At 43.0% G+C, this 144,179-nt stretch overlaps 2 protein-coding genes across 2 annotated transcripts; one reads left to right on the top strand and one right to left on the bottom strand.

Moving 5' to 3' along the window:
• Window positions 1–48,735: 48,735 nt before the first annotated feature.
• On the bottom strand, window positions 48,736–106,205 carry CFAP58 (cilia and flagella associated protein 58). The gene is made up of 18 exons (XM_066555052.1): window positions 106,119–106,205; window positions 104,474–104,755; window positions 99,444–99,580; window positions 97,570–97,726; window positions 95,337–95,531; window positions 93,062–93,199; window positions 90,815–90,974; window positions 90,496–90,578; window positions 89,165–89,356; window positions 84,365–84,526; window positions 81,384–81,530; window positions 77,894–78,034; window positions 77,321–77,544; window positions 75,226–75,337; window positions 72,901–73,005; window positions 55,564–55,683; window positions 53,949–54,082; window positions 48,736–49,797 (listed from the first exon to the last, which is right to left on the bottom strand). The coding sequence occupies exons 1-18, from the start codon at window positions 106,125–106,127 to the stop codon at window positions 49,677–49,679; spliced, it is 2,619 nt and encodes an 872-aa protein (XP_066411149.1). The 5' UTR covers window positions 106,128–106,205; the 3' UTR covers window positions 48,736–49,676.
• A 13,057-nt stretch (window positions 106,206–119,262) lies between these two features.
• Window positions 119,263–133,840, top strand: ITPRIP (inositol 1,4,5-trisphosphate receptor interacting protein). Its single transcript, XM_066554925.1, has 2 exons — window positions 119,263–119,358; window positions 131,916–133,840. Exon 2 carries the CDS (start codon window positions 131,929–131,931, stop codon window positions 133,576–133,578), a length of 1,650 nt encoding a protein of 549 aa, XP_066411022.1. The 5' UTR covers window positions 119,263–119,358; window positions 131,916–131,928; the 3' UTR covers window positions 133,579–133,840.
• Window positions 133,841–144,179: the final 10,339 nt, after the last annotated feature.

Here is a 144,179-nt window from a genome sequence, read left to right as displayed (position 1 = left end):
TCAAACAAGAGGGGACTTCAGAGATTGTGATATCCAAATCAAACACTTGCATCTCTAACCCCCTCTTCAGAGTTAGGCTTCTGAACACTCTGATTTTGGCAATGGATTAACTCTAGAGCAGAGTAGAAACTTGAACCTACCACTCCTATCCCAGCTCAGCTGGTAGTCAAATCATTTGCCCATCTGTGATCTGCACTAGCTGAATCAATCAACTCACATGAAAGGCAAATGATCTCTTAAGCTTCTTACAATAGAATAATTTCTCTTTCTCACCTTAGGTAAACGACGTCTTGGAAACCATCCTAAGTCAGAAAGACTGAAGCAGCATCTGATATAATAAGTTAATACTTCCAGCCTAAGAATTCAGAGGTGAAAAAAAAAAAAAAACAAAGAAAAAGAAAAAAAGTGGCTTTCACAAGTAATGGGTCCAGTGATGGTGGACTGTACTCATGGATATATCAAATACTGCAGAGGGTTGTAAGTCCAATAAAAACTGTTATTCTGCATCCGTACTGTTTGTTCATTTAAGCATGCATCAGTTCTACTGAAAATGCTTGTCCCCTTTCACATGCACATTTACCTGTTCCTGCTATTAAATCAGTGGCATCCATGTCACCTGAGACCAGCCAAGCTTACAAATACACCTCCTTTGGGAAAGGGAATGACTATTTTAACAGAAAGCCATGAGAGGCCAGACTGGAGATCCTGTGAGGGACAAACAAATGTGGTCAGACAGATTTAATGTGGTCTCTTGATTCCCAGAGCTAGCTGGCCAGGGAACTCTGCTCTGAAGAAACAGAATCATTTAGGTTGGAAAGACCTTTATGATCAAATCCAGCTGTAAAACTAACACAGTCCAGACCACCACCAAACCTCATCTTCCAAATATGTCAAAGCTGCTGAACCACTTTCCTGGGCAACCTTTTCCAGTGTTCCATACCCTTTCTGTGAAGAAACTTTTCCTAATATCCAATCTAGACTTCACCTGTGCAATGCACAGGTTGCTTCTTCTCATCCTGTCATTTATAAGTAGTATCAGAGGAGAAGCCTCAAATGACACAGGAAATACATTCTCTGATGCAGCCTATTAAGGAGAGGGGCAGAGAACATTTAAAGCAAAGCTGTAATACACCAGCTTTAGTTCATCAGCTTTGGTATTGGATCCCAATAATGAGCAGAGATGTTTCACTGTAGCTCAAAGCCCACCGTGCAGGAAAAATCAATTTCTGGTTGAGATTATAAAGGCTCCTATTCTGATTTTACTTACTTGGTGTTAACATTGGAATTTTTCCCTACTTCAAAAGATATTATAAGAAATAAGAACACAGAAGAAAAGGGAAGCTATAAACACACATATTTGGGGGAATAACAATAGAAAAAGAGAAGGGGTGCTTCACTTCATGGCAGCAGTGCTTGCTTGAAGCTCAGAAACAGAAATGTCAGGTCCTGTTCCAGATCTCTTGCCCAAGAAAAAATGGGAAGAAGAGAATTATCCAGAGAGAAGCAAGTGGATGAGTCTTTTCTGGGTAAATAGCAGAAGTGTCACCTTCTCTGAGGATATTGGTTACTGAAAACAGTGCAGCATGAAACAGAGTCTAGGTTCTTTCTGATGGTGATGAGTCTTTGTTTTAAAAGTTGAGGTAAGTAGTGGGAATTTAGATTTGATTGCAATAAGGAGAAAGTGTTAAGGACTTAAAGGTAGAAAGCAATGGAGATCAAAGTGATCATAAGACAGCAGAGGAAGGGACAGAGTCCAGGAGAATGAGGGCAGTGGACTTAAAAAAAAAAAAAGCAGCAGTCTTGAACACACTCAGAACTGTGAAGGATGGTCTCTTGGGAAGATAATCTAAGGTAGGGAGGAATGCAGAGGATCTGGTAGTGCTGAAAGGGACTGTACAAAAAGCACAATAGCAGCCTATCCTGGTACAGAGCAAAGCTAGTGAACATAGCTTGAAACCAATATGGTTACATTAGGAGCACTTTAAAGGCTGAACAATCAAAAAGCAACTGAATAGAAAGTGGGAACAAGGACAAGCATCTCAAAGTATAAAGGACTAGCATAAGCAAGCAGGGATAAATCAGAAAGGCTAAGGCACAAGTTGAATTACAACTAACAAGGACATAAAGGCAACAAAGGAGGCTCTATAAATACATTAAAAGACGAGAGGAAAGAAAAGCATAAGCCCATCAGTTAATGGAGATGAAAAAATCTGATGATGCTGAGAGTGCAATGTTATCTCTGCAACAGCCTGCAGAAAAACAGGTTACTTGTGACCCAACACTTAACACAATCATAATAAGAGAAGTGGACAGAATAGGGAACAAGTTGCAAACTGCTTAAACGAGTTAGGGCTTGCTAGCCCAGGGATATTAAAACATAGTAAATTCAGGTGTGAATTTACCCCTGAGCACCAGCCACTAGTGCTGCACATCTGTATCCACAGAATAAGTGGGCAGATGTATTGTTCCAGAAGCTATTGGTGTCTGACCTTGGCAAGGAGGTGGGGATAATGAAGCACCCAGAATATTTCTGGAGATAAAAAAAGTACATTTTCCTTAAAGGCAAATTTCAGCAGTCTGAAGACGATTTTTTTAACCAATTCCTTGAATCTGTTCATCTGAGAAGTGTGAAAAGTTACCAGTTCAGTGCAATTGGGTAATTCCAGCTTTGCTCTGCCATTTTCCATGGAGGCCAGCCTTCAAAAAGATATAGAAACAGTTCCTATAGTCAGAAACACAACTCCTTGGTGCTATCAGATGTGTTACCCAGCAGTTTCTGCTGCTAAGTCAAGGTACAGACAACCTCTTACACTCCATGTTGGAATCTCTCCTGGCTGGCCAGGATGTCTCCCTGCCTACCATCCTCCATATGGCACAGACCAGATGAAGTGTGTGCTCTCAGGACTCCAAGTTTTAACTGTCCTCTATTAATAACACAGATTCTTCTTTCTACAACACAAAGTGACTCCACAGCATTTTCTGGTAAGGGAAATTATAGCTTGGCATCTGTTCTTTTCACTGCCAGAACCAGATTGCTCATCTTATTATATCTTACAAAATTGCTCAAGACCTGCAAGGAGAAAATGGATTTTCAATATGGCCTTTTTTTTGTTTTAATAGGCAGGCTTAAGATCAGGAAAAGCTCAGTGCCACTTCCAAACACACCACAGAGCTTTTGCAAGGACAGACATCATAAGGGCATTAGGAAATAAAACTGAGGAGCTTCAAAACATAACATCCCAACACTGATACCAAGATCATCTGTCTGATTAAAAAGCTCTGTGGAGCACTGTCACATTCAGCTCAGCTGGGAGCAAGTCTACCACTTAACCCTGGCTGGTGAGTGAGCACAGCAGAAAACATCTCAGGACAAAAAAAAAGGACATTTTGTAGCTATTCCCCTCTCCTGCAATCTCTTCATTTACAGGTGAACTGAACTCCCACAGCTGGAATTTCTAACTGAGACACAAAGGAACTTTTGAGAACATGACACAATGGCACAGGTTCAAAAGAGGAGGCACCCTGGCAGTTAGGATTTACATTCCTATTCACCATCACCCATGTTAGGGAATAGAAGGACCACACAGCCAGGAAGAGCTGTGTATCTGCATTCAACTGTGCTCTCTGCTGAATAGAGGTTACATTAAATCAATAGGGAAGATAATTCTTGACTTTCATCCTGCTGCCACGCCTTGCCAGCATGATAAAGTTGACAACAACCTGCTGGGTTACACATGGCTTTCCTAAGCCTCACATGAATCCACAACAGAAATAAAACTCCAAGAGATCAGAATCTGTGGAAAACAGCATACCCTTGCAGGTCATGTGTCTTCTACAAAATCTTCACAGAATAAGTGAATGTCTCCATTCCAAGAAGTCATTTGAATTTCTTTATAGGGCAGTCCAGCTGTTGAGTTTGCCAAATGTCATCCAGAGAATAGGGAATATTAAGAAATAGCCATTATCTATATGGTGCTCACACCATTTGCTTGTACATCATGTACTATTGCCCCTGCACCACAAACCTCCACAGCCAAAGCTGGCCATGTCCCAGGAGCATTTTCAAGAGGCAGCACCCACACAAATTTCAGCATTATGAAGACTTTTTTTTATCCATTTCCTTGAATCTGTTCATCTGAGAAGTGTGAAAAGGGCCCCACAGTCACCAGTTCAGTGCAATTGGGTAATTCCAGCTTTGCTCTGCCATTTTCCATGGAGACCAGGCTTCAAAAAATATAGAAACAGTTCCTATAGTCAGAAATCCCCTTTCAGCATGAAGTTTGTGCTCTTCATACCAATGATTTTGAGATTGGTCTGAACTATAGACAGAGGATCAGTAGTTCCACTCCACTGCCATTCCTTTCTGGTAATTTACAATTGGGTAATATGGAACCAATATTGGTTAAATATTGTGAACACCAAAATAATGTGAACACCAAAATAATGAAAGATAAAACATAAGGGGGTTATAGGAGCTGCAGCTTCAAGTGGTATTTGCCAAGGTTGTTTTGGCCAATTTAAAATCAGTAAATGCACGTTGCATTCCAAGGGAACAGACACCTGTAAGCAGTTTGAGAAAAGCAGCCATTGAAATTGAGGTAAGAGAAAGGCTATGACTGAGCTGAGTTCAGGAACATAAAAAAACACCGGGACCAATTCCAACCAAGGCTCAGTCTGTGCAACCTCACACAAGGTTAGAGGGACTGATGACGCTCACAATTTACCAAACCTGAAGACTCTGAAAAGAAATCATGAAATCCAGAGATCACCCCTATCAAATGAGGAAGTGTTCATTGAATGCCCTGAGAACTCCACCATTTAAACCTTAAAAAAAGAAAAAATTACCACCACCTACAGTCATTAAAACTGTTTTAAAAAGTCAAATTTTGATTGCAGAAATGTAATCTGGAAACAGTCTATGAATCTGAATTATGGTGAGTCATGCATATTTTATTTCCCTCTTCAAATGTAAATGAATGCCTAATGTATTTAAAGTTTCATCTATTGCCAGGTTGTTTTACCAGCAGATGTACAAAGGGAAAGAGATGACAAGGAGGCCAGAAACAAGACAGTTTTCTCAGTACTTGAAATCCTGAGTGTAGCAGTACAGTAGACATAGCCATGGTCCACATGCCCTAAATGGTACAGAAAATGAAAGGAAAGAGTGAAAAGTCAAGGAGAATGGGAAGGAAAAAAAAACTTCATTGTCACTGGGATGAAATGGGTTAGGTGGAAGTCACAGCTGTGTGTCTTGCTGTACCTACCCAGAACCACCTTGTTGTTCTCAATGGACCAGCAGGTTCTGGTCTCTCTTCATCCTGAAGTTTCCTCCAATGCACAGGAAGTAATTTCCAGGAACCAACAATACCAAAATACAGCCATAATGCCCTCCCCTCTTTCCCTGATCATGTATGTGATTTCTGTGTGGGACATTTGGGAAGTTAGGCAGCACAGGAAACTTGGAAGGTGGAAAACACATGAAGAAGGGAAAAGGATGATTTCAAAACTTGCTATCTGATTTGCCTCAGTAGATAGCCCAGACCCATGAAATGTGGTGCAAAAACCATCTGTCAGCCTATTTGTGCTCTGGAGAAACCCCAAGGAGCCTGCAGAGAGGGCAAGGTGGCACAGACCAGCCTACAGATGTAGAAGAGACAATGAACTGCCACAGCTTTGAAAGACTAGCCAGGTCTTTAAAAAATATCCTATCCAAGAGACAGAAACAATTCATGGCCCTATAGGAAAAGCAAAAAGCAAGTTGTGGTTTGGCAAGCCCTGAGCCCCAGACCCATTCTATCTCCAACAGCACCAAAGCTTTATCAAGACCAAGAGGTCTGGAAAAGGACCAAATCATTAAAAGTGAATGAGTATTTCCAGTAACATATTCCTCTCACCTAGTTTATTCCTAATGACTAGAAGCTGCTGCTCATGGAACAGTAGGCATGAGAGATGGAAAGAAACCAAAGGACCAATTAGGTCATTAATCCATCAAATTGACAGAAAATTAGTTCCTAGAGTATATTTCTTACTTTTTCATCCACTTTACTTGTAAAAAGCCCCAGCAATGGAGAGTTTATCCATTCTCTCAAGGAAATCACCCACAGCTTTTTAAATATCTCTCATCAGGACAATTTCTATTCTTTCCAGCTTATAGTTTCCCTTTTTCTTAATTTTATGTTGCTGCTCTCAGCAACCTTTTGTAGGCCATTCTCCAGCACACATTCAGCAATTGCACATGCATTCCTTCTTATCCTCTAGCCACATAAACTCTATTGAGTAATTTCATCCTTTTCAAATGCATTTTCTTCCAGCCCTTTAGATTCAGAAAAAAGAAAAAAAAAAAATCTACATTTATCTGCTAAAAGTAGTAAGACAAAAAGACACAGATGATTATGGACTAATATCAAGGGCACCCAAGTCATTCCAGAGGGGAAATATAACACAGATAATATCCTTCTTTCATGAGACAATGGGATGGAAGACTGGCTGGCTCTTCATTCCTCTTAAGAGGTGTTATTCAAATGCAGATTTACCTGCCTAGCAGAAGGATCAGGCCAGCCTCTGGTACAGAGTAAAAAGGCAAGCATGAACACAAAAAGCACTCCCAGCAAACACATTCCCTACTGACACCATTACATCCAGCCATGGCAGAGATTTGGATCTCAAAGCACCACTCCTCCCTCTAGGTCAAGTCTCAACCTCCCCATGGGCTGAAAAGGAGAGCAGCTGCACTAATTGCTTGTGGGACAGCTGACTGTAGTCAAGGTCAAGGCTGCCTTTTGCTAGATGCCAAAAAATCTCAGCTGAAGACTGGCTACACACTGGGAGGGACAGAAACCCTTCCAGTCTGAGGGCTGGAAATCAGAGGGGTCACACACCACAGAGCTCCAAAATGGAACAAACTGTTCTAACAAGATGGTTTTGATTAAGCAGGAAATAAAGATTAATTTCTTAGTGCAGCATCGAACGGAGTTGCCGCCTGTAATTACAGGCAGAGGATGCCACAGCCAGCACAGCCTCTGGGTATCCCCAGGCAGAGATTCCCAGGGGAGACAGTTCTTCTCAAGGTAATTGCCTATGGACTTGCCCAAGCAGAAATACTGCAAAACACACTACACAGTAGTCCAGCCCCACTGAGAGAAGAAGCTTGGGCAGATTTCTCTCTGATGGCCAGGAGAGCACAGCCACGTGGGCAATTCCCTGCAGCCCCAGCCAGAGCACACCTGGGCAAGGATGAGCTCTTGTCCGTGCCTGTCCATTGCAGGCCACTTTGTTCAACTGGAAGGGAAAGAAAACAGATGCTTTCATGGGACTGGAGAGCCACAGACTGCTAGGAGAGTCCAGAGGTGGTTCAGCTTCAGGGGGTGTCTGAGCTTTCAACAGATAAACAACATTCTCTAGTTCAGAACAGGAGTTGAGGATCATAAGCAAGAGGAAACTGCTCCTGACAACCCCAGCTCTGTCTCCTCCTCACACGAGTGGAGGAGATCTCATTAATGCATTTTTACTCCACACCATCATAATCTCTCTTGACTTTCAGTGGCTTTGAGCTACAACCACACACCTTGAAGAGCCTGATAAACTCAACTTTAAACTGATTATTGAAATATCCAAGCTGTTCATGCAATGAGTGCCAGCTGAAGCTGCACTCTCTTCACTGCTTAATCTTCACTTACAGTGACAGAATTCATTTGTTCTTTCCCACTGCACTCCTTATACCCAATTGTGCATTCCCAAACCCTCACACACACCCCTCTTCCCACCTCCAATGAGCACACTGCTTACAGGATTTACTGGAAATAGCTCATTTAAGGGAGAGCTTATTTGTTTCAAGCAATGAACAAAAAAGAAAAAGCAAAAGGAACAACTCAATTACTCTTTAGGTGAGGATAAAACCAGAGCAGCTTTGATAACTTTATGTGCAGCAGCAGCAGAACTTCATATTTAATTATTTCCACTTCCTCTTCTGAATTCCTAAGCAATATTAAGTAGCATCAGCTCTCCACACTGCCAGAAGCAATTGCATTTAGAAGTAAGATGTCCCAACACAACTTGAAGAAGAAGCTATAAACACCAAGATGCAGCTACTACACCCAGCAAGGGCAATGGAGCTCTTTCACCACTCTGCCACCACCTATGGCTTCAAGCAATCCATGGACTTACCTGAGCCTGAAGGCCTCATCTGAGTGCGAAATCCCCACACCTCTGCCACAAGTCCTTCCTCTAAGTTGCCTTCAGCTCCCCTCATTCTCCTCCAGACCAAGAGACAGAGGGAAGAGGAACTCAGAGTTCTCAATCCAGAAGCATCCTCCACAGTGCAAACCTCTTGCTCCTCCTCTCCATTGCAAATTTGAAGGTTCTTTTCCTCTGCAGCTGTTCCCACTCTCTCCTGAGGGCCACACAAGCAAGGGCAGACAGCTGCAGCTTTCTGCAGAAAAGGTCACTTGCTGATTGCTTGCCAGGTGGGGGACAGTGTCCATCCCCCTGAGGAAGGCAGATATCATCTCCTCTGTGTGGCATTTGCACAGTGCTTTGGAACACAGCTATGTAAATGTACAGCAATCAGGGATGTTGTTCAAATCCTGCAAACCCATCCAGAGCCAAGAGGGCAATGCATTCAAGTATCTAGATCTGTGTTATTAGCAATCAGAAATGAAGTACTGGGCCTGTAAGCAAGTCCAGGTTTACCCAGATCTATGGCCAACACTTCACCACAATTTTGCTGAAAAGCAAAATTCTCTCCAAAGAGAACAAAATTCAAACCATTTGAAGAGATCATGTGACACTGCATTTGTCATTGCCATGGCCAGAAAATTATCCAACCCATCAAACAGCATGTGCAGCCTTTGCAGTGAGTCAGTGAAAGCCTGGGGCACAGACCAGCAGGTACAGCAGAGGGCAGGCAGCCCTGTGGTGTGGGCACTGGGGCCAGCAGAAATTGTCAACACACATGGATTTGAGGACACCGCTTGGCAAAGTGTCATTTTCTACTTCTCTTCCACTGAAGCCATGGGAACACTAACACTGCAACACTCCCCCACCTTCCCTAGCCCAATTAAGTCCCAGATAAAAGATTTGGCAGTGGTGATCTACCCAACCCCCCCTATGCAGTGCAATCAGATGTTTAGAAACACCACGAGTCCTGAATTCCAACTATTGAGTCTTCTTATGTTTTTGCCTGACAGATCAAAAAGCTTTTTGCACATTTTCTGTTATGTAACATGATCCACTGGCCTGAGACATTTGCCTTTATTAATAAAATACCCTGCAACAACACCTTGAAAGTCACAGGTAAAAAGTGCTGGCACTCCACAGGGCAATAGATGTGAAATACTCCGGTACTTTTGTCCAGGGCTTTCCAAGCAGCTCCCTGTTTAATGAGTCCATCACCAGGTTTAATGACCCGCCAGAGCTTTAGAAACACTCTTCCCTCCTCATCAATGATTCACATGCAGTCTTGAAGCTGTGCACAGATTAAAGAGGCTGCTGCTCTCCCACCTCACTTCAACCCAAAGTGGTTTTAAATATTTCATCTCGCCACAGAACTCTTCTGTACACATCCCAAAGGTGCTCTGAGAAGCTCTCACCAGGAGCTCAGCATTACCTGGCAGAGGGCCTGCTGGCACCACAAGAAAGCTGTCACTGCCAGGCATGCCCACATCCTATATTTACTTTCTTCAATGAGTCCTGCATGACCCCAGCTGCCAAGAGAGGGGATGGGATTTTCTGAGGTAGTTGATGCTTTTTATAGAGAAACAGATGGAAGATCTGATTGCGGGGAGAACGAAGAAGTACCTGATCTGTAATTATTGGGGTCAGCAGGAGCTTTCCTTTGACTTCAAGGGAAATGGAGGCATGACCCTCTTCTCCTCAGCTCTGAGGGGATTCAGAGGGTATCCAGAAACACTGGATATTGCACTTCCCAGGTGAGCATGTCAAGGATTAGCAGTCTAATAGGATACCCATAACACCCTGTAGCTCTCACTGTGATGTAAGAAGTCTCATGGTCCAAGATGCCATAGAGACTTCCCCATCCCTCCCTCCACACACAAAGCAAGACTCTGACCTGGGGTGCAGTCCTCATAAACACTTTGTTGATCCAGGGAAAGGAGAGCCAAGTAGCATAGTGAAGAGTGTAAAAAGACCTCTAGCCACCCCCCAGCTTTGCCACCAAGGGCAGGATTTTGCTGATACCACTCCAAGCCACCACTTTGCCTTCTCCCAGATGGGATTGATACCAGCAGATCTCACATTCTAAGCCTCTGCCAGCTTAGTGGTCCATGGCTAGCAGCCACAGTCTCCACATGCTTATAGTCATTCACAACACAGGAAAGGTTCCTCATTTTCCTGGGGTCCTCTGGAAAATTCCTAACCTTTGGATTTTCATTTAAATCAACTTAAACCTTCAGAACTTCCATGGCACAGAAGAGTCTGACCCCCACAGAAAAAGCTCCCTTTCCAGCATCTGCCCATGGTCAGGAATGTGGATGAGGAACCAGTTGATTCCCCTACACTGCCAGGGACAGTACAAGCAGGTAATACTTGGTCACATAATTTCTTTGGCCTCAATTCTTCTCTCACCCCATAATGGAAAATGTGGGAAAAAATCCTTCAAGGGATGAAGGGAGTCACATCAGTCCACAGCAGATATGGCCAAATCATGAAACATGTTGTTTGTTGGCACACTCAGAATATGAAGCCTTGCCTTCTCCTGTGTAATTCAGCCTTTATAAGGAAAGAGTGATGACCTCTGTAGGCCTGCAAAGGGGAGACCTGACTGAGAGAGAATACAAAGATCCCTCTACTTAGTGCAAGCCCAAACAAAAGTGAGCAATAAAGCACTGCAGAAAACAAGCAGGTAAGCACTTGTGTTTTATCTTCAGTCAATACCTTTTCAGCATGGCTGATCTCTGAAATCTGATTTCATGTAGTTCTGCAAACCCATACCCCCTGGGAAGCTTGCACTGCTCTAGCCAAGCATTAGCTCTCCCTTCATTTGTCCACACAATCTCTACACAGCTGTCATCTTGACATCCAAGCAAGCTTAAACAAAAACACAATCTCTCCATAAAGCACACCTCTCTTCTCAAATAGCTGTTGCTCTCAGGTGTCCCTTTCCATGAAATCCATCACCAAACCACTTTGCCTTCCTCAGCGAAGGGAAGACATTTGGGGAAGAGAGCTCTGTAGTACATCACAGTCTCAATTTGCTGTGGCTCATTGCCTCTTTCTTGCTCACTCTAATCCCTCCTGGAGGTGAGAGGGCCATGGCGTGGGTTCCTGGCCAGAGTCACTGCAGCAGCCACGGGAAGATTCATTGTACATCCTCACTGTACAACAAAGCCATCACGGAAAGAATGTGGCAGGAGAGAGCACTCAGTTAAAGGGCTGTGTGATGAACAACTGGACCTTGAGGTTGATGAAGCAACCAGGTGATAAGGCAAGGAAATATCCACTGCCTTAATGTCAATTCACTCCCTCCTTCTTTCATATCCCTTCTTGTCTAATGACTCAGGGCTTTCAGTGACAAGGAACTGATCAATGCAGTCCAACTCATGCCCAGGAACCACTGTGGTTCACCATCACCCCCATCAGCTCCAGCTGTCTTACTCTGCTCAGCACAGGGTGAATTTCCATCGTTCTGCACAATGCCTGTGCAGAAATCCTTGCAATTTAACCACAGCACCAAAGCATCACACCAAAGGAAAAGATGCAGGTGCTGGGCTGTTTCCAAACTGCCTTCTTTCCACTCAGCTGTCTCCAGTGCAGCTCAGCCAGAGCCACACCACAGCCCTCCCAATGAGCTCCTCACTGGAGGAGTGGTGCCAACACCTGGGCACCCCACTAAGCCACCAGTGCCACCAGGGCTCCCAAACAAAGAGCCACCAGGTACCCACCATGCTACCAAAAACCCCACACATTTAGGAAGTTTGAATCATATGGAAATCAAGATTTATCAAATTCCAATCATCTCCAACCCCAGCAGAAGCTGGGTGGCCTTAAGAAGTTTTATCAGGTTTGAACTTATCCCAGGTTATATAAAATTGCTGCAGTAGTCTCAAAGATGTGAAACGTGGGTATGAGAGTGCAGTTATGTTAGAGTTGATTGCATTGAGGAGTTAAGGTTAGTGGAACCAAACTCAAGCTGGTGTGAATCATCACAGTTCCACTGGAGGGAACAGTTACATTATTTACTCCGGATGAAAATCTGTTTCACTAAGTTGAACAGAACAAGAAAAGGGCTATAAACAGAATAAGACTTATAAAACAGTAAACCACAATTTTCTGTCCTTAAAATAAGTCTCTCTCCAACACTAGATTTTAAAACTGGGGCCATTTCAGGTGAAAGGCAAGGCCCTCCACTTACTGAATTATACACACAAAAAAGCACATAACCCGATGGCACCTGGCAGGTATAGCTCACTTGCCACATCAGGAAGCAGAGCTCATAGATGGACAGGCCCAGCTGCCCCTCAGTCACCTGAGAACATCGTTTAAATATTTTCTCCAGATGCAAAGCCAGCTCTGTGGATTGCAGCACAGGTGTTGGATTTTGCAGCCTGAGCTCCATGCTTGCTTCCACTACAGCTACTCCTCAGCAAGGCTTTCAAGCTGTGTCTGAACCAGTCAGCCTTCAGCACTACCCTGCACTTTGACCAATGCATAAAATATCCTCAGCTGAGGACCAGGAACTGGTGCTCATGACATTGGGTTCTTCTCCTCTGGAGATGCTCTCTCATCTTCCTGCTCTTCCTCTTTTCATTGAATCACTGGAAACTCCCTCAGGTCTCTGCCATAGGGAACTGGATCAAGAACAGACCTGCAGATCCTTATTTTTGATGTCCAGCCCTGCCATATCCTGTTTCCTCCCACAGCCCAGGTGGAGAAAACTCCTGAGAGCTCTGTTTTCTGAGCAAGCAGCATGCTGCAGGTGGCTTGGTGCACTGCAGGGTGTTGTCCAGCAGTCAGAGGTGCTCTCTCATACTAAATTTCTGGGATGTGGGGTTGGGGTAACAGACAAGCTTTTGAGCACTTTAACCCTTGTCACATCACTCCACCTACAAAAGGCTCAGACTATTTCAGTCAGCTGATGGAGGATTACAAAATGAGGGTGAGCACTTTGACTTTACAGTGCCCTGTAATGTCAGAAATTTACACCAACCTTGGTGGCCCCACAACACTGAGCCACATAATGCACAGCTCCCCACCAGCCTCCATCCCCCGCAACAGGGCCAGACTTTGCACACTGGAGCATTAAATCAGCAATCCTCTGCTTCTCTGACATCACCATGGGACTCTGCTGCTCAGGTTTCCCTGCCACAGGAGTTTGATTCACAGTAGCAGGCTTTTCAGCTATGGCTGTGAAGGTGATCTACATATTAATAAAATAACCCTTTACAATTCAATAAGATGATAAGTGGAAAAATATGAGAAAGAAAAGATGAAGCCCTCTGCAGATGTTGTCCTCACATATGGTGTCCCATATGGTTGCATTTCACTGCAGCTTGGTTTTATAAGATCTCTCTCTCCAGAGGGTAACCCCAGCACCCTTCCATACTGTGATCAAGAGATTGATTAAGAAACAGGTAACACTGCAAGCCACTTTGTCACTGCTGATAGAAGTGCTGAACAGCCACTGCTAAATTACAGCTATCAATCTCCCAGCCTGTACATGGATCCATTAATTATTTCTTCCATTACCCACAGAGACAGATGCTTCCTGTTTTCTTGACATAAGCTGTGTGTGGATCTCTTGCCCATCTGGCTTCTGTGTGTTGCTACAATGGTAGCTCTCCCCCAGTCATGTTACAATTCCTAACAGCCTCCACAAGGAGACAACATTATCACTTGGCATTTCTAAAGGATAACTCTCTAATCCTCCAAAATTTGTTAATTCACCCTGGAATTCCTGGATTATGTTCTGATGTACTGTTAGCCCAGATATAGAGGGTGTGTAAGGATGGGAAACTGGTACCAGTGGCATGACTTGCCAAACATCATAGTAGGGATGATCATCACCATCTACAGTGACAAAGCAGACACAGGAGCAAAAACCTGAAAGTTTGCTTTCCCATCAGCACGTATGGATAAGAAAGAATGAGAGACAGCATTCCGTGGCCTGCTTGCTTAGGGAAAGAGGAGTCCCCATGCACAATGTATGGCTGCAGCTACAGCCAGGCCCAAGGATGATGATGCTTCTTTACAGTCATGGAGGATATCAGTGGGATCTTGGCAGGGGAGAAGAGCAGCAGCACAGGGTGAAGCCACAGCCACACCGGCAGGGCCACCACCAGAAGTGTGCCAGATTCCACAAGATCTGACCTGTCCCCTGCACACACAGAAAGCTCCAAGGTTTCTGCAGGGAGAGGAAGCCCCTCAGCACAAATTTCATCAACAAAACTGGAGCTCTCTCCAGCTACCACATAGAGAAAGGAGCTGGCTTGGGGGATTCCCATTTCAAGTTCACACCTGGCCCATAACCTGAGGGGAAGATGACCATAGATGTAACATTAGAGCAATTCTACAAATGATCACTCCTGAGCATCAGCTTCTCCAGGCAAAGAGAAATGGGTAGTTTGGACAGTAGTTCCTTTTTCTTGACTCACTTCTATGTCACTATAGCAATAAAGATCCTGTCTCTCCAGGGTGTTTTCCTCCAGTGATTAAAGATATGAGTCTTTGACCTTGTGCCTTATATACACTACAAACACACACTATAACCACCTAGAAACTTGCTGCCTTTCATCCCTTATTCTTAATAAAATTGCCAGCAGACCTATTGCAACAGAATAATGAAGCTAAGCAATTGCATTCAGCTCAGTAAATCTAGGAGCAGTGCCTGTTAAAAATAAATAGAATTAGATTTAAAAAACTCTCACAACTAATTGCGGAAATGTGGAGTATTATGAAAATATCCCATCAGTTCAGCCAGAGTTCAAAAACCTCTCACTCTGCTGTTTCAGCTGCTGAAAGGACAAAGTGTGAGAAAAGATGAGAGAAGGGACTTGCATATATCTGGAAGAGGAGGAAGAGGAGATGTCAGGACATATCCACACACAGTGTGTGCCTGAGGGAGCTGCTGCAGGAGCTGCAGACAGCATGGCCTCTGGCATGAGATGCTCAGGAAGGGAAGGAATGGTGTTCAGAAGCAGGTGCTTTGGCAGAATGCTGGGGAGAAAGCAGTCCTGCAGTTGGCTTTCAAATTTGGTGAAATTTTAGCCAGCTGACATCAATAACCTGCAGTTTATGCTGTGTTAGTGGTGCAATTGGGCATTTCTGGCATGAAGCAGAAGGCAGATCTTCTTCCAAGGCAAGGCACATGGGCAGGACATAACAGCAAGGCACAGGGCAAGCACTGCATGGGCAGGGACTCCTGACACTGCTGAACAGCCACATGAGAGCTATTCAGGTCCAGATGCCAAGTCTGGAAGTGCTGAAGGTAAAGGTGACCCTTTCCCACCACTGCCTGTGCATGTGCCTGTGGTAACCACATTTCCACCTCTGGGTGCACTCTTTGGGTCTGATGGACAGGCCCACAGAAGGTCTCACCTGCAAGATCACTCACAGACATCTGCCAGAGCTCATGGCACTGCCCCTTACGTGCTGGGCAGCCTGAGACTTGCAGGACTTAAAGCCACAGAAATTGATTCAGTCCCCAGCAGGTGGTAGGAGAAAGCAAGAACCATGGCCTTCCCCATATCCAATTCCCCCAACAATGAGGTCATTAGGGGAAAACGCCCAAATCACCCCAGGATTACCAACAGGTACAATGAATCTCCTCTGCCTCTACACCTCCCTGGGTCTCAAGGGAGAGATCCAGAAACCTCCAGCAGTTGCCACCACTACCCCAAAGTACTTTGTCCAGCTACCAAGCCATTTGCAACTGGATCTAGTCCTGGGTCTGACTTCCTGGGGGAAATTGCTGCTGCAGGTGTAAGCTGCTGCCCTGCCTTTCCACCAAGAAAGGCAATACATGTCCCAGATAGACAGAGAACAAGAAAAGGGAGCTCCATCTCCACAGTGCACTGCACAGTAAGTGCTATAATTTATAGCACATAAATACTGTACATACACCGCTGCGTTTTGCAGACATTATCATCTCAAAGGGTAGGTAGGAGGTGGGAAAACAGCTTGTAACAACTGTAGCTTAGACAGCTGCTTTCTTTGCCACGTCTAATGCTGTTTAGGGAGGTAAAATAGGTCTACCCAGCAGTGCCTCAGCTTCTGCTAGGATACACTGCAGCTCCATGTGGAGCTTCTGCTGAATAATTAGGTTCAAGGCAGAATCATGTAAGCAATCTTGTAGAGGCTTTCTGGGAGAAGGACAAAACAATTCCTAATTCCAAGCCCATTCCTTTCTCAGAAGAAGCCACACTGTCCTCATGCTGGGCTTTGGCACTGGGTCTAACACAGTCTGTGTGTCCCAGCCACTGTGGCTGAAGATCTGTGGACAGGATTATCCTCCCACAATGCCAGGTATCACAGCTAATGGCACCTTTCAGCTGCATACAAGACTACTTAAAAAAGGTTTTTCCACACCAAAAAAGTTAGTCCTGGTCTTCCTACCCCTCCTCCTTTCTTCCCCCAACCTGATTATTGGCCTCCTGTCCTTGTCCTCCTATGTCCTTATGTCAGACCCTCCACAGAGCCAGTTCAGCTCATTAATCTGACAGAATATGCTTCCTTTATTCTATCCTGGGGGAAAACTTTTGGCCAAGTTTGTTTTTTGTGCCAACTCAGTGAGTTAAATTGTCTCAGCAGGAGCTGACTACCAGAATCAAAGCTGACAATAGCTCTACCAGTAAAGATACATAAATGGAAAGTGAAAAAATTCAGGATCATGAAGACAGTGGATCAGCTCAGCTGCACTACTGAACCACACCCTCCATTAAACATGGCACATCTCATTTTGCACTTCTTTGTATTAGACAAATAGGTGGTTTCTCTCCTGAAGTCCACAGGATATAAGAAATCACATTTTCACTGGTCTAGTTTGTTCTAGTTGCTGGATATCTTGGCTCTACTGGCCAAAAGAGTAGCTTTTTCTCATTTGTGCTTGGAGTTTGCCTTGAGGAAGTTTGGCAGGATGCAGCTATGACATCTGTTTTATCAAATGGAATCACACTGCGCTTATGCAGCCTTGAAGAAGCCATAACATGACCCAGGACTCTTAGCACATAGAAAAATGGAGGAGACACAATGTCTGGTTCTGGAAGCCTCTGAGATCACCAGAAGCACAGCATGGCAGTGAAGACAGTGGATCACTCTTTGCTCATCCTGCTCCTGTACAGGTGCTTGTGCTGTGGCAGCACAGGCTTGTCACAGATCTCTGCTCTGACCCACCAGGGCTGCCACCAGCTCTGGCCTAGACCCTGCAGACACAACCCTACAGAGGCCAGGAGCCCTTCTTGGCTCCTCCCTCCTTCTCTGCTTTGAGCTCTCAGAGCAAGGAAAGCTTTGCTTTTCCCTTTAGGGATGTTAGGCCAAGAGTTCCCAACACTGCTGGTTTGTCTGAGCAGCACAGAATTGCCATGGTTACAGCCTTGTTTGTGGACTTAGGGAGAACAGCAGGATCCATGGAGCCAAACTCAGAAGCTTGCTTGGACATCAGAGAGATACAACTGGGGATGAGTCAGCATCAGAAGGAAAATAAATTGCTTCTCCCACCACCCAAAATGCCAAAAGGGACAGTTAGGAAAAACATCATTGCATCAGGGCTTTGAGAAATTTGAGCTCAATCCCTTTCATTAAAAGGCATAGGGAAATAACTAACCTTCATCACTGCAACTCAGTGCCCTTTCTCCTCAAGGGAGAAGTTTAATTATTCTTTCAGAAGTGCAAATTCCTTCAAGCAATTCTCTTTGCTCCTTATTTTGTTTCAGCCAGAAGTTGTGAGGTTCTAAATGTTGTGAGGTTCTAAATCTCTGCTTCCAGCAGCACTGATGGAGGCTGTGAGAGGAGTTCAGTGTAGAGCTCAGCCTGGAAGGCACATCTCACCTGTGTCAGCTTCCCCCTCACAAGGGGGACAGGACAGGGTCCCACAAACCCTGCAAGTGCAGAAGCTGAGTCAGCTGTGTCCTGACTGCCCCTTTGGGTGGTGCTATCCCCCTTAAGACCTCCATTCACCCATGAGAGGTCACCACCCTCAGCCCAGACACAGCCTGAGCACATCCTGAGGCCAGAGCCTGTACCTGTGCTCCCTCCCTCTTACCTGCAGCATGAGCAGGTACCACCAGGTCCTCAGTCATGGAACACCCTTGCTTTTGGTAGCAATTCCCACTGTGATTCACTTGGCCATGCATCCATAGTGCAGCTGTACAGCACTGCCAAATCTCAGCACCAAACACCCAGCAGCACAGCTGGTCCAATGGCACCGTGCTGGAAAGCTGGCCACAGCCTCAGGGACAGTGAAAAATGCTGCTTCATGAACAGTGTGACATGCTGGATGACCTGTTACAAGTGACATTACAAGTGACATTACAAGTGACATTGCACACCTCAAGGGATCCTTCCCACCAGGCACAGACAGCACCAGGCTGGGGCTGGTATTTGCCCTGTGGTGCTGTAAGCCAGGATATGACCTGGCTTCTGTATTTACTGGAAAACACCCTCCAACACCTCAACACAAACTGGTTTCATCACTCAGAGCCCTTGGAAAGCATCTAGAAAGTAACAGGAGCCCACCACTGTCACTTCTAGAGGTCACTGTCCATGAACACAACCACATGAGCTTTTTCAGGCTTCTTCCAGCACAAGATGATAAGAAGCAGGCTCACTCCTGCCATTTCACTGGGCAGAGAAGCAGTCTGAGCATGCAGAAGAGCAAGGGGAGAGCCTTCCCTGGTGCACTGACCAGCACAGTGTGACCAGCACTGCACCTTCTGTCATATCCTGTGGTGCTTTGAAACCTGCTTGACCCCACTGAGGCAGTAGCAGCATAATAACTTAGAAGCTCAGAAGGAGACTTCTGCTGGTGTGAATACCCATTCCCCAGGAAATCAGTGTATTTACAGCCCCAATTTAAGCTGCTACAAGCACTATCACTAAAAACATATTTGCATTATTATCACTGCACTGAGCAGTTAATTGCTGTACAAATATTTGTGCTGCTCACATTCATCATAAGGTCTGCTGCTGCCTCTGGGTGAACTTACTCAAAATCTGATGTGTTTTCCCAAGACTGGAAGTCTTAAAGGGGATGTCTCTATTTTAATGCTCTGAGAAACACTGATCCAAAATTTCTTTCCACTGAAGTGGTTCCAGAGCAACAGAGAACTATTTGCTTTAGAGGAAAAGCATGATGGGGCAAGGCTTCCCAGGCTGCATTTTTGGACCAGAAGTCAGGTTGAACTTACCTTTCCTCTTGTCAGCCCATTGTGATTTATTTAGATTTATCACCAGCCCTTCCTACTCCCCTCTCTCTCTCTCTCCACTTTCTTTTTTTAATTAGGCCACTGAGGCCTTGTTTTTAGAAACCGTCTGGATCCCAACAGAAGCTTTTAAGTCTCAGACATCAAATGGCAGGCAGTTTACTATAGTTAATTATGGTAATTTTTGCTTAGTAGTAGCTTCCCTCTGAAGAGCCAAAACTACTTAGAAAAAGCCCCAGCCTCAGGCATGAATTTCTAAGAACATATTTTTTGTCATACATTATTTTACAAAGTTAAGTAGCAGTAGAAAGTTAAAATCCAGAAGGGAAAAAAGAGCTGACAAAAAGAATAAGCTTTTGGGGGCCATACACACAAGCAGACAATATTTGCCTTTTGCAGGCATCAGGCCCTGCTGGCTGAGCTGTCTCCCACAGTGGCTCAGTGACTGTGTTCAGCTGGAAAGGTTGCTCTGAACTGCACAGAAGGACAGGCAGCTCTCCAGCCAGCCCAAGAGCAGAGAGGGCACAAAGATATCCTGAAAATTCTCATGAGCAAGATCTGTGAGTGCGGCATGTTGTGTGTGCAGTGTGAGTACCTGGCTGTCCCAAGCAGCCAATCCCACAGGGATGCCCCCCTTTGGATGCAGAGCAATTTGTGTCCCACTGCAGGACATCCCATGCAGCCACAGGTCGGGGGGTCACAGAAACAACAGGAAACTCCTTCCAAACACTTCTGTAGGGAGATCATGTGCAGTAACAGGGCTTTCAAAGTACCCTGCACTAAAGCAGACCCTGCCTCTTAGCATGGATTCAGCCTGGAGGCTGAATATGAGAACATACTGCATGGTAAAAATGAATATAACTATGGCACTCACAAAAACAATCCACTACAAAGAGGATGGAGTTGATTCATGCAGGGATGCAGGGTTCTTGCACAAGGAAAAGAGGCACAAGCCAAACAGTGAGGAATTAAGAGCTACTTTCCCAATGTCTTGACAAACCATCACCTCACTGCCTGCAGATTACTCAGCCTTACATGAGCTAAATACCTTGATTTTTGCCCCTGCTTTTTCTGTTGCCAATCAAGAATATCAACCTCTATTTGTTTTCCAGAATTTCCTTCTAGGTTCCCATAGGGGAAAAAAAAAACTTACTTTTTGAAGAGAAGTTTGCCACCTGGAGAGGAAAGGAAAACAGAAGGAGGACTGACAGTTTGCCTTTGATTTCTATGGCTACAGAGTCTGGCCAGATAATCTGGGGCTTTAATACACAGATTCTTTCTTTTATGAAGGGTCTGAAAAGGTGGTGCTTTTATCAATTACCAAAATAGGTAATCTTCAGGTCTGCTTTGCTACTGATGAGTTTGTTTCATCTTCAGACTCTTTTAGGCAATTCAGCATTTCATCTGGGAATGTAGAAACCACTGGGAGCAGTTGAAGTCAAACTTTCAAATATTTATATTTGATGGGTTCAGAGGTATGCATAAGAATGTAAAATACAAGTTCAGAGCTTCCTGCATCACTCATCTCAGCACTGGAAGAAAGGAGGGGAAAATATATGTGTATTCTAATTTAATCAAAAACAAGTATCCAAGCAATCACTATGGTGTCCTTTCCAGAAGTTCTCATTCTGTAGATGCTGCAGCTGTTTGTTTGCCAAGTGGTTTAAACAGCTTAATCATTGTTTAGTGTAAAAGAAAGTAATTGATTTTTGAATTTACACTGAGACATTACACAGCACTGAGAAGACTGCCTAGATTTCCAAAAACATCTTTTAAAATAGTTTGTCTTTTTCAGCAAAGTAGATCTGGGTCTCTGCCTACTTTCAAACAATGAAATTCTGGCTCTCATCAAGCTTCTTTCTATGCAAACATGACTCGGTTTCTGATCAAATATATCTGCTTCTTTAGGCCAAACCTAGTGCACAAGAAAGTTAGATGGTCCCCATGGTCCCTTCCAGCCCTCTTCTGTGCAGCTCTGGAGTAAACACTGGGCTTGTTTGTCCTTTCACCACCCCTTCCTTGAATGCCATGATCAGTCTAGAGGGCCACCAAGCAGTGGACAAGAATTTGGCATTGGAACTCAGAGCTCCATCAAAGCCCCTCAGTGCCCAGATGGTTTCACACCCTCCAGCCCCTCCAGCCCATGGTTACAACTTGAGGGCTCATGCCAAGCAGTAGAGCCTGTGAGACAATGGACAGGCCTGTGTGCTTTATGGATTTGTGGCACTACAGAGAAAAGGAGCAGTGGAAAAGATGCCAGCTGGCAGGGATAAAGATGAGGAGTTCCATTTCCCAGGCCATGCAGCTCCACTGCCCAAGCTGAGACCTTTTCTTTCAGCAGTCATGGGCTGTGACATTTCCCTTCTGTGACAATTAGGGAGACCAGCCAGCCCTGCAAGAAAACATAAGGACAGCTCCTGGAACAGCAGCAGTGGTAGGACCAGCTGAGGTAGAGGGAAAACAACCATATCTCCATGGCAAACTGCAAAACCCATCTAACCCCCAGGAGCAAAGCCCAAGGATCATTTGTTTGTGATCCCTCATGCCTCACAGCCAGCTCTGCTTTCCCAGGACAGAGCCTGTCTCCTGTCACACTCCTTTACAACAGATTTTTGGAGTCTTAAACACCCCACCCCAGCCCCACCAAAAAAAAAAAAAAACAAAAAAAAAAAGGCCAAACCTTATAGGTAAGCACAACAATCAAAATTACAATAGAAGTTTCACTTCATTAACTTTTACTACATTATCCATGTGGTGAACATGGAGTTACAACAAAGGAGCAGTGGAAAAACCTCAGGTAGCCTAAAAATTCCCCTTGGAGAAACCCACAGGGCTCAGCTATCCAGATATACTCACTTCTGTAAATTCATACAGGATGAGAGTAACTCCTGCAGCACCAATTCTCATATTACACTTCAAATCTTCCACTTCAGAATCAGAAGATTGGAGGACATAAAAAAACACCCACATCATGCTAATACCTATCTCTTAAATAGATCAAGGTACTTTTTATAGAATAGCTCAAAGAGAGTGATAACAAGGCCCAGGCCTGTGCTAAACATCAGTGGAGAAATCTCAAAGCACTGTGTGCAGACACTTCTGCTCTGAGGTCAGCATGCACACCAGGAATTTCAGTTGCCTCTCCCAGTTCTTGCTTCCCAAACTCTGCAGTGCACATTCAAGAGCAGCTGATGCAACAACACCTGATTGGAACTTTGTTCACCCTCCTCACAACCTGCCTCACTCCTGCCTGTGCCTTTAATACCCAGTACACAAAAGATGACACAAATTGGCCATTGCCTCCAGAGTTATCATCAAAAATCCTCCTCTCTCATTAACCAGGCCCCTCCTTCACACCACTGCCAACCAGAGCATGGCTTTCTCCTTAGTCAGTAACCCAAACTGAAAGAGCTGCCTCCTGTTTCCCACAGCTGAGACAAAACATATGGCAAGTCTGGGAAAGATTTCCCTCTCTCTATCCTTTCAGCAATGCCATCACATTCTTTCTACTACAATATGCTCTTTGGGTCCAGGGGAAAGGATTTCCATGTGTCCCAGTTCATAACATGCATTGGGGCTGGGGATAGAAAGACAGAAGTAATGTCCCTATACTGGTGAAATCAGTGTTTTGTTGGAATGTGCCTGTCCCCACATCACACAGTTCTGCAAGGCCTTGGCAAAGGACACCTAAAAGCCCCTGGATTTGTGTCATTTGTCCACAGAGCAAAGGAAAGCCCTCTTCTGGAACTAACAAACAAAAGAGCAACAAAAATAGCCCCAACAGAACAAGGGAAGAGAAAAGGGTTTAAATGCATGGAAAGTGAACCACTTACCACATCTCTCCCTGCTCAGCATCTGTTCAATCCAAGCCTCAAACCCTCCCACACAGGTACAAAGGGGTCACCTGTTCCTCTGTCCATCAGCAGCCAAAATCTTGCCCAAAGATCGGCCCCAGCACGACACACTTGGACCAGCCAGCAGCTAAGAGCATCACCCAGCTCTGTCCCAGGAAAGCAAGCCTGTGAGGGGGAACTATTCACTGCCAAACACAGGGAGCCAGAGGCACCAATTTCACTGTTTATTTTAGTATTGTTGCCTTTTCAGCAGCTGCCTCAGCTCTGTCTGGGGTTGGGCTCACCCCACACCTGGTAATAGTGCAGCTTTTATGGCCAGATCTGAGCATTGCTGGATAGAGCAACCCCAACAAGAGCTTGGTTAATTAAGAGCACTAAACTGATTCTGTGCTCTTCTTTGGCTTGTTAAGAATTTGAGTTCAAAAGGATTTCCACTGCCAAGAAATCAATTAGAGTGGTTGCAGGAGATACTGAGGAGAAAGATGCGGGCAGACACGCTGATTAAAAAGGTTCCCATCCCATGGTTGTGTTTCCACCTGCTAGCTCTCCTGCCTGTGCCATAGTCCCAAAGGAAGATTCTTTACATTTTCTCTTAGTCCAATTCATAGAAATCCAGCCTGAGGAGTTTGGAGCCCATTTTGTGGCTGCATTTTCTCAGACTGGTGGGCTTTCCATGTGGCAGATTGTTGTATTTATTGCACAGCAGGTCAGAGAGAGGTCAGGGGAGCCCTCCCGTGAGGAGCATCTGTCAGCCACATAGTAAAGGAAAGGGAAAGCATTTCCTCATCCACAGAGCACTTTAAACTCTCAGAACTTTTGCAAAATAGTGACTCATGCCCTGCTTGCATTACTGGCTGCCCTGAAACCCATTCTCTCTCCCCTGGCTGTGACTGTGGCACAAAGCCTCCCCATGGAGGTTGTGCATTCCTCACCTCCTCCACCAGCAATTACCACCTGAGGACCCCTCTCATGCCACCTGGTGCCACACCCCAGCTTCTGATGACAACCATGGGCCCAAGCAGGTTACAGAGCATCAGTAGGGGCTTCCCTTTGGGAACACCAGCTCATTGCAGAGCAGCCAGTCCTTCTGCCTGCTCCCCCAGTGCTGCCTGCAGGGATCCCCCCTCTCACAGCTGGACCAAGGTTGTACCAAGTCTGGTGCTAGAGCAAGTCAATGTTGGTCAAATCACTTGAACTTTCCATGTCTCCTTCAATGATCTGTCAAATGATGTTGATAATATCTCACTAAGTCACAGTAAGGCTTAGTTAATTATTTTAATGTACATGAAGATTTCTAGATATTTGTTATATGCACACGCTTAGCAAACTGTGTGCTGCATGAGTGCCAGCCCTTGACTGAGTACATCTCAGGATCTCTAGCAACAGGCACAAGGTTAGCAAGTGGGAAAGTACCAAAAGTTATCAGTGGACAGATGGCAAAGCCTCCCCAGCCTCACAGGCACCTGTCCTGTATTTGTGAAGTACCCTGTCCATTTCTAATCACTGCCCAGCCTACAAGCAAGAGCTTCTTGTATCAAAGCAGCAAGATGAGCTCCTGCCTAATTAAAATTAACCAATTATGTTGTGCAACAGCTTATTCATTTTGATATGCACAACTAAATAATTATTGCAGGTGTATGCAAAAGAGGCTCTAGCTTAATAGGCTCCCTATTTTGTTTGGTTTTGACCAGAACAATTGCCTATGAAGAAAAATCAGAGAGCTTTAGGCAGTTCTTACTGTTAAAAAACACAGTTTGGGGGAGAAAGGAATTTGCAGTGGAAAAAAGAAGTCTCATTTGAATAACAAAACAATTTTTGTTGATTTCATTGTTGTTTATGAGCTATTTAAAACCAGGGGTGGGTAGAGAAGGAGAAATAAGAGGAATTTACTGACAAACATGTTTTAAACAGATAGCACCAATGATGAAAATCCCATTTTGAGTTTGAGCAGTGAGTAGCACATCATACAGTTTCTAGGAAGGAAATTTAAGAGAACCTAATGAGACATGAAAACATTGTAACAAGTGGTTATGTATTTTTCAAAATAAACACAATATTCCCTCCGCTTTGAGCTCTTACATCTTTTAATTTATTCAGCCAAACTTTCCATCCCCACTGTTATAAAGGTTTGGAGAGCAAGATGGCATTTAGCTTCCTCCCCTCAAGTCATGGTGAGCAGCTTCCAGTGCAGAGCTGGAAGCAGGTGAGGCTCCCCAGTGAGCCCAGTGAGCCCAGCAAACCCCAGTCCCTCCTGCTCACACAGGGGAGGGTGGGAGCTGTGCTCTGCAGCCACAGGCAAACAGAGAAAGAGGAACTGCTGGAACAAGCAGTGGGGCTGGAGAAGCACAGCAGGAAAGGAGGCAGCAGTGCCTGCACACCACGCTGCCGGGCAGAGCAGAGACCTCTGAGCTGGACATCAGCCCTGTAACTAAACTATCTGGGAATAAATAACACTCAGGCACTGTTCACACATCTCAGATCAGTTTTCTGCACTACCATGAATCTTTTGCTTAAAATCTGTTCTGGTTCAACCATTGCTTTTTGCTTCCCTGTAAGAGTTCACTTAAGTGATTTTTACTCACCCCTATGTGAAATAGCTTTGAGACCAGTTCAATTTCCATCTTTAGGCTACACATAAAACATCTGCAGTTTAACAGCACAACATTCATAGCATGAAACAAGCTGGGGACCTAAAGGTCACAGGTTTCTGTCCTGTGAGGGGAGCAACTCCTCATACAGAGCAAGGAAGAGACCAGTGTCACCTCCATCACCTGTACACACAGCCAGCCATGGAAGTCAATGGTGAGAAAGCACAAGGCAAAACACCACAGGTCTTGTGGCATTTTACATGGAAATGTGTGCACACAGGGGTCTTTGAATTTCAAAAGTTTCTCACAGTTTTAGAAAAATAAATGTGACTTTTCTGCTCTGAGGAGATCGTCATGCTTGCTTTTATTTTGAGGGTTTTTTCTGGGTTTGGGGTTTCGGGTTTTTTTTTAACTAATAAAATTACTTATTGAGACATTTCACAAGATACATTCGCAACATTTAAATTACAAAGACCTATCCTCCTTGACAGGGATATTCAACATGTTTTGATATAAAAATTAAAGAAAAAAAAAAGGAAGATAATTCTTTATATAAAAAGGGGAAAACGTATTTCAGATAATTGCTTCACAAGTGATGACTTGTTATAAATGGATCAGTGCTTTCCTGCAAAGAAATACCCAAAGATATTCTTAATTAGCAGTAAGCTAATTACCACAAAGCCTCCCGTGTTCAGCAGTGACGTGCTAAACAATCACCCCCGCTCGCAATTTCTGCAGCTCCACAAAAGCCAGAAGTGGGAAGGAAGAAGGAGCAGGGAGAGGAGTGCCTGGCTGCTCTCCTGGGAACTGCAGCTCCCACTGCGCTGAGCAGTCCTGGCAGGACCTGGCACCCTCCCTCCCTTCCCAGCTCCATCCCTTCACCCTCACTCTCTGTGCCCACCACTGCTCTTTTCTCACACCTGTGCACTGTGGTTTCCCCTGTCCTGGTTTGATTTGCTGTAGGCCTGGCTATTCCAGCAGCACAAGGTAGGCAGAGCCTTCCTTTAAAAGCTTTTCCAGCCTGCACATCAATGAGGCTCAAGCTGCCCACAATGAGACAGGGGCATTGCTTCTTGCACACAGATAGGTGCTTTAGCCAAGGGAAAAGAAGAAACAGAGCATTTGGTGTTCAATATTTGAAAGTTTTTTGGAGTTGGCTGCTTGGCCTTTTTCCTAAAGAAGTTCCCAAAGAAGCCAGCAAACAAAAATAAACCGATTTTCTTTCCATTTTCAAACACTGAGGTATTTCAAGATATCCTCATTAAACCCTACCCTAATCTCCACAACTCACAAGAGAGAAAATGAGGTGATGAAAAAGACAGGAAATGAACCTGAAAAAGCTGTAAAAGTCAAAATGTTTGAATTTCAACTTTTCCAATGTTTTTTTTTTTTTAGATAGAAACAAATTAGATTTAACTTTGTTAAAAAACAGCAGGAAATTTCAGTGGAGACAAAAGCTGCATCGTGGCTGTTTCTCTCCTCTGCTCAGGTTCAGCATTTGTCCTTCTTGCCACCCTTGGCTCTTGAGTCTCCCAGCTCAGGGCCATGCAGGCAGAGCAGCTGGCTGTGCACAGCTCTCCTGACCTGAGTCCCCCATATGAAGCAGGATTGTCAGGAAGTTCCCCAAATCACAGTTCTCCTGGGGAATCCCAGGCTCTCCAAACCACCAGCACATGGCCACAGCTCTCTTCACAGAGAGCAGCAGGCACAACTTACAACTTTCCCAGGCATTTCCCAGGAGGCTGTGAGAAAGCTCAGAGAAGGGAATGAGAAACAATTCTTATCTGTATTTGCTGTGCCTGTTGTTGTGCACGTGTGGAATGTGTTATGGAGATTGTTTACCAAAGGGGATTTCTTAATTGGACACCATTGGACTAATGGTGCTTTGATTCATTGACCAGTTGGATCCACATATGTGCGTATTGGACTGCCTGGCAAGGGTGATGGGTTTTTCCTTAGTAATCTAGTGTAGTAGTAGAATAGAGCAGTATAGTGTAGTACAGTATAGCTTAATAAAGGATTTGTTCATCCTTCTGCAAGCATGGAGTCAGCGCACACCATTCCCCACTCAGGGGGTCTGCTGTCACAATACCAGCACTAACCATGGCCCTGGCCCAGCTCCATGGGGCTGGAGCACCAGGAGCCCCTGCTGCTCCCAGGGGTGCTGCAGACTCTGGCCCTGACGCTGCTGCAGTGCCTGGGGCTGCTCTGGAGATGGCAACTGCAGGGTGAGCTGCCCCAGAGGCTGATTCCCAGGAAGAGCTGAATTTAGCCTCTCTGAATCACCCTGCAGAGGAGATGGCTGCTCTCTGACTACAAAAGCAACTGGAAAGATTAGCAGCAAGTTTTCCTCTGTGACTCCTCATCCCTAGTGTCTCACAAGGTTTGCTTCAGGACTTAACCCACACAGCCCAAATCTTAAAACTGTCACTGCAAGCCCTATCAAGCAAAAAGAACAAAAATAGCTGGGACAGAGCAGAGTGGCAGGAACCACTTTTTCTTGTGCAACACACCATCCCAGATAAAACATCATCAAAATTCAGTCCTGAAAGCCCCCTGTGTCCCCTGCCTGGGGACCAGGCTGAGCCCAGGGCTCCATCTGAAGCTCAAGGACAAGCTCAGCCATGACCCAGACATGCAGCAGCACTGAGGCTTCCAGAGTGATCCCACAGCCTTCCAGTCAGCTCTGCACCCACCTAAAAATCCACACAAAGTCATGGATCACTTGTCTTGCTGCTTTATAAAAACGATCTTGAGCAATTATTAAATCGTGGAGACAAACTTAGTAGGGAGGAAAAGGCTCCCAGACTCCAGCTCTCAGAATAGCCTCACACATCCAGAACATCTCCTTGCCAAAAGGAAAAAGCTTGATAAGGGTGTTAATAGCTGGGACAGGGACTCAGGAGAGCTTTCTGTGCTTCTCTTTTATTTCCTGGAAATTTGCTAAGGGGTTCTCTTGGGCTGATAAACTTTAAGGACAGGGTCTACAAGCTCACACTGTGGGCCAGTCTGTCTGCACCCCACTTTGTTTGCATCCTCCTCCACAACTTCTTAAACTTGGTACTTTTGAAAGAAGTGCTGAAGGAAATCTGCTCTCTGCCCTCACCAGAGCCATGCAGCTGTGGCTGCAGAGATCCCTGCCTCACAAAGCTTCTGCTCATCTACAACAGACACATCCAGAGGGAAAGAGGCTTTGCTCCTTAGGGATGGGCAGGTCAGTCCTCTCAATCCCTCTGCATTCCTATGGGTCAGGAAAATGCCATGAGGCTGCTCAAGGCTGATGTGGGAACACAGCCTTGTCCTCTGCCCAGGGGAGAACAAGGAGAAACACAGGAGCTACTGCCAGTGCTCCACAGGGAGCCAGAAATCCCCATCCATGACAGCATTTACCCACTCGCAGCACCAGGCAGGATCAGGGCTCTGCTGTGCAATGACAGCACGAGACAGACTCTGACACCACATTGTCTGCACCAGGGTAAGTGCAGGCTTTATTGAGCTGAGATGCATTGGTTGACAGCTGATTGACAGCTGCAAATCCAAGCCCAAAAGTGAAGTTTTTGGGGTCCCCCTCCATGTCTTGTGTCTGTGTGTGCTCTTTGTTGTGTCACACTGAGAAACAATGGGCAGCTGCTGCCATCACATAAGTGCCACTGAACTAAACAAACAAATTTCTTTCAGAAGCTGTGCCACAGGCTCCACTACATGACCTGAAACAATCCCCATGCATCAAATCCCACTGCTTTTACCATCTTTATTTTTTGCAAGTGATTGGAAGTGTAAATCAATCTGAAAAAGTGAATGTTTTGCAGATCAGACACTGCTCGTTGCAGAACCTTACAGCTCCTAAATTATTAATATTAAAAAATGAGGTGTCCCAGAGCTGCTCATTTCTGGAGGAGGGAGAGTAGGAGGGGGGTAAGAAGAAAGTATTGTGCTGTTACAGGTTATTTTTATCCAATATTTCTATGCTTCTGTCATTAGCTAATTGATGACACAGCCTGTTTAATATTATGTCTGCCTTTGTTATTTATAGCTCACCAATTACTGTAGTATCTAGGTGCTACTAACAAGCTGCTCTCAGATGAATTTGGATGCTCATGAGTGGATTCTTTGGCACAGGAAGTGACATTCCCTTGAAGTTCAATGCTTCATACTAGCCAAAGATTTATTGGCCAGCCCATTTAATCATGCATGGTGATGCTGGATCCAGTTCATTGCATAGTGCAACAGCAGCCACCCCCAGGAACCCTCAGCATTTCTGCTGCACTTGTCATCAGGGGAGTCTGAGACACAACTCTGCAGTGAGACACCTCTGACTATCATCATTTCCTGGAGCACTCACACCAAACTTTCAGATATTTGATCCAAATACAAAATCCCTGAGAGAGGGAGAGAAGGGGGGGGGGGGCAATTTCCAGGCAGATTTCCAAGTTAAATAGCTCCCAAGTATCAATGAGATCTTTTTAGTGGAATTCACAGCACCGAGCCATGGCATCATCAGCTGTGTGAGGCTGTGCACTTGTGGCAGAGGGCACTGACCTTTGGGCAGTGCTGCTGAGAGAGAAGTGGCACTATGCACACTCAGAGCAACATCTGAATGTCAAAACTGCTCTCAGTTCCGACAGACAGACACCAAACAGCTCAGTTTGACCTCTGTCCAGAACCTCTCATTGCTACAGTACATTAGCAGGGGGGAAAAAAATGTGTTTCAGACATATTATTTTGTCTTTCTACCACCTACCCTACAGCTTCCATCTGATGATGACACATTCACAGGCCCAAGGACACCATGCTCACAAAGAGCTTCCTGTTTGAGGTGCAGGTCCCTTGGGCTGTGAGGCACCAGCAGGTCCTGCTGGTTCGTGGGACTCAGTAGCACAAGGATTTAACAATTCAAGGCCCACCAGGAACAATCCCCAGACAAGAGCCAACCTTCTTCCAAGTCCTACAGGTGGCATGCACAGGAGTGGCAACCTGCAGTAAAACTGTAAACAATGTCAGGGCCTATGTATTTCATTCCTGCCTTTACTGAGTAAATCTGAGAAATAATGAAACATGTGGAGAACATTTGAACTTTTATTGTACTGGGTAAAAGCTATATAACATTAACAAATCAAAAAGCATTACTTCCCAAATAGCAAAATGCCAGGCCATTTACATTAGCCATGCTCAGATTCCTGCTGTGATTGGTGTGTAATTGTCCATCAGCAAGGAACAATCTCTCAAAATCAGTGCTTGTCACAGAGCTCCAGAGTGCCCAGAGCTTCACTTACCAGGGCTTATAGTCTGAAATGCACAGAAATCTGCTTTTAACCCCAAATGAAAGAACAGCCTTTCCAGTGCATTCCCCCTGCCTCCTTTTCATTTCTCTTTCATGAGGGAAAGTAGTTTGGCCTTAAAAAAAATATAAAAATTTAAAAAGTCTTTCTTTCACAGATCTGGCATGTTGTGAAACAGCTTCATGTGACCCACAGATTGCTGCCCCCACAAGATCCATGGGGCCTCCAGGAGCTTGTGCACCCCACTGCAGCATTACATCACAGTCAAAGCTGCAGCCACTGTGGGGAAGGACAAGGGATGAGACAGCAGTGAGGCTCAGTGGCAGCTGAAGGGGACATTCCCTTCCCACCACCAAGCCAGCTCCTCAGGACACCCAGTGTCCCAAAGCTTGGTCTGGCCAGGACCTCCCCCATCAGAAGCAAACACTCCAGCACCAAGGCATTGGCTGCTCCTATTCCTTCCCCCCACTTCTAGCCAGAAATTTTGTCATGGAGCTGAGAGCACCTCACTGTTGCAAGTTTTGTTAAAATAAGCACTCAAGGAGTTTCAGCTTCAAGAAGCTGACACATTCTGCCAAAATGCATTTAGTTAGAAAACTCCCAACCAGCTGTGATAGCATTCAAAATTTCTTTGAATTTTCTTTTTCATTCATAAAGACTGTCAGTATTTAAGTTAGAAAGTGACTGAGAAAAGTTTATATGCCTCCAACATTGCTTCCTTTAGCAGCAGCTCCCCAGCAGGAAAAAGAATAGCCTTAATTTTAAAAGGGAAGGGGAAAGGCTGCAGAAACATCAATGGAAAAGATTAGATGGACTGGTGAGGAAAAGAGCACAATTAGTTCCTGTCAACACCCAAATTATTTCTGTGGGATCTTCAAGCTAAAGCAGTGATGGAGCAACAGTGTCAGTCTGTGGAGAAAGTAGCTTTGTCCTTCTTCATAGTCCAGCACATAACCAGTGGCCGAGCCTTGCCTCCAGAATTTTCCCCCCTCTGAGGTTGTTCTGTTTCATGCCTTGTTTTCCCTGGCTCTTATTCCCCTTTAAGCTTTCCTGGTTTCTAAGAGCACACAAACATGTGTGGGGCTCTTTAGAAGCTTACAAGCCTCCCACAAGCACCCAGAATAAACTAATCTCTGACAATTAAATGGAGGCATTTTACTGCTTCCAGTTGGTTGCAGAAAGCAGAGGAGTGGTTCTGCTTTCTCTGTGTACTCAAATCACAGAAACAGCAATTATCAGCAGAGGAATTGGCACAATAGATCAAAACAGGAGCCTGAGTAGCCTCTACCCAGACAGACTTTTCAGGTAGAGCAAATCAAAGTAAAGGGCAAGGTCCTGGAGAAGTATTTGCTTTAGCAACTCAGTCTTAATCCACCAACAGCTCCTTCCAAGGTGCATTGGAGAATAAAGCCAGGAGAGCTGGGTCCCTCTCAGAGCTCTCCTCCCAGCAGGGCACTCAGAGTCACAGCCTCTGTGCACAGGGCAGGACTGAGGGCACATCCCTGGCACCACACAGGGAGCAGCTGCTGACCCAGACCTTGAGGGCAGAGCAGCAGCTGCCCAGGAGGCAGCGATTTTCCCTCCCTGCCTCAGCCTGCCATGACTGCAGCACTTCCCAGGATGAGCTCCTTGAACACCAAAAGGAGCAGCACAGGCCCTGATCCTGCTGGAGCAGAGGGATCAGCACCTGCCCTGAGCCTGGGGAAAGGCAGATCTGCCATGGCATCGGTCCAGCACCCTCTGCTTGTGCACGGTGTAACCAGAGGGGAGAAAAGCCTGGAGCATCTGGGGACAGCACAAGTTATGCCTGAGTGTCTCTCAGTCCTGCTGCAGCCCTGGGTTTCAGGGTGCTCCTGCAACCTTCCATGAGCCATTCTCCAGGACGTGCCACCTCCACAGCAGCCTCAGCAAGGGACTGAGCATCTCCTGTGTTGCAACCTTTTTATCATGCTGGGCAAAGAAGGATCCTGCCACAGCTGCAGTGACCAGTGCACACAACCTGTGCACAGCAGCCTCAGGATAAAGCTCATGATCTTCCTGGGCTCAGGGGGCTTTGTTTAGAAAGCACTGTCCATCACCTCTATCCAAATCCTGCTTCCATGGGCAGGACATGAGAAAGGACAGCCCAGCTGCACCAAACCAAGAGAAGGAGAAGAAGAAAACAGAACAGAGCACTACAGGTTTTACTTCAGTCTGATAGGGCTAAATAATCCCCTTGAGCTGAATCAGACAATTTGGAGGAGCTGAACAGTGATGTGCTGGCACACCTTGGCACTGAGTGTTAGAGGATGGATGGAGAAGAGCTCCCCCATGGGTGGTACAAGGCTGCTCCCCACCATTCAGCCCAGCTCCTGGACATTTTCTGTCTCAGGCAGGACACTGGGCAGGATGTCCACCCCTTACACTGCAACACCCTCATTCCCTGCTCCTTGGCCTGCACCTTCTGCTCTGGAGGTCACACCAGTGCCAGTCTGCAGAGAGGAGCTGACACCAGCACCAGCATCCTTCCCTGCCTGCAATTCCTTTGCTCTACACCTTGCACAGCCCAGACAACCCAATACAGCAAGTGGAAGCTGAGCTAGATAAATGGCCAAGCTTTTTCTCAGGATTAATCACCCTTAGGTGTGTTGCATGAGACTGCCACAGCCTCCACGGCTGGTGAGGTATTTGCTGTCTCAACTCATTGGGAGTCAGGAAAATGAAGCAGCTGTGTGAGGTATCCCATTACTTAGACAGTTTGTACTGAACCTGAAGTACCTCACAGGGAGCCAGCCAAAGATTCATCCTTGTGTTTTAACAGTGCTGCCCCTCATCACAGTGTAGGAGTCTGAAAAATTACAACAAAAATCCTCTACAAAGACAGTAAAAGGGTCCATTACTGCCCTATGCAAATTCATTTTCCAGTGGAGAAGCCCTCAATTTTTTTTTTATGTGACCTTTATCTAGAAAACAGATTTTTCCCAGGGTTATGTCAGCAGCATGTCCAATTCCTTGCACAGATATTCCATTCAAGGAATGTACAGGGTTGGGGCAGAGGCAGGGGATGTTAACTCTGCTAAATTCATCACACCAGAGAAGCTGAAGGAAACAGGGCTGAGACAGACAAAGCTCCAAGGATATTCAGTGCAGTGCCTGGGTGTCCATCTTGGTTATGAGAGGGGAGAGCCAGCAAAGCTGCAGGACTGCAGTTCTTGGAAGAGGTCAGCTCCTTCCCTGCCCTGGGGCTCTCTGGGGATGCTGGAGCAGCAGGAATCTGAGACTGGAGATGCTAAACTGAGTGCAACCACTCAAACTTTTCTAATTTACCTCAGTGCAGTTTGCCCTACTCCGAGCTGTTGAGTTTGGAAGGGGAGAGGCCAGAGAGGAGCCTGCAGTTTTGTATTCCAGACCAAAGAGGTTTAATGCAAACTTCAAACAAACCCATCACTGTCACATCCACCACCAATCTGGATTTCATCCACCAGTAGGGAAAAAAAAAAATTAATAAAATAACTTTCAGCTTGAGAGAGGCTTCCAGAAACCTCCCAAGAAACAACTCCAGTAGGGATGGACCTCCAAGCCCACCCCTGGCCAGGGCCACCTGACACAAGGAAATCCTGAAGAGCTGGTGCACAGCCAGCCCCCAGCCACGGGGCTGAGACAGCCTTACCTTGCAGGGGCCAGTGAAATTCAGCCCCTTGCAGCAGCACGCTGCAGCCAAACTAGAGTCACACCACAAAGGCACAAAGCCACCTTCCTACTGCTTAAACACCTCTTCATCACATCTCTTCTTCCCTGCTGCTCTTACCCCCTGCCCTCTCCTTCCCCACCTCACACCATCTCGTTTTCTCTCTTCCCCTCAAACCTGCAGCTTCCACACAATATATTTTGGTGTATATTAAGGATAAAAGAACCAGAAAACAAGGGTGTGAGTCCTGCTCCAAAAGGAAGAAATAAAACCAGCCTCCCTACCCTTACAGTGAGAGCAGAGGGGTGCATGCAGTCACTGGCAGCAGGGCTTCCACAACTACTTACACTGCATGGCAGTACAAAAATTACATTGTTGGCTAAAAATCTGTGTTTACTTTCAGCACAGATGATCACTGCTACCAGCCCCATTGATCTCCCCACAAATCAGATGTTAATGACAATGCAGCAGCTCAGCCCACCAAAGGCCCAAGGCCCCTCTGTACATGCAGAGCTGCTCCTGCTGCAGACCCTGGCACTCTGCTCCTCCAGGCTCCCACAGCTCTGCCCTTCCCCTCTCTTTCACTAAACCCTCCACATCTGGGCCTGAGCCACCCTTACAGAGCCCACACAGCCCACTGGGATCTGTCTCAGTAAAGAGGATCCAAATAATTTGCCATCTGCTTTACAACTGGTGCCAGGCTGAGCTTGTGCCAAGCACCCAGATCCAGGCTGGAAGGTCACAAGCCCAAGGCTGATGCAGTCACCCCTGTGTGCTGGATACTCCAGGGAATCTTGGCAGCACACAGTGCGAGGCATCCTGCCTTTTAAATGTGTGCTGTGCATGGGTTCATCACCAACACAATCATCTTCTAAGTATTTATGTCATTTGCTACAGCCCTCCTCAATAAATCAGACTGCAGCATCAGCATCAAACCATAAGGGAAGATCATTTTATACAGAAAAGTAGTGCTTTAAAATTGCTTATGACTGCTGTATTAAATAAAATAATAAAAATAAAAACTACTCATATTTCCAAAACAGTGATGACTTTGACTTTAAAAATGATTTAGATATTAAAGAAAAATAATATCCCCAGAGGGGATAATTTCAAAAATACAAAAAAAAATTTTTAAAATTAGGCAGGATGGGAAAATGTATCTTCAGCTCTGTAGATCAGAGCTTTCCAATCCTAAACACACAGCAGTGCTGAGGAACAGCATGTTGGAATAGCTGTGCTGTTTTCCTTGGGTTCTTAATACACTTTTGGTTAAATTAAGAGAAGTGACATTCAGAATAAAAGCGTGTTGTGCCCCTGCCTGAGCAATCAGGGAGGAGAAATCCTGTCAGCAGCAACATGGTGCAGTCATTTCTCACCCAAGGGTAATGTGGCCCTGGGTGCCTTGAAGCCTCCTGTTGTCATCACTGATGCCCAGGCAAGAATCAGGGAAAGAGGCACTCCAGAACCAGGGGAGAGCCTGCCCTGGCATGGCAGCTCTCATGTGAGAGTTTGGGACTCACTGATGTCCTTTCCCTAATGATAAACAAGCGATGCTGCTCACTTCAAGAATCAACTCCTCTGCCATTTCCCCATTCCATAATATCTGCCACATGTAGTGCCACTTTGAATGAGGGATAGGAGAGGACCACAGCATTTGTGTAACAGGAATAAAGACAAGTGGTGCAAAAAAAGCAAACTCAATCCTACCTGCAGTGAATCTGCCCCAGGATGACAGAGCAGATCCAGGAGGATGCTCCAGTATCCAAAGTTCCATCACCCACACAGCTCCTTTACAGGAGCAGAGGAGCCTCCTGGCACAGAGGCCATGTGGATGGAGGTGCTGTCCACAGAAGTCCTGCAAGCCAGAGCCCTGACCAGCCCCTGGTGCTCTCACAGGGAAGGGCAATGATCCTCTTCTCACCCAACTCTAAAAGCAGAGTCTGTAGAGCTCATCTGGGCACTTCAGAGTTGCTTGAGCCCAGGGAAAAGTCTGTCCTGATGGCTCAGCCACTGCCCATGATCCTTCGCTCACTCTCCATAGTGCATGCTCTCCTGAACATCATTTTAAATCCTTGAGACTATGAGGTCCTTGCAGGTCAGGCTGCTCTTAGCTGAACACTTCGACAGCATCTCACACATGGGATAAAACTGCAGCCCCAGCACAAAAAAAAAAGATGCTCCAATGCTCCACACTGCACTAAACCTGCTGTGCACCTCGTTACCCCTTCTCCTTCTCCCCCAGCAAAGATCCCTGCTTAATTTTCCCATGTGGAATGCAATCACTGCACTCTCACATTGCACTGTAAATAAGGAACAGTTCTGTACTGGAAACCAAACTGGGCTAAGCAGAGATGGGCAGACTCTGGCAGTGCCTGAGCAGGGCTGCAGGCACCAGCCCAAGACATGTGAGCCTTCCAGTGCTCCACCTGCCACCACCTGGCCCCAGAACATGCTGCTGCCAGCACTGCCATCAAATCCAGCTCTTGCACAGGTACAGGCACAGAACTCTCCATGCCTAAGGCTGGCTTTACCAAGCACAGCTTTACATAAGCTCAGGGATAAATCAGGAGCAATCATACTGTACCAGATGCTCACCCAGCAATGGCAGTAGCCTCCAGCAGCCAAGGTCAGCCCTCGTGGCTCCAGCTGAGCTGCTCAGGGCCTGGTGGAATGGTGACCAGGGCATCCCTCACAGGGACCTTCCAGCACCACCAAGAGGGGCTCCAGAAAGGAGCAGGAGCAGCCAAGAGCACCCCAGCAGACCCCACAGACCAAGGCAGAGCTGACCCTGGCTCCACACAGCTCACACACACACAGCTGGATAGAAACAGCACCAGGCTGTGTCACAGGCACAGTCCTGCCTCCTCTCCAGCAGACCTGGACAAGCAGTAAGGAAGCAGAAGAGCAGAGCCCCTCAAAAAACCCAAAGCTGCTGCACTAGGGAAGCACAAAGAGGGGAGAGGAGGGTGTTGTTACAGCAGCATTCAGAGGAAGAGTTTGTGAAGTTCCCAGAAAGGAGACTTGGGGATCTGGGACAAAAAGATGTTAAGATTATGCATATGTTCCTCTTGTGTCTCCCAGGAGTCTCTAGCTTTGCATCCCAAATTATTCCAGTTCTTCATTAGTCTCTCTCTATCCCCTGCTCACCAAGCAAGCCAAAATGTCATCCAGTTGTCAAAAGCTAGCACATATACACTGCAAAAATGTTTGCTCCCTCATGCTCAGTCTCTGTGCCAGAAAGTCTCACTGCCCCTTTCCTTCTCATTCCTTATTTTAATTTCCCCAACTGACACCATTTGGAGGGGGCATTGTTGCTTCTGCACAGCCTGGCTCCATGCATTCCCTCCACCTCTCAGCACCTGGAAGCAAAGTGGGCCTTCAGAAAAACTCCCCACCAAAACCTAGAAACTTCTCCCACATGGTGCTCACCATCCAAGGAAACAGGCTTGGCTTGGAGAACAACAACCCAAACTCACCAAGAAATAATTCAAACCCTTCAGTACAGAGGTCTGGGTCAGCACAAGCCCATGGGTTGTGTTTTCAGTGCTTCTGTGGAGCAAGACATGAGCAACGTGCACCCACCCTCCCCAGGGATCTTCCATCACAGGGGAGCAGGGCAGCCTCACACCCTTTGCAGCAAAGACACCCTTCCCCAGAACTCCCAGCAGCAGAGCTCACTCGGCCCTGGAGGAAGCACCAGCCATGAGGAAGGAGCAGCAGAGCTGCTCAAGGCAGCCCTGAGACAGCCCAGACCCCTCTGGCAGCCACACCAGCCTGGAGGTCCTTGCAGAGGAGAGGCAGCTTCTGCCACCCCTGAACTCTGCAAGCAAAGCAGGAAACCTGGCAAGGTGGAACCAAAGGGGCTTTGGCAACTGATCTGCACAGTAAATTAGGTTTAAAAGAGGGGGGTGGCATAAAAGGGCCATAAATGCCCCACAGTGATTGATGCACAGCCCTGAGCTGTGGTTACAATCCCAGGATGCAGACAGCTCCATTTATCACCACTGCACCCACTAAACTCTGCTCTAGTTCTGGGAGCAGTTTCCCTGGAAAATGGCTCATGTTTCTAGGAGTGCCAGGTCTTTACTTTTTAGTTTCTTCTCTCTTTCTCTCTCACCTTTTTTTTTTTTTCCTTTAAATAAGCAATAAACTTATCAAAGCCCTGATATTTTCTTATCCCTTCTCAGCTTCCATGATGCCCTTCTCCCCAAGGGGCTTTCAGTCTGTCCCACTCTAAAAATAATTCTAGAGAAATTACAGAGGAGTTCTACTCCATCTGTCTCTAAAAGTGGGGTTTGTGCTCATATTGTTTGTCAGTGACACTCCATTGCCACAATTACCACTGCTATTTTATCTCTCTCTGCCTGTAATGCTGATGAGAGAGCAGCAAACTGTGCTGGGTTTAAAGCTGAATAAGTCACTTAAATACATTTATACTCCCAGATCACAACATAAAGCATAAATCTAACCATCTATCATGCATTCACTTGATATGAATGCTCACCATGATATCAGGCAAAGCAATCATAAGAAAAGCAAGGGATGATTTGAGCTGCAGCTGCCTGCAAGTATTTGACAAGGGTATTAGATAAAAGAATTCAAAAAAGGGATGAAGCATCTCACCTAGACATGGCTTTTACTGGGCTGATTCTAGAGGGAAAGAAGGAACTTGAAAAAATTCTTGGTAAATTTGCAGCTATGCTTGAAATATTCTGAACCAGCAAGAGATTGCCCAAGGCTTGGCATTGAAACTGGGTTCTTTTCTTGACATACAAAGAGAAAAATTGCCCAGAGCCAGGATGCTTGGTATGGGGAACCTGGCTTAGGTTCTGCCTGCAAAGCATCTCCCAGCTCCCCTCCACTGCCCTGTCTATGCAGCAGGGCTGGGGGCCTGTCCTCATCACTGCTGGCCAAAAGCTGGGAGATAATTGTGCAGGATCCTGCACACCTGAAACACTTCTCTGAGGGGCTCTGCCATAGGGAAGAAATACCTTGTGCTTCCAGCTGCCTGTCCAAGATGTGATGCAGTGTCTGAGCAGAGTTGTTTTGATGTGGTTGGTGTTGGCCCCTCTCCTTGCAGTCTTCATCTGGACTGTGCTGGAGAAAGGCTCTTACCTAGGATCAGACATAGTGAGGTCTGTAACAGTATTTCACCTTTCTCCCAGCAGGCAATTAACACAAAACCTTTATTCCAAATTCCCTTCTCCCTCAGCTTGAGTCCAACACAAAAACAAGGAAGATGTGAGCCATGGTGTGAAAGCTTTGTTGCCTTTCTCTTCCTTGCAGGTGCTGAGAGAGAAGAGGGATGAAGGTACTACACAGTCAGGTTGGAGACAACACTTCAGCCTCTCATCCACCCTGAGGATCTCTGCCCCCAAAGCTTGTCTGTTCTCTGAGCAACATTCTGCCTGCAGCACATCACTGTATGGGCTGTGCTTGAAATGTAGGCATTGCCTCATGGAAGCATTGTGCAGCAATAACTTTTTTTTTTCTTTTTTTTCCAAAAAAGCTGCTCCACTGGCTTCTCAGCACAGCTGGCCTGTTCTGGTGAGCTGGGGAAGAGGGCAGGAGAGGGGCACTCTGCAAAGTGGCCCAGCAACCCTGGCCTGTTCACCTGGGGGAATTTGTCCATGAATGTTCCAGGCTGGGGGCAGAGGTGACAGCAGGGAACTGGGCAGGTTACAGGAGAAAGCTGATTTATCTGATATCAGGAGGCAAGATTGTATCACAGACCCCAATGCTCCTTTGCCCTATAATCAGGTGAATATATGACACAAAAATCTCAAGTTACCTCAACTCCAGAAAAAATCTCAGTGACCTGTCTTGCCCATGGTGCTCACAGAGCACCAAAGATGGTAACTGCATCATGCTTTGCTTCTTCTCTAAAATGCATCTCCAATGCAGTCGGAGCAGATGCCTGGATAAAGGCAGAGGCCAGTCCTGGGCTACACATTGAATTCCATCATTCTTTCCCCAGGCAGACCTGGGGCTGTTTGGATGCATCAGCTCAGGAACCAGAGGCAGCCAGGGGCAAAGTGGGTGCAGCCCAGGGACAAAGGATGGTGCTGAGGAAACCAGAACTGGCAGCACATGGAATAAAAGAAAGTGAAGAAAGGAAGGTCCCAGCTGCAAAACTTGATCAAAGCCCAGCAGAAATCTGCAGGCTGCCAGTGTAGGGAACAGGCAGGGGAGAGGCAGTGGGGGACAGAGGGCTCTGGAGTTGGCTGCCAGCTTGCACTAAAGAAGATAGGAAAGAAAAAAAATCAGTTATCCTTCAGCCTGAAGTAAATTACAAGACAGGTCCCTCAAGAGCACAAGGTGAAGCTCTTGATCAGACAAGCAATGCTGGCATGTAATTCCCCTTGATATCAGCCGATTTGAATTTTAGTGCTTGTGAAGGGTGGATGACTGACAGCTCTGGAAGCTGCAGGCATCTGTTCCTGTGCAGGAGCAGAGCACACAGCCCTGGGCACCAGCATCCCCATGGCAGCCATGCTGCTGCTGCTGGAGCTGCAGGGACAGGCAGCACATCTGGGGAAGGAGGACAGAGCTCATCCCTTGCTCCATGCAGCCCTCGTGCTCCCCACCAGGGCTGGGCACATGGGGCCTCGTGAACACGAGCATTTGACTCGTGTTACACAAAATTTCAAATTAGCCATGGAAAGGATAAGATCTCCCAGGGTTGTGGATCCCATTCTTCTGACACCTACCTGTTGTCATTATACTGCAAAGGTTTCATATTGGTGTCTCCTTAGTGCAAGAGTTTCGTACCTCCTTGATGTTTCTCATGGGCAGCTCCTCCAGGCATTGACTCTTCCTTCTTCTCACAGCAACCAACTGACTCCAGTTCCCCCTCAACCAACCAACCCACTCTTTTATTACACTCTTCTTATTGGCTAGCTGTGGCCTGTTAAAGTCAGGCCTGCTCCCAATCTTTAATAATTAACCCAGCTGCAACTCTTTAGGGGGTAAGATTACTTTCTAGACTACCTTTATTTACTGATGTTCTATCCCCCTACACCTATCCACATGAGATATCCACCTACCCATGAGAGCTGGGTCAGAGCTGCAGAAGTAGAGGGGAGAGCATATTCTAACACCAGACCAGTACAAAGTAGTCTTTTGGACATTCATTCTCCCTTCACACCTCCCCACAGCAGGATCAACCATGGGGTCTACCAACAGGAAAACCCACCAGAAACACCACCAGAGACCCCAGAGTCTTGTAAGACAGAAACACTTCACTGCTGAGGATGACCCTCAGTGTATCCATCCAGGCTGCTTATCCTGAGTTACTGACCATGGGACACCATTTCATAGAATTCATTGAGTTTGAAGGGACCCATCAGGATCATAGACTCCAGCTCTGGGCCCTGCACAGGACACCTCAAGAGTCACACCACATGCCTTGAGAGAATTGTCCAAACACTTCTCAAACCCTGTCAGGCCTGGTGCTGTGACCACTTCCCTAGGGAGCCTGTTCCATCCTCTGGGTGAAGAACATTTTTCTAAACATTCCCTGGCTCAGCTTCGTGCCATTTCCTTGATCCCTCTCACTGGTCATGAGAAAGAAGAGATCAGTGTCTGCCCCTGCTCTTCCCCTCACAAGGAACCTGTAACTGCAGTGAGATCTCCTCAGTCTCCTCTTCTCCAGGCTGAACAGTCCAGGTGACCTCAGCCACTCCCCACAAGGCTTCCCCTCCAAACCCTTCCCCGTCCTTGTGGCCTCCTTCAGATGTTCTCTAACAATTTAATGTATTTTCTGTATTGTGGCACCCAAACTGCCCCCAGCACTGGAGGTGAAGCTGCCCCAGAGCAGAGCAGGACAATCTCCGCCCTTGCCCAGCTGGCCATGCTGTCCCTGATGCCCCCCAGGACACACCTGGCCTCCTGGCTGCCAGGGCACTGCTGACTCCTGTTCAGCTTGCCATGAATCAGGACCCCCAGGTCCCTTTCCACAGTGCTGCTCCCCAAAGTTTCATTCCCCAATCTACCCACACAACCCCATCCCAAGTGCAGAATCTGGCACTTGCCCTTGTTAAAAATCGTACAGTTCATGATTGCCCATCTCTCTGATTTGTCAGGGTCTCTCTGGCCTAGGAATGGTTTGCATGCCATCAATATTCAATATCAATGGTGAAATTCAGAAAACAAACAAAATAGAAGGAGACTTGGATTCACTAAGCCCACACCATTTTAAAAGCAAAATAGAAATTGGATGTTTAGATGCAAATGGAATACCCTAAACCCTCACTCATGTACCCAGGCAGAAATCTGTTGAGTTCTGTAACCAAAGTTCACTTAATTGCTCACTTCTTCCAGTTAATGCACATCACTCCTCTTCTGTGCTGCATACCAATAGAAACAGCTTTTCTGCAACAAGGCCAACAGAATCCACTCTGAAACCAAGCCACAACAGAGTTGCTCTAAGGAATTTTGAAGGTAACTTTGGCAAGAGAAGCTGACTAGCAAAGCTGCTGCAAATTCAGGAGTGCTGGAAGCATCAGGAGTTAGCAAACAGCTCACCACTGAGCAAATAAATCAATGCAGGGCTGTTAAAAAAGTCTGGTCCAAGACATTTCAGGTCTGCTTATCTTTTTCCTCTACAGCACCTGAATCAGCAAGGGACTTGGCAATTTCTGAAGACTTGTGTACACTCAGTTAAAATAACACTCCAGTGATGAGTTCTCCTAACTGGCCAAGAGGGAATACCTCTGAACAAAAGCACAGAAATTGCACGGGAGGAGGTAGCTCAACTGGGGGCTCAGAAGCAAGAATATTTATTTCCCAGGTAACTCCCAGAGTTTGCCCTGTCATTCAACAACATCATGAGGTTCTGAACTTCCTTCATCAAAGGGGGCTGCGGAGAGGCACAGCTTTTACAGAGAAAAACCAAACCCTTACAAAGATTTTACCAAATTTGTGAGTTACCACCCTTTGGGTTTTTGCTCATAGCCTGCCCTGACTGCAAAGTAAAACAAGCTTATTTAAACTGCTGCTTGGGCACCTTTTCATTTGAAGTGAGCAAGATGGTTTAAGCAAACACATTTTACTCTGCAATTGGGGACAGCTCAGTACCTGTGGTCAGTTCCTGCAGCTCAGCTGCCACAGAATAGCTTTTGGCGTGATCACATGAATGTCAAAGCAATCCTAGAAAACTGCTTTTGGCAGAAGCTGGGCACAGAATTCTAAAATTTCTTATTTATTCTTTCAACAAAATACACATCTTTCCTCCAGAAACACTCTGTTCTTAGGATAGAATTTCAGGCTGTTCATGGGGAGGGAAGACAGGAGGTCACGTTGATCAGTGTCTATATTTTTTGTAGGAAAGAATGGTTAATCAGCAGCATCCCAGGGTGATGCCAAATATACCACTCCCTTAGTACTTTTGCTTTTATCATCCTATGGCTCTCAATAAGTCTGAGCTATCACTGCATTTTGCCACTACACAAACATGCTTTGTTTCTACAGGGACACTTGGAAAATTAAGAGGGATCAACAAAAGTTGCAAATACATACTGCACTTGAAGTGCATTCAAACCCCATGTAGAGATTCTCATTTCAGATTAAAATGGCTTTAAATTACTGCTTAGTCTTCTGCCAAGAAAGAGCCCTGAGAAATGGCTCTTGCTGTGAAGCACTGTGAAGTTTAAATCAGTTTAGACTGGCTGAAATCGTAGTTTTTTATATCCACTTCACACCTGGGCATATTAAAGTGCCCACCACCAGAAAGGGAGGCTCCTGGGCACCATAGAAGGAAACTCAGATCTGTCAAGATCCATTTTGCAAATATAACATCCTTCAAAACAACTTCTGCACTTTTTTTTTCTTCCTGGGTCTTGGGTAAGCTGAAGATCTCACCACCAAAAAAAACCCCAAAAACAACAACAAAAAAAAAAAACCCAAACAAAACAAAACAATCCAACCCACAACTAACAACAAAACCCCCACAATAGAAAAACAACAACAAAAACACCACCACCACGAAGAAGCCAACTTATCTAAGAGACTCTATACACCTGTGATGAGGTTTATAGGTTTTTAAACCTACTGAGGTCTGCAAAGGGACTGAAAGTTTCAGTAAACCTTCACAGCTGCTCTCACATTTCAGGGAGAAAGGAAGCTGAAGGGTCAGGCTTAGAGGGGCAGGCAGCTGCTTTGACCTCAGCCACTTGCAGCGTGTCCTACAGGTCCTGCCCTGCTCCCTCACACCCTCAGTTGCTACAGACTCAGATTCAGCTCCCCTCTGGAGAACAGGGCTCTCAGACAAGCCCAGGGGATGAGATCCTGACATCTTTCTGTATGCTGAACAGCACAAGTTACTGATCTGTGTGAGGCTGCTTACAAAGCACCCAAGTAGGGAAGAGAAAGAGCATCAAAATCAAGTGTCTGCTTTTAGAAATGCACTAAACACACTAAAAATACATTCTGCTAGAGGAGATGGCACAACAGCTAAACCACCAGCTAGGAAAATAATACTCAATTGCTAAAGTGCCTAAATACAAATATACAGGATATAGAGACTCTAATTTGGGTAAAGATAGTTGGGATGGGCCAATTTTCAGGAAGAGTCATTAACATTTCAGAGATGGCAGGCACTGCTTTTGCTGCCCAGCTTCTCTTTTTGACTCCCCTGGTACCTCTGCCCTCTGTTAACCTCCCATGGGCAACAGGGAATAAGGCAAGGGGATCTCTTTCTTTGCTCTATCTTGCAACTTTTTTAGGACACAGCAGTGTCACACTCAACAAAGGTACAAAGCAGCAACCTGAGAGCAGGGACTGTAGACTCACAGTAAGTGACAACCCACCTGCAAGCAGTGCTCTGGGCCATGCTGCTGGACGCCTCTGGAGCAGCTCCTTGTTTGAAAGCTCTGGGAGAAAAACCTTTCACCTTCTTCACCTGAGCTTTCTACACCCTCAGATCCCTTTTCTGGCAGTGCAATCCATCCCTCTTCATCCTGTGGGCAGCTTGGCCTTGGTCAGCACACAGGAGACAGCACTGCAGTTGTTCCTGTCAGGGCACCAGTGGCTCCCTGAAGGACAGCACAGCACAAGGAGCTCAGCTGCAGGGCTGAGCTTGTTCAATGTGCCCAGGGGGAGCTGAGCAGAGCCCTCCAGACCCATCAGTGTCCCAGGGACCAGCACCTGCTGCTCCCCTCACAGCAAAGCCTCTGCTCTGTGCTGCTGGTGAAAGTCTGCACGTGCCAAGTTCTCAGCCCCTCTCCTGCCTCCCCAGCCCATCCTGGGTTTGTAGATCTCAGCAAAACAGGGTCTGAGCTGTGCCCTGGTTTTCACTGCTGTTGACTCAAAGGGTTCCCAGCTTTACAGCATCAGGACATGTTACTGGGTGTGTGAATCTGCTGCTCCAGATTCACAAAGCAAGGGTAAATTAAGGGCTGGATTTTTGTGCTCTGTCTTTCATAGCTGACAGGCGATCCCAGAAGGGTCATGGGCCCACATTTGAACTTGATAGCTCAGTGTACATTGTCTTTTTTGTGTCCTGCTCATGCAATACACTGAGCACGGACCTGCCAAACAAGATCAGACAGAGCTTAATTTTGATGTGAAATTACTTAAAATATTATCTACATACTGTAAGGTCTCTGAAATTGAACAATATTACATACTTTGCTCACTAAGAAAGGCTCCAGGACAGGTTTACTGTGCAAACTCCAATCCAAAGCAATTAAAGTGAAGAAAGATTTTCTCTAACTTAAGTGCCATGGATCACAGCCCTTCACCTCCATCTTTTCACACATCTTTACAGGAACAAGAAGTTAAAGATATACTTGCTACATCTTGCACAGACTGGAATTCAATTAACATTTTTCTGCAACAAAACTTAGAGAAGCACTTCAGAGCTGCTGCTCACAATGCAGAAGCAAGTGAACAAATGATATTCTCATTAGCGCTCTGCCTTTCCCTGCTGTGCAAGCCAAATCCTTGAACACTAAAAGCACCTCAGCATCAGCTGGGCTCACAGACATCCAGAGCAATTTTTCAAGCTCCCTGACTTTTATAGACCAGGGGGAAGGGATTTGGTGTGCTTTAATCCGTTCTATTATATGAACTCAGAAATGGTTTTCACTCTCTAGCACTATAAATTAAACTGGCTGCAGTTATTTTATTCCTGATTATGCTGAAAGTTACTGGCAATAATTTGATGACTATATTTTCTTGTCTTTTTTTTTTCTTTTTTTCCAAATTAGCCTCTGAATTTAGTTTCTGTGGTAGTAAGTAAATAATGCAATAAAACTGAAGATAGTAGCCAGCACATTCACATCTTGATGCCTGAAATTGTGGATGAACAAGTAACAGCTTCTTTACGTTGTAGGTGAAATTTACTGTATTCAATTCTCAGCTCTTTAGGCTGGAAGAACATGTTGTACAAGAAAATCACATTATTTTGCCATCCCCTACATTTTTTTTTAATCTGGAAGACTAGCCACCTTTTCAATGTAAGTGAATTTACCTTTGCAAGTCTTTAGACAAATACCATCCCAACCATTTTAAAGACAGGAAAAACTTACGTCAAGAATAATTTACAGAAAAGCTTTTTACTTGTGCTGTACAAAGCTATTATTAAGTACAACTAAAGATAGAAAAGTATCCATTTTACTACTGCACTCATAAAAATATATGAAAGTAGGGAACAAATTCCATCTGCTTGGCTTCCTCTCCTTTCCCCTGACCACTGAGACAATTTGTCTCCTAAACCCTGGTAACAACCAGAGAAAAATTGAGACCACACTGGTGAGGTCATTCCTCGAGTGCTGTGTCCTTCACCCCAAGAAAGACATTGAGGGGCTGGAATATGTTCAGAGAAAGGTAATGGAGCTGGGGAAGGTCTAGAGAGTCCTATAATGAGCTGCTGAAGGAGCTGGGGGACTCCGCCTGGAGAAAAGAAGGCTCAGGAGTGACTTTATCATTCTACAACTACCTTAAAGGACAGAAGCTGGGGTTCAGCCTCTTCTCCCAGGTAACAAGTGATAGGACAAGAGGACATGGCCTCAAGCTGTGCCATGGGAGGCTCAGGCTGGACACCAGGAAGAATTTCTTCACGGGAAGGGTGGTTGAGCATTGGAACAGGCTGCCCAGGGAGGTGGTGGAGCCACATCTGCACAAGAGTTGCTCAAGAAATCACTGGGCATTACACTTAGGTCCCTGGTTTAGTTGACATGCTGGTGTTCAGCCAAAGGTGGGACTGGATGATTTTTTCCAACCTGAATGATTCTGTGATTCTGTGGGAGATGTACAGAGACTCAGATTATCTCTGGATGAGTTAGGGGGCACACTGTACATTTTGGAGTGTAATACATCAGCGGCTTCTCTACAGAGTGACAGAGTTCTTGGAGTCCAACAGTGCCTCCAGTCCATGTGAATTAATAAATGTGTCTTTGATGATTTATTTCAATACAAATTACTTGCCAGTGTAAGCACAGCAGAATCCAGCTCCAGGCAGGATACTTAGGACCTTAGAAAATACCAACTTCTAAAAGCTTCAGCAAAACCTACTTGGGATTCCATCAGGCTCAAGTGCCCATGTCACTTATTGTCAATTATTGCATCTATAAGGACATGTCAGATACACAAAAGACACTATTCTGACAGCATGCCTGTCCCAAAATGATAAGTTTAGCATAATGCACTTGACAATGAGAAAAGCAATAATAGCTATTTTGAGGACAAAAGAAAAATACAATGGATCTGATGACTAAGTGTTCTGGTCCCCAATGTAAAAGCAAAGTAGATCCCTGTCGTATTTAACTTGATTCTTTTGAATTAAACACTACCATTAAAGTTTCCCACAGTAGCTTTAATATTTAATTATGTATTCCACCAAAGAAAAGAACAAAATCTTTGCAAAGGGTTTTTTTGGGCTTTTTTTTTTTTTCTGGATGTGAAATATTTATCAGCATATCTCTTTGGACAAGTATTTTTATCCCCCAGGCAGGGAAAAAAACTTCCACGTTCAAATCGGTTTCAAAACATTTTATTTTACAGCTTGAAAGTTTTCTATACTTCAGCACCTCATGCCGTGACTTTGTTATTTCACTTGTTAATGAATGGTAATTAAATCTCTTTTGGCTGAAAAGGTTGGAGGGCTCCTGCTGTATTACAAAAACAATTTCTGAAAGTTACAAAAATGCCCAAGTGTCTAGAAATTAAAGCATAAAGTTTGCCATGTTTTGAGTCCAAGTTTTAATCGCTCGGAAGGATTTGTGTGGGAGAACAGCTCGTCCCAGTGAGTGTGCACAGTCCCCCCAGTCTGAACAGACATAATTATGTCACTTTGTATCTACCAGAGTAAACACAATCGTGCTCTTAATAATGTACATTGTGGCCACAAACTTCCTTGATCTTCCTAACAACTGTAGCTAACACTGCATAAACCCTATTATACACTACCTACACAGAGAACTGCTACATATGTACATCTAAGTAAAGACTTGTTAATTTTGCATTTGCTCAGCAGGGCTTGAAACATCAGCCTATTAATTTTTCTTCTTTTCTGGATTCTCATTTCTTTCAGGTGCTTTGAGTCAGAAGATAAATGGAGAGAGTGCTTACAACTGAGGTAGATAAAAGAGAAATAACTACATATTAAGGCATTTTGTGGCATTACAGTGCTAAATAGAGACACAATATTGAAGAAGAAATATCTCCACTGTCCATTTACATCCGTGCAGGCGTCTGCTGGCATCAAATGGGCAGATTTGGTACACAGATTGTAAAAAGAACTATGTTAATTCTAATATAAAATGTAATTCCAGTGTAAAAATGTTTTTGATTACATGCAATATACCATTTTTTCCGGAAGGTGATACAGTGATTTCAGCAGATTCTGAATCTCTTTTAAAATTACAGTTTCTCAAACAAGAAATTGGGAGCAGGAATGCAACTAGATGAGTGCATTCCTAGACTGCAATTTTGGGAATGGGTTTGCTTGAAGGAAAGCCCCCTAAGTTGAAGTGAGGTACATGAGTCTTGAGGGGTGGTAATTTTGTCCTCATATCAATGCTGGAATGCTCCTTCTCCCTTTAAATAGAAACAAAGAAACAGAAAATTCATATTTCATTCTGCAGTGCAGAGATGCTTACAAACTAAGGAAATCTGTGTCCTCCAGTTTCTTTGATGCAACCATGTATCAAGAGATCATTTAAAAAGTGTTGATTAAAGCCTGTTAGGCTAAACCTCCAAGACTAGGTGTCTGTTTGGATCTAATTACAAAACCACTGATGGAGTCTGAAATTATTAAAAATTAGAAATAAATGAGCTTTCTTTGTGCTATTCCCCAAAATGGTCAGAGCACCTCATTAGAGCAAGTATGTACATGAGCTTCATGACTTCAGATTTCTAATCACCATCCTTTTCTAGCTGGAATATGCCTGTTTTCAAACAAACAGCTACATTCATCAAAGGCACAATGGGGAGGGTTTTTTCCTTTGTTGAATTTTAATGAATATATAGTGCTATCTGTCTTCACATTTTAACAAAGTTCCAGTGATAATTGCCCTGCCTGTGACATTTGCAGAAAGCTAGCAGTGTGCTGTGGGTGCACTGACAGCCCCAGGGAGCTGCTCCATCTGAGAATCCAGGTCTTGACTTTGATGTCCTCAAGAGGAGGGAATGAGGGTTAGCTGGTTCCACTCTCCCAAAGTTGGGGAGGTAAGCAGAGCACTACAAGGACAAAAGGCAAAATTCCAACCTTACTGCAATATACCTGGATGCTTCAGAGAGAGGTCCTGAGATACTTAAAATTAACCAAGTGGAGCTTTATGAACTTCTAGTTTATCTTAACAGCAGAAGTCTCAAGGCTTTACAAAGAAGGTCAGCACATTATTTCACAGTCACTGAGATTGAAAAACAACTGTGAGTGCGACCACACTTGTACAAAATCTAGCCTTCTCACATGAGTATCTTTTCTCAGTCCCCACTAAGGGAAAAGAAAACACTTCTGTAATTATTACTTTTCTATTTGCCCCTAAATAACTGTCAGGATATGAAGAAGTTCAGAGAAAGTGTGTCAGATGTCTAGTTATGCATCCTTTTCCAAACTTGACCCATAGAGATGTAGGAGAATAGCAAAAAGATGGCATAAACTTAACAACAAAAACCATTTATAACTGGTTTTAATTGTATCAATGTAGCTCTAATGGATATGCCTGCTGACAGGACTAGAAACTAACATTCTGTATTTAGATGGCTTATTCCATCTCACTATTGGGCTTCCAAGTCTGGGGAGAGAAAATGATCCAGAATCCATGCTCATTTTTCCTCGTACTCCCATGGAGACAACAAACAGATGTGCTCATCAGTATGGAAAATTCTATGCAACTGAATACTATAATATATTATGCAGAAGTAATGTGCAACCAGCCACGTGCAAAAGCTCCCAGTTACTACTGACATCCCTCAGTGCAGTTATTTACATATATAGGACTGGTGGATTAGGTCTCTGGTGTAGATTTAAGCTTCATATTTTCTCATAAATCCTTATCAAGATCAAAATGGGATCCAGGTTCTAGAAGCAACCAGGAAAATAGTGATGCAGAAAGGGTTCAAGGAGCTGAAGTTAAAAACAGGAAGAGATAGAACAAGAACAGCTAAGACAACCGGGAAAAGCAACATTCAGAATCAGAGAGCTGAAAAAGAGGATTTCAATTTCACAACCAAAATCTTAAACACTGAATTTTCATTTTTAACACAAAACAAAGCTAAATTCCCACTGTTACTATATTCCTTCAGCACCACATGCAAAGCTGCATTTATTCAGTACCACGATGTTAAACCACAACTCAAAGCTATCTTGTGCAAATCAATAAAAGCTTTAGATGATAACTTTGTGTAAGGTTATCCAAGAGTATTAATTCTCTTTCATACCAGGGTAGTCAATAATGTTGTTAATGCTATAGTCCTGACAGGATCCTCTTTTTATTAGCAAAACCAGCTACATTTATTTCAGACATGATGTTAACATTAGCCAGCAAGACAGAGAATCAAGTCAGTGGTTTTCTGTCAGCTGGGATTTAGAGTTATCTGAGATTGTATGAATCAAATGGCCCTGGCTCTTTGGCCAGCATCCACACAGCAGGCACAGCCCTGCCCGAGGCAGCAGGGGTGTGGGATGGCTGGATGGCAGGGAAGAGGACTCCGTGGGGAAGAACCTGACTGCACAACAGGTTCTCTCTGCTGCAGAAAGCCAGCAATGTGTCCTGCTGGGACACCTGGGAGGCTGGAGAAAGAGGGCTGCACAATGTTGTTTTCCCTTGCCAACACAAAGCACAGCCTAGAGACAGCAGAAGTTGCAGTTGCCCAGGACCGGCATGCCCAGTAATGCCTCTGGGCTCTTCAAAGCAGGATGCAGTCCAACAGGCTTGACGGGGGTACCAAAGCAATGAGGGGCAGAGGAGAGCAAAGCCCAGCACCACCCCTCAGCTGCCACAAGACTGCAGAGGTGCAAGCCAGGGCTGGCAGCACAGTACTGGTGCCTTCTGAGGCTCTGCTGGGGACCTCAAGATGATGCCAGCCTGCAGAAGCTCCACTAACAGTACCTGAATGTACTTCCAAAACACAGATGTCACAGAGACACCAATGCTCATCAGACTACAGGCATGATTGCCCAAAAGAACAACTTGACAAGCTGCCCCAGTAGCAGGTATTTATCCTGACCCTATAAACAGTGTATCCAGCACTAAATGACTTTCAATATGAAATTTCTTTCGCTGTATAACATTGCCCTGCTCAGCTACCATCAACTCACACAGTATTTTTTATTTTAAAGCAATTATGTCCTTAACAAGTGGAGTTTTTATGATAGGAATTAATTCTAGGTGAGATATAACAACAAAATGTGGGTGAACTTCTCCTCATTTTATGAACAGAACAAGACATGATGGCAGAGTCTGAAATAGAAACGCCAAATCTACTGTGAAGGAGACATTTAGCTGCTGGAAATGGATTATCAGGCATTATGGTAGCCTCACATATTGATCCTAAAGCTCCAAAAAGGCCATTAGCACTGCACAATTGCTGCTAATTCCAAACATTAAGGTTAACATTATGCAATTTGCAGATGGACAAAAGTCACTGTTTATCACTGATTATTTTGCTAATTTAGTCATCAAATCATTTGTTGTCTGAAATTAGGGAAGAATTAATAAAGGCAGCTTTGAATTATATTCAGCAATGGTACAGAACCACTGGCTTTAGTGTGTGAGGAAGGCACCAGGTGAGGATGGAAATGAATGAAAAGACAAAAGGCTTTCTGTGCATACTGAAAAACTTGGTAACAGATCACATCATCTGACTGCAGAAATCTAAGAAATCTCTCATTAAAGCCCACCCTTAGCACCCTCAGCAAGTTTTCAGATGATGAGCTGAATGGGGCAGTTGACTCACCTGAGGGATGGGATGCCATCCAGAGGGACCTGGATAAGCTCAAGAAGTGAGCCCATGGGAATCTCAGGTGGGGTGCTGCACCTGAGTCAGGGCAAGCCCTGCATCAATCCAGGCTGGGGCATGAGCAGATGGAGAGCAGCCCTGCCCAGAAGGACTTGGGGGTGCTGTGGGTGGGAGGCTGGACATGAGCCAGCCATGTGCACTCACAGCCCAGAAATCCTGCTGCAACAGGACAAGGGATAAGGGTTTTTAACTAAAGGAGGGTAGATTTAGACTAGATATAAGAAGGAAATTTTCTTTTATGAGGCTGGTGAAAGACTGGCCCAAGTTGCCCAGAGAGGTGGTAGATGCCCCATCCCAGAAATATTCAAGGTCAGGCTGGGGCTCTGAGCACCTCATCTGGATGGAGATGTCCCTGCTCATTGCAGGGGGATTGGACTAGATGGCTTTTAAATGTCCCTTCCAACTCAAACCATTCTATAATTCTATGCTTTGATGTCAGAGACAAGACACTAATCTGTGTTCTCTGGGCACCATCTCACTAGTATGAATAATTTAACTGGACTGCAGAACGTGTTCAGCAACATCTCTGATGGATGTTCTTGTCCTGGCCATAGATTATGGTAAATCCAGAACAGACTGAAGGAACATGAAGGATAACATTCAGGAAAATCAGGCAACAAAACTGTATCACCTCAGTCAAATTTGGCCACATTCTGATCCAAAGGGTCTAAAACAAAAATCTAGCTTAGGCAGAAAGTTGTGTAGACAAAAGTGTTTTCCCATACTTCTTCTGTTGCTCCTTGCGTTTCTGAGACAGATATTTCTTTTTCACTTCCAGAAGCTCATTGTTAAGTCTTTCAATTTCATGTTTGTATTCTTTGCTCTGTGTTTCACACATAGTCAGTTCTGAGGATAAAACCTAATAAACAAAACACAAACAGCAGAAACAGGAGATGTTGCTTCACTTACACATAAATACTTTTACAAGCACTTCCTCTTTTTATATTTGATGATGTAAGACATGATCATTTTCTACCACAATTCTTTTTCCCACTTGATGTTTCATTTGATCTCACCTCCTTTCACCTAAAAACATCTTACAAAATAAAGGTTATGCCATTTAACCATAATACAACATGTAAAATATGCTCCAAGCTTTACGGGAATGCCATTAATAGCTACATTAGCTCTTAATTTCTGGGACATAAAGCTGGGCAAAAATCCAAAGTTAAGGTCCTAATAAATCAGGGAATTATTTTATAATAATGGGGTTTATTCACAGGGATGCACTGCTAAGTGGAGTAATTCAATCCAGACAAAGTAGTACCAGGCACTGCAAATATGAATACAAAGCCACTTATATGTGAATCAGTAAAATTCTGAAAAAGGAGGAACACGCATAGTGCACCTTCTTTCTTTCAAAAGAGTAATAGCTTGACCTGGCACCCCAAAATGCATGCATGCCATCATACTACAGCATGCTGTGTCTGAAATGCAAAGCAGCAATTGACTGCATTAAGGACAAATAAGGACCGTATGGAGAACTTCAAATCACGTTCAGTTTAGCTAAACCCTGGCTTCTATTTTACATTTTCTACATTGTTTTTCTTCTCCATGGAAAGCTAAGATTTGCATAACAGCCTCTTTGTTTCCTAAGGGCCCATCTGCTCCAGCATTTTTTTCCTCATGGTTAGTATAGACGTGATTATGATGCAGTGAACAGGAGATGATGACTTCAACAGAGAGAGGAGCTGCAGAAGTAGATGAACTCCTGGGGAGATGATCTCTCATGCAGGCAAGAATAGAAGATCAGCTTATTCATAGAATATCATTGAATTCTATCAAAGAATCACTTTTTAATATTATGCTTTTTAAATGTTCTACAAGATTCTTTTGGAAGCAGGAACTCCTCCCTCCAACTGACAAGGGGTTAGAACAGGTTCCTCCTGTCATCTCCACAAAATCTGCAAATCTAAATATACATGTACACATGGCAAGAGAAAAAACAGTAACTTAAGACTGGATTCTCAGTATAGTCTCACTGGTTTGTTAAAAAGAAAACAAAATGGCTTTGATTTGCTTCTTAAAGATATTAACAGTTTAAGATAAAGGGAAGGAAAATAAGCTGAATGAAAAGCTGGCAGTATCCCAGAATTCCCCTGCAAAATACATATTTACAGCACTGTGCTGCTAACTCATATTTTAACAAGATTTCTCCTCTATTTTAATTAAACTAAGTAGAACAACGTGCAAAAAAAAGTTCGTTTGCTGCTCTGTGCTGTCCCTCGAGGAGATGCAGTGATAAAACCCTGCTGTCCTGGTCTAGTGCACTAGGGCAGGCACACAATTGACTGAGGATCTCCCTGCAGCCCCTCCCCAGGGACAGTGGGCGCCTGTTACCTTGATCTGCTTCACCTTCTCGCGGAGGATGTTCCGGTACTGCTGCAGCTGCTCCGCGGCCTCGGGCCCAGGCTGCCGGGCCAGCACGTGCCTCAGCTCCACGTACAGCTTCTCCTTTTCCTAAGGAAGGGACAAGAGGAGGAGTCTCACTAAACTACTACAGCAGCAGCACAGCCTGAGAGGAAATCAAGCTCACTGAAAATTGCAACTCAGTCAGGAAGGTATTTGGAGAAACAAATCTGCCTGTGTGTCAGGCTTTCCTCACTAGCCATAAGGTATTTAAAGTTGTTGTGTTAGCAGTGGGAGAGCTCATTAAGATAAACATCCAGCTAATTCAAACCATGAATGAAATGCTCTTAAACACCATCACCAGCAAGCACTCTCTACCTCAGCACTTACTGGAAGAGTATCCAGGGCTGGGAAATTAATCACTAGAAACTGTGCTTATTGTAATCTTTCTTCTTATGATCACATTGCCTTACATTAAGGATCACAGCTTCACCCAACAGGATGTGAGCTGGCTATAGAAATGTCAGCAAAGGACTGTACGAAAGAGTTACTTCTTCCAAAGAAAGTCCTGCAAAGCACATATACACACACACAGATATTTATATATATATAACCTTTCAGTTTAACTGCAGGGGCTCTGGGAAAGGAATTATAAACAGCAACAATTATGACTAGCACAATTACCAAGTAATTTTTGTCATGTGTCTCCTCGTCCTTTATGTTGGAACAGTAATACTTGTGGGAGTTGGATATTGCCCTGCCTGAAAAGAAACCACACCATGGACCCACTTACAGCTTTCTGTACTGAAATGCTGCTTTCAACTGTGTTTTGAGAGTGTAGTTGTTTTTAGTCTGAGGAATAAAGCTCTGAAAAAAGCCACCTTCATAGTTTTGCACATTACAATAGTTTTACTATCTACCCTGGAAAACTAAGATCCTTAAATAATATAATTTAGTAAGATCACATCCTTTTCTGGTACAATGGAAACTGGAAATAAAAAGGAGAGTAGCAGACAAAACATTAAACTGAGGAAGACAAAAATGTCAAGAAGAAGCCAGGATAGGTGATTATTTACACTGGATTTGGCAAAGCCCCTTTTAACTGCCTTTTTTATAAGGTCTCTCTACAACTCTTACCACAGAATTTGTCTGTTAATGTGGGAAATGCTGCCATCACACCATCTAAAATTGCTACATTTGGTTTTTCTCAGTAGTTGAGCCAGGGTTTTCAGAAGTGGTTTGCTATTTTGAAGATGTAAAATTTTAGGTGTCCAGCTTCAAGAACATAAGGAGTGTAGAGGAGCTTTTAGACCTCATCATTTTCTGAAAACTATGAACTACAATGGTCACAAGTTGGGACACCAAAATGGAATCACTTCAAATCATGCCTTACTTTTGCAAGCATTGTCCTTAAACTCTGCAGATTACTGAGGAAGAGTTCCCTATAAATGAAATTGTTCACAGTTTATCTCTGGAAAAATCAAAACTTCCTGAGACTCAGACTGAGGTTTGCATAGCAGCAAATACTAAATTGAGAATTCAGTCTGAGTAAAAAGTTAAGTATTCCACATCATAGTGGTATTTCCACTACCAGCTTTTCTTACTTCTGAGGAAGTAAGATTTTACTGCAACGTAAAAACAACTGCAAAAGAAAAATCCACCTTGTCAAAATCTGGCCAGTCATTATTAACATTTCAACCCTGAATGTATCATATATTTGTATTTTGTAATAGTGTAATGGCAACTTTGATAAATATGAGGCAATTGATAGATTGAAGGTCTTAAGTGCAATTGTTTTCCAATTTTTTTCTCTCCTTACCCTCTACAATGGCCAACCAAGCTCTTCAAACTGTGCAATGGTGTGTATAATAACCTCATTTAGAGACAAAGTATGCCATTCTATTGTAAGGAGAATCTATTTTATGCAGCAGAGACTCGTTAGGTGTCCAATGTATATTGTATCCATAATCCAACAGAGGCAGAACCAGATGTCTTATAATGCATATCTTGTCCTTCCTTGCTGAGCACTGTCCATCTCTTTTACATCTAGTCAATTAATTTGTCACTGAGTTAGAAACACCATATGTCAGCAAAACATTAAAAGAAAACCCTGGATACTTCTTTCCTCCTCAGCAGAAGCTTGTATTCACAGGTTGACATTTCTTTAATTTCTGAAATTTTACCCCAGGATCCAAAAAATAAATTAAAAATAAATAAATTAATTTCAATTAATTTAAAAACACCAACCACAAGAGTAAATCTATGAGTCACAAAGTCCATTTGCAGGTACTTCCATCTCTAAACATAAGAAATCAGAAATGACCAAGAAGAAATATCAGCACAAATTCATAAAGAAAAAATTTGTTTTCTGTAATAGATTAAGTAAATCCATTATGACTGGGTTTCTTTGGCTCATCCCAAACTGCCTCCCCTCACATTTCCCTCCATCCTCACACCAGGCTGCCATCACTACACACATCTTAGCATAGTTCTGAGGTTTTGAGATCAAGGAACTTAGAGTCACAAACACACTGCGAGGCACAACTCTTCTTCTTGGGGTGAGGGAAGATCAAATCTCTGCAAACCCATGCTTTAAGCCTCCACTGGTAAGAGTAATGCACCTGTGTTCAGATCAGGTGTAGGCCAGTAACAAAGCTTTTTATGGGATCCTTCCACCACAAAAGTCCCATGGAATTCAGCAGATGCTTGACTGTAGGACTGAGCCCATAACATCAACAAGCTTTACTGGTCTATGCCACAAACTAAGCCAAGATGATGGTAGAGAGATGGTGGCACATTCATTTTGTGTATGTAGGACATGCTGGGACACTCAGGCTGAGGATTACAGTTAAATTCCAGGCATTTCAAAGAGAATTTCAGGACCTCTGTGAACACCTGCTGTAAAAATTCTGCAAATAAAATTGCCTATTATTTTTAGAATAGCCCTTTCTGTCTTAGTTTTGTTTACCAGGGGAACCTCTGAGGAGCTCACAGATCTGTCTGTAGGCCTAGCCATTACAGTAATTTTCTTCATCCCTAAATTTCTCACCCATTAATTTGGAGAGGGAGGGTGGGGAAGTAAGTGGTGCTTTCCCCTAAATTTAACTAGGTGCTGTCTCAGCCAAATTCTGTAGTTCTCCTGACCTGCTTGCTCTACAGCAAATTGAGACAAAATTCTTTTCTTCTGCGGAAGACTGGCTAAAATTTGGCAAACTTCAGTTGATTGTCCAGAATTAGGTGGTGCTGAGTTGCCTCCATCTTCAGCAAGAAGAATCACTTTTGCCAGCAAAACCCTACTTCAAAAGAAGCTGTTGCTGCTGACCAGCACAGCACCATTTGCTTTTCCATGTGAGAAGGACCATCAGAACCATCAGACACATTCCCAAAGTGGCAGCAAGGCATTCACAGCCATTGACAGGGAATGGGAAGTATTCACCAGTCCCAGGCTGGAATAGAGCTCTAAAGATGTGTCCCCATTTGGTGTCATCCTGTCCCCCACCATGACACCAGGAAATGGCACATCTTGTTAGTTAGCCCAGGGTTTTCTTCTGAACCAGAGATGATGGATGATCATACATTTAATGATGATTTCACAGCAGAAATAGGCCCTGCAGTCCCAGCTTCCTCATTTTATCAGTTCTTTCCAAATAGATAATTCAACAAATTTACCTGGCAAAACAGTACCCCAAGAGCCTTCTCCACCACACCCACAAAAATCCTATTATACACCAAAAGCTTCTATCACATAAATTACTAAAACAAATAGAAAAAACAAACCCAAAAAAAGTCAAAAAAAACCCCACAAAAAAGTTCAAAAGACTTTGCATCAGAGTAAATTTAATTTATGCCAGTTCCTTACTCACGCAACTGAGCTAAAGAAAAAACTCAACAAGATAAAGATGTAGTGCAAAAGTGTGTGATGTAGTGTATGGCAGCAGTCCCTAAAACATTCACCCTAAATAAAAATTCTTATTTTAATTAGTAAGGTGGAGAAAACAATATAATAACCATGCAAGCACTCTATAGTTCCTCATGGCTTTGGTGGGGATAACAAGTCAGTCAACGTGCCCACAGGGGGTTTCTTGTTTATTGGCACTATAACCAAAATGTCAGTGCTGTGCTGAACTCCAGAGGCATTTTGTTTATGATGCCATGCAGCAGCAGAGCATCCTTAGGGGCAGTGATTCCTCTTCATAAGTGTTAAACAGGACACAGAAATCTGGATTAAATACATACACAGACATATATATCTAGTCATAGTCATTTTTGCTGTATAAGCCTAACGTTTATTTGTTGTTGTGTACACCTAGCAGTAGCTGTTGGCTCAGTACATGTATCTTTAAAAGTTTTATGAGGTAAAGAAAAAAATTAGCATATGGTGACCTTCAGAAATTTTATAATAACAGAAGAAAGTTGCCTCTAGCACTATGAGAAATGCGCAGTATAAACTTTCTCTGTAAACACTTTCCAAAAGCTCATGCTCTTTCCTGTCTATTCCACATCCATCAGCAAACAGCTTTGCAAGGATGCACTTCCCTAGAACAGCTCCTGTTTTCATTATCACTTGGACACTTCTTAATCTCACCACTGTGAGGTTTTTTGTTGGATACATTAATTAAGTTTGAAAGAGGACACTGAGGCCCTTTCACAGTGAGGCAACACTAACACTGTGTTAGATGTTTCAGGTTTTCCTGTGAAAACCATCAGCTTGAAGGAAAGGCTGGGATAGTCTCACCTTTGGTGAAATCTGCACTACCCAAACTTGTCTTGTAACTTACTTCTCCAGCTTCTCAAGAGCAATTCTGTTTCCTTTGACACAAAGCAAACTGCACCAAATTGACTGGCATTTTCAAAACAGCTTAATGAGAGAGGAAAGAGACCTCGAAACAAGGAAAACACCTTGTAAGGTCTCCACCCTTGGCTGCTTTTTGCAACAGCAAGAGCTGAATGCTGCAGTATCATCATCTTCCAGGAACAACAAAGTATGAACATTTCCACCTGGAGTGCAGCTGCAACTTATTATTATTATTATTATTGCTAGGAACTGTTACTATTAGATCTTCCCTAATAAGGGTGTAGGAAAACAGTATTTTTTCCAATGAACAAATAAATACATATATTCCTTTCAACTTCTGAACTCTGAGACACGAGGTTAAGAATCTATCCAAAGAAAATGGCATGGATGTGTCTTGCTGAAATAACAGCTACAGTACCCTTTTAACTATTGACATTACACAAGAGTTTATAAAATCATTAATCAGATGACATTAATCAGCTCATTTAATCAGTGTTTCTACTTTGCATTGCAGAAGATTATCAATTAATTATCTCCTATATCTGTGAGCAGAAATACACACACATGAAAGTGAGCTGTTCCTTGAAGGTGAGAATTACCCCTGACATAACATGGATTGATGTAAATATTCCAACTATTTTCACAGTGCCTGCAGCTTGACAGCTGGGTTGAAGAGAGCTCTAAGCAAACCTTTGTTTTGCATTCTAGTAGCAGGTTGTCTTGAAGTGACCTGGAGGAGATCAGAGGTTGATACAAATCTTATCAACAAGGTTTCTAAATATTCTAAGTGAATAAGTCTACAAAGCGAATGATGGGGAACCTTTTACTCTATAATAATTACTTTATGCAGGGTTCTAAGAAAAAAAACCAAATTAAGTCTCTTTTTCAGATCTAGACTATTTGATTTAAAAACTTCTGTATTTTATTGTCAGTGTAACAGCATGTATTTCAGCTATTCAATAGCCATTTAGATTTTTAAAATTTTAGATGACTCAAAGAATTATCACAGCTCTGTTGATAATGATTGGCTGTTCTTGCAGGTGACAGCTTGGGAATGAGGATTCCCAGTAGAACCAGCTTTTGTTCTCACTTCAGATTGATCTGGCAGATGACCTTGAAGGGTCAAAGAGATTGAGGAGATCCTTCTAGAAATATCTATTTTTAAGTTAGGCACCTATGTCTCTTTAGTCACCTGCTTGACTTAGATCTTTAGATTTCCCTGAAAGATGAGAGCACTTTGCTTCAAGTCCTTTGGTGTTCTGGCACTGCTACCTCTAAACAGCTGTCTCAAAGTCAAGCCACCACTTAAATCTACAATACCTGTCTAACAAGGCAGTAAAGCCTACATACATCTTTTTGACAGGACAGCAGAGTTCCCCTGCATATATCAAGTACCTCAGGGAAGAAAGACTAGTCTCCTGTTACAGTTTGGAACCTATTAAGAAATAACAGTACATCTAAGAAATACACACAGCAATTCTGAAATCATGAATGTTTTAATGCATGGCTTCCTTCAGGCTCACTGTAATTAGAGCTGAGCCTCTGCTATTCTTCAAGGAGTTCTGTTTCAGCTCCCCTTGCCTGCTTCTTAAAATTCAAAGAAAAAGAACCAGGATTAAAGGAAGAGGAAAGACAGTGAATCCTAATGTCCATGTAAAGACAACTGCTGTGCTCAAGTTTCCTATCCCCTGTTTGTATCCCCTCTAAGCTGTATCTACTCAGACAGGCATGGGAAGCCTTGAGCTCTGAGCCTCCAAGAGGTGCAGCACTTGGCTGACTGATGCACCCCACTTGGCAGAGACTCTCTCTACTGAGGTTCATGGCTCCTGTGCACTCAGCAGCACATTACTGGATGTCTCAAGAGAAGAGTGGAGAAATGGGGCTCTTTGTACACCTGATTGTGTCTTCCCATGTCCCATTTTAAGCAACCCTTCTGAAAAAACCCAACCAGCCACAGTGACTCTGCCTGCCTTCCTCTAACAGCTGCAAAACAGCCTTAGCTGCAGCATCTTTCTGCCTGTGTTCCCTCAACAACAGCAACATTCACAGTAAGAATGAAAATTAAGAGAACTGGAATAGAATAAAATTAGTCTGTCCCTGTGGAATTACTTTTTTTTGTGGGGTTTTGCTTCCGTTACAACTGTCATACAAGATAATAATCCATCACTGACTGGGATGCTGTAGATTGTCCATATCTTGCTGCTGAGGGAAGAGCAGAACACCCCTTATCTTAACACAAGAACACCTGCCAAAGGGTGAATACTAAAGATGTACCTTTAGCTCTGGGCCACCCTATAGAATATAGGCTTGTGAATGTTTTGCTACACTGCTGCTGCACTCCTGCAATAATTCAGCTTCTCTAGCAGATTCTGGATGGCTGACAGTCAGTATCGGATTGCCACAGCACTGCAAAGTCTGTGCGCTGCAATGTATTCAGTCAGCACAGCAAGTCATTTATTTTCCCTTAACAAGATAACTGGTTGATTAATATACTTTACCCTGGGGTGCACAGCAGATTTATTTCCTTCTCAGATACATGCTGAACACAGGAATGAGGAGTAAACAAGGTTGTTTTCAGTTGTTATTTGCTGGAACAATTCCTGAACTTTTTATCCAAGATTTTTGCTAGCAAACTAATGTTGAAGTTAAGGGCAATTCTGACTAAGAACTTTTACAAAATATTTTACAAAATATTTTACAAAATATTTTTAGTCCAATGTTACAAGGTATCCATGCTCAGGATTCTGAGTTCAGACCAAACATAATGTATTTGAATAAAACACTTTGGAAATCACTGTTTCTGTTTTGCTGATGCAGATTACAGATGACAGTGCTGTGTCTTAGGTTCTTACATGGCATCCTTGTATCTGAATGGTATTAAATCTTTATTGTACACATGCTGAAGAACTGCTTCCAGCCAGGGCAGTGATCCTCTACTGATTCTACAAGAGTTCTGGACACAAAGAGTTATTACATGAATTGCCAAAGTTCACTAAAACTCCTTGAAGACACAGGAATGAAACTCAGTCTCCCGGTCCCCCAGGACCACCATGCTGGTGGCTGTGTCAATACTCCTGCTCCTTGCTTTTCAGAAAGAGCAGGCCTGTACTACAGCAGGAGGTTACAAATGTGGAATAAAACTCACAATAAGCCACAGTGTACTTGTAGGCAACAACCTCTTCAGACGTGCTAAACTTGGTGGAGTAGATGTATTGGAATGCAGGACACAAAACTATGCTTGACACTCATCCATGAAGAATAGTATTTACGTAATTAAAACAATCTTGCATGATGAGGAGGGGTGACATCTGATGAGCCACTAGAGTTCTCTTTCAAGCTCAAACTCAAGTAAATAGATCAATTATTTTAAAAAACTTGTAAGACAGATTCAGCATTCATGTATACATGCCACCTATAAACCCTAAGGGATTTTTACTCTGCCTGCAACTTCCTCAGCTTTGTAAATAACCTCTTAATATTTCTGACCAAAACATCATTAGATGAGCTAAAAATGGTGCAGATCTCCAGAAGTTATTTTCTCAAATGAACTTACACCTTGCTTCTGTCCAGAACCATTTATCGTGGGAAATATATTTGGTTTATGAGGGTGGGGTAGTTTCACAAAGAGTCAGTAAAAATTATCTCGTCCACTAAGAAAACTGTTCACCAGAAGTATTTTGTTTGTTCATTAGGTAATCTGCTTTGCTTCCCATTTCTCAATGCCAGAAATATTTGCACTATTTTTATTGGAAAATTATTTTCTCACCCTAAAGAGCAGCCAATTATCTCCACCTGATGACATTAAAGTGATCAGCATACTTCCTACCCATTTTTTTCAAAACCCTGTTTAAACAAACATACCCAAAAAAAGGGTATTTTTCTGGGAAGACTTTATTCTTTTCCACTTGAATTGCAACATATGTGGGAGGAGGGAAAGAATCTAAATGTCAGTGTGTTTTTAAGAGCAGTTTATCATGCTGTAAATTTCTATAGCGTAGAACATCTTCTAATTCTAGATGGACTGAGATTAGAAGGTCTAAAATAAACTAATGCACCAAGAAGTGTATTGGAAATATGCAGAAATACAAAATCAACTCCTTTCTGAAGAGAGCTAGGGCAAGAACTGAACATTCCTCAGATTTTTATTGAATTATTAAAGCTCACACAAAACTTTCAGGTAGATATGTAGACCCTCAAGAGACCTTCACATAGGTGACTCATAACTTTCGTGTTTTTGAGATATGATTCCTTACTACATCATCACAGGATTGCATATGAACCCTGGTTAATTGCACCAAGATTTAACACAATTATCCTACAATTGGCTTAGTGTGAGTGGTTTTGCCCTACCCACAGAACCCTGCTGGCTACACAACCAATTTTTTAAAAATTAAATAATTAAACTAATTGGGAAGAAATTATCAGTGTTAGAACAAAAGACATTAGAGACATTCTAATTGCATGGAAAAATCATCATGCCAGATATAGAACCACTGAAAGACATTAATCCTTCCATTTAAAACCAATATTAAATACAAAACATCTCCACTTGGAGTCAAAGCTAAAATCCTCACTTAAAGTCCTAGTTTAGCAATGAACCTTTCAAACACAACAAAAGGAAAACAAAAGAATAGCACAAGAAGGAAAAAAAATCTAAGAGTAGTCCTAAAGGGTGACTTGATGCATTAGGTACCTCCATATGTCACTTCATACTGCATTGGAGATTCCAGTTCAAATAAGTTTCAAGGTATTGGACTGAAATTATTTTGATGGCACTAACTCAGTAGACTGTTATGCATCATAATATTGAGCTGGTAGTGAGATATTTTTTATCCATCACAAGTTAGAACTGGGTTGCAGCCAGAGTTCATGGGCACACGTTTTTTTATTTGAAAAAAGAACAGAGCTTGTCTTTGGAGTCTAAATCAAGGCTATTCTTGCTGTGTGCCTTTGACACATCCGCCTAATTCTGCATGACACTGGGGAAGTAAACTTTTTCTTTATGATTCATATCCAGCTGAAAGCCAAAAAGTAAATGTTAGGCCTGAGTCCTCACTGTATTTCCCATTTCTATATTTCAATGCAAATTCCTTGAAATTCCAGCCACCAACTTAGAACTGGAGTCATAACCTCAAACCTCACACTCCTCCCAGTACTGTTTTTCTCTCTCTGGTTTCCTTAAGGTACATAGCAACCCTAAAGTTTTTTATAAGGTCAGGAAAGTATTTTTCTATCTTTCTCCTCCCCCCCACCCTCCCAGAACCATTTGGTCAATAGATAAAGTTTTGGCAGCTTAGGTTTCTCAGTCAGAATCATAGAATACCATGTTGAAAGCAAACCTCAAGTTTCATATGGTCCAATCTTTCTTTCATTCCCATTTGCTTATACTGGTGACCATCTGTGAGAGCAAACAAATTTGCTGTCCCTTTAATGGGACCACTCATACAAGGGGCTTTGGAATTAGATCTTAAATTGACACCTTTTAAATCTCTGAATCTTAGAATAGAAGGTCGTCAGGGGACCTCAAGGATCATCTGGTCCAGCCTTTCTCAGCAAAAGCACCACCTTGTAAAATGGCCCAATACCCTGGCCAGTGATCTCAGGGGTATTATTGCCATGCCTTCCAAATGTTCTCATTGTTAACAACTTTCCTCTTGTGTCTGATCAGAATTCCACACGAGTAACCTGCACCTATTACCCCATCTTTGCCATGTGATTCCCTGTAGAAAGAAAATCTCCACCTTCTATTTAACCACCCTTTAAATACTGGAACATGGTTATAAGGTTTCCCCTCAGCCTTGTTTTCTCAAAGCCAAACAAATCCAGTAGTTTCAGTCTTTCCTCCTATGGAAAGCTTCCCAATCCTTTCATTATCTTTGTAGCCCTCTTTTGGACCCACTCCAGCCTGTCCATCTTTTTCTATATACCAGGGACCAAAACTGAGCACAGTATTCTATGTGTGGCCTGACAAGTGCTGAATAGAGTGGAATAACCTCTGCTAGTGATGCCCTGTTGACATAACCCAGCACCCTGTGGCCTTTCTTTGCTGCAGCACCAGAATGTTCACCCATATTGAGCTTGCTGTCCACCAGGATGCCTGGGTCTCTTTCCAGAGAGCTGCTCCCGAGCCAGGTAGATCCCAGCCTGTCCTGCACTCCTGCATTGAATTTCCCAGCTGTAAGACCTTACACTTGTCCTTACTGAACTTCACTCTTTTAAAGCATTGTTGCTATTTCACTTCTCCTAACAGTGGGCCAATATTTCTGTCTGTTTCTGCTTGTTGTTTACATACCTGAAGAACCGTTTTTTTGTGGTTTTTGACAAGTCTGGCCAATTTCAGTTCAGTTAGTGGTGCAATTCCTTTGTGCTGAACTGTTTATGCCAGCTACTGCCTATGCAATTAGATGCAATTTTACTGGCAGGAAATTCTTCTGCCATTCAAAAGCTATATAAGCTAAATCAGAAAAGTGACTTTTTTGCTGGTAGAAATGGGGCTTTTAAGCATAAAAAGGCCTAGAGCTCAATATACTTACCCTTTTAATTGAGAGCTGAGAGAACTGCTAGCTTGAGCTGCAAGATAGGGTATTAATCCAGTGCTTCCAGAGGAACTCAAATCCTCCAGGAAACAGATAGAAAAGCATCAAGTCTTACTACACTATAAAAAGCTAAAAAGAAAATTTCCCTTTTCATTTTGGATGGAAAATCCCTTCAAAAGGCTGACTTCATATATAAATGAAAAAGGAGCAGTAAAGAAAGGATTGCATTTTGGCAGTGGATACTGCAGTTCACCTGTAAGTTTCAGTGCACACAAAGCACTATCCCAAGCTACCTCTGCTGAAATCTCTCTAAAGACAAGATGACAGAGGAACAATAATGGGCAAGTCAAAAGAGACTTTTAGGGATTCTACAGTCATTAGTTCCCTGAAGTGAATTGCATTTATTTTTTATGAAAATAGACAATTCTGCCAAAAAATCCTCAGCTCCAACTCTGTACCCTACCTGTAACATGCAAAGAGTTTATACTCTCAAATCCAAGTAGAATCTACACTCGGCACTAAAAAAAAAAAAAAAGCCAAATTTGAGAGGGTAAAACAAATGAAGATGCAAAGTTAACATCTAAGATAAAACTCATCTGGGCCTTAATAATACCAAAATAAAGGTAGGGGATAGGAGAGTATTCTCTCACTTTTCCTTGCAGGTTGTCTGATGAGGAAATCTGTTACTCAGCATTTGAGCACACATTTCTCTTATATGGAAGCTACTTGAGCACTGAGAGGAGTGAAAAACTTAGCAGCAGCATACCTCATGAAACTCCCAAGCTAGGGAAAGAGGTGATTTTCAGAAGGACTAGGCTCCCATAAAGTGGGCTGAAGAAAACCTCATGAGATTTATAAAAAAAAACATTAAAAAATTATATAATGAATGGGGGGAAATGCATAACAAATACAGGGAAGCAAATCCCCAAGCTCCTTCATTTCTTGAGAGAAAACTTTGTTTTCAATAGCTGCCAACCTGCATAAACCCACATGGTAACACACTGTTCTAAAGCAGATTTCTTTATGAAACTATAGTACCAGCTCTGAGAAATAAAGATGATTATGTATATGTTCAGACACTATAGCAACGAGCACCTCAAACTGGATAGAACAGCTCTACTACCAACTTAGCACAAATAAAACAAAACATCTGCCTATTTTGAGTGTTTCGCTACTGAATTGAGTCATGTCTCTAATATATTCATTCACACACCAGAAAAAGAATGGAAATGATTTTATTCCCTTTTTACTTGATGTGAGGCATGCAAAAGCTAAGTAGCCTGCCAAGGTCACAGAGAAAGTCTCTCGCTCTCCCCTCCCTGTATCTCACAATACCTGAAATGGAACAGGGCTGGAGACAGCAGCATCCCTTCAATTCCTCCTACTCTCTGTCACTGGGACAGTCAGTTCTCTGGAGGGACTGAAACTTAGCTCAAAACTTGGCTCATGCAAGGACATGTGGGTGCTATCTGGCTGTAATCTCTGAGTCAGATATATGAGCTAATCATGCCTTTTGCCCTTGCACTCTTTGAACTGTGAGCTCAACAACAGCCAGCACAGTATCACATCCTGACTGCCCAATCCTGGGCTTTCCTTGCTGACAACTTCAAACAACACATATGTACAGAAAAACAATGCTTTCACTACTACATGCATGTATTAGGACATAACTAAGATATTTGCTTTTGCCTCCCTGAGCAAATAATCTAGATTGCACATTCTTTTACATTTACATTTTACATTTATGAACAATCTTCTGAGATGACTGACAAAAGAGGTAACTGACATATAATGTGAATCTTTATGCTGTTATCCATTCCAAGACACGCAGCTGAATAAAATTCTGCTCAGTCAGACATAAAATCAAATTAGAGGAGTTTGCTCTGAAGAGAACTAAATTTGAAACAAATAAAGCAGTGCATAATTCACTTTTAATGGGATAAGTTTCTAAAACCACACTAATCATAATCCTAACAAGGTAATATGTACCACTGCGAGTTTACCACATCACTGCTCAGTACACAGCAGAGCAGAGCTTCAGTCACATGAGGGATTTGCCCCACAAAGTGAGCAACTGTATTTAGCAGTGCAGAGTACTCCTGTTTATTAAAAATTATTCCTTGTGGCCTTACAACACATCATTCATCCCACATGTGTTCACAAAGACCTTCACCAATCCGTGAGATCTCCTGGACAACACACAAGGTATTGCTCCACAAAGCCCTGCAATATTACTCAACACTTTAGAAAAGAACCAAAAAGTGCTCTTGATTGCACAAATTCAGAAGGAAGGTAACAACTCAGACAAGGAAAACTGGCTATCCCTGAAATAACATTTACTATGTTTGGAAAAAATGCCATTGGATTTTTATTGACCATAAGTATTCAAGACCTTGGGTTTGGATCTGATTTTTAAAACAGCATTTTTCATCAGCACAGCAGCTCACAACTGTGAGAATGCCTGAATTAAAAGAGAAAGTATGACCACCTGCTTTGCAGCTACTCTTCAAAGTAGCATCCCAGGATGACCATATTTATTTGGTTTATAAGAACTGATACCTTATAACCAAGGATGCCGTGGTGACAGGGCACAGAAAAATCAGAAACAAGAAAAGACTTCAGTCATTCCTGTAACAGAGGAAATCTTTTTACACCTTTATTAAAATGTTCAACTCTGAAAAGCTGTTCTAGTAAAACCCAAAATTCAGCATGCTGCAGATTCTCTATCTCTCAGTATCTGTCTGATCCAAAAAATGTGCCCTGATGACTGGTTAAGCGAGATTAAGATGAATTTTTGCATGAGATTTTAGAGTCAAGCTGGGTTTTTCCCGTATTATCAGCAATCTAAATTTTCTGACTGAAACACAGCAAATCACTCTTTAATCACATAGCATGGATTGTAGCTTGCTTCTACATCTGCCTCAGTTTTAAAGAAATGACAGGTTAGAAACAATGAAAAAGCTAATAAAAAGGATATGATCAAATGCACATCAGAAGCAGGTAAAGTAAGCAGATGCTTTTCTACATGAATCTGCATACTGTGATCCTTACTTAGTGAAAATTTCCATTTATATATCCAGCTGAAACCTTGTTCCCTGCACTTTTATTTAAAAGACCATTTACCAATAAGTAAAAAAAGAAGACAGAGCTACAGCGCATACAATACAAATTGAATTATTTTTCCCTTATAAAAACATTACAGCTTTGTATGAGTATGCAGCAGGGTGAATACCTTACAAATCAAACTGCAGGTTGCTGAGACTGGGCTCAACCATTTCCTCACATGGGTTATTTCTAAACTCCAAAGGTGTTTTTAATACTCAGTACTCAACATACAAGGTTTTTTGTACTCTATTTTATTAACACACTTTGATGTGAGGGAATTTATGCTATACAATATGCACATTAGACACAGATACAAGCTTCACCTTAAACAAATATCCTATTTGCTAGCATGATGGCCACACACACGAAACAAGATTACGTATGGCAAGCAAGAGATTAAGACAATTTTAAAGCTGATACACCCAGTGGCTATGCCCTTGTTACAGGGCAAGATGTGAATGAAGATGACTGGGAGTGAGGAAGTGTGACTTATGCAAGCAAACGTAGCACAGGGATAGCAGTGGTTCTCTGACCTAATAAGTTTGTATCCCTCAGTCTGCAGGCTCCAGCTCTGAGTATGGGGGATGTTCTGCCAAGTAGGCACAGGCCAGTCATCAGCAATTCCCCCACCCCTGCCAATGAGCAGTGACTGGACTGAGCTGAGCTGACTTCAGGAGAGACCCATATTAAAAAGATGCTGAATGCCTTTAAGCATGAAGGGTTTACCAGGATTTAAAAAAAAAAAAAAAAGGAAAAAAGAGAGAAGAACTCTCTCAACATAAAAATTATATTGAGGGAACAAAATTAAAAATTCCTAAAATTGTAAAATTGGAGCTAAATTACTGCTATTTCCCATAATTCTAAAGTTCAGTCAGGATCAAATCCTACACTACCTTTCAAATACTTCACTTCAAATACACTTCAAATATTTCAAACTGCCCAGAAGGTGGTCTTGTGAAGCCACCCTTCTGGTGTGTGAAACTCAGCTCTCTCCAGAAAGCTGATGTTATTGTTCTGTTTATTTCCTTCAGCTTGAAGTTCCTTTGGCTCGCTCCTTCACCACAGCAGTTTGGAATTTGGTAACATCAGTTTAGTATGTTATTAGCAAGGGTTTTTTATTGGTGAGTATCAGGGTATGATTTTACAGAAGAGATGCTACCATCATACCAAGGACATCCAGTCCAAAGAATAATGAAAAGCCTTGTACCAGGTTATCCAGACACTCAGCATAAGCAGCTCTGCTAGTACCCTTAATTTGTGATAATTGTGCCAGCGAGCTAATCAGTAGCACTTAGAGCCCCTCAAGGGAATGAGCTGGGGGTTGTCCTCCATCTCTGGTTACGTCCTCATACCCACACCCTGCTATGAAAGAGCCCTATTTCAGTCATGGTGGAGAACTCAAAACCCTGGAAAAATAGAAAAGAGCTCAGAAATCTTGATGTTAAATCCCTGAACAGAATGTGGAGCATAGTATTTTTGGCCTTCAGTATTATTTCTCCAAGGAAAACCTTCATTTCAGCATTGTTACACAGGAAATTGGTGCCTGAATTAAGAACACAAAGGAACTCATTAGCAATTCTAGCTATAATAATTAGATTTTATATAGCCAAATCCTGTCTTAAATCTAGAAGAATAATAAAAACATCATAGAGTTGCCATAGAAGGACCATTGCAGAGACAGAAAGATTATACCAATGGCTAGTACAGTAATGTAAGCTCAAATACCTACTATTTCAAAGATTTTCTTGTGCAGGCAACTTAATACCTCTATATTTCAGTTCTTCAGCTGAAAATAATAGCGAAATGGGAGCATACTAAGGATAAGGCCAGATATGCAATAGAGACTATCTGAAATCTAACAGAATTTGTTTTGTGCATGGGTAAAGCACAGTAAATTTGGAGCTATTTTTGCTACATTTTAAGCTAACTATTTCACTGACAGTGTTTTAGTGCTATGCAACAAAGATCGCGTTTTTCCAAGCAGAGGAATAATACACCATAAATTACATTCAAATGATATTTCAGATCAATGTTTTCCCATGAAACAATAAATAGAGAGAAACTCTGTTTTGATAAGATCTGCTGAGCTTCTTCTCAAGAGAGAGGGAGATTCAGGTCACATTTTACTCTCCATGAGTGATACCCAACACAGATATACAAGACTATTAGGGTATTTAAGTTGTTAAAATCACACCTAGAGCTGGTAATCTATAGCTAGCCCTACAGTCACCAGAGAGACCAGTTTAACACCTCTGGTTAAAGCCAGGACTCTCTGAAGTCCTCCTCTGTTATATTTGATAAAAATGTTTGCACTATAGAAATACAGTCTTTCCTTCATTCTACAGCATAAATTTTACTGTTATCACTGGGGTTAAGGGACATCTGATAGAGTTCAAAAAAAGACAAGCTATCAGAAAATTTTTTTTTTTTGCAAAGTTCAGCACAAAAAACCTCGAAATCAAACATGCCCCAGCCAGCAGTATATCTAAATCACACAAACTCTTTAGGATTCCTCCTGCCAAAAGCCAAGCTAAGCACAAATGGAATGAATCAGGAATTTTCCTTCATGTTTTGTTTAAAACAACACAGAAAAACTTTTCAAATAGTCTAAGTCTGACTTCAAGACTAATCTCTGACATGAATAAACTAAAGCCAACATTTAATTGTATTTTCCAGAGCTGACCAGGTATCAGTAACCAGAATATAAAAATCAACTAATCTGATGCTGTTTGTTCTCTTCCAGTGAGTCAGTGCTGCCATCTAAAGCTACCTAAAGGGCATGCAAAAGAAATCCAAAGTCTGCATCTAAGTAACATTCAGGAAGCACATGTCAGTAGACAGAGTAAGTCAAATATATTAATGAGATGCAACAAAATAATGATGTTGCAGTACCTGAAGGAGAAATTCTTTCTCTATCACTTCACTTGTCTTGGTGATAAGTCGCTTCTGTAGTCTCTGAACTTTCAGAATCAGCTCATAGGTAGAGGGGTCACTGGCCTAGGAAAGAGCAAAGGAGTCTCAAAAATTATACATGATAACTTATTGTTTCTTTTTTGCACATGAAAACCATAATATCTCAGTGTTCAAAAGTAACAAGTGTAAAAGGGGGGCTAGGGGAAGATGCATTCAGCTATTTTTTAAAAAATTGCATGTACACAAGCAGTCCTGGAACTTAATATATCTATTTTAGCAGCAACTGGAACCGTCCACTGACAAATTAAGAGCAGTGCAAGTATCTCCTGCTGTTCAAGAACTTCAAACAGTGCCAACTTAGTTTTTAAGGAGAAGATTTTTCTATTGAACAAAGTACTAACTGCAATTTAGTCTTGAAGCAGGTGGAGAATTTAAGAGGAATTGGCGGGTACTCTGATGAATTATTATGGGGTTCGAAAGTGTCCATACATGTGAGATCCCATTCTTCAATGGAGTTAAATGCTTAAAATGGTGACAGAATGTTTGCACTGTACTGTTGCCTTCTACCTACACAGCCCATAAGAACAGGAGCTAGTAGGTATCTGTCTCTCCATCCCTTCCTTTTCATTCTTTTGGCATAGATTGAATCTGGAGAAAGCTCTAAGGAGCAAAGAAATAATTCCTCCTCCTTCTGAGGAGGAGCCAGTACAGCTTACTTTCCCAGTACTTTGTGTCTTCTTGTTGGATCTTTCAGTGAAGGGCAAACTCTGCCTGCAACTTTTCCTCACTCAGGGTCTCATATCAGCTCTCTCCCATCTGGTTTTTTCCCTCTCATGGGGTGCCTCACAAGGATTAAACTCACACTGCAGTAAAGACTCCAATATAGTCCTGCTCTCTTATATTCACTTGAGCTTATAAGGAACTCGGTATCTCATTGTTCTTAATCTTTTGTCTGATTTTATCTAAATTGACTAATCAATTCAAGCATAACTAGGACACTGACACAGATACACATGCAGTGCTTACAACACAACATCATCTCCTGAGAAACCAGGCTAAAAAGTAGACCAGTCCTCATGATCCACTCAGTCATTGATTTTTTTATAGCACTGCCCAAGCATGGTGCCAATTTGTGACTACTGTAGTGATATGAGAGTATTTGTTCATTAGGAATTGAACCAAAACCCCATCAGGATTATTTCATATGGATCTTGCCATCTGCTGGCCTTTCTGTGTTCCAAATACAAACCAGTTATCTAGAATGGAAAGACATGATTTCCCCATTACCAGTCTCTTCATACATTCATTTTCCCATCACTGGATGTTTTGACTGGCCTGATTTTTCTTTGTTACAAGGTGCTGCTAGAGTTTGTACCTAGATGTGTTTAACATACTTCAGCATACTGCATTATATCTCCCTTCCACGAGAAAAGCTAATCACACCATCCACCTTTAAGCTCAGCATGGAAAGATCAGAAATTCACTATCATGCTAGCAAGCACAGTCAAAATATTCAGCTCTGCTTCTGCAGGGACAGAGCACATTATCACTCAATATTAGAGAAGCTAAGCAACCCAGGCTGGCATCAGATCAGAGATCCATGCAACGGAGGAATCTCAGATGGCACTGACTGACATCAAAAATATCCAGTGATGCCAACTGATGTTCATATATTTCAACTATGGTTGATGGATTTTTTATTTTTCCCCTTCACTTGGCAGGTTCAAATCATGTGAAAACTTAGATTTGCTGTTTATGTAAAGCAGTTGAACTCACATTACCTGGAATTACTATCTTTGTGAGTCCACCACTGTTTATGAGGAGGACTCTCTGTTTTTTCTCAGATGTAATTTACCTTCTGACTTCATATCTGTTCATTCTCCAATCTACCTATTCTATTAGCCCTTCAATGACTGGTTTTCTTCCCATATACACATTCCCATATACATCTCCCTGCTAAGTGAGGGTAGGATTGTATCTTTCCCCTATCATCTTATTTCTCACCATCCATGTTAAGGAATCACCCCCTTCTAAATTCACCTAATGCATTCTTATTCCCTTTAGCACTTCACTGTCTCTTTACAAATCCTCCTGCAATTTTTCATTGAGAAAGTGCCACAAAAATAGCACTGATTGCATTGTGCAAGGAAAGCATTCAGCAGGTAAGGATTCTATTGGTGCAATGGAAATTTCAGTCCGCCCAGTCCTTCCACATCATTTGAATAACAGAAAATGAAATACGCTTTTGCTGGGTCACTGATGTGGTAGCAGGGGCTTTGGAAACACAAAATCCTCACACATCACCTCCAATTTTCTCCATCTGTGAACTTGCAAGGGCTTCTGCACTTCTTCTTCCAAAATTTTGCACCGAGTCTGTTCCCTTAACAGTTCCTTCTGCATGTGATTAAACTCCCATCTGAAGACCAGCATAAAATGAAAAGAAAAAACACACCAAAAATACTTCAACATGACCAAGGCACTAATGTGGACATTAACAAATCATTCTCCCACGCACTATGGTGCACAGGAAGCACTACATGGAAAGAACAAAGAAGCACTTTGCCACCGCAGCAATACTGTGGTGGCAAAATGTATCAACACTAGACAGGTGGGACCATAACACACTTGGACCTCTTCACTTGCTTCATTAAGAATGGCTCAGTAAAGAGGCTCCCAGGGAATCTACTCCACAGACCACTGGAACTCATTCTTCACATCTTCCCATGTACATTATGGCCAGAAGGACAGTTAGTTTATAAACCTACAAATCAGTCATGGGTCATATCCAGTTACTCCTGTGTTGAATCTAACAGCTTGTGTTTGAAAGGTTTTAAAGCTACATGGCTCACACAATCTATCAAACAAAACACACTCCAGGACCTAAGTATGATGGGCACTGTTCCTAAGAGAACATAACTTTGATTTCTTTTATTACATCTCCTCAAGGAATTTCAGAGGTGACTTGCTGAATTAAAAATTAACTGAGCACTACCAAGATTCTCCAACAACTAGGCTTTTATGGTGGTGATAGGGGGTTTAAGGGCAGGGAAAAAAAGGCATATTTTGTAATTATCTGACCCTTATCACTTAGATGGGATCCTCTAAATTCTCCAATCTCAAAGGGGGGTGAAAGATTGTGATGTGCCTCCTCCACTACTGAATCTTTTCCTACTAAACTCAGAATTGCATTTAGCTCACTAGAGAGAAAAAAGTCTTTTTTTAACTGTGAGGTTGGACAAGGTTACGGAAGAGGGAAAAAAACCTCACATTTCCAATTGGCAAATTGGGAAAGCTAATTAGCAGCACAAGTGATAAATGGAATCTTTTTGACAGGCAGTTTTCATTACGGTTTTGGACTTCATTAAAGTATGAGATTGCTGCTGCAGTTAGCAAGAATTGATCCACCCATCATGGCGTGCAGCACACTAGACTTCAATACTATCACTGAGTTTCAATACAGTAACAGACTTTCAGCTGAATGCATTTGGGCAGCAAGTTCAAATTCCATTCCTATCTGCAGTCAGTCGATGAAAACTGCAATTGCTAATGCTGTGTGCCCAATTCTCCTTTCTGTTTCACCAAATCAAACTGGCATAATTCCACTGGAGTCAATGGGACTGACCATGGACTGAAGTTAATTTGTTCTGCTGAAAGCCACAGAACCACACTGATAAAGTAAAGATCTCACCCAAAACTGTGATAGCTACACTGAATTGGTACAATGGTTATCTGCTAAAACATAACTGCCTTTCCTTGCAAATCATCTTAGAAAATATCCAGAGTTTCCCATCAGGAAATACAATGAGGGGCAAACAAGAAAGGAAGCATTAAGTTGGAGAAGGAGGAGATAAATCAGATTTGGGCTATTACATTGCTCTTTTAAAGAAACAAATCTTTCAACGAAAATTTAACTAAAACTCTCTCAAAGATCATAAGATTTGCATCTAAATCTAGAAGGAGAGAGCTCTGAAAAGAGGATTTTGTTCTGAATATGTCAAGTGTCTCCCATACGCTGTGGATTGCTTAACCAAAAGGAGTTCCACTAATCTAGGCCTTGTACCAGTGTACCACTTAGGAGCTCACTGGACTGTGAACACCTTTTCTGCTGCTGTCAGGTTTATTCTGTAGGCAGTAACTCACAGTACAAGAGGAAATATGAAAACTATTTCAACTTTAGCCAAGATCTCTTCTTTCCTTATTATGATATTTCAATTTTCCTAATTGCTGGTAAATTATTTAATGAATTTAATCCAGTCTGGGTTTGAGGTCAAACCAGAAAAAAAAAAACCTTTCTCCAAGGTTGATACAAGTGTTTACTACATATAAACCATATTTTGTGTCTCAAACACAAAACCATGGCTGCAGTCACTATGGAAATGTATTCCACTGGGTTTCCTACCTGAGCTCCTGCACGTTAGCCACACTCTTGCCAAGTATTCCCTTCTCACGCCGAAGTTTTTTGATCTCCAGCTTGAGAATCCTCATGTCCTCCACCCGCTGCTGGTACTCGCTCTCACCCCGGTTTAGGATGGACTGCTGGATTTTGATCTTCTCATAGAGCAGCGCCACCTCGTCATTGCGGCGAATAAGCTGCGTCCCCAGGGCGTGTCTCTCACCAAGCACCTGTGGACACAGGGCAAAGCCATCAACTCACACTTCCTTCACACAATCCCAGAGTATTGTGACTATGCTTGGATCAGTCAAAATCATGGACATTAAGAGGTTTCATTGTTATTAATTAAAGAAATATGGCAAGAATCTAATAATTTCTCCTATAAGGGTTCAATCACCTGAAGAGTACAAACTGCAGATTTTGTTCACTTCAGTATCTTAGCATTTTGGTTTTAATGGCATTATAAAGCTTTATTACTCCCACATTCACAGTGGCTAAGAATCTTTGTCTTAAAAATACACTGGACAAATGAGGGAACAGAATGCAGGATATTTGAAAACTCAAGTTAGGGATTCCAACCTTGTCAAATTCCTTCTTCTGCTTCAGTCTCTCTGCATCAGCTTCAGCAATGATTTTTAGGAGTCTTTTCTCTTCTGCCTCCTGATTTTCAATATAGGCTTTGGCTTCCTGAGCCTGTTTTGTCATCTTAAGCAGTTCAGCCTGATGGAGATAAAGAATATAGGTGAGCAACTGTTGAATATTAACTTCCCATTACAGAAACCTCCAATTAAGAGTTACTTACAAATATTTCATACATTATTTTACCCTCTTGAGAGGTACAAATTTTGTTAGTTTTTGAGAACTAATCACCAAGATAAGCAAGCATGAAGACCCATAAAGAAATACTATAAATACTATTTTAATGTAATTGTCTTAGACACAATAGAAATTTGAAAGCATTTTTATCTATGACAATCATTCAAGTTGTAATTCAGGAATACCTCTTTTTTTTTTTAATTATACTGCACATATTTAGAAAGCTTTTCAATGGAGTTGTTATTCATAGTCAGTCTGGGAGGTGAGCAAGAACAGTTCACCTTGCTGAAAAGGGCAACAATCTCTACTGTATAGTACAAAGCAGCATCAACTCAAGAAAGGCTTCAGACTGGAGTAAAAGGATTGGTGGCAATCAGGAAAGGAACAGCAAGATTTAAGAGCCACAGCACTTTGTTTAGTGGATGTGTAAATGAGGAGGACTGTGAAAAGAGGGGCTGTTCCAAAGCAAGGAGGAGCAATGCACTGCTACAGCGACTGCCCAGCACCAACACAAACTAACACTGGAATCTCCCAGTCATTCTATCCCACTGTCACAAAATCTGCAATTTAAGGCATGTATGTAGATAAAAATAATAGGGTCTTCCTGGATTATTAGAAGTTTTTATCACTATTAGGCAATTAGAGCCGAGGTGGAACTAGCTGACCACAGTTCATTTTCATAGCTTTGAAAACTTTCAAGCCTCAACTCAACGACTTCACCACAACTCTGACCCTTACAAAGAATGATGTTCAAAATAAGCATCATCCAATGCTGAAAGATTGAGCCTGTGATGAAGGGTGCACCCGCAAAAACATTGAATTAAGACAAACAGTTCCATCATAGTAATAAAATAGCTCGTTCCATTCTTATTTTCTTTAATAAAATCCTCATTTTCCTATATGTGTAAGACATAGCTCTCTTAGTCAGTGTCAGGTATTCATCAGCTGAATAAAAATGCAAGTCGCTTCATGCTGAAATTCAATAAACACTGTAAAAAAGCTGCTCACAAATGTAAAACTGCTCTTGTGTTTGGCATTGCTGATAATATTTTTTTTAATAGATCACAATTCTATGGTCTCCTTATGTCAGAAAAATATGAATTGTAAACAAGAAGTGGCATTAGATGTGGTCAGCAAACACTCCTATAAACAAATCTCACTGAAACGCACTCAGTTTAAATAAATCTGAGCTGCCTTGAATAGTAAGGAACATAAATTCTTAAAGCCACACAAGGATTTTCAGTTAGATTAAATATACCCAGAACCACAGTACGAGGGTCTCTGTACATCAGGTAAAAGGAAATTAATAAACACAGTCACCCTGCAAGCAGAAAAATGGTCATGTCTGAAACTGCTGTAAATCAGCACAGCTCACCTGAAGTCAGTTCAGAGAATTTGGAAGAACTGAAGAACAGTCAGCAAGAAAAAATAACATATATGGGACCTACACCAATATCTCAAACCAAACTCAAACTAAATTCTTGTTTAGATTCTGAAATATTAGTGCAAGTGATACTTTTATTGGTATGCTCTACTAGAGGTAGGAGGAAAGCAGGAGTTTTACAAAAGTTATAACTGGGACTGAACACAGAATACTGAAATAACAAGTCAGATTTTATATTCAGATTTCCAGAAAAAACATGCATAAACACCTACAAAATTATACAAATCACTTGACTTGCCAGCAGCTCCAATCTCGAAGGCCACAGATTTTTTTTTTTTCCAATATTCAGATCCTTTGTGTAACAACTCTAAGCTGCAGCCCTGCATGAAGGTCAACTGAAGCCAAAAGATGGCATTGTACGGGCTTTAATAGATCTTGGATTTACCATGATTACACATTTTTAAGGCCTTTATGCCATCTGAGGTGAGCATGTCTGTATAACCTCATTCCTATGAATCCCAGTTCTCCATGATTTAGCACATTCTTTAAACTTATTTCCCAGGAACAGCTTTCTTACTTCCTTCACATCGGTGCAAACAGGACAAATTGATGCAGGCTTACAACACAAATAATTGGGTTCTTTTGTGCCTGTGACAATCAGCTGCCTCTGAATTCTCTTCTGGTTTAGTACTCAGCAGTGACATTCAGGTAGAAGACCACAATGCCCTGAAGCAAGTCAGTAATGTCATGTCAGTGTATGGACAAACCTGCTGGTGAATAATTGAGTGGGTAAACCATGCAGCAATCATATGTTTGTCAAATAAATGGCAGACAGTTCTGAGGCGATGAGACAGAATTGGGGACTAGTTAAGGCTGAAAGGTGCACACAGGGAATGAGATCCTGTTTGACTTCTCCATCACTGATAGAACATCTCTGAGACAGATCAGGGACAAGAATACAAATTCATAACCCTTTTACAAAGCCCTATTGACATCTTGTCATAACTCTATGTGCTGAGAGAGGCTGAAAATTCAAGGAGTCGAAGCAGCAAAGCAATAAACTGAAAGAAGAAAACATTGTGAAAAGTGACAGGGAACTTTTGTTTTTTTGGGGTATTGTTTGCATTTTTTCCTGTTTGTTTTTTTTTTCCTAGTGCTTAGTGAAGATTAAAAATAAACTCCTGTGAACACAACTCCATAAATCTTTTCAGAATGCAGCAAATTGGGTTGAGATACCACCACAAATCTAATAGCTTATCTAAGGATGGGCTGCAGCAGCACTGAGAAGAAGAACCCAAATATCAAGCTTAGATTTCCTTTGATTTAAGACAGAATCTTGCTGCTTTATACCACAATATTAAAATAACTTTCTCTGCAGAGGGACCTACTAAAAGGCATTGCCTAACTCCCAAAAGACCAATGCTTTCTAGTTACACAGAAATACAACATTGTGCAATATAATGGGATTTGCACTTAAAAACAATAGAAAGAATAAAGTTCTTAAAAATAAAAAGTTGAGTTGTAAGGGTCTACATTAAAAAGTTTGCTAGAATCAGTTTATCCATGAAATCAACACCTCTGCAAGCAAAATGGAACTTTTTAGTAAAAAGTGTTCAGTCACCAAGAGATTTAACGCTTCCAACAGACAATTCCGGACTCTTTTATTATAATTATAGGCAGAGATTAAAGTTGTCAGATAGACAGATTTCTGCAACTATTATCTCTAAAGAATACTGAGATCTTGTGCTTCAAGTAGAGAATAGTTTATTAAAATACAGCAAAACAACTACCACAGGTCAGAACACAGCGCAGTCTGGGAAATCATGGAGTCCACCCTTTGAAAGAAAGTATCTGTGTCAAGGGGCTTACTTTCATCGACTCTCTCTCATCCTCTGACTGCTGGAATTCCACTTGCACTTTCTCAAGGGCTATATCCTTTTCTTTGATCTCCTCTTTCAGCTGATCCACCTGGCGTGTGGAATTTTTCAGTTTCATCATCATTTCTGCCATCTCATCCTAATAGGATAGGAAGTGTGATCACAGAGAGGGTTAAAGCAAGAGGTTGTTTGTGATGTGGAGTTCAAGCCATTTAGATGTTAGAAAATGTAGCCATGGTGCATGAAACTAGATCTTTTGTACCCACTATAAGACATCACTTTTTAATCCAACAGAACAAAACAGTTTCATTAAACAACAGTTTTTTGTTTAAGCCAGCATGACATTGCAATAAAAAAAACCTTTTAAAGATACACTGACAAAAATAATGACTATCAATCATGAGTTTAATAAGACATTTAATTTAAAGTGCTGGACACACTATAAGAACCAGCAGTAAATCCAAATCACTAAGATTCTGATCATATCCATCTGTTTTCATGCTTCTAATAACATGTTTTTCCAATAAGGTCATGCATAGTTGAGCACAAATCTTTCAAGAGAAGCTCATTTTGTGCAAACAAACATAGCCTCAGTAAGATACCAATACATGCTAGTTTGCACAGAGGTGCAAAGTTCAAAAGAGGGCTCAGTCTTTGAGAAGGCTCTGTAAAAATATTTAGCACATACTTTAAGCTCAAACACAGAGCAAAAATGTTGGTAGCACTGAAGAGAGATTCAGGTCAGTAGGAATACTTCTACTCACAGCACAAAGGTGCCTGCCTGTACAAAATCAGCATTTCAGCTCAGCACAGTGACAGCACATGTTATGCCATGAAACAGAAGCTAACAGAGTCAATGATTAGACAGGTATGTTCTTCAGGATGCAATGAAAGCAGCTTTAGAGGCTACTGCTCATCTGCCAGAGCCTATCACCTCACAGAGAAGACAATCTCTCTCTCATGTGAATACACCCTCTTCCAGTGCCAAACTAGGGTAGCTTAAAGCTCCTTCAGCACTACCCACCATAGGTGTGGATTTACTCAATAAATGAGGGATTTTTACCTGCATGAAGTGCTTAATGCAGCTAAGCAAGATGTTGAGTCATGGCAATCTTCACCCAAGCAGCACAGAGAGAGGACTGATTAGTAGTGATATGTCACTAGGCCCAGCTGTTTGCACATTCAGCCACTTCCATGACAACAAAAGTTATTAAAAGCTGTCTTTGGTACACAGCCTATAAATCTCTTTGGTGTTGTAAAAGATGACAGAGATTTAGCATATAGAGCCCAAACACACCCAAATACATTCTTAATTCTTTATTTAATGCAGAACAGTAAGAACACACAATTTGGCAAACTGGTCTCCTAATCAGCTTGCCTAAATAAGTGAACTCCTAACACCAAAAGAAAGCCCCAGGATGAAAGCATCAGCTATTTATATCATAATAACATCCTGCCAGGATGCCTTTTCCATTTTAATGACTTGAATATTATGGTACTCTGGAGACCACTGGCAAGGTGGGCATAAGATCATCTCACATTAAGCAGTCCAAAAATATTTGCATCCAGCTTTATCTAAACAGGCTTGTGCAAATTTTACTTCCCAAAATGAGAAAGAATTTGCCATAATGCTTAAAACAACCATCTTTTATGTTTGTTTTTTTTTCTTCCATGACTGGATGACCCATTACTGAACATCGAATAGCTATTTTTCTCATTGCTAAACATAACACTGCCTTGGCCAAAAGATCTTTTGGGGTCAGCTATTTTCTCACACAGGACTTGCTAAAAGAGTTTGGTAGTATGACAAGCAAGCTATTAAAGTCTAAATATTGGCCTCTAACAACTGGAACTGTGAACAGCATAGTGTTACCACCATGTAACATTCAAAACCCAACAACCAAAAGGCTGCTCCATTTTCTAACTTAGCAAATAGATGCTTGTTCTTTATAAATAACCAAATTTTTTAGTGTCTTTTAAAATAAAAATAACTAGGAAAAAATCAACATTGTGATTTTTCAACCTTATTTCTCCTGACAGATTGTTTGGGAGCAGCATGAATCCCAACACTGAATCCACCAGATGAGAGGCTGACTAAGGTCAAGTAAAACATCCCACATAAAAGGCAAAATGGTGAATTCCTCATAAAATTCAGCACACAGCTTACCAGGAACTTTGACAGCTCATTCCCATGTGCTTCTCAAGCAAAACACCTACCTTTCCAAACCTAAGTATAAATTTGTAATTTACTATACATTTTATGTCATAAATACTTATTTGGAAATAACCCAAGGCTTAAAATGACAGCTATCCAGGGTCCCAATATCTGCCCATTACAATAGGATTTGTGCAGTATTTTACATCTTTACATCAGAATAACAGAATATATCCTTAAGTGCTCTGTTCTCTTCTTCTAGTATTGTTAGTGAGATCCCCAAGGAGGAGACATGAATGGAAAGAATCATCTCCTGAGGAAAATGACACTCTCTGAAAGAAACAAGCAAGGTGGAAGCATTTGGTTCTCATCAGAAAATCCCACTTCAGCTGGGAAAGCGTTTCTCTGCTTCCTAAATCATTATTCACAGTAATGTGCATACTCATTCAGGGCTAAGGAGGCAATCTTATTCCCCTCATACCCTATTTCACATACATGCATACAACTCCTAAAGGGATAAAACAGACTGGAGGCAGGATGGCTTTATGAGTCTGTGGCTCCAGTGTACCATGATTTTACGCATGGTTTGCAGCAAGGATATTTCCACATGATGACTGAGGACTCCTATTTCCAGCCCAAATACAAATGGTGTAGATAAAACTTCAGGGACCTAAAACATTCATTTCCCCAAAACCCACAGGAATGAAGAAACCACTTCTGCCATTGAGCCACTGAGCTTCCCTTTAACAAATGAAAATTAAATCAGGAAAAAAAACAACAGCAGAGAGAGAAGCACAAGGAAAAATGTATCCTTCTACCTTAGCTTCAATCAGATTTTTACTGTACAGGGTCCTCTCTGCTCTCAGACTTTCACAAAGAGCTTGTTGCTGTTTTAATTTAACCCCTTGCCCTTCTATTTCCTTCTCATAGTTGCAGATCTGAATTTGATGCATTTCAAGATCTTTCATGTGATTGAGGATCTGGAGCAAAAGGAAAGGAAAGAAATTAACATGATTAAACCATCATCACAAGATTAGTTTGTGATTTGAAAATGCCGAGTTCAAATCCCTGTGATAAGCAGTTTTAACTACAGCTGAGAATTGCTCCAGTCAAAATACAAGTTTAACCTTTCCGACTTACTTATGTGGGACAAAACTGTATTTTAATCTGATACCTAGGTTCCACTCAAGACTCAAGCTTATAGACGAGCACATATTTAACAACAAGCTACTGAAAGAAAATATTGCCATAGATTGGTTGCAACACAATCAACATAAACAATTTCCATCAAGAATATACTCAGTTTATTTAGGAAGTAAATCTGGATTTTGGATGTTGTTTTGGATGTCACCTGTATGATAAGATAAATTAACACACATGTTTTTCCAGAAGCCCTGCATGTGCTCCTACATTCTAACAACCCAATTTTTTTGATGAACATGTGACCACGGAGTTGATGATTACAAATTGTTCAAATTTACCTACTATAATAAAGTCAGTTAATGTACACTTGGTCTAAATAAGTAGGTAAGGTAGGTAAGGTCTAACTTACACTCAGTCTAAATAAGTAGGTAATCACCATTAGTTCCTTCTATGAAAGATTAGAAATAACTATGTGAAGATTAGCTAAGGAGAATGGAGTATTGTAGACTATAGAAACAAGATGATCACATGCAGTATCAATAAACAAAACCACAAAATTTTACAGACACCTTTATTAAGCAGTTACTACCATAACACATAATAATTGCTATGTTACAGGGGCAAAAATGCAAATAGTTGCTAATCATTATGAGGAGGTTCTAAATTTTTTTAATTTAAAAATATTTTTAATAATTTTTTATTTTTCTCCTCCTATACAAAGCTGAAAACTGCAGCACTCAAGGAAGCAGCATTCATATAGAATTCAGCATTACAAAAAAAAAAAGAAATAAAAACAATACTAAGGAGCACACACATCAAAAACACGGTTTACCAGGTTCACTACCCAGGAGGAGAAAACAATGCCATTCTTAAAGCTAGGAAAAAAAATTAGGCATTAAAAAAAAGCTAAGGAATCACACAGACAAAATCCAGGAGAGGAGTCAGTGTCCAGATGCAGTTCATATCCTGTTCTCCTGATTCCACTTTTGAAAGTAGAGTTTTGGGCTAAAATACATGCTTACATGTCAAAGCAGAAGAAGAAAACAAATGTTTACATCAAATAGTCAATAACTGCAAAGTTTGCAGTTTACAGCACTGTCCCTTCCTCAGCAGTAAAGTCTTGGGGAGGCCTAACTACAGGACAGGAGCTTAAATAATTAAATATTCCACCAGGTACCTCCAACCAACTTTAAAGATGGGGTAGAGCTAAATATCAAAAATTTTATTACCAAAGTAGGAACACAATTCCAGCACATCGTAGCTGACTTCAGGTGATCCCAGGAACTGCTTACAATGCAATACAAAAACACAATCCCACTTTATAACCCACTCCTGCCTTTTCCTTTGCTGTTTAAACAATCTGCCAATAGTAATAGCACAGAAAAGAAATCAATAAAGTATGTTTTCTATCTGCACTATGGTGATAATAGGCTGGAGCAAGTTTTGAAAGTAGGTCACTGCATTTATAAGCATTTTACTTGTTTCTGATACAATATAAGTGCAGTAAGATTGTGGACAAAGTTTTCTGAGTTGTGCTTACAGGCTAGATGCTGATTTTGCTTTTTCAGGAATGATTAAACTCAAATAATTCTTTCTTATAAATACAGAAAAGATACATACAGTGTTTCACAACACAGCCCCATGGGAGGCTGAGCATGCTCAATTCCTGTTTAGTCAATAGGCACACTACACCTCTCAGATTTGGCAATGAGGGCACAAAGCTAAGCAAAAAGCATTTGGGATTAATCATTTTTCCTCTATCCTCATAGCTTTATTATTTGTACACTTCACTATCATCTACTACTGGTTACCTGTTTAGTTCTATAAACCTACTCAATATGTCAGTAGTAGTGCTGTCCTTACTTGCTTATCCATTTTTAACCACTCCAGGAAGTGTTGCCTTAGTGATATGTCTATTGAAGAACAGGTTTTCCAAAAGATTATGTGAATTTAAAAAAGGAAATTTATCTTTTCATTTTCCTGGATAGGTTGTTAACTGCATGCTCAGCATTTTAGAAGGGTTTATTTGAAAAAAGCCAACATATTAAAGACTGGTTTTGGGACTCCAGAAAACACAGCCAAGGAACAGTTCAGATGGAACTGAAAGGTATCAGTGAAAATTTCACTACCTCCTTTTCATCAGCCTAAACCTTACACAGAGAAACCAGTATTTTATAATTTAAGAATTTCAATTCAAAAAGGAAAAAAAATATGCTAAAAGTTGTACCCAGTAATACAGGCTACATAACAAAGACCAAGAAACAGATGTTGTTACTTACTTGTGCTGGCTAATCTAGAAGCAAGACTTTTCAACAAGTAGCAGTGACTTGAAAATAAGCAGTCAGTCAAGGCAAGAGCTAGAAGAGGAAATCATGCACGAACTCTCACCCTTAAGACATTTTACTGTTGTGTATATAATTTTGTTAACTCTGTTTATCAGTTAGTAGTAAATGATTGTTGTCATAATATACAGAGTATTACCATACAATTTCAGAAAGCTTTAAGCATTTGCCTTAACAGAGTAACACCATATCACACCAGAAGGCTTCAGGCATCAACCCATACAGAGTAACATCATATCACTTCAGAAGGCTGCTCCTTTTGTTCTTCAGCCAAATCTTTTATACTCTCCTGTTGATGCACTGCACCTGTGTGCCCTCTGCTCCCTTTGGTGGTTGGTCAGTGCCCCTGGGCACTCTGTGGCTCGTTGCTGTCAGTGCTGCTCACCTGCTGCTCACAGCTGTGCCCACTGGGGATGAGGCTCTGCCACAGCCCCACTCCCAATCACCACAAACTGTGTGATGTGGTAAATGATGATTTTGAAAGATGAATTCTGCAGATCTGTAGAGTATGTGCTGCTATAAATAGCCAGGCAGCTTTCAGAGCCAGAATAGCTACATCTCTGGGTTTGGATGGATTTGGCTCTTTTTCAGCTCTTATACAATTCCAAAGGTGGGGTGCAACTTCCTGCAAAACCAGGTTGGTAGCAAAAGGTGAGAGAAGAGCACTGACTGGCCATAGCCTTACTACCATCAGTAGCTCATTCCCCACCAGCTGTGAAACGACTTCTGTAGTTTTGACACAGCTTCTCAAGTCTGAATAGGTCAAACAGTGAACCTAAATATTACCTATTTACATAACAATCCTGATCCTATGTTGTCCTACCCTGCATTTGGACTTGAAGGACAAGACTGCTGCCACATACCCCCGTGCTCAAAACTGTTCTTGCTGCTCTTCATCTATAAGCAGAATCAGGAACTGCCCCTTTGGTGATCCAAGGAAGCCTGCCAGTCCTTTGGAAAGCTGCAGTCACTGCAGGCATAATTATACAAACAGCTCAAGTGTCATAAGCCATTTACTGAGCCTCTGCCTTATAAGAAATGATAGAAAATTTACACCCAAAGTGGCAGGGGAAGAAAAGAAAAAGTAAGCAAACAAACATTCATCATTCTCACCCTCAAAATACTATGGGCAGCCCCAAATAGAATTAAAAGAAAGAGCCTTGTAGTTCTGAGTGTTATGAATTACACTCAGGCCCTAGTTTACAATGTTCTTAACTCATATCTACAGTTAGAAATGCACTATGAGAAAAGAAGCAAAATATGACTTTACAACAAAGACAAATCTCACTTTTGTGGAATATTATTTACAAAGAAATGACAAGAGGTATTCCAGGCAATGGAGCATAGACTATTCTAAAATGATTTAAAAGCCCCTGGTCAAATGAAGTTGGAAGGATAATTTCACTGTGAAAAGATAGCAAATAACTTTTGAGTTGAAACTGCTTGGAAGCTAATCCCAGTAAATCAATGAGCTTCTTGGAGGGCTCTCCAATGTGATACTCAGCAATTAATGGAACATGTTAAAAACATGATCCTGATTTTACTTCATCAGGAATAAAGTTATACATAATAATGGGCAGCAGGCAACTCAAATTTTATGCCTCTGCAGCTGCTACTGGAAAACTTGTTTTCCAATCTATTTTGAACATGCTGAGCTGTTTTCACATACTGAAGTAAGCCTTCAAAATGTTAAGTACCTTACAAAGATGTTGAGAACTGTAGGGTCTCACTGGCCTCAATTTTAGGACAGTGGTCATTTGCAAGATAAGGTCCTTTGCAGATAAGACAGAACAATCAAAGTGTAACTTCCAAGTGCATATGAGAGTTTCAATTGTGGGACTCATGTATAAGAAGTCAAGAGGCCTTGGTTTGAACTCCAGTAATGGCAGTACATGGCTGGACTCCAAGTCTCTCACAGAATTACCAAGTCTCTCTCCTATTGATAAGGTTTCCCGAGAGAGAGCTCAAGCAGTAGCAGGCAACATGCACTGACAGCAAGAAATATTTGTACATTGTATGAAGACCACAAATCCAAGCTTTCTCCCACTGGCATGTTAGGAAAATTAATGTATCATCTTCACAGTTCTGAGAGTAAGACGGGAAAGAACCCCTTGCACAAAGAGCTGTTCCTACCTTCTCTCTGAGCTCACTCAATTCCTTGATGAAACTCTCTCTCTCCTTCTCCAATTGGTAAATAATCTTCCTTTGTTTCTGAGCTTCTATTTTATAATGTTGGATTTCTGTCTCCAAGTTCTGTTTTGACTGCTCATGGAACTTCACCAAATCGATCTGTTTCTGAGTAGCATTTGCAGCCTTGATCAAGTTCTAAAGGGAACAAAAATGAATGAGTCTTGAGCTGAAAATGCAACACTGTTACCACCATGACAAAAGCATGCCATTGTCAAAGCAGGTTATGGACTTTTCAATGCTATTATTCCTTATCTAATTTGTTCAGTTGAAATACTTGAACCCTAAATCTGATTTTAAAAAAAAAATCTCTAGCACAGCTGCTAAATAGAGCTTTTTCTGATTTCATTAAAACACTAGTGTCTGCATTACAAAAAATAAAATTGATAGGATTGTTTACAAGTGGATATAACTAATGACTGGAAAATCCTTACCAGCTTTGAGGCATTTTGATTGTAAAGCATGCCAGTAGCCAGTAACATTAAGAATAAAGCCAAATACACTTCTTGCTCATGTCTTCAATAGAAAGTTCAAGCTTGAAATTAACCAAGCTTACTTTAAAATTTTGCATAAAGATTAAACAGAAAACATCAACATATCATCTTTACAAAATCAGCCTCCTGGTCCCACTTTAAAATTTCCCTCCCTACACAAAACAAATATTTTACCTGTCAAATCAGAGCCTCTGCTAGATTCAAGACACAGGACAGTAAATCTACACCAAATAAAGCACGTTAGAAATCATCTTTTAGCATTGAATTTAGTAGATAACATTTCAGGTCTGCCCATAAACCTGAGATGCTATACTGCAGTACAAGAACCTTGGGCTGATGGGAAACAGTATGAGAAACAGATCTAAAAGCAAGGATTACTACTCAAACAACCTGCCAAGCTGCTACACAGTCTATCAACACTCCGGTTGTCTTCTCTCAGCAAACACTTACCTTGCCTAGATTACTACCAAACTTCATAAGATACAGAGGAAAAGATCTGTGTAAAAACACAGACATAGCAAACTCTTGGGATACCAAATAACAGGTTTGCAGTTTGAACTCCCTGATGGTTTATACATTAAAACTTGGAAATCTTCTGTGTTTTTATGGATGCTAACATTGTTTCAGTGCACAGAAAAGTAGTTTGTACAGCTGCTTAAGGAAATCTGAAGGCTTTAACTTAACATTATGAATTCTACATTTCTGTGCTGCTGTGAATGTTTAAGCTACAGGCATTTCATTCTCAAGCTGTGAGGCTTATCAATATGAACAATGCAAACTCACCTGGTTTAGCATATCCCTTTCCCTCACAAGCCCATCTATGGCTCTCTTGTCAGTCTCTGCCTGCTTTTTGCCTGTCTCCAACTCTAGAGAAAAAGTGAAAAGACAGTGACTTCTCTGTTCAAATTATACAGCTGTTAAAAATGCAGAAGTCCACAATTCAGAGGACTTTTTTTAAAGCCCTGACATTACATACCCAGTTCAAGTAGTTTTGAACAGGTTTTACAATCCTACATATTAGCTGATGCTAATGCTTTTTTGAGTACCTAGAATAACTTAAAAGAACTCAGAAAACAGATTCACCTATCTCTTAGGCACCTACCTTTCTCCAGTCTGATTATTTGATTTTTTAGCATGTTTTTTTCATGTTCTGCATCAACTTTTTGTTCCTCTGCGGTACGCAGCTTATTCTGGAGAACATCTCTCATTTTGCTCAGCTTTGAAATTTCAAGGCTCATATGAGCAGATTCATCCTCTATCTCCTACAAAAGAGCAACAGGGAAAGGGGAGAGAAAGCATCCACAGAAAGAGGGAAGAAAATGGTTTTTTATTTGGTGTACTTACTCCATGAAACTCAGAAAGAAAACATGTAAGTGCTGTGGGTCAGCTGCAGAAAGATAATTAGCTAATTGAAAAATATTTAAAATAATTTAAACAAAGCCAGCTTGGGAAATGAAAATGATAATCAAATCTTACACTTTAGGACTGAAGATGATCAACAAAGAACTTCAAGCTGCAAACCTCACAAAGCACTACCCAATTAGTCCAGTAGATTAAAAACGGGCAAATCTATTTTCATTTGAAGTACTAGGCACAGGGATTGTGATGAGAAAGATATCTGTAGTGTGGTCTGATTGCATGTCCCTAAATAGCAGGTATGTATTATCCCCATCTCTTTTATAACCTATGGCTTTAAAGAAAAGGCAAAATCCAGAATCTGTCTCATTTGCTATACAATAGAGGGAAAAATAATCAATCAAAATACTGCATGACTGGTTACTGGAAAACTTAACCAATAATCACAACAGCAATCAGTCTTTTTCCTTTTTAGAAGTATAACTTTGTATAATTCAGTGCCACTGCTAGGTTTTACAGTCATCACAGACTACAGTGTTCCACTTACAGCCTCAGATACTGATTCTGTGAGAAGGGGAATCCTGCTATGAAGCATCCTCTGGGAGAATGGAAATCTCCTCAGTTCTCACTGACAATAAGCTTCAAGAGGTTTAAGAGTAGTTTGACAATTCACATTGCCCAGCACACAGCACACTGCAGGATGGTACTGCAGGCACAATCCCTACAAAACCTGCACCCCAGATCATGACTAGGGCTCTTAAGTTTTAGCAGGTGGCTTAACTGCTAACTGGGCAGTATCTTCTATTTTTTTGTTCCCAGAAGTCCTTGAGCATGACTCTGAAAGTTCCATCAACTTCTCCTGAAATCAGGATAAGATGATAGAAACAAAATCCTCTGACACTCTAAAGTCCCAGATGCAAGTCATATTTGTAAAGTTTTACATAATGATGGCATAGGTAATGATAAAACTGGACAATCTGGAAAAGACAGTAAATTGTTTTTCAAATAAGTATGAAAAACAACCTTCAGCTTGACTAATAAAATACAACAGAAAGAAACCTCTTATCCTCCATTAAGGATCCAAATCAGAACCATCCATTTCATATCAGTTGTGAACTGAGCTTTTAATCTGTCAGGGGTTAGTTTCTATCAGACTAACAAGCAAACAAGCTTTTTATTTAGGTGAATTAGTTATACTCAGTAAAACTCAAGAAGATAATTATTTTCTACCTGAATTTGCTAATGTTTACTGGTTTAACCCCAATGGTGACACAAAATGCAAAGTATGGTAAATAGCATAATAGCATCCAACATCTATACATTACCCTTTGTCAAGTGCTCTCAAAATACCCTAATAAGAATATGCAGGAATCCTTTAATTCCTCCTCAACAGAAACTCATCTGCTTCTGAGTTGTATAAAATTACTGTTGAGTAATGTGAAGTCAGGCAACAAAACCATTTAGATCTGAAAGTAAACACCATCTTAGTTATTTATATTTAACTTTCTCAATCAATACTGGGGGGGGAAGAAATTTTAGTGTTGAAAGCAATTCCTTTCAGTGGAAACTATCCAGGACACCATTATTATAATTTATAACCATTTTTCAATGGATTTTGGCAAAATTCAAATTACATTAATCATTACAAGAAAATCATTCCTCTTATTTGAAGATCTCAAGATGGAAAAGAGACCCCATGTTTGTGACCATCCAACCTTTATGAACAGAATGTTGAACGTTTTGGTTCATGTGTTTTATGAAACAATCCTCCAGGAGAACAGGTGCAAAAATGTCAGATGAGAGGCTTGGAGACTACCTGCCATAGAAAGAATGGCATTCAGCATCAGCCAGATCTGTTCCTAAAAACTACTCATGTTTCATCCAAAACTACTCGTGGGGAACTATCAGGACAAGAACTGAAGTCATCCCTGTCCCAAGTGGTAAGATTTCATTGGAATGATACAGCTGGTAGGATGCACCCTCTGGAACTTACTTTCAGTTGTGCTGTCTTCTGACCAATGTCCTTCATCACATCATCAAGCATTGCAGTCTGCTGCTCATTGTCTTGTGAGAGCTTTTGATATTTCATCTTCAATTGCTCAAGTTCCTTACCAGCTTTTTCATTCAAGGTCTGTTAGATTAAAGAACAATCCTATCAATTCTTCTAAATCTCATTACAATACCTATGTACACCTGAAGACCAAACCCTCCTGCTACCCAGGAGACAAAAGCTGCTGCAGATTGTTGTCTGCTTAAAAACCAGCCTTCACTGTTGATGGAATTAATTATATTACTAAATATAATACATGGTCATAATGACATGGAGAAATCATAATGTCTAATGAACAACAGATCCAGTGCAATTTTTTTTTCTGGAAGCTTAGCAGGTGTTTATTGCAGGTGGTAAATAGATATTTTCCTTCTTGTTAGGCATCTGGCAACCATCACATAATACAGCTCACTACATAAAATTACTGAAAATGAGTATGAGATTCAAATCACTTCAATCAGCAGAGGGCAGGGAAGCTCTGTTTTATGAGCAAGCATCCTCCATTAATGTGCTGATAACATTTCTCTGGGTACATGGTTTGCTGAGACCAGGACAAAAGCATTCTGCTCTTTAATTTGTCTTCAGTTAAACATATGGAATAGTGGTTTTGTGGTTTCTAGACAGAACATATATTTCAATACTGGAGCTACCAGATTTATCTTCTGCTTGATGGAAATTTCCTTGCAGATATTACATATATAAATGAAGAAACAACCATCATATCTTTCACTCCTGATGAAGTCATTATACATTGCTCCTTTAGAAAACATTAAAGGAAGAGAAGTAGAACCTAGTGTAAAAACAAGGAATACTCCTTTTTATATTGCAAATGTCAGGATAACAATGTTTCAGGCAACTCTTTATTGAGTCTTGGACAGGGGTGGGATAAAGCTTATAGCAGCTGTATCCAACCACTTTCAATGTCATGCAGGAAAGGGTATTTCATTAGAAATTTCTTATAAAATAAGAATAAGAATAAAAGAATAGCAGGCATCCCAGCAACTATTCAACTGAGACAATAACCTGATGAAATTGCAGTAGCTCTCTTACCTTCTTTTGAAGATTTCTACCCTGACCCTTGCAGAGTTGGATAGCCTGTGTTTTGGACAGACTTCAAGCAAAAGACCATTTAGGGCATTCACAGACACCTTCAAGCCAGCACAGGCAAGGAAGACAATGCAGAAGTCTGGTTAATTAGCCCACACAGCACTTTATGTGAGCTCTTATTTTCCAGGACAGTTTGGATAATTGAATGTCCCTAAAATCTACACTTTGAAAGCCTGGAAGAGACTATAAAAAGAAGAAAGAATGGAACAGAACCAGTATCTACAACGTGATTACCATGGCAGATGATGGAGCTGCCCTCAAAAGCTGCATCAAATCAGTGATATTCAGAAAATTAATCAAGTCTTCTCTCTATCTCTTTCCTGAGTATTTTAGTAAGACTTTGTGTTGACTAAAATTTGGTACAGACCTCTACCTTTTCAAACTCAGGGACCAGAAGGGAAGAAAAAGCTATAAAAGTTATAAATTTACAAGATACACACAACTCACAAGGAAGTTTCCCTTGAGGTAGGACTGGTTTACAGTGATGAGATCTCCCCTGCCATTTACTGAAATTGCTTCTCTGAGAGTTTCTCAAAGTCAGGGGAAATGGACTGAAAACCTGAAAATTCACACACTTGCAGAACACTATGTTAGGAGGTGTCCAGATAATGTTTTTAGAAATGGAATGAGGAAATCAATCAAAAAGGTTTATGAAGACAGTTCCTTGCCCTTTCACCGGCTTGAGAGGCAGATAAAAATTATTTTGAAAAAGAAGAAAGAAGGGGATGGAGGTAAAATTATTTTACCAATGCCACTAGACACAATCAATAGCAAAGCTGGCAATACAGTCAGAAGTCCAACCTGGTAGTCTCCTGCTCCTATAGATCATCCATGTTCTTCACAGATTGTGTCTCATTTGCTGTGATTTTTCAACATGAACAATATCATTGTGATCCACTACTGACTTCTGTGAAAAATCTATCTGAAATCTGTCAGCAAGCTTTACATACTTATTTGTTAGTAAATTAATATTTATATAAAAATAAGTGTTTATTAAAATTTAATAACTTACCCTCCCCCCCTCTTTTTTCAGAAAAATCCATTTTCTTCTTAATTACAGATTTTACTCTAATCTTAGACCTGATAAACAGCAGTGTGCCATGTAGCCTACCTTCTGCTCTTTAAGATTATTTTCTATTTTCAGTTGTTCCTCTTTGTCATTCTCTATTTGTTGCTGTAACTTCTGGACCTCAGCTTGCTTCTTATCCATTTCAGCCTGAAGATTTTTCAGCTCAGTCTCCACTTTTTCCTTCTTTCGCATCTCTCGTAATTCCTCGCTTTGACGCAGCTGGATGTCTTCCTGAAGCTATAATAATAGAGAAGAAAACAATTTTAAATTCTGCTGCCTTTTACTCAGGAAAACAAGTCCTCTCACCTCTCTGATTCTGCTTGCTTTTAAAAACAAGAGCTTCTATATTACTGCAACCATCACTGCATGCCAGATCTTCTCAGAAGTAATTATGTTTTCTAATGGTCGAACAAAAAATTATTCTGCATGAGGGCCCTATTTATGGATGACAAAAATTTGTTAAACATCAGTCAGTTCACCCAGACAAAATTACAGTCTGATACAGTCCAAACATAAAAGCATTCCTCTGGAGATGCAGTGGCATAAATGTCTTTACTGTTATAAGTTACTTGAAAAGTGGTAGTTTCTGAATGCAGCATCAAAATTAATTGGGGCTTGATGCTGTATTGCAAGGATTTTTCTTTTTATTATTCTCTCTGACTAGCAGAAACACTTATTACATTGATATTAAAGGAGAGATGCCAGATGAGTGTTCATTGTCTCAACTGGTCTCAATCTTTCTACTCTCAAAGTTCCTACGTGGAAACTCTGAAAGAGGAAATTTTTCTCATATTTAATAGACTGTCTTGTGAGTCCTGCTCTCTCCCTCCACAAAAATTTGATGGAGCAGAATCAGCAGAGAGGAGACACAGGGGGCTGATCCATATGGAAATACTCAGTTCAGCCAGGGACCAGCAATTGAAAGATGTTCTTTGCTTAAGGATTCCTCCCCCTCTGAGCCCACAGATGAAAAGTTGCCAGAACTAACAGGGTCTTCAACAGGATCTTCAAAGACACATTGTCATTTAAGCAGTCTGAAGTGGAGAATAATTTCATACTGGAAGAATGGGAGGTGATTACAAATGCTGTAACAATTCTGTAAATTTAAGGGTTGATGAAGTGAATATCAGAAGATTAAGGCTGCCAAGATTCAACAAGTTTTGACTCTTTTCTCTCATGCCCACAATGCTGTCAGAAAAACAAAGATTTTATATTCTCTTCTTGTACATTACCAGTCATCTGCTTTATAAATAGAAACAATTTCTGTGCATGAAACCTAGACTGATCATTACTTTCCTATTTGTGATTTATAAAAAACTGAAAGCCAAATGCTCCTTCTACCTCTTCTCTGTTCTTTGTTTAAGTGTGATTTTCTACTCTTCCTTTCTCCAGGTGTCTTGCTCCAGCCCCTATTTATGTTCTGCTTTAATTCTTTCATTTCTCACTATTATGCTTATATATTTGATATATCAGAGTTCTTTATGCCATCTTTCATCTTTCATCTTTTTCTACCTTCCATTCAGTGGCTCTTCCTCTGATCCTCAGCCTTGTCTATCTCTAGCTGCTCTATACATTTCAAGAAAGCCATACATATCGATCACAAAGAACAACTGTCTACTCAGATGGTCAGAAATATAGAAAGCCTAACTTCATGTAAAGCTGAGATGGAGTATGACTGCTCTCTACAGACAATTGCATGGTGAAAAAATTAAGTGGAAAGACAGTAAACAGAAAATCAGAGTAAAGAAAAAAGTAGGAGGTACCTAACTATGAAAAAAGTAAAAATCTGGAAAAGGCTTCCCATAAAGGAGAGAAAATAACTTCATTATTTTTAAGCCAGATTTTGATACATTCTTAAGAATGATGGTATCTCATAATATGGCAACCACTGCCAACAGCAAGGGACCAAGAATCTCCATTCCAGGTCTATGTTCTAAGTGTCTCTTTTGAGGCATAAGGATTTACAATACCGAAGACATCCCATTTCTTCAGCATTAAAGATGATTCCAATTCACAAAAAACAACCTCGGCCTCAGTGGAGTATTGGGAAGCTGTGGAAGCAGCTGGTACATGACAATACACTTAGCAAAGTACATAGCCTAAACTACAGAAAAATATAGAAGTCATTCACAGCAGAGTCCACTCAGAGCACTCCTGAAAATGTTTAAGATGCAAAGCAAGAGCTAGTAGCATCCTAGTCACTGGAGATCAATTGTAAGTGTGGAGAAAGGCTCAGGACAAAGCCTAAAATCACCATCTGGTGATCAGTACAGACCTGCAAAACGGATTGCTCTGCCTCATTTTTTTCCTTTTCTGTTTCCTGCTGCTGCTCTGTGATTTCAGTGAGATTTTGACGTAACTCCACAATTTCTGACAACAGTTGGTCTCGTTCTTCTGTTACCTCTTCTTGAAGTCTTAGCAAATCCTCAACACTGGAAGCAAGGAAATAATAGTCAAGAAGTGTCACAGGCCATTTCTGTTCTTCCTCCTATGCCAGACAAAGACTTTTGTGAGAAACAGGAGTTTAAAAGAAATCTTTTTTTCATTTTAAACTCCTCTGTATGAAGACTGATGGTCAACTGAATTATATGCTTTTATCTACTGTGAACAGAGTCGCCATCAGCCAAGTCAAAACTCTTTCTTGTTGTATCACATCCTCATGAGTCTGAATAAACCTTCCATTTCCCAGAAAAGTAACAGGGGAAAAAATTTCCTCTTTTGTTCCCACAGCAAAATTAGTCAGGGACCAAAAATGTTACACTATTGTAACCTGTCTCTCTGCACCTCACCTGACTGGAAACCTAACTAGGTTATGTCTTACGGTCACATAATGTAAAAATAAAAATTGACTCTGTTTTGACACATTTACAATATGAAAGGAAGTCCAAGCATGGGTTCAAGCTCAGTCTTAAAAAGCAGTCTAATTGTTCTAAAAGATTATTTGGTTTTCAAGGCTGAAATCTGCAAAGGAGTTACTTAGTCTCATGACCTTGTCACTGGACAGGGTATTTAAGCATGGAACTGGAGGGCAATACAGAGGGAACTTCAAGAAGAAATTGCAAGCTGGCAGCAAGCCTGGGCAGAGCTGGAAACAGGAGTGAGGTGTTAGCAAAGTAACAGCTCCTGGCTCTTGCAGGAAAATGCAAAAACAGCTAGGGAGAGAAGGCTTTAAGGAGAGTTATACTAGGGGGAGGCTGAATGACCAAGGTTTTAGATCCAAGGAAAGCTGTTAAACAGGTCTAGAACACATCAAGGACAAAAGGTGAAGGATTTGTTATAGACCCAGGTGGTTTATGTGCTGACACATTCCTTGGAGGGGGAAGTCCCTGAGCACATTGAAGTTTTTGCTGCCTGGATACATAGAGTGCAGAAGCAAGCATGTCCCATACATATCCTGCATGCATATTATAAATAAATACCTTAAACAGTGTGAAAATTTCAAGCCATAATCAGGCAGGCCAAGCACCAGCAATTTCAGTAGGAAGTGCACAGGCCATAGGGTCAAAACACTTAATAATATCTTTGAGTTTAACTTAATGTTACAGCATAAGCAGTCTCTGAGGACCTGATACTACAAACAGTAGGTTCTGGAGAGCTTCTGAGCAGCTCCAGAGGATGATTATTATGTTCACAATGCAGTGGCTTAGAGGCTCCATCTCAGACTAGCTCCCTCTATGTGTGTTTGGTTAAAAAAAACAAAACATAATCTTGAAAGTGTATAAAATACAAACAAGAACACAGACAGCGTTAAAGCCTTATAACAAAGCTAGGAACAGAAGAGAAATCAAGTGTCCTGCCTTCCTGATTTATCTACTTGACCTTGCTGCTGTGAAATGTAAAAATGTTGACAGGATCCTATTCTCAAAGTATGCTGAAGAGTTTGTCAGATAAAACAATATGACACATACTGAGAAAGTGCATAGGATTCATTTTATTTGATCTTTTAGCTTAATCCAATACTGAATGAACTCAGTCAGAGCCTGATTCTGTTACTTACTCACTGCATAAACACACAGACAAATAAATGTGTATTCATGAGAAAAGTAAAAGACAGAAAATATCTATGTTTTCCACATGTCTACATGGCTAAACAAGTATAGAATGATAGAAAATCAGATCAGGCTTTCCCTCTCCCTGAGGAAAACTTACTTGTAATCCTGTCCAGCTCTTTCCTTCATTAAATTATTTAGGCGTGAAATTTCCATTTTTAGCGAATCAATTGTTTCCTTCGTTTTCTGTTCCCTTTCATGGGCTTTATCCACCATTTTCCAGGCCCTTTCAAGCTCCTAGGAATGAAATGGAAAATAATTACATAAATTAAATTATGTTTAAAAATAAACACGAATTAGAAATTAATTGTCTTGCACTTTACTGAGAAAATAGATTTTTGTGCCTTTTCATGATTAGGTTCACAACAGTCCCCTTCACTTGGTATCTTTTGTTTTGGCTGAGGGCATGGACTCTGTGAGGCTTTGATCACATGAGTACCACCAATATCAGTAAAAATTTACTTACTATTCAGTGCCCACAAAGGTATCATCTACTTAAATAACTCATGTCTGTAAAATTCCTATGAGGACAATGAGCATCCAATTTGATTTGGATGAGGAAAAGATGTTACTCAACTTTTCTTCCTCTTTGTTCATTTTCATCTGAAGACTTAGTGTAATTTGATTTTAACTAGTTTTTCAGGTAATGCTCAATTCTTATGCCAAATTTTAGCACATGGAGTTATTTAAATGACAGATTTGTGTGTCTCTCACAAGCCTAGGGTTTGATACCCACAAACAGGATAAGGGAGGAGGATTCACTTAATTTTATAACCTCCTCTGCATCTCTCTCTATTGAATCAGATCTTTATGATCTGAATTAAAATCCAGGTTTATTCCTTGCTAGGTTTAAATAAAGCTCCTACCATTTCTGGAATCCTGTGCTAAAAAAAAAGTCTAAATTCAACAAGTGACTGGACTGAAAGGAAAGTTCCTGAAGTCTCAGTAAATGATGAAGATACTACTTTTACACTAGAAGTCCCTGAGCTTCAAATCACAGCATGATGCTCTTTTCTCAGCTGGCTCCTAGCAGAGTTCTGGACTTTATCAACTTGTACAGATTTAGATCCCAGTGTAGCTGTGCAGTTCTACATTAGCTCTAGGGTCTCCCTGAGTAAAGCCAAATAGAAGCATCATCATATCAGGCCATAATATCCCTTTCAATTCCTACTTGCATCATATGAAATTGGGGCAGGATAAAACTACTTTAGAACATATCTCCATCAAGAAGAAAATAAAATAATTTATTTTATATCAAATTGGTAACAGAATTTCTTTATTGTAATTGACATCTCTGTTTGTTCCTAAACAAAAAAAAAAAAAAAAAAAAAAAAAAAATTAAAATAATTTAATGTTAAACTCTAAATTATGACACCTATGTTATGCTATATTGTTAATATACTTATGGAACACTTAAAAATCAAATATATGTAATATTTAGTTGTTTACTGACTAAATTAAAAATTCAAACTATAGAACTAGCAGAAGTAACAGGCTACCAGATTTTGCTGAATGATAAAACAAAGTATAACATCTGTAGCCTCTTCAAAATGCAGAGGGAATACATTTCCATTTTATTTATTCAACTAGCTCAGCATATCCAAATTTGAGAAACCAACTGGAACATAAAGACCGGGAATTTTTGCTCTTCCTTTTTTTCCACACATACTAATAAAGAGGTAAACCATGAGCTTTCCTTGCTCAGAAATTCTGAAATTACAGTCAATTAAACTCACTACCTACAAACAGTATTTTCATTACTTAATAAATTACTTAGTTCAAAATTTAGCCTGAAAAATATGATTTTTCACTTATGTATCAAGCACTTTTAAACAGCTTTATATATAAAATCAATTTTTATGTCATACATTTTGAGTTCCAATTTTCATTCAATGCAGCAATGATCATACATAAAGCATTAAGCATTATCTAATAAATTATAAGTTTTTCATTCATTAATATCTCACACAAAGAAGCAAAATCCTGAAATTTAAATAAGTGCATGTTGGGCTGAAATAATGGCAAAAAGACACAGTGTACATATTGACTAACAGAAAAGCATAAAATATAACTGCAAATAAACATGTTTCATGATTTTTCAACCAGTAAGAGGCAACCACCCTTTCTCTAGAAAAAATGCAAATTGAAAATAAGATTAAAGCTGATTACTTACATCAGAGCTTCCTGCTGGCTGATTAGACTGTGATTAAAATTGGTGAATTAAATCATTACGATTGGAGTTTTGCAGAATAGGACTGGGGAATAAAATCAATAAGCCTCCGAAAGGTTTTAGTGGCTACAGAGAGTCTTTTGTTCTGATGAGTATTTGCAAAAGTGATCTCTTGAAGTCAATAAGACCGTTCAGATAAGCACTGATTTCAGGTCACCCTAAGCTGTGCTTTTCAACTTTATCTTTGGCCTGTAAAAACTATTGTATTGAATTTGTATTGATAATACCAATTTTTATCAATAAAGTAAGAAAACACGGGTGATGGCCACACTAATAAGCAAAATCTAAATAAGAATTTTCTACAGACTTCAGCATCAGCAAAACTGAGCTTCATTGTAGCTGCTCCTTGGTTGTATCTTCTGCTGTAAGAGCAGAACAATAGATCCGTAATTTCAGAAGTAAAAAGGAGCAAAATTTTGATGATGGAAGTCTTCATAGAGGAAATATTCACATTGTTATTCAGTGTGAAAGATTGCAGTGTGTCAGCAACACGGGGTGATTGCAGTACAAGATAGGTAGGTAAAGCATGGCAGCCTGCTGCATAATTAAAGAAGTACCCTGAATGTTTGCTGTTAGAATAATTCAAAAATCCTTGGAGAAGTACTGAACACTGGAACTTGTGAAGCAGAACTTATGAAGTGTAACTGCTTTACTTTGCTTTCATTAAATACCCCAAAAGATCACATCAGTCTCATTGCTCAGAAACTGAGAATTAATGAAACGTTTTCTTATTATATTGGATTGATACGCCTGGAAATTGAAAATTTGGTCATTTCAAGCAGGGCAGTACAAGCTCCTATAAATTCCTCTTCTAGAGTTCTTCCAGTGCAGACTCATGGATCAGTGTCTCTAGCCATGAAAAACAGAATTGAATTCCCTTCATGATTAGCTTGGCCCTTTGCTCCTTTGATATTACTGTAAACAGCAGATTGTTGTGCCCAGTTTATTAAAACTACAAAACAGATCCTTTAACTGCCACCTGACAGTTAACAGCTATTGATTATCACTGACCCACCTCCCACCAGCCACTGATCTGTGTGCTTAACCCCTGCCCTAAACAAACTCCACTGATTACAAACAGGCTTCACTTAGAGAAAAATTTTTCTTCTGCAACTTTTATTTCTTACCCTAATGACCCATCAAGTCACCAAGATGTAGGGCCTTAATTTGGAGCAACTATTCCATTTTTACAAGAACAGCTCCATCAGGATTCTTTTATGGTTTATTAATAATTAAACTGTGGGACAGATTGTTTGTTTAATTTAGCAGAAGAATTTCATCTTGGCTACTTTAGCACTTGCACTTCCTTCAACACTTAGCTTGGACACATGGGAAACAAATTGTTTGAATGTTAACAAAATTGTAGTGAAATACTACAACTCTTCTTGAACTTTCCTTCAGAAAGAAGAATAATATGGAATATAAAGGGTTTACCAGCAAAGCCTCAAACAAGACATGAAAATTTTAAACAATATCAAAATAATTCCTGAACCTTTAAGAGGACTAATTCTCATAACCAAACTGAAAAAGTATCAGCTGTATACTTGACTCACAATGCACCACTAGAAATGAAATGTCACATGTTGTGCATTGCACATCATTTCTAGCAGGATCATACTGTCAAGCAGCTTTTTCACTAGAAAATCACTTAATGGGATCAATAGAAGGCAGTATAGTTCAGTCATATCCTACTTGAGCTTAAAATTAGCTGCTGAAATTGGAAAGGCTCTTATTTTCCCAACATTTCCATTCCTTGGTTTTATGATGTTACCAAGACTTCTCCTCAGTTTGGGAACATCTTGAAGCACCACCTCTCCTACTGTTCACACCCAGAGTATTGCCATGTGATTACAAAAAGGAAATTATAAGGATCATCATGGCTCCTGATGTTCATCTACCAGGTTTTGATTAGCAGCAGTGAAAATCAACAAGATTTTCCATGCTTCTCCTCCTCCCTGAAGAGGCTTTGGGCACAGGTTTGCAAGCTGAAGCCATAGGATGACAGTGCTGCTATTTTTATTTACTCTGAATGTATTTTCCTCATAATTCTAAGGACAAGAAACTCCATTTCAAAGAATTATTTCTGTAGTGCTCAAAATTCACTCTGGCTTGCTACACTGACTTTATTTTACTGGAACAAAACACTTTATCGTAAGGCATGGAGGTTTCCCAAATAAGTGCTAAATTAAACCCTATCTAGGTATCACAAAGCTAAGTTTTTAAACCATCTGAATGAAGAAGTATTCATTCAGTGATCATACAGTCTTATGATCACTTGGTAGCTTTAGGTTTCTGACAGTGAAAATTCACTGTAAGCCTAAAAACATCAACTGTTTTTAAGGAGCCAAGCACTTTGATTTGACAGAGTTTAAATCAATAATAACAAACAACACATCAGAGTAATTGGTGAAATCATACTGAAATGCTATATAGGATTCCTTTTCAAAGGCAATGTGAAACATTTATTTATATAAGTTGTCACTTCCCTGGCCTAAAATCCATACTTCAAAAAAAAGTAGTTGTTTTTTTTTTTTTATGTTCTGGCAATAGTTAACATCCAAGCAATCTTTCAAAAGTTATAATGAATCAAAACCAGTACATTAAGTAGAAAATGTGCCATTTTACAGAGGGAAAGCTTAAACAAAAACTATTAGTAAGTACTTGAAAGCTGACGGAGTTGGTTTGGTGCAAATAAACACAGAAATTGACTAAAACCTGTAAATATACCAGGCTGAGAAAACAAAGCAAAGTAGAGGTTAAACAACTGGAGATGCCACCTCTATGCTTAATCCTCCAGCTAGTTCTCTACATAAAATCAAGTGTTCTTTCAGGTGCTTTTCTTATTACCACGTTTTTCATTTACAATTTCAGATCATACTTCATTCTATCCAAAACTTTACCGACTTCAATGATGATATAGTTTCCTCATCATCATGAGTGATTTTGGTGAGCACAGCTACTTTAGATGACTTTTCCACAAGCTCAGCACTTAGCTTCCTGCATTTCTCCATGAGATGCTGTTCATTTTCACGAGACTTCTTCATAATAGCAAGAAGTTTCTCATATTCGACACGGAATTTTTCCAGAGCTTCATCTCTACTCAGTATGCTGATGAATTCTTGGGAGTCTTTTTCCAGTGCTTCAAAGGCACTTTCTTCTACATATGGTTTGTCAGACTCTTCCTGAGTGAAATAATCAACAAACAGGAAGAATTCAACATCTCACTTATGATCCCAGAATACAAAAAAGTAATATACTGAGTGTATAACAGCTACTAAGAAATCATGACAAAATTTTCTGTAATAACAGTTCCTTTGCTAGCATATAATATGTATGTTGTAGGCTATTTTTCAAACACATTTCTCCTAATTTTACTGACATAACTTGTGCTTTACCAGCCAGAGTTCTTATAATCAAGTCCCACAACTGCTTTAAAGAGAAGTCTATAAAATACCATAATTGTGATAGTGTTTGAATAATGCATCAACCACTGAGGAAACCCAGTATTTTAGCCCTAATTCTGCCCAGTTCTCTACCCTCTAAAGTCTGATTCGTTTATTATTTCTATCCAGATAGTGCCAGAGACATGCAGACAAGCACATCTCAAAGCTCCAGTAATGCCAACACAATCCAGTCCTCCCTCTGTGGGAAATGCTACTGTTAAACCTTCCACAGAAGACATTTTTCGTCTAGCTCAGTTCTGATGCCAAATCCTTGCAAATGCACCTCTGAGGTGCTCTCACTAGGATAGGGAAGCAGCTCTCCTGTCAGCAGGAAGACCTCAAGGACAACTTTAATGCTGCAGCCCATGCCCCTGCCAGCATCAAAGAACAGTCTGAGCTGTGAGCTGGAACTTAGTGCATCCCTCCTTCAAACCTGCTCTAGGACTCATGGCTTTCTTCTCATTTCATCCTCTCCAAAGCACAGAATCACAAAATGGTTTGGGTAGGAAGGGGCCGTGAAGATCATCTCATTCCAACTCCCTGCCATGGACCCTCCACTAGACCACATTGCTCAGAGCTCCATCCAACCTGTCCTTGAACACTTCCAGGGATGAGCCATCTGCAACTTCTCTGGGCAACCTCTGCCAGTTCCTCACCACCCTCACAGTAAAGAATTTTCTCCTAATACCTAATCTAAACATACTCTCAGTTTGAATCTACTTCCTTCTGTCCTGTCCTGTCCCCACTATGTGCTCTTGGGAAAAGTCCCTCTCCGGCTCTCTTGTAGGCTCCCTTCAGTAGTTCAGTCTTGATCATGTTTGTTATTGTAAATAGAGTTAAAAGATGAGCAGTAATGAAGGGGGAGGCAGGCCGGGAATTATACCCACGATCTTATAGGTAGCAGCTACTCCTAAAATATAAGAGTTACTACTGCCTGGGTACAGGTACAGGACCTAACCGAGCTCTGCTCACAGAGGTGACACATAAATGTGGTCTATGGCTACAGATGATACACGGGTGATGTTGTTGGGATTATCCTGAGGTGCAGCCTTCGTCCCGTCTAGGGGCCCGGCAGGGACGGGAGGGGCAGGTTACAGGTTACCTCAGCCATGCTGCCGTCGGGTGGAGGTGGCGGGCTCGATGCAGAGGGCCGGTGTCAGCGCCGGTGCGGCACGGGTGGCGGTGCCGGTGCTGGGGCGGTGCCGGTGCCGGCGGCGGTGCCAGTGCCGCGGGCAGGGGCGGTGCCGGTGTCGGTGCCGATGCCGGGGCGGTGGCGGTGGCGGCCCGGGCCCGCGGCGGTGCCGAGGCCGCCGCTCACAGCCAAGGCCGCTGGCTGTGGTATCGTAGCAACGGCGGCGGCTGCGGGCGGGGCCGCGCTGGGCCCCGGGGCACCGTCAGCCGCGGGCCCGGCGGCGGCCGCGTACTGGGATGGCCCGGTCACCCCGCTGCCGGAGGGTGCGTGTCCATCTTGCTGCTGAAGTTCGGCCGTCGGGGATTTTAACCAAAGACACCGAGGAATGTTTCCCCTCTGGCCCAAAGGGCTCCCGGAGCAGAGCGGCTGAGCGCGGCCGGCAAGGTGGGCCAGCTCAGTCACGGAATTGTTAGGGTTGGACGCCTCTGGTGATCATCCAGTCCCACCGCCCTGCCAAGGCAGGGACACCCAGACAAGAATGTTTCCCGGTGGATGTTGAATGTTTCCACAGAGGGAGACCTCACAACCTCCCTGGGCAGCCACTTCCAGTGCTTTGCCATCCTCTGTGGAAAAAATTTCTTCTCATGTTGAAGTGGAACACCTCTTGGTTTCGTTTATGGCCATTGCTCCTCATCTTGTCGCTGGGCACCACTGAAAAGAGCCTGGCACCATCCTTTTGGCACCTGCCTTTGAGACATTTATTTGTATTGCTGAGATCCCCTCAGTGTTCTCTATTCGCTCAGACTGAACAGGCCCAGCTCCTGCAGTCTCTCATCACAAGAGATGCTCTAGACCCATCATCATCTTCAGGGCCTCCACTGGACCCTTTCCAGTAGCTCCTTGTCTTTCTTGTACTGAGTCCACCCAAGGCAGGGTCCTGTGGAAGCCAATAAACAGGATTTGTGCAGTTTGGGGGCATAAATCATAGAACTCCAGAATACATTGAGTAGGAAGGGACCTTAAAGATCATCTCATTTCAACTCCATTGCCATGGGCAAGGACAACTTCCACTATCCAAGGCTGCTCAGAGCTCCATCCAGCCTGAGCTGGAACACTTCCAGGGATGGGGCATCCACAACTTCTCTGGGCAACCTGTTCCAGTGCCTCATCACCCTCACAGTAAAGAATTTCTTACTAATATCTAATCTAAATCTACCTTCCTTCAGCTAAAGGCCATTTCCCCTTGTCCTGTCACCACATGCCAAATGGCATTTGGAGCCTGACTTCTACCATATCATCGTACCCAACTATTCACAGTAGCCTGTCTGTGCATGTGGATACTTTGGTACAATCCATGGTGCAGGAAAAGGGGACGCGGGACAGCAGCTGAAGGATCAGCTGCTGCTCTTCTCTGCACTCCCAGCTAACCCCTGATATGGGGGGGTTTATCTCTCTTAGCGCACAAATTGTTCCATCTGATAGGTTTTTAGGGCAGGGAACGTACTGTACCATGTATACACTCCCTAGCAGCATGCATGTTGGTTAGGACCTTAAAGTACCACTTGAAACAAATAATGATGACAGAAAACTTTCTCTCTTGCTGGTTTAATGAAGCCTGAATTGTAGCACTTCATTTTACTGATTACATGACAAAATAGGCAGTTTCAAATGGATGCTTTCAAATGATCTGATTTTACCATTAGAACTGGAGAATAATACACATTTTATTATGTATTCTTTTTATGTGCGACTTAATTTACAAAATACCCTATACACTGAAATATTCAATCATTTCAATGCACATTTCTAATAAAAAAAATCAATAAAGTTCCTTTTCTAAGTTTTGTACTCCCCTTTTTCCTCATTTTCTTTTGTACTGATGTTTCTTACATAATAAAATTACAAGGAAGATGATTATGATAAATTCCTTGATTCTAGGATTTCAGTTCTCAAGAGGACTAAACTTCTAGACCTTTAACATAAAACAACTGCACATGTAATCTAATATCAAATTATATGATTTTAATTTTGTAAGAAAAATACTGCTGGAGGAAAGGGACATGCTCAGAATTTTAAAAAATAATATTATATGATAAACAAAAAAAGGCCCTCCAATTTACATCTCAAATATATAACTTTGATATTTTTGATACTGTGTCTTATGTTTTTAAAAACAAAACAGGAGTGGAAGTGAGATAATCACCTTTGGGCTTCAGGTTCATGCTTGTGCTTGAAGGAAACAGTATAAATGTGTTTAAAAATTATACCCATTTATTAAGACATTTCCATGAGCTTCCTGGTCTGGTTGAAAATGTCCCTGTTCACTGCATGGACTGCAGCTTTAAAGGCCTCTCCCAACCCAAACTATTCTATGATTCTACTCTTGTGTTTTTCAAAGCCCTCATGATCTGTGTCCTCTGAGACTGTGTAAGTGTGACTGTCTAGACTGGTCTTCATGACAACTTCCATTTGAGCTAAATTCACCCAAATTCCACAAGTTCACCCTCGTAGCAGCCACATCTCTAACTGCAGAGCAGAGATAGTGGGGTGAGTGTTAGGAGTCCGTGGTAACTCATGCAAAAGCCCATTTTATTTTAAAGCCTTAAAACATCACAACTCATTACACATAAGTGCAACCAGGACAGAAATCTCTGTGACTGTGAAGACCCAAATATTCACATTTAATTAATTCTGCAACAAATTGCATTGACAACAAGAGAAGGCTCAACAGCTTCATAAACAAGGAGCTGCACTGACACTCAAGAGGACACCTGAGTTTCTGAACTTAGCAAGAATTTACTTTCACTCAGGACCAGCCACTTAAAATTCTCTGTGCTTGAGATTCATCAGTGAAGTGTAAATAACCACATCTGCCCTCCTGCAAGGATGCTGTGACTGTCATGGCTATAAATGATGCACTCATGTCATAGAGACAACCTCTGGACAAGGTAGAGCTCTTCGAGTGGGATCACATTTTCACTCTCCCTTTTAAGAGAGCTTATGTGCCCAGCTCTGCAAAAACCTTTCTGCTAATAAGAGCAAGAATCTCCAATGGACACAGAAGAAAAAAAAAACCTTAAATAAAAACAAATAAATCTCCATTAATAGTAAGGACAAGCCAGACCTAGAAAGTTTCAGTTCATTGAAAAATTGTTATTTATTTCCCTGAATGTCTTTGTTCAAGATGCACACGCACTTTATGGTAATAAGAAGAATCACTTGTCTCACCAACTGCATAAAAGAGTTTTGCATCAGTGGAGTGTGTTGATGTGCATGAAGAAAGGGTTACTAGAGAAAAAATCAGTTTGCTCACTGATTTATTCGAGGTCACAACCCTTGTGTAGTTAATTTAAGACATGTTTTAAACTGTAGTAGCATGAAAACAATAAGCCATTACTCCCCGAATGTAAGGATTTATGGGCTGCTGCAGAGATATAAATAATAAAGTAAAATCTCATCATAAGATGACCCAGGAGTATGTAAGCCATTTGGGGCAGGGACCATGACAGTACGTGTCTTCTGGAAAGTGCAAAAGGAACCTTGTGAGGAGAGGATGAAGTGCTGAAGGAAAGCGCGGGGGCTGAGGTGGTTCCTCCACCCCGCGGCTGTCGGGAGGCGGCAGCACCGCACCGCGGCCGTGCCCGCTGAGCTGCCCCAGACCCCAGACACGGCTGCAAACATCCCGGAACACCCGGGATGGAACACGGGGTGAACACGTGCCCGTGCATGAGGCTCTGCTTTTCAATTCGGTTTTGCTCCGTTTACTCAGATAAAATCATCAATGGGAAATTGCCACTAAGGAAAGCAAAATTTATCTACCGATTTGCTAATATTGAATTATTGTTTGACACACCTTACAAATATGTTAGATAAATATTACTTAATCTATCTGCAAGTCTTGTAATTTGCCCAGCAGGATGGAAATCCAGCAGAGCCTCATGGCCCCAAAGAGCAGAGATGCTTCAGGCAGAGGGCTGAAATCCTGGCACGTACTCTGCAAACCAGATTGTCTTCTCAGGGTTACATCAGTCTTGCAGTATTAAAAGGAACAAAAGTAACTGAAATGCTCCTTACTGAAAAGGCTCCTCTTTCTCCAGTGACAAGGAAATGCTATATAGTCCTCAATTACTTAATTATCTAACTGATGTTTTTACTATATTCTTTTTTAATGTCCTCTCCACCTGTTATTTTCAAACTTAATGATAGTTTTGTAACAAGAACGGTTGTTCAGTTTAAATTAGATTGAGACTTTCTACTTTGTTCATAAAGATGATGCAATAGATCTCAAATAACAGTAACCTTTGATCATGTTTGGCACTAGAATTGAGCTAATGATCTCAAGAGAGGAAACATTATCATTTTCATAAGAAGTTAGATCATAGCAATGCTTCAATTAATAGAAACACCCAAATAAAGACCTTGGTTAGTTCTGAGAAGCTAAAGCTGACAAGTGGTCTGTGTATAGTGTACAATTACATGTTCTACCTAAAAAATAAAACAGATGAGAATAAAATTAATTCAATAATCCTGAAACTAAGTTTAACTTGCTATTCCCCAGTATGGTTTGAAACTGCAGAACAGCTTTCCATCCCAGTTCTGAAACTGGGATTACTGTGGCATGTTAGAAAATTCCTCTCTTGTACCCTCCTCCAAGCTAAACACAGGAATTCTCCAAGACTGCTGGAGGAAAGCAATGCTCTGCAGATCCCCATCACCATCACTGCCCACTGTGGGCTCCACCATCACCAGTGTTATGGTTTATGCTACAAGTCTGGCCTTCAGCTTTAGAGAGTGAGATGGGGGAACTTTTCTTCCTATATATGTGAAGGAATGGTCTGATAGAAGTAACCCCTCCCATCCTGTTGCCCAGCATCATATTTGGGTCTATTTAAAAATGAGTTTCAAATATGTAAGGAGTCATCATGTGCTCATTAGCTTTCCAACAGCCTTTTGGTTCCAGCAGCAGAATCCAGGCCCTAATATCATATTCCTGTTTCACTCACATTTTATTCTCCAGCCTTTTAATTCTCAGCCCCCAAGTCTTTCCCTAGATGAAAAATTTGTCAGGCATCTTTCACTATTTGACACCTGACTCCTCTGGAAGGAAGAGGCTATTAGAGAAAATCTTAATACCTGGAGAAGGGTGGAGAAATCACAGATTTAAGATGTTTATAAGGTCAGCTGTAGGGGGTAGATGAGGACACCATATGCTGAGCTGTGAGGAGGTGATCCCATCTCCCTCCTTGCACGATATGCAGGAGGTGTGAAATGTCCATGGGTGGGAGTCCCTCACTCCCTTCTCCCCTTGATCTGCTCCTGCTATGCCTGCTAAAGCACCATCCTGCTGTGTCGCTGTCGAGGCGGTCACGACACAAAGCAGAGACCACAAGCAGTCTCAGTTGGCAACTCTTTATTATTGAACATGGCTGACTTTTATACACTTTCCAATTGTTTATGCTTCTTCTACCCTAACTATTGGCCACAATAAGTCAACATAATACTATTGGTGAAAAGTTATAGTGACTTCAACTAACTTTTTAAAAATACTTCATCCAGCTGCAAGGTTCTCTTACCTTTCTTCTCTCGGTCTCCTGAGTTACAGCCTTGGAGAGAGCTCCTTATCAGCTTCTTCTTACTTCTCAGCTTCTTCTTGCTCCTTTAGCTAACAGGACCACTGTTAGCCCCTTCCACACTGCTGCAGTCTCCTTCAGGCTTACACGAGGGTGGGCCCCAGCAAGGCCTGACAACTGCAAGATTATCACTCCTGCTTTCTCTCTGTGAAGTGTTAATGTAATCCCCCTATGTACTCCAGGCTCGAGGTTGTCTCCAGTATTCTTTGATTTTTTTATTTACTGTTTTTAATAGTTTAAGGAACTATTGATGGTTTTGTAATGAATTAGAAATACCAGTGGAAAGACTAAATTGTCAATCATCTAACGTATCCGAAAGCAGCTGGGAAAGGTACCTAAAATTTGAGTCTCAGCCCAAATCCTGCTCTTGTCCTGCACCTGCTGATGGGATCTTACTATTTTAGAAGTAGTATTATTATATCTAATTTCTGCTGCAGTAGTAGCCACGTCACAGAGCCACAGTTAAGTCCCAGTGTGTGAAGAACTATGGTACTGTAACTCCACTGCTTGCAGTTTCAGGTCCTTCCCAGCATGTGAGTGAGGTTAGCGGAGCTTGGCTCATTATCAAATAAATTACTACCTTTAGCAAGATAATGATCTCAAGCCTTCTGCAGTGCAGCAATACTCAAACAATGAATCATGTCCTAGAGTTGTCAGTTGCTTCTAGCTTTCCCTCTTTCAGACTGCTGAACTGCATCAAAAGCCCCCTAACACAAATCAAATGAATGTGTCTTGGTTTGAGTTTTCCATTTATGTGTATTGCATTGTTATAATAATTTTATACCATCTTAGGTGGCACAGAAAGTAGATCCTGAATCTAGGATGGTGGGTATGTAATATAATCTGCTGAGATGTGAGCCTTCCTGTGAAAAATGTTCAGGTCTTTTCCCTGTATCCCAGAGAAATTTTGCAGATACATATAAATTATAGCCACTGTAACCTATAGTGATTTGTATTGTCCAATGTGTATATCCATACAGATACACATTCAGAATCAGTAATTTCCACCTTATTGGGCTTTATGTGGGTGATATTCAATAGATGTTTTCCTCTGGGTGAGGAAATGGGTGATGAATAGCTGTGATTCAGGCAAAGGAGCTGCTTTCTCTCCTCCTGCTGCTCTGAAGTTCCCAGGGGAAATAAACAATGCATCAGACAGGCTGGGTCCTGCAGCAGGGAAGCAGGGAGATTCCAGTACTGCTCTTGCTAGAGATATTTCCATAGATTAGGGCATATGAGGAAGGAATGTACTAATAACACCCAGGTTGCTAATAAAACTGAATAAACTTGATTTGGACACTAAGGAAATAATGCCTGTATACACAATTACAATCACAAACCTTTGGAACAACATTAAAACTGTTACTTAATTCGACAAGCACTTCAGGAAATACAAAGAACAAGATGACTTAACATCACTCATGAGCTAGCCAGCTTCAGAACAAATCTGTTCCACCACATTTGCCTGGTGCCTTTGTGATAGTGCAAAGTCTTAGTGCAACATAAAACACAGACTGTCACCCACCACCGCATATGTCCACCATCTGAGCTTAAAAACAATCAAAGCAGTGGTGGTGGAGAACATGCAACATGCCAGAGCAGTAGTAATATAAACCAGTTGTTGCAATGCTGTGGAAAGAGGAGGGGTACGATATAGTTCCCTAAGTCACATAGATGTTACTATGCTCGTGCCCTTAAGCTTCCTGTGAAACTGACAGTTGTTGAGAAAATTATTTTTGTGAGAAATACAAGAAGATGGCCTTTAACTCTAGAATGAGGGTAGTGTTTAAAAACACTTTCAAAAATCTTTTACTGTGGCCCCGATCATTAGCTAACACTTGCTGTGCCTCAGTTCCCTCATTCCTACTAGGACCGAGCCTGTCGGAATTCAAAAAGCATTCGGACAAACTGTCAGGAACATGGTGGGGTTGTCATGTGCAGGGCCAGGAGTTGACCCTGTGGGTCCTCTCCAACTCAGGATACACAATGATTCTAGAGAAACTAGTACCACTTCTGGGCCACTTCTGGGGAAGGATGTTAGCAGCTCCACAGCTTTTTACTTGTGCCAGCTTGGAGGACGAAAATGGGTCAGCAGTTCCGAGATCTACTCCTTTGCTTTGATAAGAACAGCACACGAGGTTCCGCGTTTCAACTGCTTTCCTGACTTTCAGGCACGACCACCAGGAGGTCAGAACACATCCGAGAAGCAAGATGAGCGCATTTCCTCTCCGTCCGCCGTGCCCGCGGTCCAGCACCATCTGGGAAGCTCATGGGGGAGCCGAGGGGGAGATCAGACGGCTCGCTGCCGCCCGCCGGGGCACGGCTCGGCTCCTAGGGCTGGCGGGGGTGGCTTGAAGGAGGAGAGAAGCAGCGAACCAGAGAGCAGCGGCAGCGCGGGCGGGGCGGGCTCTGCCCCGAGCCGCGCGGAGCCGGAGCCGGAGCCGCGCCGACAGCGCCGGAGTGCGCGGAGCGCCCGGAGCGGGGCCGCCGACCCGGCCCGGCCCGGCCCGGCCCGGCCCGGCCTGGTAAGTCTGTGCGGGGCCCCGGGGGTGCGGGGGATGCGGGTCGGACAGAGCGGCCGTGCGGGCTGCCCGCGGCGGGTCGCGTCGGTGTGGCTGTCCCCCGGTTCTCCTGACGGGGTAACTTTTGTTTTGTGCGTGCTCTCCGTCTCGGTGGGTAGTGGGGCACCAGCAGGGTCGGGCCTCTGGGAGGGGGTACTGCGCCCACCAAAGTTCTGCAGAGCTTTGGGCATCCCTCTCCCTGCAGCCCAGGCGGGAGCCGGACGCGCCGGGCGGCGGGAGAGCGGCCGCAGCCCCTCGGGGACTCGGCGGGACCGAGCCGAGTGAGCAGAGACCTCTCGGCCATCGCCCTTTGCTGGTGACACAGCCCGTGGTGTCCTGGGGCCAGCGCTGACCTCGGACATGTACAGTCCATGCAAAATGCTTCACTGAACCTCGCTGCGTGTTCAGTGTTACACGGCATGGGTTTAAAACTTCTTTCTTCTGATACACAACATCTCACTAAAGAGCACAGAGAGAAGGAGTGAAGCTTTCAGGGGAGCTGGAGGGGTACTTTCAGTAGAGCTGCTCTTCGTGTGTGTAGGCATGTTTCTGAAGGTGGCCAGCAGGTATTTGTAGCTCAAAGCAGAGTGAGCCAGGACTGTGATAGTGGCAGGCAATGGGCTGTAAAACTGATGTGCAGAACGTGAGCTTTACAGGTCTTTGCTTCTTCAGCTTGGCAGGCTCCCACCAAAGCAGTTCTCTTGGGAACTGCCATGCTAAAATCCTTCAGGAAAATAGGCAAGATGAGAAGTGTCTCTGAGTGAACATTACTATTCATATGTTTTTAATGAGGGCTGCAGGCCTCACCCATAGCCTGTGCGTGTCCTTCAGGCACAAGTGTTTGCCATGAGCTGCCAGGCAAGGACCTGAGCCACCATGGAAACAGAACTTGGACAGGAGAGCTGCTGTAGTGCAGCATATTGTGTTGTGTGAGGTTTTTTAGTTTGGTTTGGTGATGATGGTAATGCTCTTCTGCAGCTCTGACTAAAGTGATTCTGGCTACCTTCATAGCCATCTGCTTTTAAAGTCAGATTTTCCTCAGTATAAGTGAAAGGGGTTCTCTCAGTCCTCGAACAAAAGCAGAGCATACAAATTAGGAATAAAAGCTTCAAGCCTTCTCTTCAACTTTGTTTTCAGCACAATAGATGCTTCATGCTGCTCTCACATGGGAACTGCACATATTAAGTGTGATTGCCACAGATGTGGAGAAAGGTAATTGATTTCCCAAATTCAGAGAAGAGTATGAGTACTGGGGCCAATCCTGAGGGCTTCTTGGCTCCCAGCTGTAGATGACACTATTTTTTGCTTGCATGACTTGTGTGTACAGGACTCAGTGATCTATCTGTGTCCACATCAGTGGCATCTGCAAGGAAAAAGCGTCCTGTGCACACCAGAGGCACTGAACTTATTTATCAAGAGCTCAGGTGGCGACCCCTCACCTGTCTTTCTCTTTTTGTTGCTCGGAGTATTACTATATACTAAGAACAGCTTTTTTTTTTTTTTTTCTAAACACTTCTTTTCCCCCTCAAGTCAGACTAAATAGCCCTGGTCAGTGACTGAGGAATTTGGTTTTCCTGAATAATTGATTTGGGCCATCTGATGACTAGGGCAGCCAAAAGCTGCACGTCCTGCTCCTGTTTTGTGTTTTTGTTGGTGCTATCCATGGCAATAAGGGCTCCTGGATGTCTCTGCATGATGTCTCAGAGGGATGCCAGGGCTTGTGATTCTTCTTGCATGGCAATGACTAACATGGGAAAGGAACCTGATCCACAGAAACCTAACACTGCTGTTTCACAAACTGATCCAACTAATTTCTGAGTTTGTTTTTTAAGTAAAATGATATGGCTTTCCAAAGGACAATTTTAGTCTGGCTTTTACAGCTGTCTACCTGTTGACTGTGATTTCAGTATCTTGAGCTTGCCTGCAAATGAATTAACACAGTATATGAGCTCCATGAAGAGCCTGTATGAGTCTCCCTGCTGTCCTGTGCTGTCCTGTCCTGCTCACTCTGCTTTGCAGAATTGCAATTGCAATCCACAGCAATGGTGCAATGGAAAAGGAAGCTGAAAAAAGTTTCTGGCTTGTTCTTTTAGATCCTCTTTAAAATGGACTGTTGGGTGGGCCAGCTTTTTCTCTCCCAAGTGTTATTCCAGTCCATTTATACTGGGGAAAAAGCAGGTTTGCTGCCAGGCAGCATATTTTCCATCAGCACTTGTAATTGTTGGGTGGCGGAGAGAGGTAGAGACTCTGGTTTCCAGGCTAGAGGGAGAGAACGTGGCCAGGGTGTGCATGGGCAGCACTGTCATGTGCCCAGCCATGAATTCCAGGTTTTGCAGGGATGTGGGCTCAGCTGTGTAAGCAAAACTTTCTGCCTGCTCACTCCTTGGGGCGGGCAGGGAGGCAGGTGGCCAACCTTCAAGCAGCTTGAGGGCTGGAGAGCTGGCCTGGGGTGTAGCTGCAGCAAGACTCTGTTTTTAGCTTGTTTATTCTTAAACACACGTGGGCCATGCAAAGCTGGCTGAGCCAACCTTGACCAGCAGCAAACAAACAGGTTTTACTGCCATGACCTGAAGGCCAGATCAGCTGCTGAGCTTTGCTGGAGCAAGGACAGCTTTCATTTCTGTCAAGGAGAGGAGGCTCTCATATAGGGCTGGCTCAAAACAAACATTGTGCTGGGCTGCTCAGACTTCCTCATGGAAGCAGTGTTAAGAAGGCTTATGCAAGAAAAGGAGGTGATTTGAGGTAGCCCAGCATGCCTTGACTGAGGGCAAATCATGCCTAACCAATCTGGTGGCCTTCTATGATGGAGTGACTGCAATGTTTGTCAAGAGAAGACAGAAAATATCTAGACTTTTGTAAGACCTTTGACGTGATTCCATATGATATCCTCATCTCCAAATTGGAGAGAAGTTAATTGGAAGGGTTGACTGTTCAGTGGATCAGGATTTGGCTGGATGGACACATCCAGAGCGTTGTGGTCATCAGCTCTCTGTCCAGGTGAAAGCCAGTTGTGTCCCTCAGGGACTGGTGCCTTTAGTACCTGGATCAGTGGCATAGTGAGATCAAGTGCCCCCTCAGCAGCTTGGCAGATGACACGCAGCTGAGTGGTGCTGTTGGCACAACAGAGGGAAGGGATGGCATCCAGGGAGACCTGGACAAGCTGGAGAGGTGGGCCCACAAGAGTCTCAGAAATTCAACAAGGCCAAGTGCAAGATGCTGCACCTGGTTTGGGGCAACCCCAGACATGAGGACAGACTGGGAGAACTTGAGAACAGCCCTGTGGAGAATGACTTTGGGTCTCTCTGAATGAAAAACTGGACCAATGCAGCAATGTGTGTCCACAGCTCAGGAAGCCAAACATGTCCTGGGCTGCATCCAAAGCAGCATGGCCATCAGGTCAGGGAGGGGATTCTGCCCCTCTACTCCACTCTGTTGAGACTCTACCCACAGTGCTGCATCCTTCTCTGGGGTTCTCAGCACAGGAAGGACATGGAACTCTTGGAGCAAGTACAAAGGAGGCCACAAAGATGATTACAGTGCTGCAGCACCTCTCCTATCAAAACAAGCTGAGAGAGTTGCTCAGCCTGGAGGCTCTGGAGAGACATCATTTTGGCCTTCCAGACCTTGACTAACCCATAAGGCTTAGTCAAGGTCTCTCCAACAACTACAAACAAAGTTGAGGGAGACCCTAACTAAAACTCTCTCTTTTGAGATTTAAAAATTATCTTAACAAATGAATTGTATGTCCCATAGAAGCAGTTCCTGCCCAGCATTTAATAGCTCCTTTCCTCCAAGCAGACACACCTGCTCTACCTCACTGGCCCTGAGCCACCATGAGACCAGACATTGCAGGCCCTGAGGGTTTACAAATATCCACTGGGATATTACAGTGCAGATCCAGACCTTTGGGGCTTGGGGTGTCTTTCTCCTGTGCTCAGCAGTCTGTGCTGCTGCTGGTGGTGTTGTGGCATACCAGTTGAGCAGAGGCACCAGCAGCCCTGCAAGATGGGAGGGCTGGGCAGAGCCCATTTGCCCAGTTTGGCCTCACAGTGGAAGACAGAAACAGAGAAGTGAAACTGTACACACTGTCTGGTCAAAGCAGGTACGTGGGAGGAACTGAAGGAGTTCAAGAGAGCAAGGATGCGTCAAGCTAATGCTGAGCCCTTAAAATGGGCTTCAGGCTCTGATCAGCCCACACTGATCGTTTCATCAGGCTTTGGACGAGGACAGTGGGAAAGTTTGAAGTGGTGGTAGCTGGAAATGAGGGAGGTGCATTCCTCCTCCCCAGCCCATTTGTGTGCAGCTGGGGAAGAAGAATGTCTCTGTTCTCTGCCTGCAACCAGCTTGTTTGGTCTTCTTCTCCTCCTGGTTGTTTCCTGTTGCATATAAAATTTCTTCACTTCTCTATCCTAAAATATTGTAGTTTATCTTTTGCGGTTCTGTGTTTCACATCTTCCTGTGCTCTTACCCTTGCTTCCTGCCTCTTCTGTTTTCTGTTTCTCCATTAGCTCTGTAAACCCAACTCCCCGAGCAAGTATTTCTACCTTACAAGCTGCTTACAGAAGCTAGATGCCTTTTCTAGACAAACCAATCCCAGACAAAACTGTCCCAGCCCTTGCACTTATGCAGCTGCTCATCTGACCCTAATCCATTTTAAAAGGAGAGTGCTGGTGGGTGAGGATGGAGTCAGAGGAGGGAAGTCCTTGCTTGCTGACACCCATGGGAGAAGCAGCATTTTAACTCTCCCCTGATCACTTCAAACGGATTATTCCTGGTCTCTTGAGCTTTTATGATCATTTTATTAGGTAAAGGGGTGAGTTAATCTCTCTTTTAATCAATCCATAATTTAGATAACTGCATTATGTACCCACCTTCTGCCTGCACTTCCTCATTCATTCTCTGTGTTTTGCAGACTTCCTGGCTGTGCTTCAGTGGCGGGTGACTGAATTTAGTCTTCTCTGCATCACAGTGATTGTAGTAATGTGAAGTTTAATGAGCACCTGCAAAGCTGTGTAGCAGGTAAGTGCTCCAGGGGTCATTCTTCCTTCCAGATTTGATGTGATTTAAAAAAGCTTCTTGATGGGCTCTCACTAGGATATCTTGAGCCTTGCAGCAGAAATGCTGAAAGGAAATTGGTGTGGCTCATATTTTAGAAATCTTCCCAGCAGTGAGGTACAGACAGCTTCTTGCAAAGCTAAAGTAGCAGTGTTGTAAAGGTTTAATTTGGAAATGTGGAAGATCAGTGGTAACAGCTTCTCCCTTTTGGACTTTCAATATAAAATTGGTCCTATCTGACTGCTTGGTACAGTTGAGATCTAGTCAGAGAGTGATGGCAGAGGGGAACAAAAGGGTCCAAAGCTTTGCTGACATCAGTTACTGATCCATTTTCTGCTGCAGAGGAGAACTTGCCAAAAGTACCTTAACCAGACTGGGAAAGTACTGGAATTCCCCTCTTCTAAGTGTTAGAGGGAGAGCAGATGCCTGGAAGTGCCTGGACAACTTCAGATGATCAAGGGTGACAGCAGAGGCAGACAAAGGGAAATAGTGCTTTCACAAGCCAGCGACGTGTAGAGATTTCATGTTTGTATGAAAACCCCTAAAAACACACTGAAAGGAGAACTGGGTGAAACCAAGATGTGTGGCAGTGCTGCTCTGCAAGTGTGTGACAGGAGGCTGTACGGGCAGCAGTGGTGGGAGGGCAAGAGCTGGAGCTGATGACAGAGGGAGCTGCCAGAGCAGCACTCCTGGCTGCCACAATGTCCTGCTACAGCTCTGAGTACCTGTTAGCTCATGCACTCCACATGATTTTTTTTTTTTTTTTTACTTACTTATTCTGGATCTGTGTTGGGTGGTGTCTGTCCCCTTTTTCCCATCACAGAGTTCAAACAGCTGCTCTGCTCTAGCAAAGCTCAGCTCAGAGAGTTCCCTGGCATGCTCCTCCAGCCAGCCCCGATCAAAGCTGTGAGAGCTGGCCCGCTGCCATTCTCCTGTGTGTAAATGAAGCTCTTTCTCTTTTTCCTTTCCATTCACCATGTTTCATTATTATCCCTCCTCCAGAGGCAGGTTTTTCTGGCTGATCTAGCACATTATTTGTATCAGCAATATTTGCCTCAAGGCAGAGATGCTTTTTCAGCAGGTATATGGAAAACATCTGATACATCCCACTGCCATGTATGTGGCTCAGAAAAACCAAGCATGGTATTGGCAAGGATGAGGACCATTGCAGCCAGCTGGTGCAGACTTTAAGCCCTGCTAGGCACAGTCTAGCAGGACTTATTGGGTTATTCTGGTTGCCTGGCAAAGGAAAACTGTTACTGTTCCTTCACTTTTGAAACCAGGGGAAGAGCACGTAGAGAAGGCTCTTGTGCCTGAGTAGGAAAAGGGACATGAGTTATAAGGTGTGAGCTGAGCCACCTCTGTGGTTCAGCTCTTCTTTCCCTGGGTTGCCTCTGGGGATGGTGGGTGCTTGCCATTGAAAAGACAGAATTTGTGGTAAGACCCAGAAAAACCAATGTAAATCAGCTTAAGAGTGCCTTGCTTTCAGCTCTTCCAAGTTGCAGAGGATTTGGTGGTGAGTCGTGAGCACCTAATGAGGAATGGGAGCAGATGGTTCCCACGCTGTTTCAAGGAGGTAGAGAAGCTCCCTAAGACAAGATACCACCTGCCTGTGCCAGGATCCCAGCAGGGATCCAAACAGCTTGTTTTGGAGAAAGCACATGCAGTGATAAGGAGACTTTCCTGCAGGTAGGGGCAGCTAAGCAGTAGTCTAGACTGCCTTGGGAGGCAGAGATTTGCTGGAAGCTTTTCAGAACAAAGTAAACAGAGACTTGCCAGAAATCATCGAGGCACAGTGTAAGCCATGCATGTAGGCAGAGGGAAGAAATTCTATGGCTTTTTCAGACCTCTTTTTCCTCCTATTTTTTAAGCTCCGGTAGAGTGTTAACACGTACCCGAGGCAGAGCTAAGGAGATGTTCTCAAGCTTAAAATGTCACACTTGATATTCACACTATAATGCTTCTCAGAGGGGCTTGGTGTTCTGTATCTGCACCCAGAATGCTTCAATCCTAATCTGTTTCCTCCTGGATGTTCAGGTGCCTATCTGCCACTGGTTTCAGAGGAGAATTTTATTTCTAAAGCCCTTTGGGGATTTAGCAACCAAATACATTGGGACTATTGGAAATGTGAGGGAAAATACTTGAAGTTTCAGCAGCACACAGACACCTCTGCACTGCAAACTGGAACTCATTCATGGTAATTAAACTTGCCCTTATCTTCCAGTCTTGCAGGGACAAGAATGGAAGGGATGTCTTTATTTTGGGTAGCTGGAATCCATCAGTTGACTCTCCTCCTGTAACACACAATGACACAAATTATCTGGCACAGTAGGTGACTTAAGGACAGAGCTCTAGTGTGGTCCCAACTAGTGAGCTACTTTGCTCAGCTCCCACCTAGCTATGCTCAGTCCAAGAATCATGGCCATGCTCTTCTGCAACCAAAATCAAAAGATGGTCTGAAGGTGCTTGGATTATGTTTATCCCACCTTCCTGTTGACTCATAGCTGCATTGTGCTTTTGGAAGAGGTGCAGGGCTGTGATCTCATGCTCTGACAGAGTTACAGCAGAAATGTTGACTGAAAGGGATGTGTTTGTGTGCTAAGGCATCCACAACACGTGCTCTCACTCTGCCCTGTGTTTGCTGCTAGTCCTGGACTCTTTGGGTCTCTTATGTGGAGCTGGAGGCCGAGCTCCTTGCCGAGCTCCTTGCCTGCTGCAGCAGAGGGGGGTTTGTGCCTGTGAGCAGGGGCCCCAGCTATGACTCACAGCTCCCATTACGTTGTAACTCAGCCTTTAAGTGAGAGGCTGTCCCTTGGCTTTCAAACAAAGCCTTCCTTTGTTGTGCTTAGGGTATAAAGAAAGCAACCGTATGTGCTCACCCCACACATCCCAAATGAAAACCACGTGGCTTCACAACCTTAATATATGTGTGTTTGATATTTCTGCTGCAGCGCTGCAAGTTACATCGCTCCTTTCCCCTTGAGTCTTTGTAGAGTTTTTCTTCCCAGCATTCAGTTTACAAATTCTTCAGCAAAACAAAGAGCTTAGAGATGTTTCCTTTTCTTGGTAAGAAGAGAGGACTGAGCAGAGAGCACCTGAAAATTATTAAATATGAGTGCATGTGGCAATAGGCTGTCTCTGAGTCGTTCCCTTGGGTGAAAATGGCTCTGGGTTGGTGGCCATGGGTGCTGAAAGGACGAGCTTCATGGAAATATTGTAGGGAAGTGGGGCAGTTTGTTTTCTTGTATGACTTTGCTTTCTTCTGCTGCTTTTTATTTATTCAAACTCATTTTGAAGAGCAGGATTAGCCAGAAGTACTCTGCAGCCAACATATTTTTGTGCATGCGTCTGCATTGGCAGTTTTTAGGTTTATGGCAAGTGAGCCAAGACTGGGATTTCTGCTTCCCAAAGCATTTGTGTTGTTTCTCCTGATCTTTTCTAGAGTCATTAGGTAATGAAGTAAGAGAGTTTGATTCTTCCTCAGAGGCTGTGTGCAATGCACAGTGTCTCTGCTTAGATCAGAGAGTCATCTTGGTGAGGGGCAAGGAAATGGGGCAATGCAGTAAAAGTGCTTTTGTTCTCTCTTCCTTCCACACCCTCTACCCATCCCTGCAGGGGCTTTCACAGTCCGTTGGGTTGTGTTTTGTTTTTTAGTTTATTTAAAGAACTATATTGTGTTAAAAAAAAAAAGCTGGAATTTCAGGCAACAGAATAAAGCATTGCTTTTGATTTCTGTGGTGACGTTTTGGCAACAATAGCCAGCTTTTAAATACAGTTCTTTCCCTATTGTTTGAATACAAACAGCAGTGACTAGTTAGCAAAACAATGGTCCAATATCACACAAACCTTCAATCCCATCCAGTGGTTTTGGGTCCTGTTTAAGCAGATACTTGGGCCTGCAGGTTTCCTGAGCTATGAGTGTGGCTTGGTCACTGAGTCAAGACTGTGATGGAGTAGATCTCAGATTAGCCAAATTCCCAACCCAAGATGATAATTTCTTTTTGCTGTTTTGTTTGTTCAGTGTCTCAGTGTGGAAGTGTCTGGTGACTGCTGTGCTTTCCACTGTCTGTAATATGTAAGTGCTCATTGTTCATGACTGAAATGGGACTTCATAGTTTCACATGTAAAACGTAATCACTCTGCAAGTCATGTCTGTAGCCTGCCAACATCCACATGTGCTCTTCTGAGATGTGCTGGAGTGCTGTATCCCTGCTGGGAAATCAACTTTCTGATAATGCTTCCACCAAGTATTTTAATACCAAAGCATTTGTTCCAGTGGGTGCACAATTAAGTTGAATGTACAAGGATGCATATTCTTACCACAGGATGAGGAGAGCCAGAGTAGCCACTGCCTGATTTAACTACACTGGTGAGGGGTTTTTCCACCTTGCTGAGCATTAAGCGGGGAAAAGGAGGGCAGATTTAAACAAACATCTTGTCAATTGATCTCTTTCTCTACTCAGCACCTCTCCCTGAGGTGACTGCCAGGTGGGACCCATGAGCCATGGCTGCCTCACGTGCAAGGAGCTGTTGTGTGGCTGAGGGGGTGACAGCCAGAGCAGGGCCCAGCATGAGCACCATGTGGAGGCCAGAGAGGATCTGTGCAGTGACACTGCTCCATCCATTGTGGTTGACACTCTCAGGCTTTTGGTGGAGCAGCAGGGGTGTTTGTCCATCCATGCTGATGAAGGATTGTGCAAGGGAATGACCAACTATTGCCCAGGCTCCCATCATGTTGGGTTGGAGGAGGAGGGTGCTGGTAAGGGTGATAAGCTAAGGGGTTTTTTCTTTGCCTGTGTCTTTTCTCCTCTTAAAAAAAAGGAACCCAAAACCAACAAAACCCACAAAAGTTTGGTTTACTCCAGTTGTTTTCCTCACTATTAACAGACAAAACCAAACAAAATTTATTTGGCTTAAAAACACAAGCTGTTCCTGGCTGTGGCCCTACTACAACAGCTCAATATTGGGTGGGAGTCACATAACATACACACTCCTACCTTTGCCCTCCTGCCTCTCCTGCAGCCAACACTGTGTTCCAATTTGTAAAACCCCTTCTTGGCCATAGCAGGGGGAACCCAAGGCAATCCACAGACTGCATATGTCCTGCTTGCTAACGAGAGCTGAGCTGGCTTGCATAGTCAAAAAGCAATAAAAACACATTCAGGCAATGAGCAGGATGCTGAGTAACACATTCCTCATGCTGTTGGCTGTCTCCTGGTCTCCATGGGCACCCTCTCTTGGGTCCAGCCTTGCAAGGAGTAAACAGTGAGTGCTTTGGGGACATGAGGTGTCTCTGCGTTACTCATTACTTGTTAAAGCTGCCTTTAATGGTGGCTACTGGCTCCTGGGGCAGGAAGAGGATCATGTTTTGATTAGTGTTTTGATTAGTGTTTTGATTAGTGGCATGATACCTGTATGCACTGAGAAACAATGACTTAGAAATGGGCCCAATAAATCCCCACTTGATCATAAAACTGAAAATCTGACACGTGCCACATCTCTTTGGGTTTTGGAAAAGAGCCCTAAAAGGCAAATAGCTCCCTTTGAGCCAGGAAAAATACTTTGTACTGTCTAGGCTTTGGGGTAAGGGGGACTGTGGGATTTTATGGCAACAGCTTGTAAATGCACCTGTGTACAGTGAGAGCTGAGACAGGACAGGAGTGCCTCTGAACATCCTGAGTGCTACTGCAAGAAGAAAACAAAGAATCCATCCTACTTGTACCCACAGCGGGCACTGGAATGTTAGGGGGTTCAAACTGTAATAAGGGAGACTTAACAAGGCCTGAGAAAAAGCTTCCTGATGGCAAAGGCAGTACATGACAGGACAGGAGAGAGAGAGACTACCTGTCTTTCCTAGGGCCAGTCAAGCTCTCCTCTGCTTGGAGAGAAGCTGACAAAGTCTCTCATTTGGACCTGGGGCTGCACAGCAGTGTCTGCTTCCAGAGCACTCTCAGTGCCCCTCACGTGCTTATTCCCCCCAAATCCGCCTGCCTGTGGGAAGGGAGGGCTGTCTAGTCCTGTACACAGGATGAGCATCAGCATTTCCTTGGAAATACCTGATCTGGTGACCCCCAGGAGGAAAATACTGTTTCCAGAAGTGCACAGCAGACCTGTTGGGCAGGATGTCCGAGGCGGGCTGCGCGACTGACCCCGTTGGCACTGCAGCAGGCCCGGGACAGGATGTCCACGGATATTACAAAAGGCTCATGTTCTCAGTCAAACAGCAGAACAATAGCTGTCAGGCAAGTGGCCTTGTCCAGCTGCTGTGCTGTGGCCAAGCAGCTAATCTGGGGTGTGGCTTCCAGGCATGGTTTGGAAGGCAGTTGCTCCACAATACCTGACTGCCGTAGTCCTGTGCAGGCCAGTTGGCTCGTTCTGGTTTTAAATGTGGTTGTGTTACCAGTCTCAACATCCAGGCCCCTGCACCTCATGTATTGGTACATTTGGTCCTTCCCCACTTGAGGCTTTTGGCTTTGGCTCTCCCCACAGAGCCAAAGACAGAGCCCAGTCCCACTTGTCTGTGCTGAACCAACTGTGATGGTGCTGGCAGCTGGAATTTGGTACTTTGTCTGTAGCACTAATTGAATGCTGAAAAACAAGTCAGAATATGAGTTAGAGCTGCTGTGGCTGGTACTGTTCTGTGCAGTTGAGATCTCATCCCACTGATGTCCTGCACACAGTTTAATTCATAGGGGCTGAAAAAACAGCACAAGCTGGTGCTGCTCAGGCTCTGAATTGGATTTTTATGCCTTATTTTCCTGTCTGGGCTATCTGTGCTGCAGCTGACTCTGCTCAGGAGATGGGAGAGCAAGAGCCTGTCCTGGGTGCACTGTGCTGTGTGAGTGTGGGGTTGTCTAAGAAACTGCATCTGTCCAAGTTTTGGGCAATAAAAATAATACTGACATGCATCTCTGTAATTCCCATTTCTCTGTCATTGTGCAAGTTTCTTAGAAATCAGACCTTGCAGTCCCCACTAAGATAAACTTATTTCTTTCAGTGGCAGCTGGATCATATCTGTGAATACCTGCAGAGGTGGCAGTGATACTTGCAAATTGGAGAAGGATATGGTGCATTACTAAGGGCTTTCAGCAAACTTTTATTCTTTACTAGACCTTCATATATGCAGCAGAAGCTTTTTTCAGGCTAAACACTCAAAGGCCAGAAGGTAATTTTTCACTGTTGTACAGCAAGAGAAGGCATCACAGAGCTCCCAGAAGCTCAACCATGAGGAAGCACAGCTGGGCTGGGCAGAAACCCCTCAGACTGAGGTTCACTTCTTCCCAGTAAGAAAGTCCCAGGTTTAGTGCCTGGTTTGACCTGTTAGTCTCTGCAGTCAAAACAAATAGCACAGTCCTTTGCAAACCTCAAGAACCTTCCCAATAAGAGAGTCAGAAATCATATTTGTTCCCATGAAAATTCTGGTTTCAAAAATTTGGCAGCTTTCAATGAAAAATGCCTCCCAACCAGCTGTATTTTCTATTAACTACTTGAAATACCTCTTTTTTGCAGCCTACCAAAACAACAGACAATGTAGCAGCCACCTATTCACTGCCTTTTCTGTCAGCCAGATTGCAGGAAGCAATCAAGTGTGTTGTAAGTGATGTCTTGGCGTGTTCCAGTGTAATACTGAACTGCACTCAGTGGCCTGACTTGGTTTTTTCCAATTTAAGAATCAAAGCTTCAGCTCAGTCCTGTCTGGTTTATTGCTGAACACCAGCCAGAGCATGTTTTGCTTACCATGATTCAAAATTTAGAGGAATAAAATGGCTGAAAAAATAAAGCTGCATGAGGAACTCCTTAGTAAAGAAAGTTCACTGTTAATGAAAGGGAAATACATTCCCTTCAGAGAAGGTGGTTATCTGGGCTCAGAGCACATGAGCAGCCTGCAGAGGCAAGCTGCAATCTCTTTCTTTCCTTTGCCAGGCTGAGCAGGAGGCAAAAGGTTCTGAAGCTGCTATGGAAAAGGGTGTGAGGAAGGCTTAGGGTCATTAGAAACTAAGCACATGTAGCTGGAAGGGACAGGACATTGTTGTGACTTTGAGCATCATCATCATCTCCATGAAGGACTTGGCTGCCCCTCAGGGAAATCCCCTGTGACAGGGAAGGGGCACACATTGCCACAGGGCAGCAGCTGCTTCAGGCTGGTCCACACAAACCCTGTATGAGCTCTGTGATGCTCCTAGGTGAGGAGGAGAAGAAGCTGAAGGTGGAGCTGCTGCTGCCTGGCTCTGTGAAGGCTTCTTTCTGTGCTGCTTCCCTTTCCTTATGCTGTGCTCCCTGGAACTGTGCTCCAGGCAAGCCAAACATCAGTAAATTGTGCAGCACAGGGCTCTCAGATCAGCTAGGGTGAGAGCTGGCCTAGGCACCAACCTGAACTGCATGACAGCAGCAGTATCATTCCCTTTCCTCTCCTGGGGCTTCCTGCATCATCCAGGACCTGCTCTGGAGCTGGTCAGGATCCTCCAGCTGGGGAGGCAGCCTCAGGTTTGAAAGGATGGGACCCTCCCTGCCTGGGAGCTGAGGGTGGAGGGCTGTGGGTACCATTGGTGGACCCTTTGAACATGCCAAGTGCTGCAGGATGCAGCTGATTGTTTGTAATCAGACAACAGACTGATCAGCTGTTTTTATCTCTCTGAAACCTCACTCCCAGCTGGAGGATGGGGTGGTGTCTGCCCCCTCACTTCCCAGGGCTGTGCAGAGTGGTCATTAACCCTAACCTTGGTGAAGCCCCTAGTCACTGCAGCAGTGAGTGCCACAGAAAAGCCCAGAAGGAAACAAATTCTAGTGCCAGAGGCAGGTTTGAACAAGTAGCATCACATGCTGGGCAGTGAGCAGAGACAGCTTCACATCAAGACAGTGAGTTTTCACATACCCTGGCCCTTCTTCATTTCCCAAGCAGCTTTCTTTGGTCTTCCTGCACCTTTCCCTGCTTTGTGCCCATGGGACAAAATAGGGGTCTCTGCATTCTCACCTGGCCCAGGGAGCAGAGCAAGGGCTGCTTTGGCTGCTGGCAGGAGTGGCCTTCCTGTGACCACAGCACTCTGTAGGGGGTTTTGGAGCCCCAGGACTGCCACGAGAGGGTCTGCAGAAGATAGGTAGGATGTAGGCCTGTTACTGAGTCCAGATGTTGTTTATACTCTAAATGGGAAAAAACTGGCAGGGTGAGAAATTGAGAAAAGGTTGCAGATTGCTTTGAGAACTTGCTATTTTAAAACTTATGAATACCTTGTTCCCCCCCCTCCATATTGGAAACATTGCTAAATTTGATGCATAGATTGAAAAATTGCCATTTCTCTTTCTTAGTCTCAAGCTTGGAAAGGTTTGGACTCTCTCCCTCTTCCCCACACAAAAGCTGTCTCAGCCTGAGCAGGCATAAATATTTTTATCAGACTTAAATAGCTTGGGCTGAAGTTAAAAGCAAGGGAAAAGAGCAGCCTTTGTTATGGGGAATGCTGGAGCACCGTAGCAGGCAGTGCTACTGGTTTCACCTGTATTATTGAGCCTTTCATATTCACCAGGAAAGCTGTGTCTGAGAGGTGTGGGGATGCTCTGCCTGTACCACCCTGGCTGCTGCCAAGGGCAGGCTCCACTGACTTTGGCCACTGAGCAGCATTAACCTTAAACCTTAACTGAGGTTAATGTTTGGCTTCATTTTCTGGAGTGAGTAGCTACAGTAGCAAAAGGGCAGTTTTGACCAGCAGAACTGGCTCTGGGCTGAAAACAGACAGACCTCTTGCAAATCAATGTGATCTGAAGATCTTGTCACTTCCAGCTTCCAGAGGCTGATGCCTGTAGCTCTTGCTGAAGGAAGAGGTTGCTGCAAAATGAGCTGGGGTATCCCAGAATGTCAGTGTGATCCACAGGGAATTCAGCTGAGCCAGCCACTGATGGACCTGGGGGTGTCTGGCCTAACCCCTGCTGCTGGCAGAGCTTTGGGACAGGTAACCTGTGGCAGCAGTGTCACCATGGGCAGCTGGGCATGAGAAAGAAGATCCTGAGGAAGCTGACTTCTTTCAGCCTTACACACCTGGTAACAGTAAAACATAATGTGGTAACAATAGAACATTTCATCTGCAGGGACAGTGGTTGAGCAGAGCAGAGCAGTGATGTCATCCTGGTCCAGACTGCAAGAAGGAGGCACCTGGCCCCTGGCCATGTTATTTTTAAGCTTGGAAGGCACACGTGGTCTGCAAGAGGGTAGCACTAAGGAAAGGAACTCACCAGCACTTCCTGCCCTGCCCCAGCAAACTGATAAAGCCCTTTGCAGTGCAGGGCGACCCCAGTTTATTTTTAAAATGTGGCCAGGAGTGGAGCTCACAGAATAACTGGAACACCCAGATTTGGGCATTAATTCAGCTTTAATTCATTGCCTGATGAATTAAAGAGTTAATGTAAATGTAAAAAAGGACAAGATAGGGCCACAAACTACTTTCAGAGCAATGTCTGCATAAGAACATTCATCTATGCATGTGCATAGGATCTAAAATAAAAGGGTAGCTGGTAAATGTTACACAGGGAGGGGCATGGAGCATTATCCTGAGCACTGTGTGAATTTTCTTGCTGCTTGGACAATGCATCTCAATCCTGTTCCCTCCCCTTGTTATTCCAGTCCCAGCCCTCTCATAAGCAAAGATAATTGTGTGCTGAAGGATACAGTTCCCATGTACAGTAACTGCTCACATTGAGGAAATCCAGGTTCCTGCAATCAAAACCAGCAGTTTGTTGTGCAGTTACAATAACAAGGTCCACTGGGGTGGATCTATCTTTATTGTGTGCCCTGTGGAGGCATAAATGAGATTGCCAGAGATATTTTCCTATTTGCCCAGATGCTGGGACAGCAGGATTGCCGTGGCACCAAAACACACTGGGTTCAAGCCAGGAAGGAACTATTCCAGGGAGTGGGAATTACAGCCCTGAGCCCCTGGAGCACACAGAGTGCCTCACCATCTCTTGGCTCTCTGTGAAACAGCTTCATTCCCACAGCAGCATTACTTAGGAATGAGATTGCTATTTCTGGTCTGATTGATGAAGTATATTATTGGTAGACTTTATTTCTGTAACAGAAACCCTTCTCTCTCAAGCACTTTTGAGGCATTAAAGCAGCTATCCTAAAATTTCCCAGCTGGAAGAGGAAATATCCCTGTATGTCCATCTTGTCCTTCTGATCTTCCTGTGCTAGGACTGAGAAGTGATTTTGCTAGAAAGAGGGACTGCTGAGCTTCCAACGTCACAGCAAAGGCTGACAACTTCAGATTGTACTGCCCTGAGCAGGCACTTGGGCTCTTGATAGTGATGCCAGCCCTCCAGAAACAAAAATGCCAGCTAGGAGGAGACAGCCCAGGCTTTAGCCTGAGCACCATCTGGCCCAGCCCTCTAGGAGGCCTTGTCACCACCAGGCCGAGACCCTGGCAATGGGACCATGTCCCAGAAAGTTGGGAATTAAATCATTTCATTGTGAGCCCCATGGCACAGAAAACTTTATTAAATGTGGGGTTGGAGCAGCAGAGCCAGTAACCACACAAAGCCACTCCAGAACACCCTAGGGGTCTCAGTCATGCCAAGGGTCTGTGCAATGGGTGACACACGGGGCTGTGGCTGGGATGGGGCTCACAGCCTTGTTGAAGTCACCGCAAATAGGAGTGAGCTGGCTGCGAGCACAGCTGTTAAGGGCTTAGATCAAAGCCATAAATGAGATTCTGATGTTCTACTACAGGTCGGTAGTGTAGTAAGCACCAAAAATAAGCAGCCTGATGCTTTTAGAACCACTGGGCTAAAGGAAACCCTTTCCATTTTAGCAGAGTCTCTGTCTGTGTCCTTTTTCTGGAACTGCCATCATGAGCCATCCTGGGGGCCAGGAGGGTTTGCCACAGCCTGATCCTGATGGTGCTGAAAGGCAAGAGGAGCTTTGCCTGTAATGCCTGCTTAGAAGCACAAAACTGTGCAGGCTTGTTCCCACTCAGGTGCAGCTCACCAGCAGGGCAGTAAAGGTTGCCCTGATCCAGGCAGGCTCTGTGGGTTCTCAGACATGCTTAACATGGAACGTGGCCAGGACAGACCTGCCTATGCCACTGCCACATCTGAAATATTAACTTTAGGTTGAGGAAAAGCAGTGCTCATTTCCAGTCCTGCTTTTTACAGCTGGGGAGGTTCTGCCTGCTTCTTTCTTTCTTTTTCTGTCCAGGGAATTTTAAAGGAGAGGCAAAGGAAGGACATGCCCTTTCATACTGCCCAACAGCATCGTAGTGAGTTGACAGCAGGAAGTGCCTTCAGAGTTCTGTTTTTCGAAGTTCATTTGATAAGAGCCACTTTCATCCTCACCATCAGCTGATAAAGCCTCTTGGGGAAGTTGGTTGATAACTTGCAGAAATGGGTGTGCACTTAGTGGTTTCTAGATTCCAGCATTTTTTCCAAGGCTGGAAAGGATGTCAAAGTTCTTGTTGCAGTGGGGAGTTTCTTTCATTTTTGTACTTTAGGGAATATATTCCAAATCATGGGTCATTTCACCTTTCTTTGTCTTCCAGGGAAGGAACTGCCATGCCCGTGGGACTCTTCCGGGTGTGCCTCCTGGTGATCACAGCTATTGTCAACCACCCGCTCTTCTTCCCTAAGGAGAATGGCACGGTCCCTGAAAACACAGAGGAAATCATCCAGAAGATGAAGGAGCGGGAGGAGAGCCTGCGGCTGGAGCAGTTGCGCTTGGAGCAGGAAATCGCAGACCAGGAAGCCACACAGAAGGCTCTGGAAAAGGCTGCAGTGGTAGTGGAGGAAAGCAAAGAGGAAAAGGTCCGATGGGATATGTGGACTGCCCTTTCCATGGTCATCTTCCTGCTGATCGAGCTCTGGAGGCAGGATTTCCAGGAAGGGAACTGGCAGGACATAGGAGGAGAAGAGGATGACATGGCAGTCCTGGGGAAAGCATTTAAAGGAGTGGCCTTGCCCGACAAGGCTGTCCTGGCCAGCTTCTATGAGAAGCGTATCCTGGGTACCACCGGAGACATGGCCAGGATGCGGGAGATGGTGGAAGGCTTTGCAGATGACCTGCTGGAGGCCTTGAGGAGCGTCTGTAACCGGGATGCTGACATGGAAGTGGAAGATTGCATGGGTGTGGGGAGCATGTATGAGAACTGGAGAGTGCGCAAACCCTTCGTCTGTGATCTGATAGTGCCTTTTGCTCCCCCGGAGCCTTACTGCTTTCGCTGCCAGACCTGGTGCTCTGGTGACTCTTTTCCCCCAGATGAACAAGGTTATGGCACTATCAAGGTGTGCAGGGCAGATGAGGATGAGACGGGTTGCATCTGTGACAAGACTAAACTAGGGGAAGATATGCTGTGCCTCCTCCATAGCCAGGTCAGTAGTACCAGGCCCAGCAGTGAGATGGAAGACCTCCTGTGCTTCAAAAATACTCAATATCTGGATGCCGACCAAGTTATGAAGTGGTTCCAGATTGCCGTCACCAAGGCCTGGAACAGAATCTCCCACAAATATGAATTTGACCTTTCCTTCAGCCTCCTGGACTCGCCAGGAGCCCTGAAGATAAAATTTAAATCGGGGAAATCGATTGCCTTCAACCTCACCCCTGTGGTGCAGTATGAGAACTCTGACGTTTACTTCATCTCCCACTTCCCTCGGAGCAGCCTGGCAGCAGATGTCCCCTCCAGCACCCACTGGTTTCTCACCTTTGCAGTGTATGAGAGGAGGTTCATCCAGCTGGTCTCCAAAACACTGCCTGCCAATGCCTGCCATGTCAGCTGCCTTCAGATCCTCTCCTTCCTCCATGGGAAGCAGTGCAGCCTCACAGGGCCCAGTGGGCTCACCAACTACCACCTGAAAACAGTGCTGCTGCATCTCCTGCAGGCACGTCCCAGCCAGGACTGGGCCCCAGAAAAGCTGGAGGCCCGCCTACAGGACATGCTGAAATTCCTAGAGAAATGTTTGCATGAAAAGAAGCTTTATCACTTCTTTATTGGCAATGGGAAGGTACCAGCAGAGCTGGGTTTCCCCATCATATTTCAGAGGGCTGAGCCTCTCAACCTTTTCCGTCCCTTTGTGCTACGCAGGGACATCTACAGGAAGATGGTGGACACGTTCCACGAGATGCTCAGGAACATGTCTGCACTGATAAATGAGTACACAGTGCACATTCCCCTTGCACACACCAATGGGATCCGTAAGGAACCCCTTTAACCAAAGCCAAACTCTAAGCACAAGTCCAGAGGGCAGCTTTCTGAAGCCTCCTGGAGACAACTGACTTTGCCAGTAGAGCTTCTTGTCTGGAGCTGAACCAGTCCTGGGCCATGGTTCCTGCTGAAAGGAAGAGGCTTGGGGGGGAGAATAGGGAGAAACTGGAAGATGTGGTGGTGAAGTAAGTTTCTGTTCCACTGCTGTGCTTGGTTTTATGCAGCTAAGAATATATTTTTTCTATTGTGCCTCAATCATGCTACAGCAGTGGTGAGCAACAAATATAAGTAATTTATTCAGATGCCTGCAATGCAAATGGGGGTGGGGGTCTGATGGTGGCCAAATACTTCATTTCCTTCAGAAGGGGCAGATAAGAACAGGGTGGGGGAATCAGAGACAGGATCCTGGGATCAAAGGAGCCTGTCTGCTTGCAGACAGCAGGAGCTCTTTTACCAATGGGAAGTGCAACATAAGTCTACATGCTGGTGTGGAGAGGAGGAGGGTCATGCACAAGGTCTAGACTGGATGGAGGTCCTTAAATAAAGCACAGCTTCAAAAGGGAACTGTAGTTAAAAAAAAATAAGAAGAAGAAGAAAAAGCCTTCTTGATTGGACTTGCAGCAGTAACTTACATGGCTTGTCCTGTCCTTCAAAAATACCCCTGCACATTTTTTTCTCCTGTGGGAGGAGGATGTAGCAGAGCAGGGTCTGTGTCTTCAGACCATTTCACTTGAGTCTTCCATGGTAACATGGCTGGTGGTTTATATTCCTGCCCATTTTGTATGGATCAATGAACAGGAACTTTTATTATCTTAGATAAAAGAAACACCACTGTTGGGTTCTGACATTTTGGGTTGTTTGTTTTCGTTACCTTGGGGCACTAAGGCGTGAGAACAGCCTAGAGAGAAAGGAAGAGCAGGGCTTGAACTACATCATCTTCGAAGGTCCCTTCCAGCCTAAACTATTCTGTTTCTATGACTGCTGTAAGTTTTGCTTTCATAAAAGAAGCAGTTCTCCAAAATTATCCTGTAATGAAGCCAATCTCAGAAGTCTGGTAGCAGGAGTGATCAACCTCCAATTGAGAGTGTGACTCTCTGCACATGGTTTTAATTAGGCCAAGGTCAGGAGGGAAGGAAGGGATAAAAAAGATGCACGTGTAGTAGATCTGGGCAGTGCTGCTTGGAGCTGCCTTATGATCCATGTTGCATCCCTTCTGTTCCACATATGCAGGCAAAAGCTACTTTATACATTCTCCTCAATCATTTTAAAGACTGCTGCTCTGAGGACCTGCACTAGTAGACTGTAATTTGCTGGGCTGGGAGTGCAAAGGAGGAGAGCTGCTGCAGGCTTTCAGGCCAGGGGAGAATCTTGAGGCATGTGCTAAAAAAAAAAAAAAAAAAATTGCAGAAATGGAAATGCCTGAAATCCCACAGGAAGCATGTTAGTGCTGTGCCAGTGGGCTGCCCAGCCCCAGCAAGGTGGCTTTGCTGAAGGAGAGGACTCAGGAGATCCTCACCCTCCTGAGTGTGGGGTCCAGACTAGGGCTCCAGTGCATAATTGCTTTATGCTAGTCCCAGAAGCCTGGCCTCCAGTGCTAGGGGGCCTTTCCCACCATTTTCTCACACTAGGATTCCCTGCAAAGTTTTACACTAGGCCTTCCCTTAATCCTGTTTAAAAGAGAGTGGTTCTGTGAGGTAAGACCCGTCAGGGATCTTTTTACCATCTCTCCACAGGTTCCTTCTTATCAATCCTCTCTAATACATCAGAGAGAAGATTCAATCCTGTGTCACTGCTGGGAGCAGCACACAGCATGAAGCTTGTTATCCAGCCTTATCCAGTTGATAAGCAAACTCTCCATAGACATGGCTTCTCTTCCCTTTTCCTGGTAAAAACTGTTTCATCACCTCATTGGTGTCTCCTCTTCTCTGTTCTGCCACCACTGAGGGACACTTCACACACAGAGGCAGAGAAAGCTGTAACTGCTGTCTCCACACCTGGTTTATAAGAAAGCACAGATGGTGGCAGAGCTATGCCCAAAGTGCTGCCTCCCTTGGCTTTTATTACCACAGGTAGTTAAGTAGGGTCTCTGAACAGAAAGTAAGGGGTAGGTAGGAATGGGGGAGAAGAGGCTGGTAGGTAATGACAGTAGTAATAAGTCTTGGATCATCAGTGCTTGCTTCAGCATCCTTGGTGATGAGTGCCTGGGAGACTGCCAGGAGAGCAACAGGGCAGGACTAATTGCTGACGCTAACGAGTGCTGTAAATCCTTGGCTTTCCTTAGTACAGCCAAGAAGGCTTTGCCCAGTAGGAAAAGAGCAGGAGCAATCTCAAGGGCCATGGCAAGCAGGTAGTGACAAGCAGAGGTACAGGGAGGGTGGGTCAGTACTGGAACCTGGAGGCTGCCTCAGAAGCTGTGCAAGTCGTTTGCAAACCCAGGTGATTTGCATTTTTACCTGCCCAGGTTTACTGCAAAGTGCCTGGAGCAGACCCAGCTTTACATGGACTGCTGGCATGTAAAGCAGGCAGGTCACGCTGGAGCAGTTGTGGTTGAAGTTGCTTCTAAATGTGCTCCCAGCCCAGCCAGAGAGAAATTAGAATTTCTCTGCCATTTCCTGTCAGGAGTCTAAATTTAGACTGTCCAAAGAACAGAAAAATTTATGACCCAGGTCTCTCAGGAAATGGCATTCAGAGTAGAAAAATAACTTTTATATAAGGTTGAGCAGGAGGACCATGAGAAGAAAAGGCTGTTGAACAGAACAAGGTAACTCCCCTATTAAAATGTCAGAACAAAGCTTTGCAACAGCAGTTGCAAAGGGCTTGTAAACGTGTCCAAACTCGTCTTTACACAGCCCCAAGCACTGCTGCTCAGACTCAAAGGGAACCTGAACTGATAAGTGGATTGAATCTTTTGTTGTTTTCTGTACTCGTATGCCTGTTCTCTCTTAGGCCCAAACTGACCCTGAAGTATTCCCATGGGGTTTAGTTGAACAGAAGCTGGAGCTGAATCAAGTGATTTATGGATTTGATCCCACTGAAAGCAAATTGCTTGGTTTAGTTTTCCTACATGCAATATGCTCATTTTGTCCTGAGCGCCTTTAAAGTGATCTGGTCTGTGCATTTAGGCTGTGAGGGGACCAACTCATACCTGTTGGGAGGAAATGTTATCTGTGATTATAAGCTGTGCTTCAGTCAGCCTCAGAGTGGAGATCTTCCTTGCAAACCAAAGGTACAGACATGTCCCATCAGAGGAGAGGCTGGTACACAGTGTTTCTTTGGACCACACCTCTGCCGTGGTACAAGGAGGCCATGATGTGAAGCACATCATTCCTTGGACTGCCTTGTCCAGGAATGCCAGGATCAAATCTTTGCCCACCAAATACTAGCCTGTCAGTAAAAGCCCATGCTCACATGTCACAAAGTAAGGTTTATAAGACAATTCAGTTTCATCAGCTGCCAGCCAGTAAAAATGTCTTAAGACATTTTAGTGTTGCCCATGGGCAGTTCTGCCTTGATTGAAATCTGGGTGGGTAATCAGAGGAAGCAGCTTTAAAGGATGGGAGTAGAACTGAGATTTTGTGGTTTAAAGTGAAAAACGTTCTTCTAAAACCAAGCTGCTTATGGCAGTTACCTGAGTAACAAACATATCTTTGGCAATGCCTGTATCTCTGTGAGACATCCTAAAGAAAAGTCAACAGCCTGTCCTGGACTCTCAGTGCTGTTCCTGCCATTCACTAACCAGGTGAATTCAACACATGAACTCCGAGTGCCTTCCACTAGTTTCCAGCCACTCCCTGAGCCCTCAACTTGTGGTTTTAATATTTTATTACAGGCTCTGTCAAAGCAGTGGAATTAGTGGTGGGTTGATAGCAACCACTGATCTTACAGCATAGCCTCAGGAGTCATTTGCCCTTAGAAAATGTCTTGGTCTAAGGTTATTATTGCTGTACAGGAGCTGAATGTCTTCTAAAGGGTGGTGTTGGGTGTTCACTGTTAAGCAGCCACAGAAAAGAGTTTCTCAAGCTTCCCTGTATACAGGTATATACAGGGGTATAAAAATGTAGTTTCGACAAATGATCCAAAAATTTATCCAGTATTCAAGCAGCAGGATTTGGTGTTTGTTCACCAGCCATTTTTAATGCAAAGTCTTTGCAGTGTTTTCTCTGTGGTGAGGGAAGTGAGACTTTAGGCACCTGTAACAGCTTTGCTGCTGCTCAGTGAGGAGTTGTCGCTCATAGCACCTACCTGGTAAACAGCTTTATTTATTACTTGTCTTTTTTTAGAACTGAGGGGGTCTGTGTGTAACATGTTAGCTCAGAAGCAAAACTGTAGTACAGAGATGAATTTGGCAATGCAGCCAAGATGGGCAGTAACACCAGCACTCTCCAGACTAAAGTCTTCCTTGATGGACAATTCTGTACTTAAACTGCTGCTTCTATAGCAGGACACTGTTGAATTTGTATAGATCTTCTCATGCAGCTTTATTTATAATAAAGGAAGTCTTGTACAAAATCTAAATGAGCATGAAGTCTCTTTTGTTTCTAGTTCCCTGCAAAATGTTTCTAAGAGCAGAAGGAAGGAGTGGGGATATTTCCACTGTGATCCCAACACAGGGAGCCCAGCAGCAAGAATTCTTGGAGAAATTATTCCAGAATAAACTGCAATATGAATATTAAGTGGGAGAGCTATTCCAGAATAATGCCAGGGATGTCATTCTTCTTGAGAATATTAATCCACAGGAAATCAAAGTAATTATTCTAAATATGTCTGCTCAAAAACACCCTTTCGTGGCAAGCCCTAAATAATGCTGACAGATTTTGCCCTTATGGGCTGAAAAAGAAATCTCCTGAATTTCCATTTCACCCAGAGGAATCTTCTTTACCTGCTTATTTTATGGGTATCCACAGCCAAGTTAATCAACCACCCACACCCTGCTTAACTCCTTTGCCTGGTTCAAGGGAATGACACCTCCTTGTTAACATTCTAATATGCTCTGGCTCTGGAAGCACACCCAGAGCTAGTCTTTAATTCATATAATAAAAGCACCACTGTTTCCTTAGCAAAATGTCTTCCAGCCCCACAGAATGCCCTGCACGCCTTTAATAACTCTGCCTTCCAGTGCTCACTGGGGCTGAATCACCACTGTTAGGTCTGAAAAGCAGCTGGCTTAAGAGCTGCAGCCAGAAGTTAGAATTTCCCAGGGTCAACCACACACTGCTGGAAAGGGAATTGGTTTGGTGCAACTTTGTTAAAAGAAGAGAACCCACACCAACAAAAATAAACCCATCCTGCTTCAAAGCTATCTGACTAGCTCAGCAACATTTTCTCCGTTGAGCTCTTTATTTTCTACAACATTTTTTTCTTGCCTCAATTTACTGCTTCATTGTTGCTGTGGAACATAAAGGGTAACATCCCTAAAAAAATCCTTTTGCAGAAGGGCAATTGGCAGATTTTTGAACCATGCCATGACCATTATTGCAGTATTATCGGTCATAGAATAAGCAGAGCAGAAAGAAAAAGCCACCCACTAGAGATTGGTTTTTAGCTTAAAAATTTATCTAATGACTTTTTACCACTCATGGGGTAGCAGACACAATCTCCTTTATCTCAAGCAGGCAGAAATACCTGTACTATAAAAAAAAAGCAAAGCAACCTCAGAGGATATGGAACACACAGGCATGCTAACATGAATTCAGTAAGGGACCAGCAGGGATCAAACTGGTAACACTGGTCTCAGCATGGGATACTGCTCAGGATTTGCCCACATATTGAACAGGTTTTCCATCCACTCTGCTCATCTCTGCATCATGGTTTGTTGCTTGCAGGACTAAAAGCTAACACAGGTCTGTCCCCAGGTGCCACTGGCCCAGGATCAGATTTTGACTTATATTAAACTAGATTCTATTTGTTTGGGAAAAGGATGTCTCAAGGTGTTGGGGCATTGGGTTCAACCCAACACATGACCTGTTGCATCCCTTCCAAGTAAAACTCCAGGCAGTCCTGTCTTTTTCTGAAATAATAAATTCCTTATGGCAACATAAACTAGGTTATTTTTAGCAGTCAGTGTGTTCACACATGTGGGCCAGGGGAAAAAAAGGCCTATGCTTTCATCTCCTTCCAAGTAGCGTCTGAATCCATCAAAGAACTTTCACTCGATTTGATAGATCTCAGAAAAACCTCTCATAATCTTAAGGCAAGCAGGCAAATGGACAGGAGACAAAGATTCTCATAATGCTTCAAAAGCACAAAAGAGGTATTTTAAATGTTCCCAGTGCAGTAAAAGGTAGTCTCATGTCTTCTTTGACCTGAAGAAATATGCTGTGAGAAAATGCAGAGTTGTGTTACTGCTTCTGCTGCTCTCAAAATGATCCACCCAACTTTGCAGCAGAGCCTTAAGGGAAGATGGATGCAAACAGTTATTCCCATCATATCTATTGGACTAGTCTGGTATCAAAATGGAAATCTGAGCAAGCCCCTGCTGTGGATCAATTAATGTTACAATGTTTTTCAAAAGACACTTCATTTTCCAGCTATGTTACATTTAAGAGTGTCATCTGAGACTCCTCAAGTGCTGGAAGTAAAATCCTTGGATGCAGAGGCAAAGAACAAAGCTTCTCAGTCATTATTCAAAGGCAGCACCTCTGCAAATAAAGGCTCTGAGTTTACAAGTAATTATAAATCTGTCTAGCTAAAACCAGAGCTCACCCAGAATGTTAGAGGAGGGAGAAAAAAAAAGGTATTAGCTTTATTGATCTGCTCTGAGGGGGAAGCACAGAAAGTGCTGAGGTGAAACATTTAAATACAGCCTGTTCAGATAGAGTGCCTGTAAAATCTCTGACTGAGGCACTATGTTAAAAATTGTGCCCAAAAATAAAAATAAAACCAATGAAGTTCTTAAGGGTGTCTCTAGGCACTCTTCAGCAAAAGGAGTCTATTTTAGATGGGAAACTATCTTCAAATCCACTGGTGGGCCCACAGCCAGTAACAGCCTCAACTCAAAGACTTAATCATGTAAAGAGACAATATGAAGTTTTTGTCTGTATTGTCCTACTTTGCAGAAGAGCCATGACACTTATAATGCCACTGGAAGTCCAATTAGGCACCTTTGTGCAGACCATCCCACATCCAGGATCCCACACAGTGCAATAGAGCCCGGGGGGCAGAGCTAGGCAGGTGTGGGATCAGTAACCACAGTGCACAACCTGACTCATCCGTCACTTCACCTCCCCAGGTGCATCAAGAAATCCATTCCCTGGCTCCCAACCTTCAGTCTTGCTCTCTAGCCCTCTGCTGGGAATCAGACAGCACAGAGGGATTTCCCAAATCCTCAGGGAGATGGTATGTAGCTTGTGAACATGTTCCAGATCTCATCCCTGCCTGCTCACACCAGGCAGGGCAGGGCAGCCCTGGATGGTTCTGTGCCTGTAAGCACAGATGATCCAGAGCAGCCCCTCCTAGCCTCCATCACCTGGGTGTTCCCACAGAACAGAGGTGTTCTGCACTCTCAGCAGGATATTCCTGCCAGTTCAGTTCACCTTCAGGGCTATCACATCATGCCAGTGTCACAAACCTCCTGTATCCAAAACTAGAGAAAAGCAAGGCTTGCCCACATGCAGCTGTCTACCAGAGCCCCACACACTCTCCCCTGCCAGAGTCACACCTGGCAAAGCTTTGGAAGTGAAAGGTTTGATCCAGAGCACAGATAGACCAGCAGAGAACAGCCAAGACACAAAAAGCATATGGAGAGGAACTGAGGCACCTAATCTGTGGGCTTGAATGCACAGGCTGTATCAGAACTGTCTTCCCACAAAGACGAACAGCTGATTAATCACCACACCTTAATTACTACAAGGAGACAAACTTTGCTTCCAAGCCTAAAGAGGCACAGAAAAGAGCTCTGTGATGAATGTATAGGGGAAAAAAACACCCACACTCCAACCTGTGGATTGGCCCAAAGCACATTCTTGTTGAGAGCTCCCTTCTGAGAATGGTTTGAGTGACAGAAGGAAAGGCACAAAAGCATCCTTTGGGGTAGCAGGAATGCTGCAGAGAGCTGCAGGAAGGACAGTATTAATTCATAATGTCTCTATTGGTCCTCATTGATTCTTCAGGCAGTCTGAAGCTGACAGCATTTTTTCTCAGCCCTCCTATGCTTTTGCTGTGCAGTCACAAAGGTGACTCATGCAAATGGTTTGCAGCTTACAGGAAACACTGTCTGTTCCCTACCCAGCTTGTGGCTGTTCAGTGCCCCTATTCCTGGCTCCCTTTCCCCTGGAGAGATGGCTTTTTCCATCAGCTTTGCCAGGGGTGGTGGTTCTCAGACACAAACCTGCAGCACGTGCTGCAGCTCTCACAAGCTGCTTCCTGCTCACCAGAAGATGCTGTGAGAGGCACAGAACAGGCTCCACACATCCGCCCCTTCATACCAGCTGCATTCTCACTCCCTCCTGGACTCAGATACAGTGTTATTGCAGACTGCTAAACAGCTGTCACACTCTACCCCAAGCACAGTTGCATCTCAGTGACAAGTTTTGAAACTCGTGTTTTAGTAAATCAAAGTGTTGTAGAAGGGGAAAAATACTAATGACATCACATGGCATCATTACTGCACTCAGATAAATCAGCAACTGCCATCCCTGCTGGCTTTGGACCAGCAGTAGAAAAGACTGTTTCCATCTTACAGAAAATGGGAGTGATTTAGTAAAATTGCCCGACAGCATGACTTTAGAGGGACTGTATTTTCATGAGCCACTCTCAAGTGAAATCCATGTCCAAGGAACAGTGGTGAAATAATCAGGCTACTAGTAAAGACAGAAGAGAGGATAACAAACAGCCAGTTCTCAAACCCTGCTACTGCAGGAGAACATTACAGATGCCATGACAGTGGAAAACTGGGGAGAGCAGTCCCAGGACATGTAACACTGTGCCAACACCTCATGCCCAACACATGCACTCACAGCCAGGCCTGCCTGGTGAGCAGGACAGACAGCTGCTAAATGAAGCATGGCAAGAATCTGAGATTAAGTGAAACAGCAAAAAGTTGAGATTCCCTTTTCTCTTCCTTTTTGATTGACTAGAAAAGGCAACGAATCCACAGGCATTTGCGTGAAGTTGACACAAGTGTTTGATGTGTCTGTAGTACATTAATTTTGAAACTTTTCAAACCAGTATATCCAGTTTCTACCACTTTTGGTGCAAGAAACACTGGCCCTTTTAATGCCTCCCTAGATAGAAACTTCTCAACAATTTCCCTAAGCAAGGGCCTTCTGTTATAGCTGCAATCCCATTCACCCAGGTTCCCACTCAACTTACCCAAAACTCAGCAAAACTTCCCAGATCTGAGAACCTGGGATCCCCATTCCTTCCTCCTGTCTTGGCTGCCCTCTACCTTTCTCTTAGCTTCAATATAAGGGACCATAAAACTATAATGAACAAACACTGGAACACATCTTGTGTGAGGGTACCAAACATCTCAAGGATGTCAGTAAAGATACAGGGACATGCTACAAAGGCAGGACAGAACAAGGCCCAATGCTTTGCTAACCTGAAGTATCTATTATCCATCATGCTACTAAACTCACTATTTTTATAAGACAGACTCTGTCCTTGTTTCCTTGATACTCAATTTATCTTTTTTAACCTGTGCTAGCAATTGTATTTGGTGGCACAATAACAAAAACAAACAAGCAAGCACCCTCTTTTTTCGAAAGCAAGAGCACTAACCAAGTTCAAGGGCAAAACCTGGAGCAGAAGGCAAGTGAAGACCTATTTACTGTACTACCTGATCCACAGAAGGTTTAAGGAGAGCTCTGACCAAAGGAGAGAGCTGTTCATCTGCTTGATCCTTTCCTTACAGACTTCCATCTTTCTCTTCTGTTGACCAATGCTGAAAATGTAAATGTCTCCTTTACACCCATCCACCCAGAAAGGAGAGAGCCAGTCCATTCCACATAACTTGTCTTTTCCTTTCAAGACTGGGCCACTATTGCATATTCATTACCACATTAAAAACTTTGCCTGAGGCCTGCATTTCTTGCTGTGCTCTAATGAGTTCAAGACCCCAGCTGTCTGCCCGGGGATTTAGAACACAGATATTTAATAGTAAATTATAAGGCAGAATATTTCATTTTACTTTTTTTCTGCTGAAGTAGCACACTTATAATGGTACACTACAGCCACTAAATAAAGATGGGGAGAGCATTTCTTTCTGTTCAGATAACACAATCTCTAGGTTACTGTGGTCTGGCTGGAGCCAGTTCAGTTTTTGGATGCTGATCTCTGCTCTTAACCTATTACTGGATCTCCCTAATGTCACATCTCCCACTACAGTCATATAACACATTGGAGCAAACTGTAATATATTTCTAGCACTATCCTAACAGCTTTTAACAAGCCCTACACAAAGCAGAGCTGCTAATAAAACCAAAATGCTCTGCAGTTAATTTTTGGAAGCTTGCCACTGAGATCCCACCAGCACTACTTCAGAGACATTGGCTTTATAAAGTTCAAACCCTGCTTTCATCTAATGAAAGGGGGCCCAGATCCACATCCTGACAACACTTCACAGCTCTTGGCTTCCTCTGGGTCATCTGACAATCTATGAAACATGTG

The sequence above is a fragment of the Molothrus aeneus genome, chromosome 8 (genome assembly GCF_037042795.1).
Source record: "Molothrus aeneus isolate 106 chromosome 8, BPBGC_Maene_1.0, whole genome shotgun sequence".
Taxonomy (NCBI): domain Eukaryota; kingdom Metazoa; phylum Chordata; class Aves; order Passeriformes; family Icteridae; genus Molothrus; species Molothrus aeneus.
This window is presented reverse-complemented; position numbering and strand designations above follow the sequence as displayed.

Excerpts from the sequence above, each read along its gene's own strand:
- CFAP58 (XM_066555052.1), bottom strand. Across the intron at positions 77,545-77,893 it reads AGAAGAAGGAATTTGACAAG|GTGCTTGGTGAGAGACACGC; the intron begins GTTGGAATCCCT and ends CTGTGTCCACAG. Across the intron at positions 49,798-53,948 it reads CGCAAGGAGCAACAGAAGAA|GGAGAAGGAGCATTCCAGCA; the intron begins GTATGGGAAAAC and ends TTCTATTTAAAG.
- ITPRIP (XM_066554925.1), top strand. The coding sequence starts at position 131,929 with ATGCCCGTGGGACTCTTCCGGGTGTGCCTCCTGGTGATCACAGCTATT.